We start from the raw sequence: 129,839 nt of genomic DNA, 5'->3' as shown, positions 1-129,839 counted from the left end.
TCATTATTAGTTTCCATAGTTACTAATTAGTTCCTCACCTATTCTTAGTTCAAATTATGAAAAAGAAATACATAGGCTAAATTCAACTGGATATTAAACATCTTAATTTGTAGACATTAAATGGTTAGTTCACCCAAAAATGAAAATTATGTCATTAAGTACTCACCCTCATGTCGTTTCACACCCGTAAGACCTTTGTTCATCTTTGGAACACAAATTAAGATATTTTTGATGAAATCCGATGGCTCAGTAAGGCCTGCATTGCCAGCAAGACAATTAACACTTTCAATGCCCAGAAAGCTAAGGCGTATTTAAAACAATTCAAGTGACTACAGTGGTTCAACCTTAATGTTATGAAGCGTTTATGCACCAAAAAACAATATACTGACTTTATTCAACAATATATTGTGATGGGTGATTTTAAAACACTGCTTTATGAAGCTTTGAAGCTTTACAAATGTTTTGTTTCGAATCAGTCATTTAGAACATGTATCAAACTGCCAAAGTCACGCCCCCAGTGGTGAATCATTGAAATTTCGAAACACTTATGACATAACGAAGCCTCATTTACTGAAATCACGTGACTTTGGCAGTTTGATACACGCTCCGAACCACTGATTCGAAACAAAAGATTTGTAAAGCTTCGAAGCTTCATGAAGCAGTGTTTTGAAATCGCCCATCACAAGATATTGTTGAATAAAGTCATTATTTTGTTTTTTGGCACACAAAAAGTATTGTTGTCGCTTCATAACTTTAAGGTTGAACCACTGTAGTCACATGAACTGATTTAAATATGTATTTAGTAGCTTTCTAGACATTGAAAGTGTTAATTGTCTTGCTGGCAATGGAGGCCTCACTGAGCCATTGGATTTCATCAAAAATATCTTAATTTTTGTTCCAAAGATGAACGAAGGTCTTACGGGTGTGAAACGACATGAGGGTGAGTAATCAATGACAGAATTTTCGTTTTTGGGTGAACTAACTTTAATTATTGAATTTGTATAATATTAAAGGGATAGTTCACCCAAAAATGAAAATTTGATGTTTAACTGCTTACCCCCAGGACATCCAAGATGTAGGTGACTTTGTTTCTTCAGTAGAACACAAATGATGATTTTTAACTCCAACCGTTGTGGTCTGTCAGTTGTATAATGGAAGTCAGTGGGAACTTTGTCTATAAGAGTAAGAAAACTGTGCACAGACAAATCCAAATTAAACCCTGCGGCACGTGACGACACATTGATGTCCTAAGACATGAAACGTTTGGTTTGTGCGAGAAACCGAACAGTATTTATATAACTCTAAAACTCCTCTATGTCCAACTGCCTTAACATCCTGTTAGTGAGGTCAGAACGGTTTTAATTTGGATTTGTCTTTGCACGTTTTTTTTTACTCTTATAGACAAAGTTCCCACTGACTTGCATTATACTGCTGACAGAAGGCAACGGTTGGAGTTAAAAAATCATCATTTGTGTTCTACTGAAGAAACAAAGTCATCTACATCTTGGGTGCGCTGGGGGTAAGCAGATAAACATCAAGTTTTCATTTTTGGGTGAACTATCCCTTTAATGTCTAATATGCATATGTCTCTATATTCACTCCTGACTCTGTAACAAAGCCACTTGTCATGTCCTCGCTTTTGTAACACACGACTTAGCACATCTCATTGCTGCATTGTCTCTAGAGACTAGATAAATGGCCCGTGTTCACTTGCCAGTGTTGCTCAGGGCAACACATTGTTAATGGCAACAATTTTCTGATGGCAAGAGGTCATGTCCGTGTCCACAGGAACATGCAGTAAGCGATACAGATGACACGTTGTGTCGTTAGATGCTTTATTTGTGTCTTCTAGGCTCTGTCACATTCACACTCATCAGTTTCTTAATTACCACATTCCTGGTCATTGGTTTCTATTAAAATAATGCACACCACACTCTTTTTGACTTAATGGAAAATGTGTAGGTGTGAATGTTTAGACTGGTAAAATTAATGTTAACAGTTATATGGTTTTAGTATTTCACGAATGGCTCTTGATTAAAACAATCATTAACAGGAAGAGTTCATTTCTATGATAGAGAGCTACAGTGTTTCTATTAGTCTTATTGGCACAATTGTGCTTTAACCTTTTTAAGCACTTCACACAATTACACAGAAATCATTGTCTGAGTCCCATAATTCTACCTACTAATTACTTCATTACATTTCAGGTGAATGGAAATTCCTGTAATATTATTGTTAAGAGTGTGTGGTGCCAGCTCCCTGTTGAAAAAACTAGCATATGCTGGTTAGGTATGTTTTGAAGCATGGCAGCTGGTTTGAACTGGTTTAAGCTGGTCCTGAGCTGGAACTAGTTGCTTAGGACCAGCACTTGGCCAGCTTAAACCAACTCAAACCAGCTTCCATGCTTCAAAACATACCTAACCAGCATACGCTGTTTTTTTCAGCAGGGCTGTCTGTAGTTGTTAATCCAATTGTACTATGTAAATAGACAACCACAGAGTTGCTTCCCTTTCAGTCAATCAAAATTCATTTCCTGACCTTTTCAGTAGAATCTCAAATTCCCAGACTTTTTTTCTTCTTCTTTTGTGAGACTTTTAGTCAGTGTTGTCAAGTCAAGGGTCCATGTATCTCAATAAACTCTAAGCTGCTCAGAAAGGAAACTTTAATGCACATATAATCACTTTACTTCTCTTATTCATATGGATGGTGATGGCCAATTAGAAAAGCAAGCATGCTGGATTCAGCCCTCAAATGGACCTACTGTTGTCCATTATAACAATTGGATTCATTCCAATGCAATGCATTTTCCTCGACTATTTCCTCTGATCAAGGAAATTCAAAGAATACACCACACAAACAAACCTACTTTGTGTAAGTGTTTAAGTGGGCAATAGAGCTGAAATAGTTGCAAAATCCCCTGTGTGGTTCTACATCGTCCAAACGAGAAACTTTAATTAGATTTGACAGCAATTATCCAAATGCCAGGGCCTCCTCTGCCAGTGCAGATCTCGTCTGTAGCCCTTAACACCCCCTGTCCCTGATGTGGGGCCCAAGTAATGGGGGCACTATTGTGAGACTAAGGTCAATTACTGGCTAATTAGTAAGTGGACTGTGTCACACGGAATCACAAATGTTCACAAAACGATTTTCAGGGTTAATATGATCTCTGGAATGTCTGAGAGCAGAGTTTGAAGGCAGGACAAGTGTGAAAAACATTATTTTTAGTAGGATTATAACTATAAAGATATAACTATAATGATAAATATAATAGCATCCACACCAGTGCACAATATTGTTCTATTCATTATGAGCCTGCTGCAGTTTTGTCATCTGCAGCTTTAAAGGTGCAGTAAGCGATTTCTGTTGATATTTGAAATCAGCAAAACAAAAACGCCCTTACCCAAAAGGATCACACCCCTATCTTGATGCCTCTGCCACTACATATGCTACTCAGGCAACGACTGGCGGAATCTGCTGTGCATGTCGCCCAAGGGTATGAAAAGTAAATAAGTCATCAATAAGTGAACGCATTTTGTTTTACTATGATAATTCAGGTTGAATGTCTAATTGTTATTTAGCTCCTCTACTCCTTTGATGGTAAAGTCATCCCTTTCATCCCAAAAAACAAACACCTTTTTCATGAATAGCTACATACAATAGTCCAAGTAATTACAAAGGTGACAAGATAAAGGGGTTATAGCGACCATTAAAAGGGGAACCAAAAGAAAAACCACATATTGGATGGATTCTGATTGGCTGTCATTGTTCTTATCGTTCATCAGCTGGAAAAAAAAGTTCTCAAAACTGATTCCAAAGATAGTATCGTTTCTCTGTACCTTTAATTGTGTCGTGGACTGCTATTCTTTTATATTCAGAACGTTTTTTATCGTCTTTGTTGTGAACGGGCATTTAGGGGTTTTTACATTCCACTGCACTTCTTTTCTATTGTTTTTCTATGAACATGCTCTATATTGCGCTAACATCTCGTGACTTTTGCAGCATCTCACGCATGACATTGCATTCTAATACGCAACAGAGCTGTATCCACCATAGACATTGAGGGGGACAATTAAGTTCTACATAGACGAGAGCTTGTGCAAAGAGGTTAGAAAGTACTCTCATTTGTACAACTCTAGCAAAGATGTTTACATGGGTTGTAACTCATGGCGATTGATTGCTCAAAACACATGCGTCGAACATCTGTGCATGCGTCGAGTCAAAGAAGTATACTTTGCAAGGCTGTACTTTTGACTGTGCGCATACGTGTAAAAAAATATACCCAGGGCTTTAGGCATAGAAATAAAAGTGCATGTATGCATATTTTAATGCAAATATTATTTGCAAATAATTCAAAATTATTATTTCTCAACTAGAATTAGACCCAGAATTTCCTTCACTGTTCTATTTCTTTATGCTTTATAAGAAAAAATTGGTCACCCCAATGTTCAAGATTTGGTTAGGGCTTCTCACGTTTTTTAATTCAAGTGCACTACATTGTTTTCAATGTAAACGTGCTAGAAGTACATGTCTGACCATTGTGTTTGCATCTTGCATCTTTTGCAGCATCTTGTGCATTACATGGCATTCTTAACCCTTTGATGCACAAGCTATTAAAACCCTTTCTAATGCATAACATGGGTCAAAAATGACCCGTATTCATTTCCTATATAATTTCAATAACGGTTGAGTGTTTCTTTGCTGAATCTTTAAAAGACATGTATTTTATCATTCATTTATTCAGGTATTCCTTAAATATCTTGTTTTTGATTGACAAAAATCATTATGTTCATTTTTTCTTTCTTACTTTATAAACAAACACAGTTTTTGTGTGTCTACATCAATTTTACACACATGGGTCAAAAATGACCCGTATTAATTTTCTATGGTATTTCAGTCAAGACTGAGTGTTTATTTGCTGAATCTTTGAAAGAAATTTATTTTGTCATTTATTTCTTCCAGGTATTCCTTAAATATCTTGTTTTTGATTGACAAAAATCATTATGTTCATTTTTTTCTTTCTTACTTTATATACAAACACAGTTTTTGTTTGTCTACATCAATTTTACACACATGGGTCAAAAATGACCCGTATTCATTTTCTATGGTATTTCAGTCATGACTGAGTGTTTCTTCGCTGAATCTTTGAAAGAAATGTATTTTATCATTCATTTATTCAGGTATTCCTTAAATATCTTGTTTTTGATTGACAAAAATCATTATGTTCATTTTTTCTTTCTTACTTTATAAACAAACACAGTTTTTGTGTGTCTACATCAATTTTACACACATGGGTCAAAAATGACCCGTATTAATTTTCTATGGTATTTCAGTCAAGACTGAGTGTTTATTTGCTGAATCTTTGAAAGAAATTTATTTTGTCATTTATTTCTTCCAGGTATTCCTTAAATATCTTGTTTTTGATTGACAAAAATCATTATGTTCATTTTTTTCTTTCTTACTTTATATACAAACACAGTTTTTGTTTGTCTACATCAATTTTACACACATGGGTCAAAAATGACCCGTATTCATTTTCTATGGTATTTCAGTCATGACTGAGTGTTTCTTCGCTGAATCTTTGAAAGAAATGTATTTTATCATTTATTTATTCCAGGTATTCCTTAAATATCTTGTTTTTGATTTTAACAAATCATTGTGTTTATTTTTTCTTTCTTTTTTATACACAAACACAGCTTTTGTATTTCTACATCAATTTTACACACATGGGTCAAAAATGACCCATATAGAAACCTTTGCAAATTTTCACAAGTAGGAACATATTTACTGCAGACAACTATTCATCCACCACACATTTCACCTCTCAACATGGCTGCTTTTGTATATTTGATGGATGAAAGTCATATTATATTTCATATAATAGGTTATATTATATTTCATAATTTGTATTTTTTGTCATAAACCAATGCTACTGGACACTTTTTACATCTATCAGTGTTCCTGAAATGTAACAGTTTTGAACAAGGTTTCTGTCCAACAGTGAAAATATATAATAAGTGAATCGATCAACAGTGCTTTTGATTTTCTTTATCTAGAGTGTTAATGGCTGGTCCTCAACAGAACTGAGGTGGATGATGACATCACTGTAAAAAAAGCTGAAAGTATACTTTGCGCACAAACGCAATTTAAATGTTACAGAAGTTACAGAAATCCGGCGGAAATTATAAAAAGTTACAAAAATCTGTATGCTGATCCTCACATACGCATACAAAAGTGAAGTATACTTTAGAATGGTAATGACACACACACACACACACACACACACACACACACACACACACACACACACACACACACACACACACACACACACACAAAAAATCATTCAAAAAGAAAGGAAAAATTAAAATAAGGATTTGTTTATTGAGTAATAGATTGAATAATGAATGATAAAATTAATTTATTGTAATATATGCGATATAGAAAGTAATAACTCATTCAGGTCACTTTAGACCCATGTTGTATACGTCCAAAATGTTACTTTTTAGGAACACTGACAGACCTAAAGGGTGACCAATTGCATTATGACAAAAAATTTAAAATTATGAAATATATAGCCTAATATATTAAATATAATAAGACTTACATCCATCAAATATACAAAAGTAGCCTTGTTAAGATGTGAAATGTGTGGCAGATGAACAGTTGTCTGCAGTAAATATGTTCCTACTTGCAAAAATTTGCAAATATTAAAGATTTCTATATGGGTCATTTTTGACCCATGTGTGTAAAATTGATGTAGAAACTGTGTTTGTTTATAAAGTAAGAAAGAAAAAATAAACATAATTATTTGTAGAAAATCAAAAACAAGATATTTAAGGAATACCTGGAATAAATAAATGACAAAATACATTTCTTTCAAAGATTCAGCAAATAAACACTCAGTCTTGACTGAAATACCATAGGAAATGAATACGGGTCATTTTTGACCCATGTGTGTAAAATTGATGTAGACAAACAAAAACTGTGTTTGTTTATAAAGTAAGATAGAAAAAATGACACAAACCGTTTTTGACCCATGTTGCGCATTAGAAGGGTAGTGATACAAAAATGATTTTTATTAAAAAAGTAAGAAAGAAAAAATTAAAATGATGATTTTTTATGATCAAAAACAAGTTAATTGAGGAATACCTGGAATACTGAATGATTAAATTAATTTCTTGCAAAGATATAGAAAATAAAAACTTAGCCGGGTCATTTTTGACCCATGTTATGCATCAAAGGGTTAAGACACAGTGCTTGAGTTCAACTTTAAAATAACGTGCCTCTATACCATTCCACTGCTCTGTCTCATGTTTTTAAATGCAAAAATGTGTTCCATGTAAATAGCCGCTCACTGTGTATTCCAATCCCTTTTATCTTCGAGAAATACAGCACAATCAACAGTCAATCAACACAATGAAGAAAAAGTAATTACTGCCCTCCTCATGTTCTGATAGTAGCTATACTTTTTGACCTATCAGAAGTGCATTTCTCTCTGCAGCCCTGAGCTTGCCAAAACAACACTGATAGTCAGCCAGCTGTATAGTATTCTTAAACCATGATTATATGCAACAATATTCTTTACAATTGAATTATGCAGCAAGAATTATAGAATGGTGCAAGAAAAACTGTCCTATTCACATTGCAACAAGGGCACCGATAAGGCAACTAATCAATATACAGGCGAAGAACGGTGTTCAAGGAACATCTCCATGGCAACAACATAGAAAAAGCCTGTGCATTCACTATGCAGCATCTTCTGATCCTCAACATCTTATGATTCATCTTAATGCTATTAGATGCTTGCTTCATCTTTTGAAATCCCCATATAACGATTTATATTTTAACAGAGACATTGATTATCATTTCCTCTTGTACTCAAGGCAAATCTCATAGAGTTGATCTTCTGCGCACAGGGAAATTACTTCTTAATGTCCCTTTGATTGGATGAGTGTTTCTCTGTATTTTAGATCACTGAAACATTTGCAACAACTGTGAGTCCACATACATTCTACTACACATCTAATCTATTACTGCTGTGCTTTTCCCTAAGTATGGTTTCATGATTGACCTTTTGTTTTTTTAGGGGAAACCCATGAATGAGTTCTCCAAAATCCTGGAAAGTAAATTGATTTTTGTTGTGTTCAAAGAACTGGATAATGAGATCACAACAGCCTCACATTAAAGCACAGCGGACCAAGTAAAGCAACAAAAATGTGCATTTCAAATAGAAGACTGCCAAACAATCCTTTGTCTCTCCCGATGAACTTCTTAATAAATACATTGTTTTTACCTGTACATGACCCTAACACTGTACAAGACAATAAACAACCTCCTTTAAGCACAAATGGACCAATAGGTGGACATAGCTGCTTTCACTACTGAAAAATCCAAATTAGGAAACAAAAGTGGTCTCTAAAACCCTCAAGTGTAAACTTACTATAGCTGTGAAATATTTTCCTGTCTTCTCCAGTGCATGTTAATGGCTATTTGAAGAACAATTGTACAGGGTATGCATGTGCAGATGCAACCAAATGTAAATGTAATATGTTTTACTTGATGTTTAGTGCTGTGACATTTGGACCAGAGGAGAAAAACATATTTTTCAAAATATCTTCAAAATGTGACTCAAAGTTTTCAGTGAAAATTGAAATATTTTGTAATATTGAGATCTCTTCAGTAATAATTGAATTCTCTGAAAGGGAATTTATCTCTGGCTCAATTTAAAAAATATGAATTTTATGCACATTAGTCATTATTCAGTATTCATTTTCATTATGCAGTGCATCATGTGTGTACTGTGTTTTGTGTAGAAATCTCAGGCGAAATCCCAGCCTTTATCACAGAATAATCACTGTAATTGTGTCGTAATTGTATACTGTCAGACTGAGAAATGTCTACAGTGCTATTTTGAATTGGTCTTTTTATGGGGTCTAGCATTGCTTTGGTCCCCACTGTTTTCACAGACAAAAACAGTTGAAACTTTATTCTAAAATATATATTTTTGTGTGTTCTGCAGAAGAAATAAAGTCTTAACTGTCCCTATAGTACGAGCACAGACCATATGAAGGAGATACCGAGCCCTACTTCACACATCCTCAGGAGCTTATTACTGATTCCACTTCTGACCTATGTCCAATTCATGCCCTTGAGCCAGCTGCCTTATGCCGGCATGCTCCAGGGCAGCTATTCAGCAAACTAAAGTAGGCTATTGTATGACGCTTCAGATAAAATGTGTATTGATGACTACAAGACACCACAAAAATACAGGAGAAATTGAAAATAAGGTGATTTGTTAGTCATTAACATGCAAGAAGTAATATGTTTCCTCAATTTCCAATCTCAATGGCATTACGCAATTGTCCTTTCTTTCACCCTCATTTGCAACCTTGCTGTCAAAACAGTAAGTGCATTCAACCAGACATCTCTCTAAAAAGATCATTTCTTACTAAATGAGTCTGGTTTTTATTTAAAAAGAAATGTTATGTTGTCATCTATTACCCTTCTTCTTGTGTTCAATTTTCTACTTTATTTTTGCTCACTGTTCATTTCTGCATCACAGACTGTGACACGCAGACATTAGGATGGCAGCTCACTTGTTCCAAACAGCCTTTGCTGTGACAAGCTGAGGTCTGGTGGGTCAGAGTCGCATTGTTCAATCTGTCAGATTCAAAATATCCCCTGGCATCCCTCCAAGATCATCACCCCATGATCATTTTTTTTCCAGGGACAAGTGAAATAAGAAATTGAATGTATTTGTAAAGCTGAGTTTCTATGGGGACTGGGAGGCTGAATTATAATAAAAATGAGGAGGTGGGAGAGAGGGAAGAAAAACAGGAAAGAGGGATACAGATGGAAATATTTCTGACTTCCTTTCAAAAAGTAGTTACTTGTATGTATGTATGTGAGGAGGTCACATTGGCCTCACTAATGTAATTGTGTGTGTGTGTGTGTGTGTGTGTTGGTCTACAAGAGAATGAGAAACTGTGTCTGTTTTTAGGGTCAATTAAGCAGGGTCAATACAAACAATTGACTTCATCAATAAAAGTTTTCAAGCAATATATTCACTTTCATGTAACCCTTTTACAGTAATAAAAGAACAAGAACACATTGGGTCATTGCACATGGGTCCACCAATAAAATAACTTATGTCATGGCAGCTCTCTGAGTGTTTAGCATGGTAATGTGTATGACAATGTTAACATGTTTGGCCTTGGCAGAATAGATCTGCTACGCTGCTGCTGCTTTTATTGCTGCTACTGCTGCAGCGCAAATACGGGACTTGCTACTGCCAATACATAGACGACACGCTGCTGTGAGCAAGTAAGACATGCAATTACCCATAGCAGATCTATACAGGTGGAGCTGGGGAAGGTGGAGGGCTTCTGAAAGTGTGCCTCACTGCTAAGGCAAATGCTACCCATGTATTTGAAGGTTGAGCATGCAAGCTCATTGCTACTGATACAGCAGGAACCAATCAGCTGTGTCCTATAGATAATGATGTGATTACGAAGCAGGTTGAGTTAAAGGACCTATTAGCCTGTGCCATCTAGAGTTTCATGACAGAACTTCGTATTTCATGTCTTTCGCAAATTGCAATATAGGGATACTATAAATGTATTTAATTGAGTTTTATTTTTATTATTTATTTGGTAAAATGTTTTGGAAAAACTGTTTTACAGTATCCTTGTTACAAGTGTACTTACTATAGTAATAATAACAGTAAATTATGCATAATTACATGCAAACAACCCAATATCAAACCCTGATCCTAACCCTATAGTAAGTACATATACTCAATACTTAAATGTATAATTACACTGTATTTAAATGTATAAGTGTACACTTTATGCAGAAATGTTTTCCCCTAGTCAAAACAAAAACGTATACCTGAGTAAATGATAATCTCTTTATGATCTACTGTACCTAGAAGCCCCTTAAATAAACAGTAGGAGAGAGCAGGGATAATTTGTATCACTCAATAAATGTAACATCAGTAATAATTCAATGCACAATTCACCATGGTCATATCAGGTTTAATATGTGCATGCAGAATTCGACCGTCTCCTAAAATAACGGATGCTTTCAGTAACAATCAATACAGATATTTTTAAAACATCCTTTTGAGTGATTTAAGTAAAAATGTCTTGTAAATTTTGGTTTGAGGATTGTACTTTACATTACAATAATCTTATATTTCTCCTTCAACTTTTACATATTTTTAAGCTGATATTGGTAGTAATATTACAGATTAAATACATTGCTGTAAGAAAGAATAAAAATAGAGTTTCTATGTGGACTGATGTCAGGTGTTTCTGTCTAATCTCTTTCCTGCTGACATGCATCCTGCCCACCTCTAAAATGCACACTTGCATTCTTTCCTCTCTTTCTCAGGTCTGTACTACACTTGTAATGATTTCTGGCCAGATTAATCCAGGATATTCTTGTCTATATATATATATATATATATATATATATATATATATATATATATATATATATATATATATATATATATATATATACCCCCCCACACACACACACACACACCCACACACAATATACAAAACAAAATGACATGCATGTCATTAATCAAGTAGAAGTAAAATTAATAAAGTAAAAACAGTCAAATTTTCATTTAAATTAGCTCAACGTTTCCTTTGTTCTTTTGCTGATATGTTAAAATTAATATGTAACACAAAAGAAGATATTTTGAAGAATGTCAGTAACCAAACAGGCCCAGGGCACCAGTGATTTTTTCTAACTCTGTCTTATGAACACAGAAAAATAAAGATGACAGTAGCTAAAAGCAACATTGAGCAATACTTCCACTTCCCTAATTAAATAATATGGTGCTATATGATGTCCATTACACTATAAAAATACCTCTTTACTTTCTCTTCCTTATCCCTGTACTGTAATGTTTCTCATCAGTTCTATATAAACCTCTCTTGGCAAAATCAGGTTTCCACCATTTTCTGTTTTTTTCCCCCTCACTCTACACAACCCAGCTTTAAGGTGGAATCTGTTTCCATGACAACGCCAATAGTCTCAGAGAACTAAGATGCTTATTTTTGCATGTTTAAACATAAGTAGTCTCTGTCTGCTACATATGGTTTTCCACCTAAGCCACTTCTATCTACAGAAACTAGTATTATTTATACTACTAGTAGTATGTAGTGTAGAATTTATACCTGATTTCCTCTCTGTCTCCCTCTCTGTCTCTCTCTGGAGCACACATAAATATAGATGTAAAGAAATGTTTTATATCTTCAGAATTTAGCTCGGCTGCTGAGAGTCTCACCGAACAGTCAATGTGAAAGCCATTGTTTTCTGACAACACTCATCCTGGGAGGATAGACAAAAAAAGTGATAGAATAGAACCTAAGTTACTAAAGATGGCTTCAAAGGTTTCATTTGGACATTTGAGTGTCTTATCATGCTTGAATGGTTTAAAAGCACTTGAATGATTGAATGGCTGATCATAAGACCAGCCTCGGTCGGTCGCTCTCTCTAGCTTTGCGGAACTGCTGAGAGAAACCCTGATAGTGTTATCATATGGTTACTGTAAACACTAGCTTGCCTGAGAACGGATTAAAAAATGGATGCTATGTTAATGGCATTAAAAAAATTAACAAAATATTAATGACAAAAATGAATGCTTTGTTTTGAAAGCCCTAGTTTGTTAATATACAGATCAATATTTGATGAGCAAGAGATTTGCTGCACTGTTCCGGACTTGTGCCACAGGTAATCAGAGCCACGCTAATGAATGCGAGTAACATTGCTTATATACACTGTGTGCAGAATTATTAGGCAAGTTGATTTTCTGACCATATTTTTTTTTCAAGCACATTTTACCAATTCCAATCCATATCAATCTTAATAACTACTATTAATATTGTTTTTAATCATTTATAAGTGATATATAATTGTTCATGAAGGCTGGAAATGAAAAATGCCTTATATTCAGGTGTGCAGAATTATTAGGCAGGTTTTCTTTTACAGGCAAAATGAGCCAAAAAAGAGATTAAACTCAGACTGAAAAGTCAAAAATTATTAAATACTCATGAGAAGGACGCAATACTAGAAATTGCAAAGTTAAAGCATGACCAAGGGGCAGCAAAATGCTCATTGGGTCAGCGGGGTCATACAGAAACAGGTGGAAAAGAAAAGACTCATGTTAACTGCAAAATAATTAAGAATTAAGGTGAAGAATTAAGTGTGAAACCATCAGGAACCCTTTAGTCTCCAGCGCCACCATTTCCAGAACTGCAACCTACCTGGAGTCTTCAGAAGTGTGAGGTGTCAGGATCTCAGAGACTTAGATTAGCTAAAGAATCCTAAAAAATGACCCGCTCTTAATAAGAATTACAAGCTGAAGTGTTATAAAATACATGAAGACTGGGTTTTTATAGGCCTTATAGACAGACAGATTGAGAGTGACTCTTGAAGGACCAGCACCACATCCTCTTGTACCACTGTTTGAAGAATTTATCTTCCAAAATCTTGAAGATTCTTATTAAGAGCGGGTCATTTTTTAGGATTCTTCACCCAACCTAAGTCTCTGAGATCCTGACACCTTGCACTTCTGGAGACTCCAGGTAGGTTGCAGTTCTGGAAAATGGTGGCGCTGGAGACTAAAGTGTTCCTGATGGTTTCACACTTAATTCTTCATCTTAATTCTTAATTATTTTGCAGTTAACATTTGTCTTTTCTTTTCCACCTGTTTTTGTATGACCCCGCTGACCCAGTGAGCATTTTGATGCCCCTTGGTCATGCTTTAACTTTGCAATTTCTAGTATTACATTAGTATTGCATCCTTCTCATGAGTATTTAATAATTTTTTTTACTTTTCAGGCTGAGTTTAATCTCTTTTTTGGCTCATTTTGCCTGTAAAAGCAAACCTGCCTAATAATTCTGCACACCTGAATATAAGGCATTTTTCATTTGCGGCTTTATGAGCAATTATATATCACTTATAAATTATTAAAAACAATATTAATAGTAGTTATTAAGATTGATGTGGATTGGAATTGGTAAAATGTGCTTGAAAAAAAATATGATCAGAAAACCTACTTGCCTAATAATTCTGCACACAGTGTACAGCGGTTCAAAAAACAAGAAGTTGATGTTAAGTACACTGTAAAAAATTACCGTGATTTTAACAGTAAAAGACTGTAAAAATGCTGCTGTGAAAAACTGTTAATTGGTTTACAGAAAGTTTCCGTACTATATACGGTGAATAACTGTAATAGATCTAATGGTATATTTAATGTAATTTTACGGTAAAATACAGTTAAATTCACAGTTTTTGAAAGTGAAAAATAACAATTCATTGTAAAATTTACAGTGAAAAACCATAAATTGACATTCCCACAATTCCCTGCGTGACACTTCACATTTGATATATTTTTGTTGAAATAACTCTGTTTCTTCTTAGTTTTTCTAATTTTTTTTCTAATCAGTTATGTACATTAGGGTTTTATGTTACATCTAATGTTGTTAAATTAATGTTTATTGCATTTTTAAAATTTCATGCATGTTACCATGATGGTGTTTAGTGTGTGTGTGAATGACACTGTGTGCACCTTCTATATGTTAGTGTTGTCCTTCTCAGCTTGTGGAAAAGCTGCTTGTGATGAACTTTGATTCATCATGTGACTCTTTTCACCACTGTGATTGGTGATTGTCAGTGTATTATAAAGATACAAAACAGATATTAGTACTTCATTAGGTTGGTAAATTAACATTATATCAGTTAATGAAATATGTTATTTTACCGTAAATTTTACTGGGATTTTTTTTACAGTGTACTGAAATCCAATGTTAAATATACATATTTAAAATGTAAAATTCACATGTAACTCCGTAAGTATGTTTACGGTTTGATGTCATTTTTACAGTATTGTTCTGGTAACCACAGCTGCCGGTATTTTTCCGTAGAAACAACGGGATTTTTTTTACAGTGTAACCTACACTTTAGACACAATATTACCAGCTAGTCTCTGTTGTGTGTTTTAGCTCCGCCAGCAAAAATACTTTCAAACAGCATCAAGGAAAATCAAAATTGTGCCTCTCTGAGCAGCACAGTAGTGGTGATTTGTTCTTGAATTGATCGGTGTTGTTTAACTGATCAATCAAGTGAATGATTCAATGAATCACTCATTGGGTGCTTCTCAAGCACTGCCGAAGGATCCTTGAAAGGTAGCCTTTATTTTTTTTGCGTCCTTCGTTCAGCTCACTTTGAAGGATCCATCGAGTGCAGGGCCAAAGCCAAGCAGAGTTAGTTCCAACCTTGCTCCAACACAAACCTGTAGTTTCCAAATAAGCCTAAAGGACTTAATTAGCTGGTTTAGGTGCATTTAAGTCGTCAAGTCACCTTTATTTATATAGCGCTTTTTACAATGCAGATTGTTGAATAACTGTCAATAATACTATTGAATATCAAATGTCAATTTTGACATTAATTATGGCTGAAGCTAAACTCTGCAGGGCTGTGGGCCTGTGCCGTTTTGCACCCCTGATCTAGGGTGCTTCTCAAGGCTGCATCCTAGTGCGGCTTCTACCTAGTCCAGTCCTTCTCAGGCTTGTAGGCTAGAGTCCATAATTGTAGGCATTAAACTGCCATAACTTTAAAAGACAATATCTCCATTTGCATTGAACATTCAGATTAGGTTTAGAAGGACTAGTACCAACTTATTACCCAGTTATTGTAATTACTAGGATAAGTACGTACATGTGGAACAGGACTGTAAAATAAAGTGCTACTAGTACACCTATAAAAGTGCACTTGTAGAATAGTTGCAGTACAAACAAAAAACGTAGTGGTAAACTAGTTGTGTACTCAAAGTTTACGACTGTTACACTTAAAGTATACTTAAAATTATTACAAAAAATTTGGCCAATTTAGTCCCAAGTAGTATTGAAATAGTACAGTACATTTACTAGCACAATGATATTAGTATACATACTACATAAAATATACTTCAACTTTACTTAAGTATACTTTAAATTAACTTATTAACTTAATTATTTTTTGTAAGGGTAAGTGCACATGGCTACGTCAACACATGTTCCCACGGTCACACATACTTAATTTTCGATAAATGATGATCCTGATTAATTTACACCATTTTTATCTTACATTTCATAAAAACTTTTTTTTTACATTTTTTTTTCTTTTTTTTTTACATTTCAAACTGACTTTTTTCCATCAGTTCTTTTTCATAAATTGGAATTTGTGCAAAGGATTGTGGGTGACTAAAGGATCCTTGCCATGTGCACTTATACTAGACCATCTCATTCTAGCATTTAATGCTGAGGGTGACTGTAGCTTACAAGTCTGAGAAGGACTGGACTAGTAAGGATGCAGCCTCACTAGGATGCAGCCTTCCATTTGAGAAGTACCCATTAATGCCTGAATAAATCAGTGTTTTGAACGAATTAGTTGAGTGAATGAATAAAAAACAGACAAAAGACAGTTACTTGTCACCATATACACATGTATATGTATAATCCAAATTAAAATATTTATAATTGTATTATTTTTTATATGAATCAATATTTATTGTAATAATAATTATACAAATAAAATATAATTATAGTAATATATAAATAATTATATAATGATAATGGACATTTACTTGCATCATTTACTGGCATCCACTGAACTATCGTAGAGTCTAAGGTTATGAAACAAACATATTGCCTTGAGCACTATGTGTTTAAAACATAGTGTTCACAACCATAAATCTTCTTTTAAAAGCAAAATTCAAACACAACAGTGCCAAACTGTGACATTATAAAGAGAGGGAAGGAAAAGCATACAAAGTACCAATAAGACAGGCCATTTGGCCACTGCCACTCTCTAAGATTGCCCTGCTGACGAAGTGTCCACTTCAAATCCATTTGGATCCTGAGTGAACTTCAAAGCCTGAGGGGCCTTACTGCAGGAATCAAAGGCTGTTTGAGGGCCAAGAAACAGGGCTTGAATGAACTCTAGCCACCAGCTATTAGACTAGAAGAGACTTCCGTTCAAACAGCTGCTGCAATGACAGCATCACACATGAAAAAGATCAGCCATGAAGTTCACTAATGTAACATAATGTTATCATCTAGGACCTCTCGTTCTTTTTAAGGTCATGAAGGCAAAATACTTAAACATGCTTTCTGTGAACCCAGCAGCACTCTCTTTTGACTACTGCCGTTGCTTTCATAAACTCGCATTCACAAGCACACACCGCTTGTCTCTCAGCCCCTCTCCTTTTCCCACAGTACTCAGCTATCTCTGCTTCTTCACATCCAAAATGCCTGTTACCGTGGTAACCACACGGTACCATAATATTTCCCACCTTTCAATGAGGCATCATAGAGAGATATCCACATTGCAGATATGAATTTTCAAAAAGCATCCACGCTCAGAATAAGAACCATTAAATGAAGGAAAAAAGAGAAAAAAATTTAAGGCAAGCATCAAAGTGTTACGGGTGGCTGGTAGAGAGATGAGGCAGATACGGATTTCCACGATAATAGAGACTTTACTTCAAACAATGGCAATGAACAACAGACAGACACCTTAACAAAACAGAGAACGGACCAGGAGTGCAGGGAGTGAGTGCATTATATAGGAGTGCTAACAATAGAGTCCAGGTGCAGGTGATGAGTGACGATGAGGAGCTGACGAGGGAAGTGAGTGCAGGTGTGGAGAACAGGAGGATGCTGGGAAATGGAGTCCAGGGAAACAAGGGATCTGTAACAGTACCTCCCCCTCCCGGTAGGCGCGTCCTCGCGCCGTAGATGTAACAACCGGGAGGGGGGCGGGCGCCCTGGAGACCTCAAACCGGAGCAGGGGAAGGAGTAAACTGGAGTGGAGGTCTCCAGGGCAGGTCCAAAAACCATGGCGGGTCAGGAGCCGTGGGCAGCCATGGCGGGTCAGGGGTTGAAGGCAGCCTTGGCGGGTCAGGAGCCGTGGGCAGCCATGGCGGGTCAGGAGCCGAAGGCAGCCATGGCGGGTCAGGTGCAGCGGGCAGCCATGGCGGGTCAGGTGCAGCGGGCAGACATGCAGCGGGCATACATGGCGGGTCAGGTGCAGCGGGCAGCCATGGCGGGTCAGGTGCAGCGGGCAGCCATGGCGGGTCAGGAGCCGAAGCCTTCGAGGCGTTGAACCCAGGCGTCGCTGAAGGACTGGCGGGTGATGGCGGAACCGAAGGCTCCGCCGACCGAAGCGCAGCCGGGGCTCCAGAAGGCCGCAGTGAAAGCAGAAGGACAGCCAGCAAAACGAACACCGGGGGGAGTGAGGAGGCCAACTGAATCCGAGGGACGGAGCGGAGACGGAGGAGTGAAGTCCAGAGGGGAGGGCAGGCTGATGAATGACCAAGGTGTGAGTGGAGGCAGGATGGAGACTGGTGAAGCTGGAGGACTGATGGGCAACGGTGGAGCAGAGGGAGGTTGGAGCCGGGGTGAAGGTAATCGCCCAGAGGTCCGAGGTGGAGATCTGGGCGAGGGGGCTTGAGGATGAGGTGCAGTATAGACATGACTTGGAGGAGGCGGGAGAGGGAGGCAGGGTGGGAAAACAGTCTTTGGGCTGGAGAGTTCAATCACAGAGACCATACTAGGAGCGGCTGGCTCGGCGGCGGCGGCTGGAGCGGCGGGCTCGGCGGCGGCGGCGGCGGCTGGAGCGGCGGGCTCGGCGGCGGCGGCTGGAGCGGCGGGCTCGGCGGCGGCGGCTGGAGCGGCGGGCTCGGCGTCGCCCGCTGGAGCTGAGGGCTCGGCGGCGGCGGCTGGAGCTGAGGGCTCGTAGGCGTCGGAGACTGGAGACCTTTGCTCGGCGGCGGAGCGTGGTGAAGTTTGCTCGGCGGCGGAGACTGGAGAACTTTGCTCGGCGGCGGAGACTGGAGAACTTTGCTCGGCGGCGGAGACTGGAGAACTTTGCTCGGCGGCGGAGACTGGAGAACTTTGCTCGGCAGCGGAGACTGGAGAACTTTGCTCGGAGGCGGAGACTGGAGAACTTTGCTCGGCGGCGGAGACTGGAGAACTTTGCTCGGCGGCGGAGACTGGAGAACTTTGCTCGGCGGCGGAGACTGGAGAACTTGGCTCGGCGGCGGAGACTGGAGAACTTGGCTCGGCGGCGGAGACTGGAGAACTTGGCTCGGCGGCGGAGACTGGAGAACTTGGCTCGGAGGAGACTGGAGAACTTGGCTCGGAGGAGACTGGAGAACTTGGCTCGGAGGAGACTGGAGAACTTGGCTCGGAGGAGACTGGAGAACTTGGCTCGGAGGAGACTGGAGAACTTGGCTCGGAGGAGACTGGAGAACTTGGCTCGGCGGAGACTGGAGAACTTGGCTCGGAGGAAACTGGAGAACTTGGCTCGGAGGAGACTGGAGAACTTGGCTCGGAGGAGACTGGAGAACTTGGCTCGGCGGAGACTGGGGTTGAGGGCCATTTCATCCCCTCAAATACAATTAAAATCCCCACAGGCACTGGAGCTGGCTCTGTGGGGACTGGAGCTGGCTCTGGAGATACTGGAGCTGGCTCTGGAGATACTGGAGCTGGCTCTGGAGATACTGGAGCGGGCTCTGGAGATACTGGAGCGGGCTCTGGAGATACTGGAGCGGGCTCCGGAGATACTGGAGCGGGCTCCGGAGATACTGGAGCGGGCTCTGGAGATACTGGAGCTGGCTCTGGAGATACTGGAGCTGGCTCTGGAAATACTGGAGCGGGCTCTGGAGATACTGGAGCGGGCTCTGGAGATACTGGAGCGGGCTCTGGAGATACTGGAGCGGGCTCTGGAGATACTGGAGCGGGCTCTGGAGACATTGGGGCCGCTTTCTTCCTCCTCCTCCGCTTACTGGGCCCAGTAGCGGAATATGGGTCCAGCCTGGGGCAGGCAGGGAGTTCGCTGGAGGGGTATGCGGAGGAAGCCGGAGGTTGACTAACTGGCCCGGCCAACCGTGTTTCTGGATGGACCGGACGACAACACTGATCCTGAACCTCTTTCACTAAGAATTTGGAGCCATTCAACCACAAAATTAAATTGATAGTGTCGCTTAAGGAGAAACAAAAAACAGGTTCATCAAAACGGATAGTGTCGTCATCCAATCCATCCAAAAACAGGGAGATCAACTGAGCGTCGGGCCAGTTAGACAAGTAAGCAAGCTCAACGAACTCCTCCACATACCTCTCCAGCGAACGTCCTACCTGCAGGAGCCCGATAATGCGTTCGCTGGCTGTTAGGGTGAGAGGCGATGGAGGAGCTGGATCCAGGGAGCTGGGGAAAGTCTCCATTATTTTTTTTTTTTTTTTCGTGGAAAATCCGGTCGGTTATGGTCCGTTCTTCTGTTACGGGTGGCTGGTAGAGAGATGAGGCAGATACGGATTTCCACGATAATAGAGACTTTACTTCAAACAATGGCAATGAACAACAGACAGACACCTTAACAAAACAGAGAACGGACCAGGAGTGCAGGGAGTGAGTGCATTATATAGGAGTGCTAACAATAGAGTCCAGGTGCAGGTGATGAGTGACGATGAGGAGCTGACGAGGGAAGTGAGTGCAGGTGTGGAGAACAGGAGGATGCTGGGAAATGGAGTCCAGGGAAACAAGGGATCTGTAACACAAAGGAGCAAATACACATATATAGCTGAGGACTGAAAATATTCTTGAAAGTTATGAAATGTCATGTTCAAAGGCATTGCTAACTAACACTAATTGATGTTACTAATTTAGTAGCATGGATTTGATGAGTTGTAAAAATGTTACATACTGTAGTAGGCAATGAATAATTAATAATAATAAAACAAATACACAAGTGATGATTAACATTGATGGTTAATTCAATAAAATTCAGGGTCAGGCCTGGTCATGTTACACTGAAAAAAAAGGAAAAAAAGAAAACAAACTTATATACATACATAAATGAACGCTAAAAGAATGTTCCTAAATTAATTGTCTTTTAAAAATCAAAAATGCCATTTAATGAGTTTGTTTGCCCATATAATCTTTAGGGTATTTGTCATGATGACCAGTTGGAGTGCCCTAGTTAGCCACCAGAGGGCACTCCAACCCGGACTGTTCCTCACCACACCCGTGAACTCCATTTCCCATAACACTATTCCCGGACTCATTATCCTGTTTCATTGCACCCAGCTGTTTTGTGTTTCCTTGTGCCATGTGCTCACCTGTCTATTGTCTGGACCCCGCCCATCTTGTTATCTGTTCTTTGGTTAATTTGCCCCACCTGTTCCACACATTACCTGCCTTGTTTGTTCCCTACTTATTCTCCTTGTGTTTGCATTCCTGTGTTGGTTCGTTGTTGTATATTCGGTCGTCGTGTTTTCCCATGTGTGTTCCCTTTTTGTCAATTCAAGTCAAGTCTAGCCTAGGTCAAGTCTATTTTCCCCCAGGGGGTAGTTTTTGTTGTTGTGTTTTGTTTTATTTTTTATTCATTTAATAAAGACCCATCTTCTTCCTGCATTTGAGTCCTCGCCCCTTCCAAACCCTGACAGAACGAACCAAACAATAAGAGGACTCAGCAGAGATGGGTATCTTCCTCTTTCCATCTCCTAATTTCAGGGGCATAGAGGATGAAAGAGCCAACAAGGGTACTCAGCAGAGAAGGGACTCACACCATCTGCCAAGTTCTACTGCCTGCAACCCCATCTACCAGCGCATGCTCCAGGTGACTGCATTAAGATCCCTCCATCAGCAGGGGACTGTTCTGATGGAGTTTGCCCAGAAGTTCAGGAGGGTAGCTGAGGGGCTGGAGTACAACGACTCTGCTCTCAAGGACCTTTTTAATAATGCTCTTGATGAGCCCATATGCAGATGGAGAATGTTCGGCAAGGAACATCTGTCTTTTGAGGGGTGGGTGGATATCCTTGTAGAGCACGCTGCAGGCATGGAGGCCTTCCCAGAGCACGCTGCCGGCCCAGAGGCCTTCTCCGAGCACGCTGCAGGCCCGGAGGCCTTCCCAGAGCACTCTGTTGGCCTGGAGGCCACCCCAGAGGTTTTGGAGTCTAACGCCTCCCCGGTGAGTCCTGACATGGCCAAGAAGACTGTCTTTGTCTTTTATGTCTTGATAGTTTTGCGGGCTTGGAGAACGCACGTAGGGTCTGGTGACCACGGCCCAGAGCAGTCCAGGCCCGCTGTAGTCCCAGAGCAGCCTGCCGTCGTTCCAGAGCAGCCCGAGCCCGCTGCCGTCCCGGAGTAGTCTGAGCCCACTGCCGTCCCGGAGCAGCCCGAGCCCGCTGCCGTCCTGGAGCAGCCCGCTCTCCCTGATACGGCCACGGACGCCGTCACCGAGCTTCCCGTTCTCCCTGATATGGCCACGGAGGCCGTCACCGAGCTGCCCGCTCTCCCTGATACGGCCAGGGAGCACCCTTGGTCAGCCCTGCCACCGCCCAGGCCGTCTGAACCGTTGAAATCCACCTGGTCTGTTCCACTAGCACCGCCCTGGCAGTCAGCTAGGACTCCAGACCTGTCGGAACCCACCTGGTCAGTTCCTCCAGCGCCACCCTGGCAGTCAGCCAGGACTCCAGACCTGCCGGCGCCCGCCTGGTCAGTGCCAGGGCGGCGCTGGAGGAAATCAGCCAGGACTCCAGACCTGCCGGAACCCGCCTGGTCAGTTCCTCCAGCACCACCCTGGCTCTCAGCCATGACTCCGACCTTCATGGAGTCCCCATGGTCTGTTCCTCCGGCTCCCCCCTGGCCTTCAGTCGGGGACTCTGGACAACCCTCCCCCTGATCCTCCTCCAGTCCACCTCCCTCCTGAGATTTTATGTTTTATTTTTTGTTTTGTTGTCTGGTGGAGCGTCTGGTAGCCGCTCCGTAGGGAGGGGGTTATGTCATGATCATCAGTTGGAGTGCCCTAGTTAGCCACCAGAGGGCACTCCAACCCGGACTGTTCCTCACCACACCCGTGAACTCCATTTCCCATAACACACTTCCTGGGCTCATTATCCTGTTTCATTGCACCCAGCTGTTTTGTGTTTCCTTGTGCCATGTGCTCACCTGTCTATTTTCTGGACCCCGCCCATCTTGTTATTTGTTCTTTGGTTAATTTGACCCATCTGTTCCACACATTACCTGCCTTGTTTGTTCCATACTTATTCTCCTTGTGTTTGCAGTCCTGTGTTGGTTCATTGTTGTATATTTGGTTGTCGTGTTTTCCCATGTGTATTCCCTTTTTGTCAATTCAAATCAAGTCCAGCCTAGGTCAAGTCTGTTTTCCCCCACGGGGTAGTTTTTGTTGTTATGTTTTGTTTTATTTTTTATTCATTTAATAAAGACCCATCTTCTTCCTGCATTTAAGTCCTTGCCCCTTCCAAACCCTGACAGAATTAGGTTAGCTAATTTTGCTTGCTGTCCACTGAGGAGGGGCTCGATGAAGCATCTTCAACTCGAGCTCTGATACACCCCCCCAGTGAATAAATATGGGATATGAGTACAGAGGGCAAGGTACCTGAAATGAAGGTGGAGTTTGGGGAGGTGGAGGGATGCTGAAACAGCTGAGACTGAAGAGAGGTAAGCAGCTGCTTATATACTCTGGCTGTTGATTGGAAGATTAGATGGGCTCACTCCTCCCTAAATTACGTTTAGGAACTTCACTTATTGGTCGCACCAATTAAAAAAAAAAAAAAAAAAAAAAAAAAGGTTAAGATTAGACTCAGTTGCTCATTAAAGATTCACTTCAGAATTCAAATTTCCTAATAATTTACTCACCCACATGCCATCATGTTTATGCCTTTCTTTCTTCAGTCGAAAAGAAATTAAGGTTTTTGAGGAAAATATTCCAGGCTTTTTCTCCATATAGTGGACTTCAATGGGGTACAAGAAAATGTGATACTGGAGCTAATTTTAGCAAAATAAGTTTAGATGGGAGCATTATATTGACATGTAGAAAATGAGTCATGGCTAATGTTGATAAATTAAGAGTAACAATATAAGATGGCAGAGGGTGACAGAAAATGTTGCACTCTCCAAACTGAGCAGCTACAGTATGTCACTCTGAGAGGCAGAGACAGCTTTCCAGGAACTGTCTGCTGCATTGTTGGTTCTGTTCAGACGTCCACCCTCTCAGAGCAGGTCAGGCATCCCTGTCTCCCTGTCACCCTGTCACCCAGAGGCAGAGACAGCTTCATCTATGCACTGAGGAGACAACCTCTTTTTTGCTATGTGCCATGACTTCACTTTTGTCTCTCATATAAGCAACTGGAGACTGACTCATCACTAGTTGACTGTGTAGGAGGACAAGACAGAAGGGGACACTCATGAAAAATAGAGATTGAGACATGATAGAGAAGAAAGGAATGGTGTCAAATCTGAGTGCAAATAGATTTACCAGTCTTTCTGTTGAGATTTTTTTGTCTTTCTAGTGTATTTTTTTTACTGCCTATGTTTGTAGAACTTTTTTGATAACTTAGAATTTAACTAGTCTTACTAAAGAAAATTGAGTTCAAAAAAATGTGGGCTATAGACTATTTAGATTTCACATCTGCAAATGAACCCTAGCCTATATTATTTTTAGGTTTGGTCTGCTGAATCTGGAAGTCTTTGAGAGTAACTTGCAGCACACTATTTTACACAACATAAAAATCTTAAAATGTCTGAAATGTTGGGAATTTTATTAACCACAGGTTCTTTTAAGGCTGTGAGTGACGTAAGATGATCGATGAAATGTTTGGTCGGCCGCTGTCCAGGGTCCTGAGGCGTTTTCTGGAGTAGCTGTACTGCAGCGCGGCTGTCTCCGGATATGGGTCAAGCATGAGCTGAATAGTGAAATCCTTTACCTCACCGAACAGAGTGCACAGAACAAAGGTTAATGCTGTATTGGTATTTTTAAACAAAATACCAAATTACTTTCTTTCTTTCTTTTTTTTTTAAACACTTCGTAGTAAAGCATTTTTATGTATTTGTCATTTTATGAGGTTTATTTAAAATAAACACAAATAATTACATATCGTTAGGTCAGACCACCGCCCGATGCAAAAGAAAGCGTTCCGCCGCGAATCTTGCGAATGGTTGCTATGGTTACCTGCTCACGCGACAGTGTTCTCGTTTCCAAACTGCTCAGACTTGTTGAAATATTTAGGCCTATATGTATGTGCGTGTAAAAATATTACTTTCGAGATCTACTCACACCTTTGACTTCCTTTGACCTCGATTTATAAGACTTACACGACTTATTGTAGCCTCAAAACAGGAGAGAGAGAGGGAGAGAGAGAGAGAGAGAGAGAGAGAGAGAGAGAGAGAGAGAGTTGGGGTGTTTGAGGGGGTTCATCTAAATGCGCAGCGCATATCAGGGATCATTGTGAGTCTGCGCGGATAACCGCGGAGTGTTGCAACACAATATAGAGAGCAGCGAGTTATATCCAGACCACATCCTTAACTTCAAACCTTGGCTTTGTATGTATGTGCTTTCTTTTGCATTCGTTGCCTTAATTAGACGTCTGTAAGAGAGGTAACCGCTTCCTCGTTTATGCCAGAGAGAGAGAGAGCGAGAGAAAGAAAGAGAGACTACTTGTCCGTAGAAGTTTTTTCTGGGCGTCTTGGGGGAATGTTTGTGCACCAACGCGCGCCGCAGCAGTTAGAACGCCTGTGACTGACAGCGCGAGACACTGCATTCTGCTTCGCATTAAGTCTTTTTGCGAGACCTCCTGCTTACTGGAACGGTAAGATTCATGATTCAATAGCCTGCTATCCATTCCTGCAGTGACCATTATAGTAAATTTTCTATTGAAATTAATTCCTTATCTAGTTGTCTGGCTTGTAATGAAATGGAATGTACAGTAGCCTACGGATCAATAGCTCTCGAATGGAAGAATTATGGAGGAAATACAGCCATATTATATATCAGTTTTTATATCGTGCATTTTACTGTGGAATCGGTGGTTGAAGTGCTATTTAATGGGGTGGGTTGGACAGTGGGTTGTAGACGGTCTGCGGTTTACTGTAGCCCTTGTTTCAAGTAGCCAGCTGGGAGTTCGGTTTGCACGAATTGTTCATTTGAACATTTACCGTTTTAGAGCAGTTTGCATTCATTATAATCAAGGCAAAAGCATTAAAAGCAGAAAAAGGAAAACGAAAAATCAGCTTCCAGCATCGCACCGTTTTAAGCACACATCGCTGTTATTTAAACACGTTAGTAAGAGAGCTTGCATGATTAACACAACTTACAGCGTCATTAGCCAATAAATACAGTTCAAAATTCGTCCACCGTATTGTGATGATTTATTTTGCACGTTAATGCTGCATTTATAGTCAATGACTTACAATACTTTGACTATATTCATTCTACATAAATTATAAATGTTGAAGCCTTATTGCTATGCCCACGCCACACCCAACAGTACGATGATTATGCCATAAAATGGCACCAATTTATAGCAAAATATAGTCCTATTAGTTTATGTCCATTTTATGTAATGCAGATATTGCAGAAACTGTTAATGTAGGCTAAAACACTTGAAATATTGCATTCAGTGTGTTGAATTTATGTGTTTTGCCTTTATATTTATGTATTTTAATTTATATTGCCTGAGCAAGGCAGTATTTTCTGCATTTTCCAGTAAAATATCTAAATTTAAAACATTTAAGTAAGACAGTCTTGTGTTGATTGTTCTTACCATACAAAACATAATATTTTAAAACAAAATCATCTTCCATGTTATTATTTTTATTATATACTTTTTCTTTTTTCTTGTCAGAATTAATTTGCCATTGTGTGAAGTCACCTTTTACACATGGACACCACCTTTAAAATCAACTTTTTTTTTTTTTTTTTTTTAATGTTTTTAAGTCCTTATTACATAAAATAAATAAATAAAGGCATAAAATAAATAAATAAATAAATAATGAACTCTGCATAAACAAACCTTTGATTTGACTGGAGTGAATAGGAGATTAGTCTCTCTCTGTCTCCTCCCTTCCTCTTTCCTATTGCTGTTTGTGTTAAAAAAATATCCACTGCAAAGCTTCTGTAACTGGTAAATCGGGATTCATTTCCATTCCAGTTTGTCATGGATGTCTTTTGAAACCGTAAAGTTATTACATTGCATGTGTACAAATGAAATGTTTTACAGTTTTACACTCAGTTTAGTTCTGTGTGCTTCTGCTAGTGCACTATTAAAAATTACACCACATATGGTGTTCAGTTACAACCACTCACCTCTAATGATATAAGAATTGAAGACGAACAGGTTTATATGTGTGTTTGTATATAATATATATATATATATATATATATATATATATATATATATATATATATATATATATATATATATATATATATATATATATATTATGTACATCCTGAGCAAATATCAAAAGGCATGAGTGGATGAGATCAGGTCACTGAATCAACCCTGCAAAATCCAGCAGTGAGACACTAGTACTGAATAGTCCCTGCTGATTGCATGTCTTCTGCCATTAGTGTGCATTGTACACACACACACACACACACACACACACACACACACACACACACACACACACACACACACACACACACACACACACACACACACACACACACACACACACACACACACACACACACACACACTTAGTTTACTTTTGTGACAGGCCAGCTTTGTTGACCTCACTGTTTTCTGTGTGTTCAGCATTTTTTGACATTGGGCATAAATTCTACAATCACATTTTGCTGGCCTGTTGTCAGCTGCTGACACCCTGTTTAAATGATTTGTGCACATACACACATACACTACAGTGCTGCTTTGATAATAACAAATCACTTTGTTACCTGAGGGCTCATGTCACAGTAATTGAAGTCACCCCATGCAATCCCTTGTGATTTGTACTGAGAGAAAAGGAGAAAGGGAGAAAGAGAGGCTCAAAATTCCCTAATTCCTGATTTATGCAATGTATATGTTTTAAAGAAAGAAATGTGTCTATATGCTAATGGTAATCCTCCTCCTTCCTTTTCAAACAAGCATTGACAATCTAAGCTGTGCAGACTTTAGTGACTTAGTTCACGATTGGTCAGCCTAGTGTGGCATTAACACACTCTAATGAGATTTATGAGGAATATTCAGCGCAGAAATGAGGCCAGAGATCCATCTTATTATGCATGTGAGACAGATTTCATCCATCCTCCAGGATGAAAATGGATATATCCACTGCATATCCCCTTTCTTTTCCCTCCATATTCTTTCTTTCTTTTTCTCTTTCTTTCTTTCTTTCTTTCTTTCTTTCTTTCTTTCTTTCTTTCTTTCTTTCTTTCTTTCTTTCTCTCTTTCTTTCTTTCTTTCTTTCTTTCTTTCTTTCTTTCTCTCTTTCTTTCTTTCTTTCTTTCTTTCTTTCTTTCTTTCTTTCTTTCTTTCTTTCTTTCTCTCTTTCTTTCTTTCTGCACACTAAATCCTTACCTCGTAAACAGTATGACCTGTCTGGACATATTGTGAGTGGTGGCGTGACAAATTATTTTAGCTTCCAATGACCACTAGCAAGTGGAGCAGGGCAGATCTAATATAGCTATACAGTAATATTGGAACATTGAACATTGTGGTGTCTTTGCGCTGTGGGTGCATTTGATAGATATTATTGTGGGGAGTGAAAACCTGGGTTGTCAGCTGGTCTGACTGACATGCCTTATTACCTCCTCAAAGTCATTTGGAGTGTGGTAATAGCTGGACCATTGGCCCCAGGAGCTTGGGGCGAGTTGGATTGACTTGTTTTTGTTTACACCAACATGAAATGTAACGCAATATTTTTGTTCTTGAAGTTCTGGATTTTTAATGTTTTTTTCAAACATTAAAATAGTGACTTCCAGCCTTCCTTCCATTGGTGTATGTGTACTACTGTTCAAAAGTTTGGGGTTAGTATGTTTTTCTTTTTCTTTTTTTCTTCTGAAAGAAACAAATACTTTTATTCACTTATGCATTAATTTGACCAAAAGTGACAGTAAATACTTTTGCGCATTATATTTAAATATATTGTGGTAGATTTTCGCCTTTGTACCTGACTTAAGTTTAACTGGGGCGTCTCCTAGTCGACACCACTGAGCGTCTACTGAGGACACTCAATCAATTTTATACTCTAGCTCTGCATCTACAGGTCGACAACTGGCCTTGAATCTTAATATGATTGGTTCAGATTTGAGAAAAACAACATACTTCCTCTGCCACGCTTACTTGCAGAGTAAATTTAGTTTAGAACAACTGAATCACAGAGTCATCAAAAATTACAGGGTTAATAGTTCACTGATTATTCAATAGGTCAAAACATTTTTATGTCTGAAGGGATGCTGTCTAGCCAGCACAGCAAAATTTTCCACTGTTACAACACACAGTTCTAGTGACTATTTCTCTATTTTCAAATTTAACTTGTTAGGCCTGTAGGAAAAAGAAATGTTAGTTCATAATTAATTATGATTAGTTAAAAATTTCCATCACAATATAAAAATATAAAAAAAAAAAAATTATATTTCAAATAAATAAAAAATGTATCACATTTTTGTTTTCAACATTTATAATAATAAGAAATAATTCTTGAGCAACAAATAAGCATATTAGAATGGTTTTTGAAGGATCATGTGACACTGAAGACAGCAGTAATGGCTGCTGAAAATTCAGCTATACCATCGCAGGACAGTTGTTTTCAATTGTAATATTAATACACAAAATTACTGTTTTATTGTATTTTTGATCAAATAAATGCAGCCCAGCCTGGGTGAGCATAAGAGACTTCTTTCAAAAATAAATAAATAAATAAAAATCTTACCAACCCCCGTTTTTAAATGGTGTAATCAATGAATGATATAGTGCATTAATTCAACATATTAAAAATAATTTCAAAACAGAATGTGTACCAAATAAGAGAGGTTAATAACAGGTTATTAACACAAAATCAAATGTCATTACTTCTGCAATGGTATGTGAAAATAAATCACATTTTGCCCCAGAATTGAGTGAAATTGAATTGGATGTCATAGACCTGAAAGCCAGAAAAATGCAGATTTAGAGGCATGGCTCTAAATCTGTCACATACTGTAGGCTATGAAGTGCCACCTGTCCCTGAAGTATGTCCTTCAGCTAGCCAAGCTGTCAGTAGCAGTGTTTGACCTCTAAATGGTAACACTCAGCATAATATTTTGTCAAAAAGTAAAAAATGCAATGCAATTCAATATATATGTATATATACACTCAAACCAAAAATTATTCATTGACATTTCTGATATTTTTGATATATTTTTACTAGTGGGTGCAGGACACTATAGTTCATTTATGTAAGTGAGGATAGCAAAATAAAGTAAAATTTGACATATTATACCCAAAAATTCTTCATACAATGGACTACCAGTACAACTGATAACAATTTGGAACCAAAAATTATTCAGACACTTTGACCTGACCATGTTTTGCTTAAGAGTTATATGACATAATTAAGATGTTTTTTTCTGACACAGTTCAATTCTGAGATCTTGTCATTTTTTTATTACTATTTTTTTTAAACCATAGTGAATAAACTGTATTAATGAATGAAATGTTCAAGGTGTCTGAATAAATTTTGGTTTGACTGTGTGTGTGTGTGTGTATATATATATATATATATATATATATATATATACATATACATACATACATATATATATATATATATATATATACAGGGCATGACATTAACTTTTTGGCTCACCAGCCACTTTGGGTTTTGGCATTGATAACATGGGGAAACGGCATATAGATATTTTTAATATCTCATAATTTGGCAGCAGAAATATTATGTTACTGTCACTTTAAGACCTGACACATGGATCCATTTTATTGTTACACATGCATTTTCTTTCTCAACTGTTTTGTATTCACTTAAAACTTAACTGACTGTATTTATGTGAATACCTGGCAAGACTGGCATTTTGACAGTATTTTGTGTGTATTTGACTGTTTACATGCAATAAGCAGGAAAAAAAACTCAATTTAGTACTGAGAGGTGGCTTTATGTGCGCACACTAATTGGGTCTGAGCACAAAATCTGCAGGAATGAGTAAAATTATGCGCAATTTGTGTAGTCCCACACAGAAATTCAAGCCCTGTAACACAGACAATATTCATCCAATACAAATTAAATAAGTGAGAAAGGGGAGGAGGGTTTGTATGTCAACTTGCTGTTGGAGAGTGATATATATATGAGGGACATATATACAGCCCACTTCCCATATGTTGTCCTGTCAGTAGAATTAATTGTACCTAATTGTGAAGGCATGCCCTTTTGTGGAGAAGATTTACTGTGGTAAATGTGCCCTCGGGAGTGTGCAAAGGGAAAGTGTTTAGACATGCAGCCTTTCTGTGGCCTCTGATAGCTTGAGCACACATTCTGGAATGTTGACACACACACATGCAAATACTGCCATACTATCACCCACTGAGTCCCATAGTCACACTTCAAAGGCAGTGGAAACACATGCACACACATTCCTAGAGATGACATTCATTGTAAAAAAGATTTTTTCTTTACTTTCTTTACCCTCGTTACTCAATGAATGGGGTAAGAAAACCCAAGTTTGCCCTTATACGAGCATGTTATTATTTTTGGCGAGCATGAAAGGTTGTTCTGTAATCGGAAACGTACTATAAATGTCACTTTTTTTTTTTGTGCATGTGTGCATGTTTGTTTTTGCAAACCTCCTCGTCTAGAATGGCTCAGTGTGATCTTGAGGCATCGCTGGGGGAGTTCTCAGCCAGTCAGCTTCATTATACCCACTAATTACAGCAAGAGCAGTTTCCAGAGCAGCTGTTCCACTCGTTCTTCCCTATCTCCCTCCAGTCCTCCGTTCAGCTACGTATCCATCCAACCATCCATCACACTTATGCTCTCTTTATCTCTTTCATTCTCCCATCTGAGTGTACCAAAGTCTCCCCTATAGCTCCTTCCTCCCCCTGCCTTCATGAGATTGGTGCTTGTGCTGAACAGAATTGAATCAGCAATTATCCCTAAACAATACCGTGCAGTTGTCTGAGTTGCGTCATAAGGCTATGCTCTATGATACAGGCCTTTTGGATAAACAACTTAACAACAATCACATGCCATATCTTTTCCACTCCACAGTCCACACCTATATTTTATGTGGTCAGTGTAGTTGGTTGCATGTGTGGTGTAATATACAGTATCTATAGTTGTTAAAAAAACAACCCGATCTCATGAGAAAACATGAGAAACACTATTTTACAAGGTGGTGATTTAGTATGAATTCATATAAAGCGATTCATGTCTAAACATACAATTTTTTTATAAAAAAACTACTCCATCCCTAAACCTAACCATCAGTGGGGCGTTAGCAGACAGTATGAAATGGTATGAGATTCTACAAAGGCTGCGTCCGAAAGCTTATTAGACAGGTGACTTGTTGTTTTACTGCCCTATCAGGCATTGACTTTGCAGGCAGTGTTTGCACATGAAGGTACCTCATGAAATTGAGGTACTTCACTAATTCTTCTGTCAGGACCAAGATGATTGACAATTGCATAGAGTTTGGATTGGCGTTATGGTTCGGTTCTGGGCAAGAACTCCCTGCACATCCATGCAGCTTTGCATGAATAAGAGTATTTACAACATAAATGCATTGCAGATATCATTCATGTCAATATTTTTATGTACAACCTGTTCAAGAAATTAGTCTGATTCAAAGGGGAATCAGAAAGCCAAATCCTGACTGGATGAGAAGGTGGAGCTGGGGATGGAGGAGGGTAATTAGCTCCTGAGAAACAAGATAGCTGCTGATAATGTTGAAGGAGCTTATATATGGATGCTGCAATAGGCGTCGTATTCCAATAAATGAGTCACCTGAGAGTCAGCTGATGCGAGCTTGGCTGACGTGACCTGCCAAAACTAACGCTATGCTTGATTTGTGTCTCCTTGGTAATTTGTTAATTGCTCTGGATTTAATTTTGTTTATTGGCAAAAATGTTGATTGTGATGGAAATGATGATTATAATGAAATTGTGTAGAATTGTTTTACTTGATGTTTGCATGATCACTGTTTTTTCAAGTTAAGTTTCTAAGACAATTTTAATTACCTTCAAACTGAATCTGTTAGTCCCTGGGACATTGTCCGTTGTTGAAGAAACACCCAGAGCTGCTCTTTCTTTTTAGTTTAATAGCATTTTATTACCCGTGTCTTGGTTAGCAGTCTGAAATTACTTTCACTAGTGAGGAAAACCTCACATAAGTGAACAGTTACCTCTAGGTCCACGCAAGGTTACAAAGCTCTTAAGGTTTGACATTTTGACACAGTTTGATTGAATGCCGCATAAACTGGATTAAGCAGGAACTAAATTCTCACTTGCATCTCATCTAAAACTTTTTTTTTTTTTTTTTTTCAGATCTGATGATGATTTGAAGAACTGCAGCAGTTTTCCAGTGAACCTGTTTACCATCCAGCACTTTGTTGTTCCTCTCTGCTGCTGCTGATCGACGGATATAATAGCATCAGTGATCCAAACAAAATGGCTTCCACAGTGAGAAAATGTCAGCACCTGTTTTTAGCACTCATCCTTATCCCTTTGGTAAGCTATGTGCATATTTTATCTTATATAATCAAGGCGGATGCATTTTATTAATAGACCTGAATTGAATGAAAGTAAACATGATGGAATTGAAAAGCACAATACATTCCTAATTGTAAAATTAAAGCCTAAGAGAGAAGAAATATTCTGAAAAACAGAATAGGAAAGGTTTGAACGAGACAGAGACCGTGTGGAAGAAGTAGGAATAGAGAGAAATTTATAGCAGGGTGGGGTCTGAGGGAGAAAAAGAGACCCCTGCACATCCTTTTTCATCCTCTTTCTCTTGTTATTGCTTTCTGTAGGGTCAATATATAATTGTGGGAGATTTTGAGTTTGAATAATTCTGGGAAAAAATATATTTATTTACAAAATATTATTATCTTCCCTGATAAATCATCCCTGAAATATTTTGTTTTTAGTAATTGCCAAGCTCAGGCATAATTGATTTCAGATATTTAGTTTTAAAAACAAGAAGTTTACTCATTATTTGGTCAACTATGTTACGGACAAAACCTATAAGTTTTAACTTTATGTAAATGGCAGACATTTAAAAAAATCATTACTCTTGGAAGAATATGTGTCTATTTACCTACCTTTTCAATTAAAATACCCAATTAATTAAGAAAATACACATTTTGTTCAATTGAAACCCCAAATTTCAAGTACAGAAGTAACCAGTCTGTATATTTTGTTTCCAAACTGCTTGATTCATGATAATTTTCTTGATTAAATTATGCTGAGGTATATATTTGACAGCTACTCAGTTTCTAAATATTTACTTGGAGATTAGGGAACCATTGAAATACATATATTTTTTAAAAAAACATAATGGTAACTTAATTGATAGCCCAGTATCATAGTTGACAAAAGTAACATAGTTGACTGGACATGACAAAGTAGGATGATGTATTTAACAAACACAATCCTAAACTATATCAATTATTATATGTTAGCTAATCTTTTATTGCATTTAATCAAGACCTGTTGAATATTTCATGACATAAAGGAGAAATACAGACGCACATCAGTTTAAACTGTTTGTGTCAAAACTAAATTTCCTTCTCATTTAAACAGTCAGTGCCCCCAAAATGCTTAGTTCCTTTGGCATTGTGTAAGCACTACAAGTCAAAATGTTTAGATGTTTTGTCACTATGGCAAATATCCCTCATGTCCACCTTTCAGTCTTAGTCCAGTCCTTCACTGACAATGGTTACTGTACAGTTTTTGTCTAGCTAACAGAATACAATTGTGTGTAAAACTGAAAAAAGACAGGATTTTAGGGTAAGAAGTAGCCTCCAAGGTTTGACGTCATATATTGCACTCATACTGCCAAGGAAATTGTAACCATTATCATTCACACACATAAAGTAACTTCCATACATCAGAGTAAAAGGAAAATGTATACAGCATAATATACTGTAATATAAACACACAAACAAAAAATAATGAAAATTATATGCAGCCTACAGTGCTGTAAATAAAGCTGGAGTTTCACAACTAACAGTTCTTCACTGGTCGCTCGTTTCCTTCCAATGCCATTATTCTCTACAATAGCGTAAAAAAAGAAAACATCAAATCAGTCATACAGAAGAGTCATACACTACATTACAGACAATTACATAGGAATGTTCTATGTTCTCCACAACTTCATTATACTACTGGCCACTACTCCAGTGGTTCCAAACCTGGGGTAGATGTAGCCCTATGCAGAGGTACTACAGGGGGTATTTGACAGAAAGGGGAGGGGAAAATCATCAATGACTAGACTTACTGAAATGTTACAGTAAAACCCACAGTATTAGATTTACATGGGAGGCACTAATTGCAGCTCTTTGACCCTTTTTCTTATTGTATGTTATATTCTTCAAAATAAGGATTATAATGATAATTGCATCATACAGTAAGCTGCAGTTTTTAGGCAAAATGTTGAAGTCAGATAAGTCAAATACTTTCATACCTGGATTACCTGGATACACAAATGAGGTAAAGTGGGTACTGAAGCCAAACAAGTTTGGGAACAACTGCTTAATTGTAAAAAAGTTATAATGATGGACAACCAGTAACTGACTTACATGTTACATGTTAGTCAAGTTCTAGTTTCACCTGATTGTCAATTGCTGTAATAATTTATCAAATGTTCCAAGGATTCATATATGGTATTCATGGTATTATGTTCTTGACTAATTTTGACAATTGAACAAACTATTGTGCGTGTGATGACTTATACAATGAAATGACGCTGACACGTTTTGGAGCAAACAACCATTAGACTGAGAATCGACAATCAGTTTAGATCAACAAGATCTATTCACTTGGAAATTGTGCTAAATGTAGGCTACCTGTACTTAATCATTCCCAAAGATGTAGTGAGACATTGAGAAATGTACTTAGACATTTGCAATTTACAAAATGAATGAGAAATTCAATTCTGTTGTGAACAATTGCCAAGTGGTTTAGAGGTTTGTCCATGTAGTTTTGAGAATGTAAATTCTGTTTCAAGAAATGAGCCAAACCAATGGAGAAAAACTGTAAGATATGATTTGGCAATATCTTCCCACACATCTCTTTTTATTTCAACATGACGTGCTGTCATGTGCTGTGGGGCAGGAATCAACCTGAGAACATCTTTTCTGCAGCAGATAATCGTGGCATTTGCCTGAAAACAAGTTTACTTTTATAATATTTATTGCATTTTATTTCATTTAGTATTTTATAGTTACTGTACAATTAGAATATTAAATGAACTCCTGAAAACTATAAGAACATGTCATGAATGTCAACTATGTTACTCTTGGTCAACTAAGTTACCTTTGCAGAGTAACATAGGTGACTGGTAACCTAGTTGACATTTTTGCTGTTTTTAGGGATAAAATCAAAATGGTTGCCTAGCACCAGACACCACATGGCATTTTACGGAGAGGTTCTTCTAAATAGTATATGTACAACTGAGTGGAATTGAAATTCAAAGTTATTTATGAATTCATTGTAGTAACATTGTTGACATATGATAAGTACACATTTGCCCTAAGCACTACTTTAGGTGAAATTACTGAAAATGTGGAGGGAGAACATACCTTGGAGTCTTGCTAGTTTTCTTTTCAGGAGGAAATGACATCATGTGGAGCAAGTCATGTGATTTGGAAAACACACTCTTCCTTGAGGGGTGTATTTGCTATGGGTAACTTAGATGACAGCGACTTCTCGGACATATATTCAATTTGTCAATTTCTATTGAAAATGTGACATATTGCCCAAAAAGACACATTGTTCACAATTACTTCAACTTAATGTAAATAATGTAATTAAAACTGTTTTTAAATAAGTTTTTTAAATGTTTTTTTAGGTAATGAGATTGTGGTTGTAATTCATTTCGGACGGTTATTTAGTTGACATTTTAGGGATATCTAGTAAATTTTTATAAATATATGATTATTTCCATAATAATTAACTATGAAATTTGTAAAGACAAGATCATGAAGAACACTGAAGACTTTTAAAATTTTATTTTAATAATCATGTTTGCGAGATAAATCTCATGGACATGAAAACTCCCTCAATTATATATTGACCCTGTAAATAATCCACATGAAATCTGTCAAATGTAACTGCATTTATTGTTTCCTGGATGACTGCTCGTTTCATACACACGGTATCCTCTTGTAACTGAGGGGAGAAGTGCCATCTTTGTTTACATGAAGAGCCATTCTCTCTTTGGTCTACTGTCTGTGTGTCTGTGCCTCCAGCTGAGGAGAAACAAATGTCCAAGGGCAATTTACGTCACATACACATTGGCACTTAGATGCTTCCTGGCATCCAATGATCACTGGCACCAGACAGGCCAAATGTAAACTGTCCAAGGGCCAAAACAGTTATGGTACAGTGAGTACCTCAAGCAACAAAGGCCATGCTGTTTTATTTCACTTTATGTTAACACTAAAAGCTGGCAGTGACATTGCAATGGAACATTTGCAAAAGGTTATACTCCTGTTCTGTGTCAGTTAGCCATTTTAAAAATGACCATTACAGGATGAACAATGTTACTTCTATTGATTATGTATATATATATACATACAGATCTTAACACCCACCAACCCGCCAAATGCGGGTAGATTTCAGCTGTAGCGGGTAAGACAGCCACTACCACTAGCCACTTTGGCGGGTTGAATATAATTTCAGCCTACAGCCTAATCAAAGGTAGCCAAGCTCATTGTAGCACAAAATTACAATCCGATCACACTTCATTATCTATTAGCTTGCAGTTAGTGAAGGCGGGATAGGCGGAATCGTGCTGAATGACACACAACAGAAGCGCTCTCTCTGTTGCGCGATTAGATCTCCTTGCGCCTGAATAGTCAAACACACGCACACAGATGTCAAAATGTCCATCTCTTGGAGTATCTCACATGAATATAGTCGGTTATGGCTTAAGAGGATGTAAACAGTGGCTGGTGAGCAAAAAAGTTAAGTTAAGTATATATATAGGCATTTAGTTTCACAAATGTTATTAATTGACTCAAAAATCACCTCAAAAATCTAAATGTTAAGTAATCTAAAATATAAAGTCTGAGTCAAAGAACAAGTGATTCAAAGCATTTATTTTTAAAGGACTTATTTTTTCAAGTCATTTATCATTAGTAACTAAGAAATAATAACACTTTCCCCCTATACATATAATTTTTGTACAAAATTCTAAAATGCAGATTTAAAAGGTTTTAGGATTGATTTTGATTCCTTGTTTGTTTATACAAATGATAATCTAAGCTTAAAGAAAAGAGTTTTCCTACAGACATCAAATAATCCTACAGCACAGTCAGTTTTTTTCCCCTTCCAATTCCAGTTAATCTGAGGATCATTGAGGTGATACAATGTATGAGATTATTGTTATAGGAGAAAAACAAATTAAACTTGCATTGAGTATTTCCTCTTCTCTTCTATTTCCCTCTACATGTTTCCAGCATGAAATGACATGTGGTGTTTTATTAAAGCTGAAATATGTATGTTATTAACTTATATCCCTCAATATGCATATATATATATTTTTTTGTCATTTACCTGAGTGTACATGTGGCGTGTTATTTCCCCAAAAGCCACAGCCATACCGAAGAACACTTCAAATTCACTTCCAAAACAGAAACAAATTTCAGTTCCATAAGAATGAATGTGTTCTTTTGTAGCGCAGAAGGAGAGTGGACAAAAAAATGAAAGAAAAAGTACAGTTTGACAGCAAAAAGAGCAGGACTAAAAAAGAAAGAAAGAAGCTTACTGGGAATGAACTAGTTTTATGGATTTGCTTATTTCTATGAATTTTTGTGGTGCTGTCATGATGTAGGAGTGAATTGTGTAGTCTCTTTATGATGGAAATCAGCTCTGTGTTGCAGCCAGGGTGAGGGGTGAGAACTTACACGCACTGTCCTCATGAATATTAATGCAGGTGCTCAAGTTTATTAAATTTTGCTCATGTTTTCAAGGAGCATGGTGCTCTGAGACCAGTTATCACACTAACTACAATCTCAGGGGTTTAAAATCAGCAGTATTAGGGAGGGTTTCAACAGTGATGAGTTTATTATGTACCATAAGTTAATTTCATATTCTGTTAAATCTAAAGTGTATTGTACCCAGTTGTTGATGAAGAATTTATTTTTTTTAAACATGGGGATCTGTTATGGTTTTTTATAAATACAAAAATCCCTTTGAAATGGGGTCATGCATGCATGATGAAAAATGTTATGTATAAACGCTTTTTAGTGGTGCTTTTACACTGGCAGTTTAGTTCGAAACGAGGCAAGGATCACATGAAAAATTGGTAATGTGAAAACTGTCATGCGGACCTGGAACCGCATTGGGGTGCGTTTCCCGAACAACGATGTAACTCGCTGCTGAAATTCTTATAGAATGATGCATCGTTGAACAAATCAACTAGCTAGTTTCCCAAAACCGTATTGTCACAAACTTGTCGTTCAACCACGTTGGTGAATGACGTCATGCAGGCGGTGGAGTAATAACTTCTTTAAATTAATCTGTTTGAGACCAAATTAATGCTAAAATTTCTGCTATAAATTACAGACATGGCATTAGAGGACTAATTCTCATTTTCCTCAGTTATTTTGCTTTATTTCCAGATTAAATCAAATGCTTGTTCGTACGTACTAGAGCGCATACGCACATGCGCACTCTTCAAAAACTGTCCTTTAAATCTCTTGCCAAACTAAAATATATAAATGACATTTGTATATGTTCGAAATAAAAGATATACATTGTACTTAATGTCAACTTGCTTATTTTATTCAAGATAACGATTTATTAAGTTCACATGTCATAAAAACAGGAAACTATGATTCTAACCAAAGCTCAAGAGCTGTCGTTCCAACCACACAAGTTTGCGATGCAGTTTGCGAATGTTCGTTTTAACTATGGTTTCGGGAAACACCAAATCGTTGAACTATGTAAGTAACGAGAGAACTTGCGATGTAAGTTGGCTAATGATGCTTTTGGGAAACGCACCCCTGGAGTACTGAACCCAAGACTACCTGTAGGAGTTATGTGATTTCGGATGCAGCCTGTGTTCATGAATGGGTCACTGAATCACTGAACTGATTCGTTCAAAACCCCAGATTCATTCAGTAACGAAACACCACTGTGTGTTGCTTGGAGATACTTAACTCTTTTGCTTTGTTTGGAATTATTTATGTTGGAGATTGTATGAACAGTTTTGAAGTGTCAGTGCTGACTTAGCACTGCGGGTGTGTGCGGATCACGGGCAGATTGCCCTCACCTGTCGCTTGTTCCCTTTTCCCTAATATTCCTGCTGTGTCTGCCTTTTGTTTTCAGTAGTTAATTTGTGCTGCGTCTCATGAGTTGTTTGGACTGTTCTGTGTGATTTGTGTCTTACCATTAATTGCTACTGTGCCCAGGATGCTTAGATGAGGAGTAACTCAGCAGGTTGTTCTCTCACTGTTCACTGTCTCATCTCGATCCCCATCCCATTGGGCGCTGCATCTTGGGTGGTCTCCACAGTCTGTGTGTGTGTCTGCTGCTGATTGTATTGAGAGCTCCCATACTGTCCATTATATTTTTTCCCATGTATATCATTTCACTTTGGAGGTTGTTTTCCTCAAGTGTTATAATAAAGTCTGTTCACGAACTCTCTGTATTAGAGTCCTCTGTTCACATACATTGACAGTTTATATAAAAATGAAATGATCTCACTCTAAGAAGAAAAGGTTCTATATAGAACCTTAAAGGGTTTGTCAGGCCCTTCATATATAAAACCTTTTAGGGGTTCCCATCATGGGATCACTTGTGACCCGTGCTGGCAAAATGAATCGCAATGAGCAAACCTTCAAAAGTGAGATAGTTATTTTCATAATCTCCATTAAAAAAATCTTCAAATGAGGTATGATTTGTTGGAATCAGAGAACAAATGACTGCACTACACCTGTTTGATTTCGATAGAGTCAGTCAATTTTGAGAAAAATCGAGTTAAAGTTTTCTGAAGGTTCCAAATCAAAATCACCAAGCAACCATACCTTAAAATCCCTGTTAATGACACCTAATTTGGCGCACACACCTCGACAAAACCAAATATCTATTGGAAAAATCTGTTTATATGTCTATATATGGATCGCACGCTGTCTGAGGTTTCTTTGTGCGCACGCTTCGGATCTATCATTCAGAGCAAGTAAGATCTATTTGTTTTACATCAGCATGAGTTTGAAAATCACATTTCATTGGTTCACACTCATGCCATCAAAAATTTGCTATGAATATTCACAAAGTTGGAATGCTGCGCTTTAAAACGATACCAAACTTGTGCCGAGGGGAAGTGCGAGTGCTGAAGTGAGCAGAGAAAAACTGCATTTTTCATGGACAAAGGAAAGGTACTTGTGTCAGAAAACATACAAATAAAGATACTTTTAGATGTTTAATTGCTATTTGAAGCATATGGATCGCTAGACGAGGTCTTACTCAAGTAATTTTTGTGAAAACTTCAAATTTGACCAAAATCAACATGTTTTGCCTGTAGCTTGTAAATAGCCCATGCACATTCTGACTCATTTTGCCAGCATGGGTCACATTTTATCAATTTAGCTTTGATTAACTATTTTTGCTATAATAATAATAATAATAATAATATATAAATAATAATAATTTACAGTTGTTATAAAGTCATTGTTGAGTCATGCAGTTCAAGTCCAAGTAGAGTCTCGAGTATAGGTTCTCAAATCAAAGTCAAAACATTTCTTTAAGTTTGACTTGATTTGCAAATTTAAGGACTTGTTACTTGCTTGACTAAATTGAGTCAAGTCATGTAACTTGTGTCCTCACTTCTCATTTTCGCTCAAATTTTGCTTTGGCCTTTAATGTTATCCCAAAGTCAAACAATACCTCTAATACATAAACATTTGTAAACCTAGGCCTTAACTACAATTTTAAATGCACAACTGTAACCTAGTTGACAACAACAAACAAGGCTGCACACATATCCATCAGCAAACTTTGGATATGTGTCTGTCAAGATGCACTCACTGACAACAGTATATAGTCAAAATGAATTTGTATTTGTGGCAAATGTTCAACTGGATGGTGACCACTAACTTCTATGTGAAGAAAAGTATGGCCTACTATGGAACATTACTTAATTTTGTTTTCAACAAAGATATAAGATGAATGGCCTGGTAATACATGAAGCAGGAAGGAATGATTTCTTAAAGCATACACTGAGTGGGAGAGATAAGAAGGAGCACACATTTGGATTGGCTCAGAATGTCATTACCTCAGAATGACCCTGGCCTGAAGCAATATTCAAAAACCGCTAGGAGTGGGCAGTTTATATGAATATAATTTTTTTTCTCCTTACATAAAATTAAAAAATAGTTGTGAGAAAACATTGCAGCAGCAATGGAAGATTAATAATTATATTCATAGCAGTTAAAGGATTTGTTCACTTTCAAACTAAAATGTCCTGATCATTTACTCACCCTCGTGTCATCCAAGATGTTCATGTCTTTCTTTCTTCAGTCAAATAGAAATTAAGGTTTGTGATGAAAACATTCCAGGATTTTTCTCCATATAGTGGACTTCAATGGAGCCCAAACGGTTGAAGGTCAAAATTACAGTTTACAGCCATCCCAGATGAGAAATAAGGGTCTTATCTAGAGAAACCATCGCTCATTTAAAAAAAATATATATATATATTAAAATTAAAAATTGACCATAAACCATAAATGATCATCTTGAACTAGATCTCTTCTTCTTCTCTATTTGAATTCCAATTTGTGGACACTGCTAAGTGTAGTTATGCCCTCCTCAGGTCAAAGTTTAAACTAAATTGTCATATACAATATGCTAGTGCAAGTATATAACAATTAGTTCAAACTTTAATCTGTGGAGGGCAGTAATACAATTAGCAGTGTCTACACTGCTGGAATTCAAACAGAGATGAAGAGAGCTAGTTCAAGTACAGTACAGTCCAAAAGTTTGGAACCACTAAGATTTTTTTTTTTTTTTTTTTTTAAAGATGTTTCGTCTGCTCACCAAGGCTACATGTATTTAATTAAAAATACAGTAAAAACAGTAATATTGTGAAATATTATTACAATTTAAAATAACTGTTTTCTATTTGAACATATTTCACAAAGTAATTTATTCCTGTGATGGCAAAGCTGAATTTTCAGCATCATTACTCCAGTCTTCAGTGTCACATGATCCTTCAGAAATCATTCTAATATGCTGATCTGCTGCTCAAGAAACATTTAATGTGTAAAATTGTACAAAATATTTGTGTACAATATTTTTTTTTCAGGATAATTTGATAAATAGAAAGTTCAAAAGAACAGTGTTTATCTGAAACCTAATCTTTTGTAACATTATAAATGTCTTTACTGCCACTTTTGATTGATTTAATGCATCCTTGCTGAATAAAAGTATTAATTTCTTTAATTTCTTTAAAAAAAAATAAAAATAAAAATTCTTACTGACCCCAAACTTTTGAACGGTAGTGTATAATGCTACAGAAGCTTTGTATTTCAGATAAATGCTGTTCTTTTGAACTTTCTATTCATCAAGGAATCCTTAAAAAAAAGTACAGAACTGTTTTCAACATTGGAAATAATCATAAATGTTTCTTGAGCAGCAAATCAGCATATTAGAATGATTCTGAAGGATCATGTGACACTGAAGACTGGAGTAACGATGCTGAAAATTCAGCTTTGAATCACAGGAATAAATGACTTTGTCAAATATATTTAAATAGTACACAGTTATTTTAAATTGTAATTATATTTCACAATATTACTGTTTTTTACTGTATTTTTAATTAAATAAATGTAGCCTTGGTGAGCAGACGAAACTTCTTTTAAAAACATTAAAAATCTTAGTGGTTCCAAACTTTTTGGACTGTACTGTATATGTATGTATAATATATATATATATATATATATATATATATATATATATATATATATATATATATATATATATATATATATATATATATATATATATATATATATATATATATTATTTATCTAGATAAGACACTTATTCCTCGTCTGGGATCGTGTAGAACGTTTTGAAGCTGCAATAAAACTTTGTAATTGAGTAATTTTGACCTTCAACCATTTGGGCTCCATTGAAGTCCACTATATGGAGAAAAATCCTGGAATGTTTTCATCAAAAACCTTAATTTCTTTTCGATTGAAGAAAGAAAGACATGAACATCTTGGATGACATGGGGGTGAGTAAATTATCAGGAAAATTTTATTTGAAAGTGAACTAATCCTTTAATGTGTTTATTTTCCCTCAGCTCTTCTAAAAGATCTAGAACTCTGTGTTTATAATGAATGCTGTCTCATAAATGCATGTAACACTTAGAGTGGAATGATGTTTATTGTCTGGAATTTTGAAGCAGGTTTAAACATATGGTAATTTAGAATGGAATAATTGCATTGAATTTATTATTTGTATATACTGTGTTTGGTTGCTGTTGGACTGCTGTCATTATATATTTAGTAACCTTGTAAGGATACAAGAACTCTTGATGGATGAAGTGTTGCTTTACAGAGGTTTAGACATTAATCTAATATGAGTCAGGGGCCCGCAAGGGCTGCTCTGTGGAAAAGAAATCTTAAAAAAATGTTTTTCATTTGTAATATTTTTGTAGTATTTTTTGCCACAGATGAAAAAAAGAAAAGAAAAGAAAAGAAAAAGATGCCATGTCTGTGATTGTGTTGAAAAATCTAATTTTTTTATGTGTTTTAGGTTTGTGTTTATGTTTTAGGTTTCTAAGTCACAACTCTCACACGATGTAATAGAGGTGCCTCCGTATGGCTGTCAAGTCTAATTTTGATCTAGGGTAATAAGTCAATGTTGAGCTCATCAAACTGTGATCTAGTACTGTCAGAATCCTTAAGCTTTATCTGTTCATTGCCCTGACAAGGGCAAGTGAGTGACTGCCAGGTAAAATGTTCATTCAAATGTGCATTTAACAGTTTTTGAATAACACTGGGACTGTTTAGGATGTAAGAGTTTTGCATCATCTCTAGTAGCCTTGTTACAAATTGTACATTTATGCTCTCAAAGAGCCTAAACACTGGCCACGTTCACACAGCAGCAGAATACAGTTGTCAGTCCTGCATTTGAGTGCTTAATACCTTTACGGACACGCACAGTTCAGTTATTTATGAGAGTGACAACCACATTCTATGTAAACTCATACCTGTACATTTTTCAGACTCACAATCACAACCATATTTCTCAGCTGTCCCCTGCTGTGTGAACGGATCCTTTCTGAGAGAACAAGGGTTACTTTCACTACCCAAGATGTTCCCTTTGCTGCGTCAGAGTATTGACACTTTGGGAACGATAATACCCAACCAATACCCGCCATGCTTACAAGTGCCTGTCTGTGTGAATACTGCGAGCACGTCTTAAGTCAAGAGCAACTGTGGGCCCTGGTCCAAAACATAAAATCTTATGAATGTGATTGAAGAGGATCAGCCTACCACATCACACACATCTTGCAGGGACACCCCTGACAATAAGGCCTTAGAGGCCACCATACTTTTAGTTGAATGAGCTCTGACAGCCAAAGGTGAGGGCTGACCAGAGACCTTATAAGCAAGAGAGGTAGCCTCGACTACCCATTTGCTTAATCTTTTGATGCATACAATGATTAGAATGTTCAGTGCATCACGTGATCAACCGCTAAATTCAAATGTGCTTTTGTGCTTTGGCTGGCGATGGGCCAGAGACAGACACGCTCAGTGCTTGTCTAATATCAAACATATGCAGTGTTTTCAACCACATACCACCATTTCAACCACATGTTTATTTTAGGTTTCAGACATTTAAATACACATAATACTAACAATACATTTAGAGTTTGTAAAACACACACTGATGTCTATAGAAGCAGCAATAATAATCCTTTCCATTATAATTAGATGACATGTTTTATTCATATCAGATACTCTTAGTGTAAGTAACTGTAAAGTTTACTCTATACGACACCGTTTCAACTAGGCCTTAGCCTCAAAGCACCACAGAGGAAACCTGTCACCAATGGGTTTCTCCCCAGGGATACACCACCCAAAGGGAAAGTAGTATGCATCTATGGCTGCCACGTACAGCTTATGCAGGGATAACCCTGTGGAAAACCAATCCTGCAGCAACTCCAGCACTGTACCAACCGAGCAGTTAACTGGGTCCTACTGTCGAATTCCGCACCATGAATTGAAAATGTCTACAGTTTCCTTGTGGAGGGATAGAAGTATGGTCTAAACAACCACAGTTGAGAGGCCAGAGTCTGGGCAAACCCACAGCTTCCACAACTCTGGGTGGGGGTGAAGGATTGTGTCCCTGCCTGAGACAGAAGGTCCCTCCTGATTGAAATCTCCAAGGGAAAGCCAAGGTTTCTTCCACATCACCAAGGTACGAAGGCACCTGATTATAACCTTGATCATGTGGAGTGGGTTGAAAATCCCTTGCTCTTGAGCCACCACTACAGGGGTCTCATGTTCAGCACAACAAATGGTATCACGCAGCTGCCATCAGACCTAACAGTCTCTGAAACTGTTCCTATCTTTATACCATTCACGGTCGTGAGGTTCACTTCACTACCCAAAAGTGAACCTCAGGAACTTCCTTTGTTGTGGAAGGATAAATATATGGAAGTATGTGTCCTTGAAATCTATCGTGACAAACCAGTCTTCGAATCTGATTTGAGTCACGTTCTGCTTTGAAGTCAACATTTTTAACTTGAGCTACTTGACTGAGCGATTCAGATAGAGCAGATCTAATACCGGATGCATCCCCCCACACTTCTTTGGAATAATGAAGTACCAGCTGTAGAACTCTGACTCTCTTTTGGCCTATCTTATGGTTCTATGGCCTCCTTGCCCAGGAGAGTTTTTATTTCCTCTTCCATTACCAGAGCCTGCTCAGGGTCTACCACTGTGAACAGAACCCTGTTGAACCGAGGTGGCCGAGACCCAAATTGGATTCTGTAGCCTCGTTTTATAGTCTGCAGGACCCATTGTGACACATTTGGAAGAAGTTCACACACTGTCAGATGGTCTACTAAGGGAACCAGTATCTCGAGACAGGCCTCTGGTGTTATCTGAGTAGTCCCCCTGGTGCCCTGAAGCAAACTGGCAGGGAACAACCGAACTGACTGGTCAAATATCCTCCATGGAGGATGTGAGTGTCCCATTGATGCATTGTCTTGTGGCAGACACTGAGACATAAGCTCACTGGAAATCGCTGTGACCCAAAGCACCGAGGGTGGCAGAGTTGGTAGAACGGTCTCCTGAGGGCACAGAGGAGGAATGGGCACTTCTTGCTGAGTTGTGAACTTCAGGTGTGAACCCCAGAAGGGCCTGCCCTCAGAAGTCTGACGCCACTTTGCTGAAGCCTTCTTTGCGAGAATGACGGCCCTCTGACCCGTTTTCTGCTTAGGAGGCTTCGGCTGAGAGTGCCATCCCGACCCTCAAGCTTTGTAAAGGAGGGGGGGCACAAGAATTGACACTCTCCTTTTGTTGCACCCTGTTTGAGAGGCAGCAGGGGGGTCAGACCTGCTAGGAACGCAAGCCTAAGTACCCTCCTCAAAAGAGTGCCGGGCGGGAGCGGAGCATGCGAAGCGGAGCATCACCCACCCATGATGATCTGTTTCGCCATTAGACTGATTTCACACACGTGCTTCAAATGCAATCATGCAGAGTCTTTCCAAAAGCATTAATACTATGACGCAGCACGAGTTCCCTTCTCAGGGAACAACATCTGCATCTGAAATCGCATTCTCTCTGAGTAGGTACTACTTCTGAATAAATACTTTGTGACCATTTAAAAGTATGTTCTATATAGGATGCACACACTGAACAGCTGTTGTGTTTTCACTCACTCACTCACATTTCACTTGTGTTATAAACATCTTTTAGATCTACTGCATGCATCCAGACTGTGTCATTCAGTTAGAAAAAGAGAAGTGCATGGAAAGGATGGCGATGGATGACCCCAGCAGTGAACCTGAATTAGGTAAGAACTTCAAACATTTAAATGTACAGTATGTGTATGTGTATGTTTACCTAGCAATAGTTCAGACTAGAGAAAAAAAATTCTCAAGAAGTCACCCAGGGACATTTTTAATTAGAAAAATTGTAAGGGTTTGCCCATATTCATAATAAATTTGTATACATTTTCTGATAAAAACAATCGTCAACATGATCGAAAAACAAACAATTGTGTGAGTCTGAGTGTGTCTTGGTGATGTGCTTGTGTTTATGTGGACCGTTTGTACATTATGCATATTCACTATTTCGATCAACACATTTTTCAGTTGTATTTAAAGGGATAGTTCACCCAAAAATCTGCTTACCCCCAGTACATCCAAGATGTAGGTGAATTTGTTTCTTCAGTCGAACGCAAATTATGATTTTTAACTGCAACCGCTGCCGTCTGTCAGTCAAATAATAGCAGTTGATGGGAACTTCAACTATAACAGTAAATAAAACTAGCTTAGACAGATCCAAATTAAACCCTGCGGCTTGTGACGACACATTGATGTCTTAAGACACAAAACGATCGGTTGTTGGACATAGTGGTGCATTAGAGGTAAAAAATTATATAAATACTGTTCGGTTTCTCGCACAAACCGATCGTTTCGTGTCTTAAGACATCAATGTGCCGTCACGAGCCGCAGGGTTTAATTTGGATTTGTCTATGGAAGTTTTTTTGACTCTTATTGTTCAAGTTCCCATCAACTGCTATTATTTGACTGACAGATGGCAGCGGTTGCAGTTAAAAATCATAATTTGCATTCGACTGAAGAAAAAAAGTCACCTACATCTCGGATGCGCTGGGGGTAAGCAGATAAACATCAAATTTTCATTTTTGGGTGAACTATCCCTTTAAGGCCACACATAAATGCTGCATGTTTTAGTTTTGCTGTGTAGTGCAAAGCTATTAGTGTTTAGCTATAAATTAAAGCAATACATAAACAAGAAACTGACGTTTTAGTCATCTAAAAATAGCATGCTTGCAGTTATTCATAGCTATAATAATAAACATTTAAAATTAGTTTTAAAATTAGTTTCAATTTAGATTAGGGATTTAACAAGCGATCTGAAATAAATGGGTGACGGAATTAAACCTAATGCTGTCAGACTAAGCTGAAGAATTTAAGACACTGTGACGGTTCGCAGGAAGTGGGGGGAGATCATAAGCTCAGAGCTCTTCCAGATCTGACTCTGACACCCCTCCAGTGCTGTCTGCATGTGGCATTGATCATAATCCTTTAGACAGTCACAATCACAGTCAGTAATGAAATACTGACATTTTGATTTGACAAGGAGCTGTCCTTAGGGAATGGATTCATGCATTAACATGTAACTAGAGCTACCCACAGTTTTAGGCTATAAGCTGAATCTTAGGGAACGGAGTGCTACAAAGAAAATAAATACATAAAGCACAATGTTGGTGGTTTGTGTGGGCTACAATAGCTTATTCACACATCTTTATCCCATTATTTTGCCTAATTTAGTCATTTACTTTACCTATTTTTAGCTGCTGAAAATAAGCACTGATTGGATCATTGGCTCTTTGTATCATATATTTATTTCATAAGTAGTCGGAAATTCTCCTACAGTATGGAATATATGCAATGTGTTGTATTTCTGGAAGATTCTGGAGAACAAAGATAAACAGCCCTCTCTTTTATATAATCACGCATCTGTGTCTAATTTACACAAGTAATTAAAGATTCCCTCAGGAGAGAAATCATGATTTGTCATTTTGCGTGAGCATTGTATTCCTGGAAGTAAAATTTAATCCTTGCATCCCCAAAGAATTGAACTGTGCTTGTTTGTGTTCACATGGATATAATGCTTATTTACATTAATTTCTTAAAGCATAAAAATATACATACTGTATGTTTATAGGATAATCTCCCAGCAGTATCTTACATTAAATATGCTTTTCATTTTGGGACTGTGCTTATGGCATTGGAATATAATTTTCGACCATTTTTCATCAATTTCCTTTATTCAGCCATTTTAAATGGGCTTAGTTTCTCCTTTGGGTCTGTGTTTGGCACTGCTACAAAGAAAATTATACTGTATAGATACCCAACAGGATAGACAATAAAGATTGTTTGACAGTTGTCGGTCTTTAATGGCTTCTCAGTGCCAGCTCTTGAGTGATAAACGTCAATTTGTTTTAAGCAATGAGATGATAATGCTGGGGGTCTATCAATTATTTACAAAAAATCATTTTTAATATCAATCAATCAAAGCTAAACGGCAAAATGTGATTTCTTATAAATATTTTAATATCTGCAGTGTAAATATCATGACAAAGTATAAAAATACAATTATATGATAATAGGTGGTGCATGCTATTATGCATCTGGCTTCAAGTACAATATCTAACAGGGGGTCCATCTTCAATCCATCAAAGTGATTCTCAACCATAGGGCCGAGACCCACTAGAAAGCCTCAACACAGTTCCAATGTGGTCAAAAGATGGCTTAAAATGATTTAAAATAAGAGTAAACATGTTTTAAAATAAGCTTAAAAATAAATAAATAAATAAATAAAATTCAAGATTTAAGTGTGTTATATTTTTTATTTTAATTAATTCCCTCAACAACTTCTAGTTTTATTCATGAACCAACGTTCTCATGGTATTGCAAAACTCTAATCACAAATGGCTAGAAAAATCATGTAAATTCATTGGTAATAAACCTTGAAAAACATTCATGTAAAACTTCCGGAATTCAATATTATTAAATGTTAGTGTTAAAAAAATTACATTTAACTTTTATATACATATTTAATTGAACTAAAATAAAATTCTGTAAATAAAAGCACAGTTATTATTACAGTAGAAATATCAGAAATGTCTTGCGGGGCCTTCAAATACAAACCCGATTCCAAAAAAGTTGGGACACTGTACAAATTCTGAATAAAAAAGGAATGCAATAATTTACAAATATCATAAACTTATATTTTATTCACAATAGAATATAGATAACATATCAAATGTTGAAAGTGAGACATTTTGAAATGTCATGCCAAATATTGGCTCATTTTAGATTTCACGAGAGCTACACATTCCAAAAAAGTTGGGACAGGTAGCAATAAGAGGCTGGAAAAGTTAAATGTACATATAAGGAAAAGCTTGAGGACCAATTTGCAACTTATTAGGTCAATTGGCAACATGATTGGGTATAAAAAGAGCCTCTCAGAGTGGCAGTGTTTCTCAGAAGTCAAGATAGGCAGAGGATCACTAATTCCCCCAATGCTGCGGCAAAAAATAATGGAGTAATATCAGAAATGAGTTTCTCAGAGACAAATTGCAAAGAGTTTGAAGTTATCATCATCTACAGTGCATAATATCATCCAAGGATTCAGAGAATCTGGAACAATCTCTGTGCGTAAGGGCCAAGGCCGGAAAACCATACTGGATGCCCGTGATCTTCGGGCCCTTAGACGGCACTGCATCACATACAGGAATGCTACTGTAATGGAAATCACAACATGGGCTCAGGAATACTTCCAGAAAACATTGTCGGTGAACACAATCCACCGTACCATTCACTGTTGCCGGCTAAAACTCTATAGGTTAAAAAAGAAGCAATATATAAACATGATCCAGAAGCGCAGGCGTTTTCTCTGGGCCAAGGCTCATTTAAAATGGACTGTGGCAGAGTGGAAACTGTTCTGTGGTCAGACAAATCAAAATTTTAAGTTCTTTTTGGAAAACTGGGACGCCATGTCATCCTGACTAAAGAGGACAAGGACAACCCAAGTTGTCATGAGCACTCAGTTCAGAAGCCTGCATCTCTGATGGTATGGGGTTGCATGAGTGCGTGTGGCATGGGCAGCTTACACATTTGGAAAGGCACCATCAATGCTGAAAGGTATATCCAAGTTCTAGAACAACATATGCTCCCATCCAGACGTCGTCTCTTTCAGGGAAAACCTTGCATTTTCCAACATGACAATGCCAGACCACATACTGCATCAATTGCAACATCATGGCTGCGTAGAAGAAGGATCCGGATACTGAAATGGCCAGCCTGCAGTCCAGATCTTTCACCCATAGAAAACATTTGGTGCATCATAAAGAGGAAAATGCGACAAAGAAGACCTAAGACAGTTGAGCAACTAGAAGCCTGTATTAGACAAGAATGGGAAAACATTCCTATTCCTAAACTTGAGCAACTTGTCTCCTCAGTCCCTAGACGTTTTGCAGACCGTTATAAAAAGAAGCGGGGATGCCACAGAGTGGTAAACATGGCCTTGTCCCAACTTTTTTGAGATGTGTTGATGCCATGAAATTTAAAATCAACTTATTTTTCCCTTAAAATGATACATTTTCTCAGTTTAAACATTTGATATTTCATCTATGTTGTATTCTGAATAAAATATTGACATTTGAAACTTCCACATCATTGCATTCTGTTTTTATTCACAATTTGTACAGTGTCCCAACTTTTTTGGAATCGGTTTGTATCATCTTTTACAATGAAGGCCCTCGGAGTCAGAAAGGCTGAGAACTGCTGCACCAAAAGGTCCTATGCTTGAAAAAGATTGACGATTGAACCCATGTTTTAAAGGAAATGGCACTAAAGGCTTTGGAATAGAAAAATCCATCCTTAACATTCTAGAATTTTCCTTTTATGGAACTACAAAAAACCCCTGAAGAAATAAAGTGTTGTAAGTATTGTTAGGTATCTTTGTTGCAGACTGTAATAATTCAAAAGACAAAATGTTTGAGTGCTTGGCTTGAGAAGCAGAGTGTTTAAAACACTTGCTTGGCCTTTTGTTATTATAAATGTTTGACATTTACGCAGACCACCAAGAAGCAAATGTCAACCTTGCGTTGTTTGAATTTATGCATATAATTTAGAGTAAACACTTGGGCAGTTTATTACGTTGCAGTGAAGGCTGTTGTGTGTAAGCTTTACTAAAAAGAATGTACGGATACAAATGGAATGGAAACAGAACATTTCCAATACTGTAAATAACTGTAAAATGACTAGATTTTAATGAAGTCTTTGCAAGAGTGTCTGGGTAATATTTTGAAAGCACTATGAAAACATTCTATTATTTGCAGCAGAGGAGAAACACAGCTGGCAGATGCTGTCCTGTCCATGTAAATCAAGATCAGCAGTCAACACACACACACACACACACACACACGATCTCTTTACTATTTCTCTTTGGATACTTAATCCTTGATGGAGACGATAAGATGCTTTAGCATCACATGGTTCACTGCGAAACTCTCTTTTCCCCCTCAATGAAGAGGGATTTGTCGAAGAACATTGCCAAAATAAAAATAGATAAAGAGATAAATAAGCATGCTCATATAAACAAACACACAATAAAAACGTGGGGATGAGTGATGCTGACGTCATTAGATTATGTGTAAAGAGAGAGAGAAAGAGGGAGTAAAACAAAAATAACAGAGATTAACATGGCTAAAGTTTCTAATTTTTCTAGCATTTAATTAGAAAAACAAATTATTCATTTAATTATCGAAAAAAAAAAAATCTTTATTTATATGTATTTTCAAAATTTGAGCCTTTTCTTCAACATTATAGACCTCGTATACACTATTTTGCTAAAATGCTGTGGCATTGTTTTGATTGAATTCCTACAATCTATCTCCTTATTGGAGCAGATGGAAGTCTATTTTTGTCGCTTGTCATTTGCGCTGATTTTCACTGAATCATAAGAATGGCTGTCAAGTAGCACACCTAAATATATCTTAAACTAGGCTGTTCTATTCTCAGGTGCCGTAAATACCCCAATAAAAACTGGTTCAGAAGCAGAGTTACCACAAAACTTTACAGTGTTTTTTATACAACTGCTATGACAAATTTCTCAATACTTAGGTCACATTTTTAAACTCTTCACACAGCTCTCCTAACTTTTAGCTCGGCACAGCAATCAATTTCACATTTAATGTAGTAAATTGCTGTCTTGTTCAATTTTGTATTATGCTAGGATTTGAAATTCAGATAAACAGTTTTGAAAAGAGTATGTAAACGTGCAAATAGGTACATAGAGTTGTGTTGGTGTTTGTGTCTGAGAACTGTATTAATGTAATTTGAAAGATGTCGTCATTGAATGTATTTTGTGCCAGAGAAGTGATAAATGATCCACAGTTTAGCTCACATAGACTGATGTTGTATTCACTGTGACTCACAAGAGTTTTGAAAAAGTGACCCAAGTATTGAGAAATGTGTCATAATTATTGAAAAAAAAAACACAATATTGTGATTTTAGCCCAGCACGTATTTATTTATTTTAACTATACTAGTTATATTTAATTCTAATAGTGTTAGGCAGAGATTTCAACTATAGTTATGATGTTGCTCCATGTTTTCTTTTTTAATTCTCTAGTATGCCGATGGATGTGGGACAACCTTACTTGCTGGCAGCCAGCAAAAATTGGTCAAGTGGTCTGGATGCCCTGTCCTGAGCTATTTGAAGTCATGAGTGAAGAAAATGATGGTGAGCATATTGAGAAGAGTTTTGAGTATATTGAGTCAGGTTTTTGCCTGTTAAAATAAAATGGGACATAAAATCATACACTGAAGGAGGGAATCAGGCCTTATCTAGAGACCAGAATATCATAAAGATCGAGGGTTGGTCTCTTGGCTAGTAAGGAACCGTCCAAAACACCCCAGCAACCCTGTGATGCACTAGAAACCACTCAGAATACTTCAGCTACCACTTTGGAAAGCACCTCAGCATTCTTATCTTCAGAAAAAAAAAAATCCAGAAGTCATGAAATTAAAATTCTGTCATCATTTACTCACTTTCATATTGTTCCAAGCCTATATGTATGCTGAACACATAAGAATACTTGTGGAAGAATGCTGATAAACAAGGTTTCGGTTCCCCACTTCCATTGCATTTTTTTTTTTTTTTTGTCCATACAATAGTCAATGGGAACCGAAAATGTTGAGAAACCAACAAATATCTACTTTTGTGTCCCACAGAAGAATTAAAGTCATACAGGTTTGAAATGTCATGAGGAAAAATAAATTAATTTTATTAAATTTATTTATTTTAGTACTATTTATTTATTATTTATCAATGTTTGGAATTAGTTAAATTGATCATTTTTATATTATCAGTTGTTATGTGCTTTTGCCATTTTTATTTGCTTTTTATATTCCTATTTAGCTTTATTTTTATTTCAGTGTTATTTTAGTAATTTTAGTACTTCAACTTACAGTAAACTTATTTTATTTCAGTTAATTGCCAGAGCAACATTTCTAATTTGCGTTTTAAGTTTACATTTTTCATCTATATTTATTTGAGCGTCGATCAGCGAAATAACAACACTGCTTGTTAACGATGTTTATTTGGTCTAATTTTCTCTAAGAAATGCATTGGATTTTTTTGCACCTTTTGTAGAGTTTGGAAAGGTGAGTCGTAACTGCACTGAGGATGGCTGGTCGGAGATGTTCCCTCACTACGTTGATGTTTGCCCTTTTAATGAAAATGGAACAAGTCCAGTAAGTATCCTTCACCTTTCCTAACCCTCTCAGCCTCTAAAGAAATCTCTAAATATTATTATTATTTTTTTTTACTGTATTTAGTGTAAAGTGTGTTCATTATTGAGAAATGGGCTTTAGTGTATCATGTTTCAATTAGCTGACAGGTAATTAGCATTTCTTCTCTTCGTTCGCAGGACATGTACTATGTGTCTGTAAAGGCTCTGTACACTGTGGGCTACAGCACCTCGCTGGTGTCTCTCACCACTGCCATGGTCATTCTCTGCAGGTTCAGGTGAGAGGTCAGAAAAAGGTTATGAGCCTTCGTTTTATTCTCAAGCTTCAGAGGAAACTAGAAATGTGTCTTAGTGTTACATGTTTAGAAAAAACACCTGCATATCATTAATAGTGATGTTTCACTAACAGTCATTTTGATTCACAATTATAAATTATATTTGGGGCATAATTATTTAATAAGCTAAGCTATTGAGCACTAAATCAACATATCAGAATGATTTCAGAAGAATCATGTGACACTGCAGACTGGAGTAATGATGCTGAAAATTCAGCTTTGCATCACAGGAATAAATATTATAATAGAAAACCATTATATAAAATTGTAATATATTGTTGCTCAGCCATAAATGCAGCCTTGGTGAGCTTAAAAGGATAGTTCACCCAAAAATGAAATTTTGTCATCATTTACTCCCCCTCAAGTTGTTCCAAACCTGTATGAATTTCTTTGTTCTGCTGAACACAAAGGAAGATACGTAACCAAGAAGATCTCGCCCCCCATTGACTACTATAGTATTTTTTTTTCCTACTGTGGTAGTCAATGGGGGAGAGATCTGCTTGGTTACAAACATTCTTCTAAATATCTTCTTTTGTGTTCAGCAGAACAAAGAAATTCATACAGGTTTGGAACTACTTGAGGGGGAGTAAATGATGACAGAATTTTCATTTTTGGGTGAACTATCCCTTTAAAGGTGCTAAAGAGGATCTTTTCGTTGACTGAGAAACCAAAGACTGTTACTGAGTTTTTTAAAATGAGCGCATGTGTAAGAACAACCCCCCTCCTTCACAGCTAATTTCGAGGGAACGCCTCCCAAAACTCATGCACAAGTGTTTGTTTACCACCGGCATTCGCTGCGACTTGTCAGTGGATTCATTATGTCTGACTCACCGCAGGTAACTCATAATCTGCAGTTGTTACTCCTGTCTGCTGACAAAAACATTGCATGCGGCGCCTGTGGAGTGTGGAAAGTTACTGGAGCGCGCAGCCGCGCACGTCTCTCACAAGAAACGTAATGGCAGTAATTGACAAGCCAGAGAGCCAATCGTTTTTACGCGATGATCGCGTAAAAAATTGGCTGATGTTTTTAAGGCCCTACCTCGTGCACAGATGATGTATATTAATATTATTCCTTTCAGTGCACCTAATAAATAGTCTTTTATCAGTTAGTAAAGACAGTTTCAAGTAATATTGCAAAAATGTATAAAACAAAACATCCTCTGTAGCACCTTTAAGAGTTTTCTTTCAAAAACATTTAAAAAAAACCTTGCAAACCCCAAACGTTTGAATGGCAGTGTACATATAGGATGTGTTTTTATTAAATTTTAATGTAATATTTCTTTATTGCGAATGTCTTTACCCTCAGGAAGCTACATTGCACCAGGAATTTCATTCATATGAACTTGTTTGTGTCCTTCATCCTGAGGGCCGTCTCAGTCTTCATTAAAGACGGCATTTTATATGCAGAGGAGGACAGCAACCATTGCTTTACACACACCGTGAGTCTCAGTCTCTCTCCCCTTCACATCGCACACAAATAACCTAGCAGTCATGGTGATGGGCCCATTAACATCCCGGGTTGCCCATGTCATTTCTTTGTGGAAGGAATTAGTCTCAGAATGACACAGTTGTGTTGCTGTTATGTGCTTTAATTTGCTCCAGATAATGAGTTCTCTGTAGTCACCTCACAGTTGCTTTTTGCATGGCCAACTAGCTAAATGTGCTTTGAATGTTTCCCTGTGCTCTCCCGTTTTTAAAAGGATAGTTCACTCTAAGTTTTTTCTTTCTGCAGGTGGAGTGTAAGGCGGTGATGGTATTTTTTCATTACTGTGTTTTGTCAAACTACTTCTGGCTGTTCATCGAGGGCTTATATCTCTTTACACTACTTGTTGAGACGTTCTTTCCTGAGAAAAGATATTTCTACTGGTACACCATTATTGGATGGGGTACGACCCAAAATTACACCCATTAACACATATATACAAGTGTTTGCAAGTGAAATGACTGAAGTTTATTTCCTTTGCCCATGTTTTCCAGGAACTCCAACAATATGTGTGGCAGTCTGGGCTGTCTTAAGAGCTCATTTTGATAACATTGGGTATGATGAAGGATTTATTTATACTATCTATGTAATACTATCTAATGTTATTTAGTAAATTAATCAATGGAGGAAAAAAAAGGTCATATTGGATAAATATCTGACATTGCCTGCAGTTGCTGGGATATTAATGACAATGCTGCCATCTGGTGGGTGATCAAGGGTCCTGTTCTCGCTTCTATCATGGTACGGCTAGTAAATATTCGATCTCAAAAGACTTTTGCTACTGCAGTATTGTATTGATTCAACAGGACAGCATATCTCTTGTCTTTTTTACTCACAGATCAACTTTATACTCTTTATTGGCATCATTATAATCCTGGTGCAGAAGCTGCAGTCTCCAGATATTGGAGGAAATGAGTCCAGCATTTATTTGTTAGTCATATACATATTGTTTTTTTATATTCCCATTCCTAAGATTAACACCATTACATGCAGTTGTGGAATCACATGATTTTTTGTGATTGACAGGCGTTTAGCCCGCTCCACTCTTCTCCTCATTCCCCTATTTGGAATCCACTATACCATATTTGCGTTCACACCAGAAGATGTCAGCAAGAGAGAAAGACTCGTGTTTGAACTTGGTCTTGGTTCTTTTCAGGTATTTTGCTCTCTCAGATATGACATTTCAAATACTTGCACTGACTAGCAACATTTTTGATTTGTACACTGTATTGTGTATTTTGATGGTTAATATTAGATTTGTATTTTAATTATTTGTAAGGTCAAAGTCAGTCCAAAGTCTGAACTGAAAAAAGTATTAATTTTTCAACTTTAACTCATCTGATGTTATATTATTAGATTAAGGGTGCTAAAGAGGATCTTTTCGTTGACTGAGAAACCAAAGACTGTTACTGAGTTTTTGAAATGAGCGCAGACGTAAGAACGACCCCCCTCCTTCACAGCTAATTTCGAGGGAACGCCTCCCAAAACTCGTGCACGAGTGTTTGTTTACCACCGGCATTCGCTGCGACTTGTCAGTGGATTCATTATGTCGGACTCACCGCAGGTAACTCATAATCTGCAGTTGTTACTCCTGTCTCCTGACCAAAACATTGCATGCGGCGCCTGAGGAGTGTGGAAAGTTACTGGAGCGCGCAGCCGCACTCGTCTCTCACAAGAAACCTCATGGCAGTGATTGACAAGCCAGAGGGCCAATCCACGCACGTCTCTCACAAGGAACGTAATGGCAGTAATTGACAAGCCAGAGGGCCAATCGTTTCCACGATAATCGCGTAAACGATTGGCTGATGTTTTTAAGGCCCTACCTCGTGCACAGATGATGTATATTAATATTATTCCTTTCAGTGCACCTAATAAAGTCTTTTATCAGTTAGTAAAGACAGTTTCAAGTAATATTGCAAAAATGTATAAAACAAAACATCCTCTGTAGCACCTTTAAACAAAATTAAAACTGGATAAAGAATTTTACCGTTTTAAGTTATGTTAAAAACTATTTTCATTTCTTTCTTCTCAGGGTTTTGTTGTAGCTGTTCTTTACTGCTTTCTCAATGGAGAGGTAAGTCCTTTATAAAATGCTATTGAAAATTAAAATAATGTCTGTGATTTGAAAAAAAAAAAGTCTTGTTATTCACACAGAGTATGAACTGATACTTTTGGTAACATCTCATTCTGGTTTAGCATGGGGGGGAATTCCGGTTACCACACTTACTAATGGATTCCCTATTAAAAAAAATGAAGATACATTTCCAATAGATTTTTCTTTCAAAAAAATGATTAAAAGATTAATATGAGGCAGAAGTACAGAATGTCACATTTTATTATTGGCTGTTTCAACACAAAATGTTTTATCAACAAAGATGTACAGCACTTTTAGAGTTTCATCCCACAGCTTAAGTATTGGGACGGTTTAACTTAAAGCTACTGTAAAAGTGTAAAAGCTAAAATATTTTATTGTAAATCCCTTTCAAACAATCACAGGAGCGAGTCTGTGACCCATAGACATCACCAGACTCTTGGTTTCTCACAGTTGCTTGTTTTGGGGATTTTCTGCCTTTAGTCTCCTCTTCAGCTGGTGAAATGCATGTTAAATAGAATTTAAATCCGGAGATTGACTTGAAATGTCTCGTTTGGAATGTCCTGAAAAAGACAGACCACTTGCAGGCTTCAGTAACCGACAACGACCAGTGGTGTGTTTGCCAAAGCGATGGTCACAAGTCGTTATAGGAGTTCAATGGGACTTACGACCATAGTTGACTAACGATGCTTTCAGGAAACACACCCCAGGTCAGCTGAGAAAATCAACAGCTGTTGATGATAGACAAATGACAAATGCTATGAAAAAAACCTCAGTAAAATAACTGTCAGTAAAATCACCAGCAACCTCCAGAAAGCTGGGGTGATGGTCTCACAATCTGCTGTTCGCAGGAGACTTACAACAGAACTACGGAGGATACACAGCAAGATCAAACATCTGATAGAGTAGAGCTTTAGAACAGAGTTTTATGGACAGATAAAACAAATATTAACCTTTATTAAAGTGGGAAAGCACAAGTTTGGAGGAAAAAAAAAAAAACTGCAAATGAGTGGCAGTTTGTATGGTGGAGGTAGTGTCATGTAATGGGCATGCATGTCTGCCTCTGGAACAGGCTCACTCATTTTTATTGATGACTTATTCAGTGATGGCAGCAGAAGAGTGAATTCAGAAGGGTACAAAAGAATCTTGCCTACCAGTGTTCAAGAAAATGTCACCAGACACACTGAGAAGTGCTCCATATGGCAACAGGACAATGACTGGCAACACAATCAAGGAGTTTATCATGGTAAAGAAATGTTGGGTCTTAGATTGGCCAAATCTCCAGATTTAAATTCTATTTAAGAAGCATTTCAACAGCTGAAGAGGAGACTAAAGGTAGAAACTCCCCAAAACAAGCAAATGTTGAAAATGGCTGCATTAAAGGCCTGGAAAAACATTTCAAAGTGTGAAACCAAGAGTCTGGTGATGTCTATGGGTCACAGACTCGTTCCTGTGATTACTTGCAAGGGATTTACAACTAAACAGCTTTTACACTTTTACATTTTACTTTAAGTTAAACCATCCCAATACTTATCCTCACATTAGGCAGAGGGATAGTTGGTAAAACATTTTGTATATTATATATATATATATATATATATATATATATATATATATATATATATATATATATATATATATATATATATATATATATATATATATACAAAATTGTGTGTATATATATATATATATATATATATATATATATATTATATTATATTATACAATACACACACACACACGATAACTGGAATATTTTCAATAACTAGAATAAGAAATTGTATATAAAACAATATTTTCCTCTGTTGTAAGCCACTTTGTATAAAGGTATCTGTGAAATAATTGTAAAAATATTTTGTTATAAAATGTATAAAAATTATTTTATTATATAATTATTATAAAATATTAATTTGGTTATGATTTCTAATTTAAAAAAAAATGCATTCTGTTTGTATAAAGAAATGTCTCTGGATGCCCTTTCTCACTGCAGTACTCATTACACCAGCCTTATGTGTAAATTATTAACCAGATGATTTAAAATTCAGGCTTGTCCATGACCAGCATAGAAAGAGATCTGCAGATGTTCTCCTGTAGGATCCAATCAGTTTAATAACCCACTGAAGTTTCTCCCCAAAGGTGCAGTCAGAAATCAAGCGAAAATGGCGCAGCTGGACGGTGAACCGCTATTTTGCCGTGGATATGAAACACAGGCATCCGTCCCTGGCGAGCAGTGGTGTGAATGGGGGCACGCAGCTCTCGATCCTCAGCAAGAGCAGCTCACAGATCCGCATGTCCAGCCTGCAGGCTGAAACACCAGCCACATGAGGACTGAAGACCAAACTCCTCAGAACTAAAGCTACACAATCTACGTCAACATCCAAGTCCTGTTTCATCTACATTAAAGTCTGTATTGTGTCGGTTGAAGCTGTAATACCTGTCAACCGTCCATAGATGACAGGCTCTTGCTGTGGTACTCTGAGGAGCTCACAACCAATGATCTATTCTGTGCCAAGCAAACATGGATGCTTTTGTTGTGGCCGTATTGGATTTGATCTGAACTGAAAGGAATTACAGGCCAAGGGGAGGCAATGAATCCATAGCAATCCAGTGTTGGGAGTTTTCCATCCAGCAAGCTGAAGGTCTTGAACAAGGTGGATACATTGTACAAATCGATATTACAAGTGTCTCTCATGTTTTCTTTTCTCTGTCTGTGAAGATTTGTGGCAGTTCGAGATTCTCAGTATTTCACTGACAAAAAAATATATCAGTTGAACAGGATGACGACAGTCACCGGTGTTATTGTAATGGGATGTGCGACTTGAAAAAGTAATTTTTTGAAGAAGAAACCACATTTCCCACAGGAGCTTAATCAATAACTGAGTCCCAGTTCCCAATACTAATTTGATATGTAAATATTTTCATAAGTTGGAACTGTAGAATGAAGGATTGCAAAAAAAAAAAAAAAAATCAAGACAAATGATGACACACTTTATTTGGTGGACATGCATTGTGGATGGTTCTTGGGCAGTGCTGAAATCTTTTACACAGTCATGTGACTTATTTACAAAACTAACATTCGCAAAGCAGAACTAGCATTTAAAACCTCCTTAAAACAGTAACTCAACTTGTTTTCATGAGTGGATTCCCCTTGTACTTCATGTGCTTTATTTTTATTTATTTTTTTACAGCCGCTATACAGAAAATGTCAATTAGAATATAACAATGCAACAAAGCTCATGCCACAATGTTTGGCATATTAAAATATTACTGGATTATAGCTTTGTCATATCCCCCCCCATATCTCCCCACTTATCAGGTGTCAGAGTGAATTTACAGCAAATAACTATGAATCTTTACACTCATATCAATGAATAAATTCATTTTTACTTTTTACGCTAAATTTCTCTAACATTACTGTTTGAAAGTTGATAATTGTCTAATTGCTTTTCTGACTCATAATATTTGATATTTTGCTCATTTTGTAATTTCATTTTATAAATGCATTTGCAAATAGAGCACTTTTAAGATTCCAAAGATTAATTTTTGGATATTTGACCCCTTAAGACGTCATTTGCCGTACTAGTTTGCAGTTTTTTGCAACTGATGTCACTGTATACGAAGATGGTTTTTTCTTCTTCAAAGTGCCTTTTTGTTGCACAAAAGAGACAATTGTTTGATTTTAAAACAACAAACTGCAACATATAGTTTCATCCCTCTGTGAAAGTGCTTTTATTATGCTTGAGCAAACCAAGAGGCCTTCAAGAGAATTCAAGCTAGCTTCTTTTTCCCCCTTTGGCATAACTTTCTACAGGCCTTTTGTTTTTTAGCATTACAAAAAGAAAATCAAAGTTCATGTCATGTTATTTTGATATAAAAAAAAACAATTCCAAAAACGGAGAAAAGCTGATTTGGGGAATTTGGGAAGCAAACAAACATCTTGCATACATGATCATGATACATTACAGTTTTTCCTCCCCAATTTATGAAACTGTTTACATTTCTATATATATTCTCCCTTTGTGAAGCATTTTTATTGGTGTTTAAACAGATCTATAACAAAAGAATTCCTTGTTTTTCAAATAACTGCAAAAAGAACATGCACACAAAGTCAAAAATAATTTAATGTTTTATATGATCAATATTTATTATATACAACAATATACTGTATTATAGATTATAATTATTTAGAATTTGAATTTAACTAAGTGGAAATTTTAGTGTTAATAATAATAATAATAGTAATTATTTAAATGTGATAGATCTAAATTATGTCAGGTTAGAATTCAACCTAAGTGGGAACATTTTCTAAGATGGAATGACTTTGATTCCAATAAATGTAATTTTAGCATATGACAAAGAATTGTGAGTAGCCAACAATAAACCTAATAACTGTAAAAAAAAAAAAAAAAAAAAAAAAAATCTTTATATTCAATTTAAACACTGTAAAATGTTTAAACACTGTATCTTTAAAGGTACACTATGTAACTTTTAACAAATCTGCATGCATTTTGCGGAATATTGTTTTGGTTGTGCTCCGACTGTGTGACTGTGCGGATGAATATGACCCTTCACTATAGATAATGCTTTAAAATGAACTGTTAGAGTGCTACATATTGCAATTTATCTGTTCAATAAAACACCTTACCCACCTGAGTAATAAAAACGCCATCTCAGAATCGGTTTTACAACATTCCAAATCCCCCAGTTCTCGTCATCTCTTAAAAGCAAAGCCAATGTTGATTCTTGTTTTATTACAAGCTCTGTCGCATTCTTTTTGCCAACAGACTCTCCTCTGTTAAGCGGTTAGAAGTAGTGCTGTCAAAAGTACTGACCATGAAATGTTGAGCGGATTCGAAACACCTCTGATTGACCATTGTGTTCACATGCTCAACACACATATATGTGATTGGCTACAATGATCAACGCTTCAAAAACGTGTTGAAAATAGACATCAATGATGCTCTTCACCGAGCGCTTACACAGATACTGTACACACGGGAGCGTTTGAAAGCAGGCATCTATCAGTGGACTGGTCCTGCTCCCACTTTCAAAATGCTTTCAAATCACTTTCAAATTCAAACATTTCCATGTGCTTTCAAATGGTTGATAATTGTGGCCAATCACAGACATATCTGATGAGTGCGTGAATACAAAGGCCAAACAGGCGTTTACGAATCCGCTCAACAGTGCTCAAAGCGTCATATTTTTCAAATTTCAGTACAGACTTGGTATCGTGGTCTGTACTTTTGACAACGCTAGTTCGAAGTTTAGCATGCTCCATATCAACCCTTTCAGACTCTTTGTGACAACTTCTCGCAAAAACCATCCAGACAAGTCTATAACATAAACACTTACAATAAGCTTACCATAGTAAAACAAAAACACATTTTGGAAGAAGAACTGATGGTGTATTGACTAAATTTTTGTTAAGTTTGAAAAAAAAAAAAAAAGTTACATAGTGTACCTCTAATTCCGTGACATGATCAGTGTGTGTTAGCATTACACTCTGCTCAGTGCTGTCACATCGAGTAAACAAGCTTCAGCAATACTGTACATTTTGGACACTTTAAAGCAGAGAAATAAATCTGTAATACTTTAGTGTAAATGTCAAAATAACTAAATAGCGTGTCATTTCACAGAATGTAGGCTACACAGAAGTTTTATTTTAAAATTGAGAATTTTACATTTAGTTTTCAATTGAATTGCTACTAAAGAGCTCTTGCTGATAATGTTGTTTAAACGTGTCGTTTCTCAGCATCGCTGCCTATTCCTCTTAAACGATGCATGCATTTCCTGTGATCTAGTGTCTGCTAAAGCATACAAAGAAAGTGGGTGGCTTATTATTCTGATGTACAGCAATATTGTCGTTTCAAGAGAATACCACAATGACAAAAATAAGTGAGTGTTACTGTACCTACAGGGCCAACAAGCATGTGCACTTTCTTGAAAACACATCATGACTATTTTTAATATATCCTGTTAATTATTACAGTGATTTTTGTATAATATATTAAGACCATTTTAAATGGCATACTTTGCTGTAACAGCTCTCTAATACCTCTTATTTACAGTAGTGGGATTGCAGTGCTGGCACAGATTCTCCACAAACTTACCCATAACTAGTAAATCTGCACATTTTATACCTCTTACAACATTCAACAGAATCTATTGACCTTTCAGCACATGTGCCTGCAAATATCACTGCAGATTTCCACTACTGATGACCAGAATATACATAAAAACAGGTTGATGGTAAATGAAGTAAACTGTCAGCGTTACACGGGTATAGAGATGAAAATGTGTGGGGTTTTATATTTTACGACACAGACATTTTTTTCCTTTCTTGTGAATTCAAATTGTGTGAAAATGTATGATAAATAATATGGTAGGTAGAATAAGCTATGGATGTAGATGTAATATATAAAATGTTGTTTTAAGAGATTTGATTTGTAATAGAGGGGTATAGTACACTTAATGTCACTTCACACAAACTACATGTGGAAACTGAGTGTTTCTTACTTTTAACTCAAACATATCACAGAAAAGAGAAATACAGTATTTAGAATACTAATATTAAAGTGGTTTTGGAGACTTGTAATGACAGTAGATTTATTGAATGTTCTAGATGATGTTAAATGCAGCTAAACTTGCTTTTGTGGACAGTTGCTTACTTTTTATGCTTTTCTTTTTCATTGTGCATATTTTATGTCACTGATTGTGATGTAAAATTGTTTTGTTGGATGTATGTAAGGTAAATTTTTGTACATTGATTTTGAAACATCATTAAATGTTTTTGACAAGTAAAGTTGACATTGCAATTTTCTTAAAATCATCCCTATCCATAAAGTAAATATGAAGGCAGTAAATGTAGATGTTACAAATGTATTAATGTGTCTTTAAAGATGATTATGAATGATTATGATATTTTTTATATACAATGTAAACATTGAGGAAATATACAGTAACAAGTGCATCTGCTTTGATCAATTAAAGGAGAAATGCTGCAAAATTGTTGCAATTTAACAGGTCATTTACATGACAACATTTTTAACAAAACTGCAAACTTTTTATGGATTGTGGCCATTCATTTACACACCAACAGCGTTTTGTACTGTGTTTCAAAGTACAAGTTTTTAAAAACAATATCATTATTGTCTCTGTGTCAACTACAAAATTGCAAATTTGTGAAAAAAGTGATCGTGTGCATTCATATTATGTGTTCAGTCCATAGACGCGTAATGTTCCCTTACAAAGTGACATCGCCACCTACTGGCCTGGCATGCATAATACAGCATCTTTAGTAATTTTCTCGGGTCTGTGTGAACGCGCATAGTTTTGACAACGTTGTCATCTGTACACGAAAAATGCAAAGGAAAACTTTTCCGTTTTTAGTACATTGTTATTGTGTTAATGTACCCTAAATTTCCAATCATAGTTCCATTACCAGTGCCTATGGTAACTGGGTGCCTATTTACATATAATAATACAATGTCACAAAGCACAAAATAAAGATATTTACTCCACACATTTAACATTTAACAAAACTAATACACATCTGATAACTGAATACGTTAAGGCAGGTTGGTGAATGTAGCAACAATACTTACATTTAAGACAACAGAACTTACAGAAGTTATCAGAACGGGAATCCGTAATGTTTTGACAAGCAGAGAAAGACAATATACATCACAATATTTAAAAATAAATACATTTTAGCATAGCATATGCTATCATAATGTCAGAAAGTGACAAGTCTATTCCTGATTCACAGTCTTTTTTGTAATTTGATGGTTTTGAATTCATGGTCCCTGCAATGTGTTCTTGTCTGAAAACATGATTGAGCAACAAACAAATGTTGTGATAAGATTTTTTTTTTTTTACAATTGCTAACAAGCATTTACCAATACTTAAAGAACGTTTTCTAAACTCTTAACACAGCAGCACACCTACCTGTACATCACACAATTAGCCAAATAGTTAATTTTCTGCCCCAAACCATATTTTGTTAAATAAATACAAATCTAAATTTCAAAATGCAAAACATTTCTACATATTCTAAATATACTAACTATCAAAACATAGCAAACCTGATTGAAAATTGAGTCATTCTGTCAAAACACTAGCACTAGTTTTCTATCCAACATGCACATATAGTCAATCATTGCGCAATGATTGTCAAAATAACAGTAAAAAGTTGATGGCATTACGAAAACTGCATTACTTATGTTTCAGTTCTACCTGCAGAAAATATGAAATCCATTGTTTTTATAATTCAGTTTCCTTTTACTGCAGTAAAAGTAGAATGCTTACATGTAAGCCATTCTACATTTTTGGTTGAGTGTTGAATATGTGCATTCTTGGCAACATAGCAACATACAAGTCATTACTTTATAGAATGTACAGCAGAAAAAGAACAAGAAAGTAACTGAATTGCTCAGGGCAGCCACTAGTCAAATGGGTCCCCTATGCAGAACTTCAGTTGTCACCTCCATTGAAAATGCTTTCTGAGGTTGGGGTGGGGTGGAGTGTTGATGGTTCCCCCATAGAGCGTGGGATGGTGTCCCCTTGGTAGTTAGTGCCCTACGCAGACCGCATATATGGAACAGTGGTAGTGGAATTGTTGTAGTAAACAACATTGCTTTACATGAAGCTTTTACTGAAATGAAAGTGAAATTGCTGCCATTGATCAACAACAAATCCAACATACATGGCCTTTACTATGGAAGCTTTTTTTCCCCCACCACAGAATAAAAAAGTATAAAAAGGTAATTGTGACTTTTTATCTTACAATTCTATTTTTTTTCTTGCAACTGAGTTTACATCTCACAATTGCTTACTTTTTTCCCCCTCAGAATTGTGATATATAAACTAGGAATTAAAAGAGGAAAAAAAGAGTCATAATTGTGAGATAAAAAGACAATTACTTTTTTTCTCTCTCTATTCATGGCAGAAATAAGCTTTCATAGATTCCACATGTTTGAGGGGGAAAAGCATAGAGATGCACAATCCAGCACAAATTTTTCCTTCTCTCCCCGCCTCTTCTTCTCCCTTGTCCTGATCTAACTACTCCTCCTCTTCTCCATCTATTCCTCTCCTTTGCCAAGACATTATTTTTTCTCAAAGAGAAAGAATTCAAAGAGTCCTATTTTACTGTGTCAATGATAGAATGTAGAAAATAAATTCAACACCCGACTATGCCTCCAACTGAGACTGGAATCTGCTATTTCAGTGATCTGATACTTAAAAATACTTATCAGTTGTTTCAGTATGAATTTTATATACACTGCTCAAAAAAACATCTTGAAAAAACTTCAAATCTCAATGGGGAAAAAACATCATACTGGATATCTATACTGATATGGACTTTGTAATGTGTTAGGAACGAAAAGACACTACATTGTTTGATGGAAGTGAAAATTATCAACCTACAGAGGACTGAATTCAAAGACACCCGGAAAATCAAAGTGAAAAAAACAAAATGATGCAGCAGAAATTTCATTGCAGCAACTCAAAATGGTAATCAGTAGTTTGTATGGCCCCCACATGCTTGTATGCATGCCTGACAACGTCGGGACATGCTCCTAATGAGACGACGGATGGTGTCCTGGGGTATTTCCTCCCAGAACTGGACCAGGGCATCACTAAGCTCCTGGACAGTCTAAGGTGCAACCTGGTGGCATCCACCAAAACATAATGTCCCAGAGGAGTTCTATTGGATTTAGGTCAGGAGAGCATGGGGGACATTCAATGGTATCAATTTCTTCATCCTCCAGGAACTGCCTTTATACTCTCAGGCATTGTCGAATCCAGGACCCACTGCACCAGTGTAAGGTCTGGCAATGGGTCCAAGGATTTCATCCCGATACCTAATGGCAGTCAGGGTGCCGTTGTCTAGCCTGTAGAGGTCTGTGCATCCCACCATGGATATGCCTCCCCAGACCATCATTGAGCCAAACCGGTCATGCTGAATGATGTTACAGGCAGCATAATATTCTCCACGGCTTCTCCAAACACTTCATGTCTGCCACATGTGCTCAGGGTGAACCTGCTCTCATCTGTGAAAAACACAGGGTGCCAGTGGCAGACCTGCCAATTCTGGTGTTCAATGACAAATGCCAATCGAGCTCCATGGTGCCGGGCAGTGAGCACAGGGCCCACTAGAGGACGTCAGGCCCTCAGGCCACCCTCATGAAGTCTGTTTCTGATTGTTTGGTCAGAGACAATCACACTAGTGGCCTGCTGGAGATCATTTTGTAGCGCTCTGGCAGTGTTCATCCTGTTCCTCCTTGCACAAAGGAGCAGATACCGGTCCTGCTGATGGGTTAAGGACCTTCTATGGCCCTGTCAAGCTCTCCTAGAGTAACTGCCTGTCTCCTGGAATCTCCTCCATGCTCTTGAGACTGTGCTGGGAGACACAGCAAACCTTCTGGCAATGGCACATATTGATGTGCCATCCTGGACGAGTTCGACTGCCTGTGCAACCTCTGTAGGGTTCAGGTATCGCCTCATGCTACCAGTAGTGACACTGACCCTAGCCAAATGCAAAACTAGTGAGACAGTCAGAAAAGATGAGTAGGGAAAAAAAATGTCAGTGGCCTACACCTGTAAAACCATTCCTGTTTTTCGGGTCGTCTCATTGTTGCCCATTTGGTGCACGTGTTGTTAATTTCATCAACACAAAAGCAGCTGAAACTGATTAACAACCCCCTCTGCTACTTAACTGACCAGATCAATATCAAAGGAGTTTAACTGACTTGATACTATTCTCTGATTTAAAAGTGTTCCTTTCATTTTTTGGAGCAGTTTTTCAATACTTTTAAGTTTCTTTTGTTGCAGAAGTAGTGGTTTTATACTATATTTAAAGAATGGAACATTAGGTCTTCATTTCTGGCATGCTGTGTTTAAGCATTTGTAAATAAGATGAGAAAGATCCATGATTTTTGTATTGGGTAAGCTTGTATGAAAAGAAAATTTAAGCATTTTAGAAACACGTTAACTGACTGCATTTTGCATGAAAATGACAAACTGTGTTAATGGTATGGTCACAACAGACGGATGTTGTGCTAATGTGTTTAGAGTTTTGAAAATGTGATTACAGATTGGAACAGATAAAAGTATGTTAGCAATTGAAAAAAAAATAACACTATTGCACATTTCTATGGCACTGACATTACTGTAGTATATTCAAACTTTATACAGCCTATATACTGTATGTGTGCGTGTATAGCTTACATATGTTCTTTCCAGACTCACAAAAGACTGAAAATGAACATTAGTTCACCAAAAAATGAAAAGCACCCATGATTTACTCACCCTCAAGAGATCCTAGGTGTATATGACGCTCTTCTTTCAGATGAACACAATCAGAGATATATTCAAAAATAACCTTGCGCTCCAAAGATTTATAATGGTAGTGAATGGGGGCGTGTATTGAAGCCCAAAATAAATGCATCCATACCTCATAAATATAATCCATACGGCTTTAGGGGGTAAATAAAGGCCTTCTAATGCGTGGCGATGGGTTTTTGTAAGAAAAATATCCATATTTGAAACTTTATGATCTAAAATAACTAGCTTCCGCCAAACGACCTTACACATACTGCGCAAGTCGAATTGTGCCAAATGAATAAACGCGACGTGATGTATGACCAGAGATTGTATATTATAGTGAGATGAGAGTGTCTGAATCTCTTACCATTGGAGAAAGTGTAATGGCTAACTTAATCACGTGCAGCACCTCTCAGCCTATTGTGTAATGGCAGTGACATCAGTGCCCACCATTCAAAACTCCTTCCCTGCGTACCACCTATGTACCGCCAGAGCCGGAGCATTAGCCGTTATGATTTTTTGGCTAAAGGTTGCAGGCTTGCCTTCCAGTGGCTTTGGTATGACGCAGGACGTAAGAGTATCGTAAGTTTAGACACTTCCTGCGGTTCAAACAAATTTGGCTGTGCAACAAACTGAAGCTCCTCTTCTCTTATATCAAAATCCTCCGACAAATCTCTTTAAAGTTTCTCATTTTAGACTTCTAATTCGTAACCGGTGTTTTGTTCTATCCTCTGTGCATCCGTGTTCATCTTGGCATGCGTCAGGTCCGAGTTCACTCCGCTACAAAATGTTGCATATATGGTCGTCGGCCGTAAGCTAGTTATTTTACTAAATAAAGTTTTACAAAACCCATCGTCTGTTCATCTGGAAGAAGATACAGTATATACACCTAGGATGGACTGAGGGTGAGTAAATCATGGGATAATTTTCATTTTTGGGTGAACTAACCCTTTGACTTTCACATAAACTAATGTTGCAAAATAAAATGTATCTTATATATTGTGATAAAAGCACTAGTGGTGTGTTATAATTATTATCAATGTGGTAATAAACACTAATATTAATGAAATTATATTTATAATCCACCAAATAACTGAGCACAAATGTCTGCAAACATAGTATACATCACGTAAAATCTACTAAATACAGCAAGGATATTTACAAATACATTCAGCAACAACAACACTTTGAAACCAGATAACATTTTTACCAAACAAGAAACTTTACAGTCTAGTGCTCCAGATGTGTGCAATGCAAAGAATTCTTAAATAGACCATTTTCAAAATAGTATTATTCATTGTAATACTTATAACTGCTCATAATATCAGGAGTCATTCTACGAAACGGGTGCCATTTCCACTTTGCATTTTTCAAAATTTTCATTATGAACAAATATTTTTTAAACAAACCTACAAATTGAAAGATATGTTAATCCTCCAAAAAACATATTTTCCCATCTCAGGCACAAATCTTTGTTAATATTATCCTTTATATTTAGACAAGGAAGCCATTCTTGTACCACCCCGTCATGGACAATATGTATGCCATTGGAGTAGTTAAACAAGAAATAGATTTTTAAAATCTAATGTTATCTACTGTTATGCTTTTTAGAAACCATCAATAGAACGTCTGTAATTTAATATATATTTTTTAGGGGTGTGACGAGACAGGTATCTCACGAGACGAGACGAGACTCGAGATTGAGTTCACGAGACGAGACAAGATGGCGAAATACATGACTAGAAAAAATATTCTGCAAATGTTTTAACTAATCATCTTGTAATCAATGTAATTTCAGTTCTACTTTCTGAGTATGAATTATCATATGCAGTAAAAGACAACATACTCAAGCACTGTATACGTTTTGCTGCAAACTGGCTTCTCTCCTGTATGATTTCAGTCTCTTCAGACCTTACTGTACATGATTTATGAGCTTCTACAACCTTTGACCTCCTAACTGAACTCCTTTCCACAAACTGATCATAGAAATAAAAACAGTATAAATAAAAATGGTAACACTTTACAATAAGGTCTCATTTATTAACATTAATGTATTAACCAACATCAACTAACAATGAGCAATATATTTGCTACAGTATTTATTAATCTTTGTTTATGTTAGTTGATAAAAATAGTCATTCATTGTTAGTTCATGATAGTTCGGTGCATTTACTAATGTTAACAAATGAAACCTTATTGTTTGTGCTTAATAAGATTAAGAGAAAACTGTTATTCATTTTTATGGTAACACTTTAACTTACATTAAGTGCAACCATAATCGCACTCTCAATATTCAAAGTGCAAATAAGACCAAATATTTCTTTGATACAGAGCTAAGAGATGGTTACAACTACACTGGCCAGCCTAAAATAGCTTTCATATTGAGAGATATTTGTATTCATCAGGGAGCCGCTTTCAAAATGCATGGTATTGAAATCACGTTTGAATGCGCGCTCGCGTTTACTTTCACTTTCAGCGATCGCGCATAACTCTGTAAATATGGAGCTGCGAATACAAAGCAAAATGACATTGGAGGCGTAATGTAAACGTAGCGATGGCATATTCTTTCCAAATTATCCTAACACTCTGTCATGGCAACATCACAAGACTACTTTTCGCCTTGACGAGAAATCTCGTCACAGTTTAGTCTCGCATGACACAAGATCTCGTCACACCCCTAATATTTTTTATTTTTAGATTTTTAATCTTGAAACATGAATTTGACCTTTCAATGGCCTCATTGTTTGTAATGAAAAAATGAATTTACTTAAAAAATACAAATAAAGTTAAATTTTTCTGATCAGTCCACACATCAAGAACATCATTCAACATTAATTTATGTAATATTTAATTTTCTTTCCATAAACCTTTAACAAAATGACCCTGTGACAGGGTGGTAACTGATGTGATGGGGTGGTATGGACAAAGTGTTTCTTTATATAATCTGCTAGTTTTAAACTTTAAAAACTGGGGAGGGGAGACCTTCAAATTGACTAAAAAGTCAATATATTCAATAAATTCATAATAATAAAAAACATTTTGCATGACGGGGTGGTAAGTTTAAGCTTGAAGGGCCCTGCCTAACATGAAAAAGCAACAAATTAACAATGTAAAAAAAAAAATGTACATAGTTGCCTGCTTTTGTTCTTGGTGGCTATAAGGCTCAAATTATGTTACTTAGGCTTTGTGATGTCATTTAAAGGAACAGAGCATTATTTATAGATAAAACAAGTTAGTGTGACGGGTGGTAAGTCAAACTGAGGGACGTGCACAAATCAAAATATTTACAAAAAAAATAAGGTTTATTATGAATAAATATATTTTGTGTAAACAGGGACACACATAATCCTGAAAATAGTATATGTTTGAAAAAAATATATATCTTATTTGGTGATATTTTAGATGCAAATGTCATGTTGGTTAACATGGACATGTGAAATTGGCTATGTAATAATGAAAAATGATAGTATGCTAATCATCAAAAAAAGCATTTTATCATATATCATGTTAAAAAGAACACTTGAATTAATAACTTTAAGCTTTGGAAACAGACTTTGGGACATTTTTTGTGCCTTATGCATAAGGTGACCATATGCGCCATTCTCCCAGGACGCCTCCTGTCCAGGATTTCTAAGTTGCATAAAATGTCCCAGTTTAGGTTTTGTTTTCATATTTGCGGAAGGTAACGACTGAAAAATAATTTGACCAATAGCATGCATTATACATAATCAACCGATCGTGGCTTGCAAGAAGGCTGGATCTACAGAGAATGGTCAAAGCACTGCAAATAAGACAACATTTTAATGCATTGCATGAAAAATGTCAATAAGAACAGTGGCTTGCACAGACCTCAGTGTAGAAATAGCGTTCCTAAATCGCGTTCCGGGGGCACATCGAAATGACCACTTTCACAATTAAAGAGGCAAGGGCTCAAGCCATTTTAGGCAATTTAGAAATCCTGGACAGGATGCGTCCTGGGAGAATGGCGCATATGGTCACCCTACTTATGCATCTGATCAAATGTTGCTGACCCAAATGGCACCCGTTTCGTAGAATGACTCATGATTATTAATCGTCTTTATAATTTGTATCTACTTTGTAAGGTCTCATTGTACTAAGATTGATTAGTGTTTTATGAATATTTTTTCTTCTCAATAAATCCCAATGGTTTATTTAATTAAAACAAATCAGTTTGATTTGTAATGAATAAAACATTTTGAAAATACCTGCTATTTTAAGAAAAATACTTAAGCCCTGTAAAAATTGTATATTTCTTTACACATACAGGGCCAGCGCACTGTGCAATATGGTGCCTTGAAACACAATTTACAAAATAAAAGATTAAGAATATGAATGCCTTTATGAATGTAAAAATACCTTCTTTTTTAATTGATAGCTATTATTTGTGAAGAATCCAAAATGAGGTCTGTTTACTGTAAGGCAAATAGCTGTATTCAACATTTACACATTATGCAATCTCAACTTTCAAGGCAGGCAGACCAAAAGTCTCAAATGACAAACAATGGAGTGATAAATACAAATTACAGAGCAACACATTTAACAAAGTTAAATCACAATCATCATTTTCCACAAAAAGCAAGCTGCTCTTTTCCATATATGAAAGTTGTTGGGGATCACAAAATGAGTTTTTGGGTGAACTGTCCTGTATTGGAATTTGCTCTGTAAATAGTCAGTACCAACCATCTTATTTAAATGAGTAGTAGGGGAATGGCTTTTTGGGTTATAAATAAATTATATTTTTATCAGTATAGAGTTTAATTCTTGTCTCGATGTGTAGAAAAAAAAGAAGTATATCTTTGGATTGTTTAAGCAACCGTTTTATAACCTTATCACAATGCTTGAATTTGCAGGAATTTTAACATTTTCAATTGATTTTACCTTGTGTCTTATGGCATAGAGCAGGGTTCTTCAAATCTGGACCTCCTGTCCTTTAACTCCAACCTCCAACCAATCAAACACACCTGCGAATCAAGATCTTCAGGATTACTGGAAAATTACAGCCAGGTGAGTTTGATCAGGTTTAAAAACTAACACATGCAAGACAGAGAACCTCAAGGACCAGAGTTGAAGAACCCTGGTTAAAAGGTTTCATCAAACAAAAAGAGAAAAGGGGAATGAGGTGAATTGGAAAGACTAGTTTTCAGACGGTTGACACACTGTTGTGGGACTCGGTTAAGGGCAGCTCCTTAGGGCTGGATTTCTCTAAAACTGAGATTTGTGTGACTGTGCTGCTCTCAGTAAAGAGGGTTCGTCTTCTCTTACTGTATCTCAAATAATTTTGTGTCTGCCACTTCCACAGTCTCTTCTTTATTTCTGCTTGTACCTGAAATGGAAACAAATTAATGTGCATTTTAAAATCAGCATGCGTTTCCTGTTTTACACACATTTACAACTAGGAAAAACTTGTGGCTTACCTCTCCATTGAGAAAACAGTATAACAGAGCCACAACAAAACCCTGAGATATACAGAAACACAATATTACAGTCGGTCAGTAAGAGTGAATTAACACATCACAGAACGTCTCAATTTAAAAACAACAATAATAATAATACTAATACTAATAAAATAAAATAAAAACCTTTGCAGTTATAAGTTGACATTATATTATTCAATATTTATTTCCCATATTTTATAACCATATATAATTTATGACATAATATTATGTGATATACATTATATATGTTGCTAACATATTTTAAAGTGCCCTTATTATGCTTTTTTACCTTGCATGTGGTGTGTAATATATCTGTTTGTGAATGTAAAAGGTCTGCAAAGTTTCAAAGATCAAAGTGCATGATAAATGGATTTATTGTCTCCAAAAAGACAGAACCCATTCTGAACTGCCTGAAACAAGTCATCCGTAATTCCAGCCTTTAGCTAGCCACACACTACAAGATAACTGGGCCAATTTTGAGCCCAATTCTGCCCTTCCAAAAATCTTTCCTGATTATAGTTCTACCGTGATGCGTGTTAAGAGTTATTGAATCTGCTCGGAAGAACGTCGGGGCCACGCCTATCTCACATTGTAAATATTCAACATGTTGAATATTTACGATCAGAAATCCAGTTGTGTGGGGGGAACCCAGAGGACAAATGCACATGCACTCTGTAGACGAAATGATACCAATTCAAAAAGCAAGCTGACGGAAGTATAACAACTTCATTCAAACCTTTTTTTTCCTCACAAATTTTCTGTAAAAAGCAGTCTAAACACCAATATCACCAATTCTTCTTGCTCGTAATCCGCCATGTTTGTTTACTCTAAAGTCACGTTTGACTGTGAGAGATTTTGCGAGATTTATGTGTTCACAGTTGGGACTCTGGTTATTTGTGAATGGAATCTGTTAGTGTGTGGTGTGGAGGGCCACTGGCCTGCAGAGCTTAGCTCCAACTTGCCTCAACACACCTGCCTGGAAGTTTCTAGAATGCCTAATTAGACCTTGATTAGCTGGTTCAGGTGTGTTTAAGTAGGGTAATAAACTCTGCAGGACAGTGACCCTTCCAGATCGAGTTTGGAGACCCCTGCACTTGAGGAACAAAATGGTTAAATCAGATTTCTTATCGTCATGTTTGTGGTCTCTCACATTTTGAAAAAGCGAACAATGCGAACTTTGACCTGCCTTCAAACACTGTAGTTGTAGCTGAGGCCTGGAAGAGTTTGGTTCGTTTTGTTGACAAATCCACTTTGCATGCACTTCCAAAGGATGAGGACTGAGGCTCAAAATTGATACAGTAAAATACAGCTACTGCCGCATATGTCAGTAGCTGTTCCCATCACCCTGCTTTTATGCATATTTTGAAGTATCACATCAGAAATGAGTGATGGAAATTTCTATTAAAAATCCCTTAATTTGCAAAAAAGTTTGCACGCTCACTTAAAGTGGTTTTGGACTTGTGTGAAAAAGAGTTAATGCGAATAATGGGAGATGGACCAGTGTTGGAAACTTCTGCTTTATTGAACTGTTTCAGACACTGTGAGAAAAGAGGTGATGCTGCAAGGTATATTATGAGAAAATGTATATTGCAAAACCTTTTGTGGGATACCTCCAAAACAAAATTAGGAACCTTAAAAAATAGCATTATAGGTGCACTTTAAAGGGTTAGTTCTCCCAAAAATATTACTTACGCTCATGCCGTTCCAGACCCGTAAGACCTTCGTTAATCTTCAGAACGCAAATTGAGATATTTTTGTTGAAATCCGATGGCTCCGTGAGGCCTGCATAGGGACATTTCCTCTCTCATGATCCATAAAGGTACTAAAAACATATTTAAATCAGTTTATGTGAGTACAGTGGTTCAATATTAATATTATAAAGCGACGAGAATATTTTTAGTGCACCAAAAAAAACTAAACGAATTATTTAGTGATGGCCGACTTCAAAATACTGCTTCAGGAAGCATCGGAGCATAATGAATCAGTGTGTCGAATCTGCAGTTCGGAGTGCCGAAGTCACTTGATTTCAGCAGTTTGGCGGTTTGACGCGATATGCGGATTCATTATGCTTCGAATCTTCCTGAAGCAGTGTTTTGAAATCGGCCATCACTAAATAAATTATCATTATTAATAAATATTAATATTATTAATAAATAATCATTATTTTGTTTTTTTTTTGGCGCACCAAAAATATTCTCGTCACTTTATAATATTAATATTGAACCGCTGTACTCACATGAACTGATTTAAATATGTTTTTAGTACATTAATGGATCTTAAGAGAGGAAATGTCATTGCTGACTATGGAGGCCTCACAGAGTCATCGGATTTCAACCAAATATCTTAATTTGTGTTCCGAAGATCAACGAAGGTCTTACGGGTGTAAAACGGCACGAGTAAGAAATGACAAAATTTTCATTTTTGGGTGAACTAACCCTTTAATATATAATTGATGTATATAATGTAATCACATAACATTGTACATTAGACTGTTCCACAAGTGATGAGCATTGGTATGTGAATTTCATAGATGGTTGGTTGTGCGCACCTGAAACGGACCCAGGCCAAGTTCAAGAAAGTGACGAGCATTTTCTCCAGTGTTCTCTGGCAGGAAGGCAAATACCATGTAGTGCATGCCAAACAGAGGAATCAGGAAAAGAGTAGACTTGGCCAGTCTCCTACAAGTAAAGTATACATAAAGATCATCAACTGTGATGGCTGTAAATAAAAGCAGCCTGCATGTGCGAGTAAAAAATTGTTCATGATATCAAAAAAAAAAAAAAAAAAAACAGATACTTGCAACTCATAAATTTCAACATGACAATAATGCATTATTTCAGTAGCATGTGCACAGCTGATCCACATGTATTGGACAATTGTTTGTGAATCAAACATTGACACTTTTATATTAAATTGCTGCTCTTTGCTTTGAGTGTGCATTTCAGGCCTTACATGAAGTGGTTTGTATCATTGCCACCCATTCCCGGAGACTTCAGCTTCTGCACAAGAATCCGGATCACATTTATGAAGATGAAGAAATTGATCTAGATTAAAAAAACAACAACAAAAAAAAAAACAAGAATGCATCTCTGTATAATATATGAATAAAAAAGCTCATATACAGTACACATCAACACGATATGTTCAAATACAGTAGATACTTGTATCCAAGAAAAAAAACAAAAAAACACCATGACTAGGGTAAAAGAAAGTGTGTCATTTTGATATTATATGTAATTTTAGTGTAGAGCTCATGGCACATGAAAAATACATTCATAATACAGTATTGCAACCAATGTTTTCCACTGTATTCCAGATGTGGCCTCATATATATGATCAAATCAGCTGTGATTTATGGTTACTCATACCAGGAGAGATACTGTGATCGGTCCTTTGATAATCCACCAAAAGTAAGCAACATCTGTGTCATCCCAGCACCTGCAATGATTATTTATGAGTACATCTGTATGGAATCTGCACTTTCACAATCAGCGCACTATAAATCAAATAATCAGTATCACACACTAGTGTTACTGTCAGAAACGTGAAGTTTGTCTATATGAGTTTAGATCAATCTGGACTTACCCTCTGTTATCAAAAAAATTCCTTGCTAGAACCCAGATGGTCAGTATTAGTGTTGGTAGACCTAGAGGATACAGACAGAGGAATTGAATAAAGAAAATGTCATCAAATTGTAAAACATGTTTGTTACTCTGCTGAAACATATCAAAAGTAGGTTTCGTATCTTCTTTAAGAGCAATAATTTTGTGATTGAGATTTCTTTGGAACATACCAGAATTTCCTATAAAAAATCCTCTCTTTTTTTTCCATCTGATGCCTACAGGTGTCACCAATGGAACACAATACACAAGGCCACACTATCATGCCACTACACTGGACTACAGAATAGGGGGGAAAAAAACATTCTTGACAAAAAAATATTATGTGTGTCCCTGGACCACAAAACCAATCATAAGGGTCAATTTTTTTAAATATAGATTTATACATCTTACATCATTATAGATCTGAAAGCTGAATAAATAAGCTGATGTATGGTTTGTAAAGATAGGACAATTACATTGTAACAACAATATCTGGCCGAGATACAACTATTTGAAAATCTGGAATCTGAGGGTGCAAAAAAAAAAAAAAACCCTCAAAATGTTGAGAAAATCCCCTTTAAAGTTGTCCAAATGAAGTCCTTAGCAACAGGGACGTGCACAGACATTTTGGGGGGCAGGGGCTCAAGTGGAAAAAAGGGCACTTTTCATAATTATTTATTTAAAAAATAATGAACCCTTAAATATATTAAGACAACTTTGACTTCCCTGATACTCACTCAATTGTTTTATACTCCACAGATTTCTACAAAATAATCAGTTCACACAGAGACCATGGTCTTCTTCACTAGGTTTATCACAAGAGAAGTCAACACCAACTATTTTCAAGTAGATATATATTTAGAATAAATGACTGGACCAAGGAGAGGGACATAGTTTCACTAATAATTTGTTTATTTTGCACAAATCAATAAATCGTTGTAATTTTTTGGTGTTATTGGAATACTTCTTTCATGAAGTGGACAATTTTAAGATTTTACAATTTTACAATGTTAAGGTCCATTTTTGCTGCCATGTCTTTTACTCTAATGGAAAGAAAACTTAACCCTAGCCCTACACATTTAGATGGTGTTTGTTTTAAGCCTACTACCCTCCGTCTGTTTGCATCTGTAGATTTCTTCTAAATTAACCAAAACAAGCTAATCTGCATATATTTAAGCACATCAAGAGTTTTTTTTTTTTTTTTTTTTTCCTGAACTGTTAATACGTTATATATTATAACAAATGCCTGCAGAGGACGACAAAAGCCTGCTGATTTTTGTTGTTAGACAGCACAGCACGATCAAAGCCACCATGATTAAAAATATGTTATTAGCTAAATAATAATATTCGGCCACTTCTTTGTGATAGAAATGCTACAGCCACTGTAATTTCTTCAACAAGAATATATGGACAGAGCGAGGGTTTAAACTTTTATTGATGTATTATCCTGTGTAAGTGTAGATGTAAGAATAGCATTATGTAGCTGATGCTGTATTTTGATTTTAAAAAGTTTAAATAAACCATGCATCTTTAGAAAACTGTCTAAAAATGTGGTTCATGAATGTGCGTCCATGGAATGATCCTCTTCTTGTATTGACAGCCCAACCAATATCTTTACCATGGTTCAAAACGCAATGCATAGCACAATAAAATGATTGAAATTATAATATGACATAAATTTCATTAGTATCAAATCAGGCAGATGTGTTGATTGTGGACAAACTATTAATGCAGCGTTAAATGTATAAATAACCCTTAAATAGACAAAACTTTCAGGTTTGTGAACATAGGCTAGCCTACCTGAAAGAAATGCACGGGATGCATCCATCTAGGGCTTTTTTCTTTTTCGCTTCTCATCGCCAGACAGCAGTTGCATTTTTTTTTTTTTTTTTTTTTGCGGGAATAGTTGTCACAAGTTATCAACCAGCAGCAAACTCGAGGTGAAGTGGGGCATGGCGCGCGAGCGCGAGCGTGCGGGCATGAATGGCGTGTCGCGGAGCGAGGGATCTGAACTCGACAAAGCCGACCTGATATAGTATTTTTTTATTATTATTTGTTTTACACAGTAAATATATTTGTTTGACAGGGAAGCTAAGCGCAAACAGGAATATATATTCATTTATTTAAAAAAAAAAAAAAAAAGCACCCCAGAAAAAGGGCACTTTCTCTCGAGGAAGAAAAAGGGCAGGGGCTCAAGCCCCTTTTTTGTCTATGTGTGCACGTGCCTGCTTAGCAATGCATATCCACTCACAAAAAAAAAAAAAATTAGATATATTTACAGTAGGAAATTTACAAAATATCTTTATGGAACATGATCTTTACATAATATCCTAATGATTTTTGGCATAAAAGAAAAATCGATAATTTTGACCCATGCAATGTACTGTTGTATACATTGGCTATTGCTACAAATATACCCGTGCAATTTATGTTTGGTTTTGTCGTCCAGGGTCACATATAATAATATACACTACCATTCAAATGTTTGAAATTTAAAAAAAAAAGTTTGGAGTTTTTGAAAAAATAATATTATGCTTGCCAAAACTGTATTTATTTGATTATGATACAATAAAAACAGTGATGTTGTGAAATATTACAACAATTTAAAATAACGGTTTTCTATTTTGATATATTTTCAAATGTAATTTATCACATCATTCTGATATGTGGTTCAAACGAATAGATTTAATTTGAAATAGAAATCTTTTGTAACATTATAAAATGTCTTTACTGTCACTTTCAATTTAATGCAGTCTAAATTAGTAATTTTTAATCATATTATATAACAATATGTTCTCAAGTACCTGCTATAGTACCCACTTACCCCAGCCAATAAGTATGTACCACCAGAAATACTTCTTCTGTGAGACGAAAGTTAGAGCTAGAAGAGTCTGTAGATACATCCCCTCCACCAGCAACCAAAAGTAGTTAGCCAGGATACTGAACTGGAAGAAAGCCACTGCTGCCTTGCAAGAGGTCTGAAGAGGAAGACAGTATTAGAGAGTGTAATTGTTCTGTCAAGATGTACTTTATGTTCTTAGACTACATATACAAGACCATAGAAATTTGCCACAGCATGTGGCAAATTATAAAGACCTCTGCATTGCAAATTAAAGTATGATATTGTTGTAGTGCTCAGACATTTCAACACAGCATAATGTTAGAGATGAGACATTAAGCAGTGCTGATAAGAAAGGGCACAAATACCATCGTAGAGCAGGGGGGAAGAAAAGCGTTAGCTATGCAAGAAGTGTTTTTTATACTTCAAAGAAGGTGTTTGAGTTCTAGCGGAGGCAGATCTTGAAAAGTGTGCCTTTAAGGCACCGATGAGTCGGCTGATACTGACGGGCAGAAAAATGGATGCAAAAAATGTGAAGTTAGTGTCATTATGCTGACAGAAACTGGCATGAAGCTTTGTACGTTTTCAACTGTTCCAGATGGATGCTGCAGCATCATGCATTGTGACCTAATATGTTCACTACTGACCGCAAGTCTGACGCGGAACATGAGCTTTGAAATGTTAAATCGCATGCAGTAGCTCATTCATTTGAATGACGTATATTATATTATATATATATATATATATATATATATTATATATAAAAATCTACATGAATCCGTGACAGTTGGCAAGTCTCACTGTTGACATGAAGCAGTGGTCCAGATTCTCGTCAGCAAAGAGAACTGCATCTTTGATGAAGATCGCACTGGCTCGCAGGATGAAGGAGGCGAACAGATTGATGTGAATGTAGTTTCTGGTGCAGTGGAACTTCCTGTTTTGGGCAGGGTAAAATTGATTGCCAGATTATTATAAAAAATTGTCACAAAAACCTTACTGATTAAAATTGCTACTGATCTTTGTGAGGATTCTTACAGTACCTGAAGGCTGTAAACACAAAGATGGCGGAGATGAGGGAAATCAGAGAGGTAGCGTAGCCCGCAGTGTACACCTGCCTGAAAGTGGAGTAATATGTGGTCTGGAATAGAAGAGAAAAAATAAAACATAAAAAGAACATTTATAAAATTATGAAAAAGTCTTTTCAATTTGATTGGTGCACATCAATATATTTTTAACAACAAAACTAATATTTGTTGTTATCTGACCTTATTATTACACACAAGTAGAACAAATTTCAGTGTAGATTGTTCGGAAATCTATTCTACACTGTCCCACTGTACTGAATGTGACAATTTGATAATTACATTTGAATAATTTCAATTCAATTTTAATAATTCTAAACATGTAGATTTCCATGAATCATAGAGGGTATGAGGGTGGATGGAGAAAAGAAGAGTCTCACCGTAAGGTTTGAAATATGGATGTTATAATAGATGTTATATTCAACCAATGATAGTGTGCAGCAAAATGAATTAAAAATTAATGATAAAATAACAACATTTATTCATTCTGTTGTTTGTTATTTATGCCACAACCTCAACGCAGCTGCCAATCAAATATAAATAGTTATGTTGAAAAAAGAATATATATAAAAAGTCAAATGTATTATTTTAAATTATTTAAACATATTCATGGAAAAATGGAAACTTATGAATAAATGTAGCACTCCATCAGAGGCCATTTTTATTGTTACCAACCTGTGAACTGCACGCAGAAGATTGTGGGATATCTTAGACAGAAAAGGCCCAGCTAACAAAGAACATTCCCAGAACTTTGGCTAATGTTCTAGGAAGGTTCTCTCAAAGTTATGAGCAAACATTCTTCCATTAACATTAATTGAGCTTTCTTTCAGTTATCTGCTCTTATATAAGGTTCTCAAAACATTAACACAAAAACATTATGGAACTTTTTTCTGAAATGTTTTAGTTGGACATTTAAAGTTTTTTTTTAAATGTTACTAATTGTTTCAGAACATTCAAAGAACATTAAATAGTAAATTTCCTATAATACAAAATGATAAAATGAAATTAAAACATTTTTTTAAAAAATTGGGCCCGGTTTCAAAGACAGGGCTTAGCCTAAGCCAGGATTAGGCCTTAGTTCAATTAGGGTATTTGAGTAGCTTTTATAAACGTACCCTGGAAAAACACATTACTGGTGAGCATCTTGAGACAAAACAAAGGCTCTGACATATATTAAGATATCTCAGTGCAAGTTACTTTCAGTTCAAGCGGCTCAAACATGCATTTTAGTCCGAGGCTAGCTTAAGCCTTGTCTGTGAATCTGGGGCTGGATGTTTTGAATGTTGAGAGAACATTCATAAATAATGTTTTTATAACTTAATAGGAATGTTAATAACAGGAAACACATTTTTGTTCACTGGGGAAATGCTTATAATGCTGTCTTCTAAATTCAAAAACAGATAAAGGCATCTTATTAGACAAGATGATATGCAAACATTCCTACCTCTGAATCCTGCATTTTTTAGTTTTGAGACAAAGCCAATATTAAAAGCAGGTCAGCTTGTTCTGGGATTAGAGCATATGCAACTAATTATACTTCAGGTGCATCTATAACCCCATTGCTACTTCCCCTGATGCAGGCACAGCTGAAAGTCATTATGAATATAGAGTTAAAGTAGTAGAGATTAAATTTAGCACTCAGGAGAGAGAGAGTATTATGTTCTTATCGGACTAATTCAACAACCGTTAATTGGTTTGTTCACATTAGGAACACTCTCATCTGTTTTATTCAAAGTAGTGTCTCTATTCTCATTACCATTTCAAAAAGAGAAAGAGATAATATAAAGGAATTGCCAGGCAGAAGAGGGGATATTTATGCTTCGAGGTGAGTAAATCATTTTTAATTCGATCCAATCAACTCTTTAACAAAAGCAAAGTGGTCTTTCAAGTTGCTCAACAAATAAGCTTGACTGAACGTGTCCATGTATGGTGCCAGGTGAACGGGCGTTTTCAGTTCATTCTCTATGGGAGCTGCATAAATGCTTTCGTGGAAGAATGTGAAGCCATGACAGTGCAAAGCCCCTTTTAGACAATGTTTTAAAAGCTAAGAAACACTCAACGTTATGCAAATAAGAGGCGAAAAATCCAGGACAGGATCTTGGAAACGTAACAATGCCCCTGCTTGCTTCCGTGCCAGTGAACACCAACTGAAATTAGGGTAAAAATAACTACATACTGTATATAACTACATCTGATGGAAAACTTGAGCAAACCAAAACCCAGAAGCCCCATTTTTTGGAGCAATAAGATCACAGCATTTGTTTTGTATTTCTACTTTAACAAGTACTTTAACAAGTACAAATACAGAATGGTTATGGGAAAGATTCTTTGAGGATGAAAAAGAAAATACTGAAAAAGAAAAATTGGTATAGAAATAATTTTCACTCAGAAATTGATAGTAAATTTCACAAACAATTACAAAGAAATGGCAAGTAACACATTGAATTAAATGAGTAATTTAAAAAATAAAATAAAAAAATGACGTTCTCACCTCTGTTTCTGATTCCACGTCCTCCACAATCTCACAAGCATTCCCATAGGATGGGTAGATATCTGTCCAGCCATTCTTGGTGCAATTCCTAAGTATGAAACCTGCATTAAAATAATGTTAAACATAATGATCAGCTTGTAACATTGTATAGGCAACATCTTAATACATCATTTGGCAAAAAGAATCTGATAAAACTCCAAATACCAACAGCTTCTCATTATATTCCCTGTGACAGATACACCTAGTACTTTTCAGTGGAATTATTCACAAAATCAAAACAGATGTTTCATTTGTCCTAGATTTTAACCCACATTATATGAAATGTTCTATGAAGCTACTGTATAAGCTCAACACAAATAACCTTAAATACCAGGATGACATTGTCTATGCTACAGTAATCCACAGGTCCTTCTCTGTAGCAATTGACAATAAAGGGATTATGTTTTTATTAGTCTGCCAATACCTTTTGTTATATTTTATCATATATAGATGTGTAGATTGAGAGCTCAGATGAAATTCTCAAATCAGTCAGGTTTATACACAATGTTTTATCAGCTTGCTCCAGCATGGGGTTTACTGTATGACACACACGTCACAGTAAAAAGAGATGAGATTATCCCCTAAGGCTATGGAAGACAACGTAAAATAGACAGCTACAAAATCAGTATTTGAAACTGAGATAAAATAAGAAAAAATAAGAAGGCAGTAGGTTTTAGACTCTTTCTGCAGGCCTTTATGATTGAGTCATTATCGAGTAATTCACTGAAACGATTCATTCAAAACAATTCATTCGGCAACAAAACAAGTGATTGTCTTTTTTAATGAGTCAACAAATCATTCACATAAACGATTAATTCAAAAACGCTGATTTGTTTAGAAACAAAACCTAAGTACTGTTGTACTGTTTCGTTTTACGGAGAACTAACTGCATTAGGCCTATTATGTAAAATATACCAACATGTAAGCTACTAAATATTTAATATATTGTTTTTACAAAAAACAATATCACATTCACAGTTGTGTTATTGGTCTGACTGAATATCATCACTGAAAAACAGCACTCTATTTGACTAAAGCACTTAAACCCAAATCAGTAAGGGAGCACCTATTTGATTGTTCAGAAAAGCAAATCGAGTACAATGTAAGAATCAAAGACCTCTTTCTCTTGAAAACCTTGTAATTGCACATTACAGCTTCTGGGTTCTAAAGCCCACTCAAACCCTAATTCACTGTGTGCCGAGGGAGTTAATCATGTGCTCCAAAGACGAATGCTCTCTTCTTTTCTATCATTCTCGGTAGGAGATGGTCAATTTAAGCAAAATGATCCATTTGAGCATTGAGGATTACCAGTGTTGGGCAGTAACGTGTTAGTACTTTTTACAGTAACTAATACTATATATGTAACGCATTACTTTTTAAATTAATTAACTCCATTACCATTACCATATGGTGCATTGTACGTTACTTTTTTAAATTAATTAATTTTGGATGAAGTGTAGACTACAGCCTAACCTGTTTACAGCAGCGACGCATTGTAGGATTGGTGGATGCCAACCACTGTAAATACGAAGACGCACTGTGGGCGTGTTTCCGTTTATTCAAGTATGTGCGGCAGTCACGGCGAGTCAAGGCGAGAGCAAGACGAGTTTCTCAAAGTGGAAATATGCTCATTATTTCACTTTTGTTGAGCATAAAGACAAAAACCTTTTAGTAAAATGTAAGCTGTGTCTTTCTGGTTCGAAGGTTCTATCTACTGCGATAAACGTGACATGTTGGATTGAAAATATGTGAAATAAGTTTTTCTAGTCAACTAGTAGTTGTTCATTTAAGCCATTAGTTGACTAATCACATTTATATTCATTTAATTTCTTAAATACTGGAGAGAATAAACCAACAATGAGCGTTTATGTAATATAGGCTATGCATGCATAACGCTTGCCATAAAGAACCAGCAAAAGTAATGATTATGAATATGACGAAAAAACAGCAAGGAGACATTTTAATTGTTAAAAATGTAATATTTTCTGAATCAGTGTCGGCTGCAAAGATGAAGTTGACATTGCTGACTCTCGTCATCTCCGCACTGGACGCGCCTAGAGAGAAAATGCACATTTCATTCGGATTACATAATCAGAGTAGACTCTTTTCGTTTTTAATTATTTAATTTTAAAGTAGATATTTCAAGCTTTCTATCTATCTATCTATCTATCTATCTATCTATCTATCTATCTATCTATCTATCTATATATATATATATATATATATATATATATATATATTTCTCATGTCTGCGAGGCAAGCAGCCTATACGCTGAGTTTCAGTTAATTTAGCCTATAAGTCGCGCTCCAGTTCACGCGCCAGTGATCGCGCGCGCATCGATGATTATATTGCCTGCTATATTTGCTTCTTATTTATTAAATCCAGGCAATTGGTTGATGAAACATTGATTAAAATTAAGATACAATTTTTACAAAACGAAATTCACTTTAAAGAGAGGCTTTCTATAAAACAAAACTTAATGAAGTGGTCAAAATCATGTCTGACCCACTCCATGACTCCCGATATATTGCGCATCTTATGATGCATCTTACTCATGCTGTTCACTTTTCATAATCAAGTAAATGAATTTAAAACATAGGACTATTTAAACATATATATGAAACTACGTTTTTTTTAAATGACAGTACAGAGAAATTTCATAAGCAAGAGCGGATCATGAGTCACGAGTTGGATCAAGAATTATTTATTCTTAGACTTATATTTAATAATGGGGGCATTCAAGTTATTTGACATTTTAATTTTTTTTTTTAAAGTAACACAATAGTAACTTTCCCTGGTAATTAGTTACTTTTATAATGATGTAACTCAGTTACTAACTCTGTTACTAGTTGTGAGAAGTAACTAGTAACTATAACTAATTACTAATAACGTGCCCAAAACTGAGGATTACTGAGAATCAGATGTTCCCTCTCTGATTGCAAAATACTCTAGAATGAGGGATTTTTTGGACTTTTGATTGGACTATCAAGCGGTGTTCAGAGTATTAAAGGGGACTTATTATGCAAAATTCACTTTTACATGGTGTTTGAACACTGATGCATGTCCACAGTGTGTGCAAACAACCAGACTATAAAAGGTAAAAATCCACTTACTCCTTTTTTAATAATATCCATAAATCAGAAGCAGTGTCTGAAAATGCTCTGTTCCAGACTTCCCTCTAATGTGACATCACAGTAGGGGCAAGGTTTGCGTCACATTATAGATCTGCGTCACTTGAACTGTTCTCTGAGGTGATTCAGATTCAGCACAGGACTCTTCTCTGGGGTAGGAACAGCAGCATTGACTGCCCCCACAGTAAACACTGTCCCTTCCATCCCTTTTGGCATGGAGGACTTTACCTCTGGCTTACTTGGGGTGCTGGGTAGGTTACGGAATTTGTGAGAGCAGTTGTGAAGAAGCACTCCATAGCTTGCCAGCATCTGCATCTCCAACAATCGTAACAATTCAGTGGCTATGGCACAATCTATAGGGACCCCATGACGTCAGTCTGACTGAATGGGAACGTTTAGGTTACTAATGTAATCCCTGTTCCCTAAAAGAGGGAATGGAGATGTTATGTCCCTACCACAGCCCTGAAACACAGCTGAATGGCCGGGATTCTGTCTCGGCTCCTCAGCAAAGCATGAATGAAGTTGAGTAATGCCAGTCCTATTTATACCCGTAGGTACGGGTAGGTGTGACTCGATATGGAAATCTCACTGCCCAATGTTCATTGGCTTGTTTTGTTACCTCTTGGAGGTGACTGGGCTCCCAGGTGAGACCCCATGATGTCAGTCCGACATAACGTCTCCGTTGCCTCCATCAGGGAATGGGGTTACATTGGTAACCTAGATGTTTCCTGAGAGGGGAACGAGATGCTGCGTCCCTTTGCCATACTTCCCGAATGCCTGGGAGCGGATTGCTTCCGCCTATCAGAAGCTGACACTGCTGTATTGCAAGCTTCCACCTTACGCAATCACAAGTCAAGAGGTGACGCAGCACCAATCAAGTTGGGCTAGTTGCACACATGCTTCAGACAGAGTCACACAGAGGCATACCCCAAAGTGTTGTCATTGGATGCAACGTCTCGTTCCCCTCTCAGGGAACCATGGTTACATGTGTAACCTGAGACGCTGTTACCGGAGTATCCGAAGCACAAACTGTAAAGGCTCTGCCCTCTTCTGGAAGGGAGGCAGGGAGCAGCAGATCTTTTGCATTTAAAGGTACACACATGAAAACAGCATGTTATTTCTCTGACCCAAATAGGGGCAAAACTTCACAGAAACAATATGGGGACACCAGAGACTTTGGTGATATAACATCTTGTAAAAAGTGGCATAATAGGTCTCCTTTAAAATAGGACTTGAAGTAGTGAGGCCACCTGCCACTAGGACACACATACAGTAAAAACCTGGTCAACCATGTAAATCTGATTACACTGAGTCCTTGTGAACAAGGAGGTTATGTCATTGTTTAAGTTGTAGAAATGCCCAGTCATCCATGATTTATTTATTCAGTGAGTGCAGTGTCCAATTACAGAGGGGTTACTGAGAGAAATGAAAAAGTATTGGTCATGCAATCTCAACTCATCAGCAAACATGAGGTGATTACTGATTTGTGAGCATACATGTTCTTAAACATTTTTCAAAAATGCTATTTATTTCTTTAAAAATAAGACGTTTTAGTGAAAGAGCAATTACAGAGTGCACCTTAAAAACCCAAAAATGAATATTCTGTTATAATGTAATCATCTCCATGCCTCGTGCCAGCCACGCAAGTTGCAAAAATGTCAAACAAATACAATATTGATTTACTGTTGCCTACTAGGTTAAATCAAGCAATGCTGATCACATCTGGACTCAGGGCATATTTGAAAAGAATAAGACATGTTTTTTACATAGTAGAAGAGAGCAGGAATAATCAAAACACATTTTGTTTTTTGCTCATTTATTCAGAAAACATTCGGCCTAAAACTTTGGCCTGCAAGTAATTTAATTAGTTGTGATGCTAAGCATTGTAACTGTAAACTGAATTCATCTATACAGGATCATCTATACAGGATTTATTTCATCAAGTAATTATGAAAGATCCTAATTTAAGGATATGAATTAAGGATATAGATTCATATTAAGGATATGAATTAATGATATGGACCAACTGCCCTGCAAGACATTTCTCTCATTTTGAAGAAATAAACTTCATCTTCTTGCTTATATATAATTATATATAAGCAAGAAGATGAAGTTTATTTTATATATATATATATATATATATATATATATATATATATATATATATGCAGAAGAACAAAGGACCACTACTTCTCATATGAACTTCACCTTGCACTCACAACATCCCTCTCATGAACGCTTTCCTACACGCACCAATCGTTATGCTTCAAAAGACATTGATTCATCCATCGGGGCTGTTGCTTGTTGTGTGGTTTTTCCAAACATATGGAAGCAGCAGCAGACATTAAACGGCATTATATGGACTCACAGATAAAATCTTTGTTTGTATTTATCTGAAGAAAGAAAATCATATACATATACATGATTATTTTTTGGGTGAGCTGTCCATTTAAAAATGTTTGCAAGAAAAAAAATTGATAGAAAATAGAGAAAATGAATAAAATAGCCTAAAAATAAGCTCATATTTCTGTATGCATTTGCATGATGCACTTCATTTAGACTAAGCCTTAGTTAACTCCGTAAGACTTGACATTACAGCTAACCTATAACCTTCTGTCTCCTCACCTACACTTATCTTGGCCATACTGAAGGCCTGCTAAGTGGGTGGTTCAGTGCTAGCTTTCCAATGGGATTTCTTTCCACTCGCTGTTTCTAGCATTACCATAAAGCAGAGTTCACCATGTACTGCAAGTCTCTCTCCCTGAAGCCACAGTGGGGGAAGACAGAGTAGTGAGGACCTGACCGCTGCTGCTTTCTGTGGTGGAGATGTCAGGCACTGGCCTAGGGGGATTGAAGAGATGGAACAACCAGCGCTAAAAGCTACTGCTATAATGCCTGCTTTAACCCTCTTTGATTTTTAATATTTTTATTATTTCCTTGGCACATTTTCAGCAAAATTTGGAGCAGAGCACTGTAGATATCTTCAGGTCCATTGTGTACTTATGTATTCACAGAGGTGTGTGGGGGGATGGAAAAACGGCATGATGCAGATAGCCGTTGTGTCATGAGTGTGTTGATTTTTTTAGCCTCTACATCGATTTCTCAGAAGCCCTGGAGTAGTTTTTCTGGGTTCATGATTTTTAAATGTTTTTCAGTGCCAATGTGTGTAACTTATGTGCATCTCCCATTTCCTGTGGTGCACTGAAAAATACTCTAATTTGTTATAGCCAAATGTATTATTTTTTCCTTATGGTTTGGTTTAAACCTTACATTTTGATTGTAAAGGTTCACCATGTAATAAAAAGGGCTAAGACAATACATAAATGCATCGCAAATCGAGAAATGATTCTGATATATGTATCGCAATTCTCTCTTGAATCGATTCTGAGCAGATGGCACAGCGTGCTTTATAAACAGACACTGATACTCTGCTTCCTTCCAATTCCTTACACACACCACTTGAACCTTCTATAAAATAATCATTCATAATCATTCGAAAAGGTTGAAGTAAATTACAAGGGTGTTTGCATTTGGGCGGTTAACATTATTCTTGCGTCATAAAAGCATTCTGAGGTGCAAATACATTGCCAGACTCAGTAGAACGCACAAGCGGTCTTCTTCGTGAGCATTTGAGCATGCGGTTAAAAAAATAGCCTAGATCGCCATCTGCTCAGCTAAGCTCAGAATCGATTTACGATGCATTTGGAAAATATCAGAAATGAGCCACAAATCGTGATGCATCGATAGTATTGTCCCAGCCCTATAATAAAAATGAACAAACAAAATGTGTTTGGTCTTACCCTGATTCACTATGATAGCCTATTATAAGATGTGTCGGAATGGTTTTCACGGGAAATTGTGTACATACGTCACACGTCTACATGTATACACAATTTCCTGCGAAAACCATTCTGAAACATCTCATAATAGCTTGAGAACAAAAGCAATGTTCTTCTGCACAAAGCATGCATAGAACTGAATTGTAAGGTAGCATGAACCGTTATCGAGCAACAGCAGAAATTAGCATGCTAAATGCTAAGTCTGGTCCTTAAGTAAAGCATCAAAGACATATTCTTTATGTATCCAGTGTAGTTGAAGCTGTTCTAAATCCCAGCAAAACTGAACATTAAACACTATCAAGTCTCCCACTTTTCCCAAAACACAAAAGCTTTAACCACTTACATGACTCAGCCGAACACGATCGCTGTCCAGCACTCTTCTTCGTGAGCATTTGAGTGTGCGGTTAAAAACTAGCAGAGCATGCCATCTGTTGTTACAACCAAAGACTATAGACCCCTTAAAAGTTTGTAAACATTGCAACGTTTCCTGGTGGGCGGGGCTTAGCTGGAGGCAAAAAGAGATGCTGGACTCAATGTTGACAAGCGTAAGCTAGCATGTTTTAGGAGGGATCTATTAAACAGATGCAGAAGAAGGTTCAGAACTGTCCGAATATGTACAGTCACTGACTCTACGGGACAGTGACAGCTATTTTTGTAAAAATCCAAGTTTTGGATATTTCCTAGACAACATATGAATGACTTTTGGGTGGTTCAGGGAATTTTGTCAAGGCTTATTGTCTAATGTAACCTAACGCTGGGCTAACTATGATTATGGCTAGCAATGTGGATTATTTTAAGAGACCATTCAAAGGATGGCACACATATCTATCGCTGTATGTTTGTTTAACATTTAAGCTAGCTAGTGCGCTGAAAGTTGACGACTTTTCACCTATAAAACAGAAACTTGCTGATTTGTACTAGATAAAACCAACACACCATTACATATGCATCGATTATTTTACCTGATATGAAGTGTGCACTGCAAACACGAGTATTATTTATGATTGTCTCCGTCCAGTCTGTACGCCGTATTGCATTCAACCACAATTATCTTTTTGATTTCTGTGAAGGAATGTCTGCCGGGATCTGGTAAAACTTTAGTTTTGAACCAAAAGTCCTGTTCCTTCTATTCTGGCAGCCAAAAACACAACAAGACGACATTTTAAAGTCAAAACCTCAAACTTTTAGCACGCCTGCTATGAGTTCTTATTTATGTTTTGCCTCCAGCTAGAGCGGTGACGTCACAGTGACGTAGGCGATTAAGGGGTCTATAGAATAACACAAGACGTGTCACTCGTATTGTTTTGAATGGGAGAAAGTGTAACGCGCAATATGGCGGAATAAGTCCCGCCTTCTAAATAAGAGCCAATCGCGTCACTGCAGCGGCCGTTAGAAGCACCGACTCGAGCCTCCAAAATGAGGCACAAGAGACGTGCATTTAGGTCTGTGCATGCACATTAGCTTGATCCAGCATAAAAACAGTTTTTTTTTGTCATGATTCAAGTGAATGATGAGACAGTTTTTGTCAGATTTCATTAGTGATTTCAAATATGAAATTTAATCGAAAGCTTGGCAAACAGCTTTGGAGCTGCATGATGCCCAGGATGCCCGAGAGGCGTTTCAAAGATGGCCGAGTGAAATGACTTGTCTTAAAGGGACTTGTTACAACTAAGCTCAGAATCATTTAGAGAGAAAATATCAGAATCAATCCAGAATCACTGTATTGCAAATCGAGAATCCACGTATTGTCCCAGCCCCATTACTTAACCCTTTCAAACATAAGTTTAAAATATTCTGGTTGAGCCCCCAGCGCAAGTTTTTCAAGGTGACTTATTTAGAACGTGTCACTTTATTGTTTCCATGGCGACGCATCATTGCCACAATTCCGCTGTGTGACTGTGCTTTTATTTCATTTTTCAAAATATTCACAAACTTGTTATTTATAACAAGAAATATGTGATATTCCGATTGTCAAACATGTGTAAGTGGATGCGTTTTGTTGTTTAAACGCCTTTATAATAATCGCATTAGTTGAGCAATATGTGTGATGGGTGCCGCCATGTTAGTTTGCGCCGCAGTTCAGAGAATCACATCTGTTGGATTTACAAGAAGTGTATTCATCCACTTCCCTTAAAATGCATGGAAGTAAGTTGCCGTGAACTGGGAGAAGAATAGAGTAAACTTTACAGTCACTTATACTATGTGTATCTGATATGAATAAAACACATCATCTATTATAATGGAAATGATTATTGCTGCTTTCATAGACATAAGTGTGTATTTTACATACACTAAATGTATTGTTTTGTTAGTACTTATGTATATTTAAATGTCTGAAACCTAAAATAAACATTATGTGGCTGAAAACACTGCATATTTGTGATATCTGACAAGCGCTGAGAGCGTCTGTCTCTGGTTTAGCGCCAGCCAAAGCACGCAAGCACATTTGAATTTAGCGGTTGATCACGTGACACACTGAACGTTCTAATCACATCAGTGTGACTGATCACACCGGTATGATCGTACGCGTCAAAGGATTAATAGTTTGTTTTTTACAACTTCATTTCACCATAAAAACAAAAGCTAAATTAACTATAATATGACTGTTTAATTGAGTTTATTTAATATAAAGACAACTTCAAAAGAATATTTATTTGTTTCTTTTATTATTTTCAATTGGGAGTGTTATTTGCTTTTAGTCAAACTGAACAAAACAGATTTAAACTGGAAACCTTGATTTTCTATTAGATCATAAATAAATGATACACTTTTTTTAGTGTGTCATTACAGAGGCAACAAAATAAGATTACAAAAGTTAACCTTATTGTCCTCTGGGTATCCCTGCCCACCAAACCTCATTGACCCAAAATCCCACTTCTCATAACTTACATTAACCATCAAATATCTTTAGATCGGTGGTGATTGTGAAACGTTTTGAGTTCAGGATGGGAAACATTTGTCATCTTGTGACTGATAATGTCCTCCTGAATGAAACAAGTTAAGAATTGTAATGTGTAAAAAATTGGTACCAATTTTGACAACACTTAAAGTCCATCATGAGTACAATTTTCTTGCTCACATGTTGCTAAGACATATTGAGAAATAACTGTAATCTACTCAACCCGTGAAAACAAATACACTCAGTGTCCCTAAGCAACTATTAACAGAGTTTATGATAGCCGGATATTCAGAGCTCTAGCTATGAATTTACAGAGCACTCATGATGTTTCTCTGTGTACGTTTGCCTTGTCACTTTTATTGCCCTGGGTTGATGTGTCAGTAAAGACTGTTTGCCGTGCTTGAGTGCACGCAAGAGACCAACTAAAAGGGTATGATCTGGCAGGAAACATGCATGATTTTTGGCAGTGGTTTAAAATGACATTCAGTCTTAAAAATTAACTTTGTTCATCTAAAATTGTGTTTCTCATTGACATTTGGTAACAGCCATACTAAATAATAATAAAAGAGGATAAGAGTAGCTTACCATGATTGGGTGCAAACAGCTGAGACACTTCGGAACAGGAGACGTTGACTACCTGTCCAACTTCTGCCCTGTACCAGCACCAAAGTTCATCCCAGTTGGTACTGCACCCTGAGATACACAACAATGAATAACTAATAAGCAGATACATCAAATATTTTCAAAACATAGTAATCTCAAAATGGTGTTCTGGGAGATATTTTTGTAATTATGAGGAAGATGAATGGACAAAAAACATTTAAGAATGTTCTGCTACCATTAAGTTATGAAAACATTATTTCCGAATATTCTCTGAAATGTTCAAAACGTCCCGTTTATTAAACGTTTTAAAAAGTTTTTTTCTTGGTTAATGATGATAAAATGGAATGTTCTCTTAATGTTTGTATAATTTGGTAATATTATAAGAATATTACACTTGAAGATGATTATCCAAAAAGTCAAAGTAAATGAAACAGCTAGCGCATAGACAACCGACAACTCAAAGAAAAGAGGGCTATACATGGTATAAACAAGCAACAAAATTAGACAAAGGTGAACTAAAATGGTAACTATAGCAACAAATGAGAACATATGACAAAACATTTACACGACACCATTTTCAACTAAAACTGAAAACTTCTGATGAGTTTTGTTAGTTCATTTACACGACAATGCCATTTTGAGGGCCTGAAAATTCAAAGTGCAAGTTTTTGAAAATGATACCATTATCATCTCCATGTAACGTTGTGCGTCGTGTAAATGTACCCTAAGAACACAGGAACCAAAGAGCTAAATGAAAACCAAAATAAGAGTCCTTGAAACAGAAGTATATAAACTAAATATGACAATGGGAGCATTACTTTTGAATGTTCTCTGAAAATTCAGAAACAAATATAACATTTAAAAAACATTAAATGAATGTCCAACTGAAATGTTTCAAGAAAAAAGTCCCATGAATTATGTATAAATAACCTTTCCAGAATTGTAAGAATGTTCCCCTTTAGACAGACAGACAGACATAGAGCATAGACACGCTCTCGCATAGAATTTATAAAAAGGGTTAGATAAGCATCTCCACAGTTCATGGGTGAGCATCTGTCTGAGGAATCTAAGAACAGTGGAAACCGAAGCTGAATGAACGAAGAAGACTTTGAGCATAATGAGAGCCACAGGGATCATATTTGGTCATAAATATGACTGCCATGTCTAAGCCACGGATCTTATTTCCACTGCTCGTAGATCTATATACTCAATAACAACACTGGTGTACGTGTGCATGTACTAAAAAAAAAAAAAAAAAAAAAAAAAAAAAAAAGGAATGAATTGAAACAAAATAAAATAAAATCACTAATACTGAAATAATAAACAATAAACTAAAGCTAAATAGAAATATTTAAAAAAAAAGTATCACAAAGTTAGTATCACATAAAATTACTAAAACTTAAAATGAAAATATAAAAATAAAAGCTAATTTAAATAATAGTATATGAATACTAAAATAACACTGACCTACTGTACACCTGTTATACCACTGTTATAGAGTAAAAATGTCTTACCATTATTAAAATAATTTATTCACTGATCACATTCAAGAAAAAAAAGATCACAATCAGTCCATAACAACACCTGGCATCAGCCAGCCAACAACATCCTTTGAAGTAATGGAGAAATATTTAAGAGAGAGAGAGAGAGATAAGACTGAACATCATAGTGAGAGATGGGAAAGTATAGGAGAATGAGTGTGAAACTCTCTGGCATACACAGACATTTATGGAATCTTGGGTTGGCCCCCACAGGAATGAGAAAGACTTTGAAGGCCTGATGCCACCTCATTAAATGTAAGTATTATCAAAGCACCACTGAAAAAAGCTACACATTTATTTTTTATGGGCAGGCCATCTGACTGCCTGTGTTGCCTGACAGGACAAGTAGAGATTTATTAAATATGATTTATGAAATATGAAAATTGTACATAGAATTTGAGTACAGTTTATTAAAAAAACAAAACAAAAAACAAAACAAACAAAAAACACCCTTTAATATAGATTCTGCTGTTTTAGAAGGTTCTGGGTATCTATAATGTATATCTAAAACTCCAACATGTACAGATTGGATGCATGCTTATGAATGTTAGCTGTCATTATTGGAACTCAATCAAACTTAGCTGTGTAAGAGAACTACAAATCAACAGCATCTCAACGATAAATGTGAGTGCACGGTCACAGACTCTGCAATATACTGTATTGATCCTTATGAAATATGGCATTTCCGCTGAACTCTCATATTACCTTCACTCAAATCATCAAGTATTCTTGTCTTTAAAATCTTGAAAGGATGATATTAGCAATGAACATGGCCTTCTGCGAAGTCACGAAAGTGTAATATTCAAACATGAATGATAAATCAAGGAGAAGCATGAGATATTTGGAGAAATATACTACAACAGATCACTGAACCAATCATTAGCTGTTACATCAATCAGCAGAATGATTTTTGATATTTTATAACAAAATACTTTCAAAGTGCTGGTCTTTCTATTTTATTTTTCTCTCTGAAGAAGTTCCCTCTACATTCAGAGAACTTCTTGAATGCATTCAGTGTTTTCCTTTATTTAAATAAAGTATTTTCGTTAAAGGGGGAGTATCACACACAGTTTCTGCCAATCTCATGTTAATCTTGAGTACATATAGAGTATCCATGCTTCATATCTCCGAAAAGTCTTTAGATTTGTCATGTTTATAAAAGATAGACACGCTAAACCGAGTCTTTCCGGAAAAAGCAGAGATCCTGGAGGCGTGCCTGCCGTCAGTGCCGTGGGCGGAGCTAAAGAGTCACGAGCGCGTGCACCTTCTGTGTAGAGAACAAAAACATTTGTGTTGTTTACATTATTATGCACTTGCGCACCGATTGCCATAAAACACTGATATCTGATGCATCTTTACTCACCACCCGTGATCTGCAAATCCAGCACCAAACTGGGACTGGTTTACAAAGTATTCATCACCGAAATCCCGGGAACAAACAAACATACGTGCACAACTCCGTTGCTGCCCCGGAAAAACAAACTTCATCCTCTTTTCCCTAAACGCTGGGTCCTTTGGGAAGCTGAAAAAGGTAATCTTTCCCTCACAACCAAAAACACACTCTTTTGGTGACAGGAGCTGCATCTCATTTCGGAGGCTGCGTCCTCCGGAGGTCACATTTGAAGGCTGAATACTTCATCAAGAATGTCATATTTAAGAAAAGTAACTGTAATAAAATTGTCTGATATTCATTGTGAGGTGTAAAATACTGTAATTTCTTTCTTACGTTGCAATCTAAGGGTTATATTTCTTAAATGAGACTGCCTCGATGATGGGTGCAGCCTTCAAAGGGTGCAGCCCCTGAATTGGGACACAGCCATTGTTGAAAAATCTCTCGGCTTCCGTATCCTGAATGAAACATGTTGATGGGCGTGCTCTTGCTCTTGTTCTGGGTGATGTGTGTGTGCATGCTTATCAGGGAGAAGTCCCTATACAAGGAATTCCACCCTTTATTACGTGATAAAGGGCCATACAAGAAAAAAACTCTCTGAAACCTGTACCGAAATCGGAAGTAGTCATTTGGCACAGAAATACTCCATCACACTAGTGATGCGCAGGTCATCTCATAACATAAAAAATTGTCACTGTATTTGCGGGTCGGGTCATTAAAAAATAAATAAATAAATAATCAATGTATGTTGCGAGCAATTCCCTATAGCATATATTAAATATTTGGGAATATCTATTTTCATATTTTATTAGTTTTTTTTGATAAAGTTACAATACGAAGGCCATAACGTAACTTGCGTGATGTCCCCAAACCTTTGGCGTCATGAAAGCGGCGCGCCAAGCAGCTCCCGCCGCCAGCCACGACAACAAAAACGGAAAATAAAACAAAATAAAATGCTACATTGAGGGCCAGTTTTTCTGGGACAGAGAGGACACTCTAAGTCAATCGCCTTTCCTGTGCTTGCCAATGTGTCAAAAATGATTCTCTGTATCCCGGCCACAAGCGCATCAAGCGAGTGCACATTCAGCTCTGTTGGCCGAGTGCTGGAGTCTAGGCAAAATAAACCCCGGTACAGTGGATGCCATTCTTTTTTTTGCACAGTGAACATAAAAACGGTAAATGAACATTTCCGTGTGTTAAATAAAACAAAAGTTCAGTGGTTATGTTGTGTTGGCTGTAAACGGTAGTCCTATACAAATCTGAAAGGGATATATAAAACACTTAATGTGAAAGAGCTTAACGTGGCTTAATTTACTAAGGCAGTGTTATTAACAAACCAAACTTAGTAAATAACATACAAATAAAGCATACTATATAGAATAATTGTTTTGTGCAGAATTTGATCTTTGATCGCTGACTTAGGCTACATTAAGGTGATAGAGAGGATTTTTTCGTTGACTGAGAATCCAAAGATTGTTACTGAGTGTTTGAAATGAGCGCATGCGTAAGAACAACCCCCTCCTTCACAGCTCATTTCAAAGGAACGCCTCCCAAAACTCGTGCACGAGTATTGGAACACGAGTGTTTACCACCGGCATTCGCTGTGTCGTGTTAGTGGATTTATTATTTTGGCTCACCGCAGGTAACTCGTAATCTGCAGTTATTACTCCTGTCTCCTGACAAAAACATTGCATAGAGCACCTGTGGAGTGTGGAAAGTTACTGGAGCGCGCAGCCGCACTCGTCTCTCACAAGGAACGTCATGGCAGTGATTGACAAGCCAGAGGGCCAATCCGCGCACGTCTCTCACAAGGAACGTCACGGCAGTGATTGACAAGCCAGAGGGCCAATCGTTTACACAATGATCGCGTAAACGATTGGCTGATGTTTTTAAGGCCGTACCTCGTGCACAGATGATGTATATTAATATTATTCCGTTCAGTGCACCAAATAAATAGTCTTTTATCAGTTAGTAAAGACAGTTTCAAGTAATATTACAAAAATGTATAAAACAAAACATCCTCTTTAGCACCTTTAAACAACGCTAATTGTAAAAATAGATACAGTGGTGCGGGGTGGGCTGGGGCGGGCCAAATGATTTCATAAAAGCGGGACCCGCGCATCATTACGTCACACGTCCATTTCGTGTTTTGAAACTTTGGCCATGTTTAGCATGAAAATTCAACTCTTCAACAGTGTAAATAAGTCAGAATACATGAAATAGCATTAAATATCCCGTGTTGGAGTTTCTGTGTTAATAAAGTTATGTGATGTCAACTCAATGTGGTGTATATTTTGTTTAATGTATTTGTTTGTCAATACATTTTATCTTTTGAGACAGTGAAAAATAAATGATTGTTACTACAATTAAAAATAATTGCACCAACAGTTTGCAACAGCTGCCTCACTAAGCTCTGAATATGCATAAACATAGTGGATATGACACTACGAATTACTCAAGAAAGAAGTGTGTCAACTCCATGGGTGCATCACATGTGAGTCATATAGTGGCACTACTCCCTAAGCCAATAATTCCAATAGAAAAGATCCCTGAGCTTCAATGCCCTAAAGCAGGGGAAGTTTCGGCTGTTATGCCTTCCTCCCTTGTACAGCCACAAAAGCAGAGAAGACAAAAAAAAAAGATGAAGATGTGTATTGCAGGCACCCTTTTATACTCAAGCACACATGCTTCAGACACCTGTCTTGCTGATGCCATTCCCCATAGCATCAACTCCATGACGCAGCGTCAAAATTCTACTTTAAAAAGGGGAACTAAATCATCACATGATGGTTCTATCGGAAGCATCTGACAGAATCCTTTAAGGTTCTATATAAAACCCTTTTTTTAAGAGTGTAGAAAATGTTGTTTTTTTTTTACAGTTTTTTTTTTTTCTCAAACATTTTCTTGGTATAATTTTTCCTTATTTTTATTCTGTATTATTCTTTATAGACAGTAATTTCATACAGGGGAACATACTGACTGAACACCCACCTGACCCTTAAGCAGTTGCAACTGAGTCCTGCCCTGCCGCTTTCTTCTCTAACTTAGTGTCAAGCTCAGTCCGCACTGTAATACATCAAAAGAGGGACATGGCGCCTGCCCTCCTCCCCTCTGTAAGCGCAGTGTTAATTAAAGTCTATGTGGAGCAGGAAGTAGAGCAACGTGGGTTTCTATTAGGGACTCAAGGACAACATTTACACCTGCACTGATTACTGACTTCTAAAAACCTCTCAATATGTCTGAACTCGCCAATGCTCTACAAACTCAGTCAAGATGGAAACAAGATGCCAATACTAGCTCATCAGGCCAGGGAGGTCTAATACCTGAAGAAAGCTATCCATTAGTATTCAAAAAATTCATCTCATCCCTATCAGTTCTTCACCCAGCTTGTTTTGAGCCAATCGTCTGAACCATAGATTTGATTAATTACTCCACCGCAGGAAATTTAGTAATCACAACATTAATTGGCTGATGATACCACAAGAAAGTTCATAGTCCAGCAGGAGACAGGGAAAATATAAGTCCATTTTACACTTTTAAGAGCCCTCTAAAACATATTATATACTATAATATTATAAAAATATTAAAGGGGACCTATTATACAAAATGCAATTTTTATAAGTAGTTTGAATCCACAGATGTTTGTCCACAGTGTGGGTAAACAACCAGCCTATAATGGTAAAATTCTACCCACCAAATTCAGTGATACGAGATCTCACAGAGACTCGCGAGATCAAACATGACTTGAGAAGAAAAACAAATGGAGGACAATCAACATTTTCAGCAGGCTTTCCTGCCACATTCTGCTTTACAGTGAAAAACAAAATAGAAAAAAAAAATAATAATATGGGTGATCTTTCTCAATCACTTTCATGGCATGTTTGTGGCTGTCAAGTTAAAGAGCTAAAGAAGCACGAACCATCCAGTAAGTGACGCTTGCTCACTCTCATTGGCTATTGTGGGTATCACGTCAGAGGCAGCCCGATCAAGAGTCGTAAATATCAAACATGTTTGATATTTACAATTTGAGATAGGGGATGCTCTGTCTCGATCGGGAGCAGTTAACTAATCGTAATGACACCATACAATAGAGGATTTTTTGGACAAAAATCATTTGCGACAAGCCTCAAATTGGGCCACATCCCTCCCCCTACTTTTGTAATGATCATCAATGGAAAGTATGCTTTAACAAAACAGAAATATATACATTTATATTTACTTACAACTGTTATTTCTGGTCATCGATGATTGGCTGAGAGGTATTTCCAGCAATGCAATAATCTACCAGTATTACCACAGGACCTGTTTCACCATTTGTATCACTTCAAATATTGTTATAAAATAGTGTATATAATATATGTTAAACTTCAAATATTCATTTTATTTTATTGATAGAGTATTATACTGGAAACTCATAACGATTTCCATTTAAATTTCTTATAATATGTTTGCTCCACTAACTTAAGAAAGGAATTGGTCTCATTGACATTTGTCATGCCCACAGAGGTTGCATTCTCATTTGTTCACTTTTATTTGTATGGTATGAGACAGCGACTGGGTCACTTCTTACTCTGCCAAATGGAGTCTCTTGAGAAACTATAAGATACACAGTTGATGTTTTAGAAAAATCATTTTGTTGCATTAAAATCACAGATCTTTATAGACAGATTGTGGTAGTGAAAATTACTGGAAAGACATTCCCTAGGCACATCAGTTTTCAGAGCAATTCAGAATCTTTTATATGAGACTACATATGCTAAATATAGTTTCAATGCCAACAGAGAGAAATGATAATGAAATTCTGCTTGAAGTCTACACAATTAGGTTACTCAGAGCATACAAGTGCAGCATGTGGCTAATATGAGGATTTATAATGGTTTAGCATAATAAGTTATTGTTAGTCTCAAATCCTTTCAGACTTTAAAGCCACTCAGCGGACAAGAGTTTTATTTACATACAATAGAAGGCTGTGTCCAGTGGGTCTACAGTGTTTATATTTAATAAACAAAACTAAATATTAAGCAGCATCGAATATTCATGTGCCTCATCGTTCCAAGCCATTTTGATGTGTGTGTTTAGTAGTTAAGAGAATTTGGGTGTCCAAACTAGTCTATAGAAATAATTTCATAAAGTTTACCGAGGGTGGTACAGATGACAAGACAATATAATACTCTGGGGAAGTCCATATGGAATAACTTAAAGTGGTGGAAATGTCTTGGAATTAAATAAATATTCTTTGTACTCTTATCAGTTTTGTCCAACAATGGAAGGGACAACAAAGGGTCAGGACCCCCGCACTTTTGATAAGCGCTGCTTCAGTCAGTCACACTATTTTATTTTTTAGCTTAGGATATTTTTTTTTCAAATGAGACCATTTTCATTTTCACGTTTCTTTGAGCTTTCGTTCATAAACAATCAACGGAAATGTGCTCTCGAATGGAGAAACACACGATAATAATAATAATAATGAGGCATTTATATAGCGCTTTCCTATGTACAACTGTACAACCAAAGCGCTTTACAGTCATATCAGGGGTCTCTCCTCATCCACCACCAGTGTGCAGCATCCATTTGGATGATGCGATGGCAGCCACAGTACAACGGCGCAAATGCGCTCACCACACACCAGCTGTAGGTGGAGAGAGAGAGTGAAAGAGCCAATTTAAATGGATGGGGATTATTAGGAGGCCATGATTGGTAAGGGCCTATGGAGGGAATTTGGCCAGGACACCGGGTTTACACCCCTACTCTTTACGAGAAAAACCATCAAACCATCGATCAAAGCGTGCTAACGTTTTAGGACAGGTCAATGGTATATAAATCATGCCCGAACGTTAGCGTTTGTCAATCAAGCCAAACCGTCCATTCAGAAACTGAGAAATTTGGAGGCTGCTCTCTCAGGTTGACATGCGAGCTGGCTTGACTGAAGTTTTCGTGAGGATTTATAGTTTATGGACTGTTTTGATTTCGGTAAATACATCTAGAAAGGTAAAAGCATTGTTGGCATCTATAAAAGAGATATCTGAAAGCGAAACTAAAGTGATATTGCCTCGTCCAGTGAGGAGGATGCACAAGAGGATATTGGTATGTGTATAATGTAATACTGCATTTACAATGCTTATCAGTGGCGTGCACTTTGATCGTGAAAGTGAAAGTGCCCTTTGCGGTCGCATCGCGGTGCCCCCGTGTTCCCATTTCTCCTGATGCCCATTACAATTTCTATACTTAATTTCCCGCAAGCCTTTCAAAGAAACTCCATGAGCGCAGAAAGACGCGTTCGGCTCATGCATACGTGCATCGCCCGTGGTCAAGTACAAGCCACTTCACAGACACAGATAGTTGCGTGTTCTGAGTTAACACTATCAGAGCGTAAAAATACGGGATATTTCATGGGAAAATACTAAAACGGGAAGACAGCGGGAAAAGAGCTAAAATACGTGAGAAACCCGGAAAAAATGGGAGGGTTGACAGCTATGGACATATCAAATGTTTAAACTGAGAAAATGTATAATTTTAAGGGAAAAATAAGTTGATTTTAAATTTCATGGCATCAACACATCTCAAAAAAGTTGGGACAAGGCCATGTTTACCACTGTGTGGCATCCCCTCTTCTTTTTATAACAGTCTGCAAATGTCTGGGGACTGAGGAGACAAGTTGCTCAAGTTTAGGAACAGGAATGTTGTCCCATTCTTGTTTAATACAGGCTTCTAGTTGCTCAACTGTCTTAGGTCTTCTTTGTCGCATCTTCCTATTTATGATGCGCCAAATGTTTTCTATAGGTGAAAGATCTGGACTGCAGGCTGGTCATTTCAGTACCCGGATCCTTCTTCTACGCAGCCATGATGTTGTAATTGATGCAGTATGTGGTCTGGATGTGTCATGTTGGAAAATGCAAAGTTTTCCCTGAAAGAGAAGACGTCTGGATGGAAGCATATGTTGTTCTAGAACTTGGATATACCTTTAAGAATTGATGGTGCCTTTCAAGATGTGTAAGCTGCCCATGCCACACGCACTCATTCAACCCCATACCATCAGAGATGCAGGCTTCTGAACTGAGCGCTGATAACAACTTGGGTTGTCCTTGTCCTCTTTAGTCCGGATGACATGGCGTCCCAGTTTTCTAAAAAGAACTTCAAATTTTGATTCGTTTGACCACAGAACAGTTTTCCACTTTGCCACAGTCCATTTTAAATGAGCCTTGACCCAGAGAAAACACCTGCGCTTCTGGATCATGTTTAGAAATGGCTTCTTTTTTGACCTATAGAGTTTTAGCCGGCAACAGCGAATGGCACGGTGGATTGTGTTCACCGACAATGTTTTCTGGAAGTATTCCTGAGCCAATGTTGTGATTTCCATTACAGTAGCATTCCTGTATGTGATGCAGTGCCGTCTAAGATCATCCAGTTTTCCAACCTTGACCCTTACGCACAGAGATTGTTCCAGATTCTCTGAATCTTTGAATGATATTATGCACTGTAGATGATGATAACTTCAAACTCTTTTTCACTCAAAACTCCACTATTTTTCGCCGCAGCATTGGGGGAATTGGTGACCTTCTGCCCATCTTGACTTCTGAGAGACACTGCCACTCTGAGAGGCTCTTTTTATACCCAATCATGTTGCCAACTGACCTAGTAAGTTGCAAATTGGTCCTCCAGCTGTTCCTTATATGTACATTTAACTTTTCCGGCCTCTTATTGCTACCTGTCCCAACTTTTTTGGAATGTGTAGCTCTCATGAAATCCAAAATGAGCCAATATTTGGCATGACATTTCAAAATGTCTCACTTTCAACATTTGATATGTTATCTATATTCTATTGTGAATAAAATATAAGTTTATGATATTTGTAATTTATTGCATTCCTTTTTTATTCACAATTTGTACAGTGTCCCAACTTTTTTGGAATCGGGTTTGTACTTATAAATATGACAATAAATAAATAAATAAATAAATAAACAAACAAACAAGTATGTTTATCCATGAAGAACCTTAAAAATGACAAAGTTGACTAGGCTGTTAGGAAAATACAAAATCTCAATACCTCTGAAAAACATTAAGTCTCTGTCTACAAATATTAAATATGATGTATCTAAAAACCTTAGTGGGTAGAATTATGCTTAAAATATGATTCATTATCCTTTGATCTCTGACAATGAAAGTACAATGAAAGGAGTTGTATTGATCCCTTCTCCTGATCCTCACCCTTCATCAGCAGCCAGAATCGAACAGCTTCTGTTTGAGTTACTGCCTTTAATCTCCTAAATCTCTATACTTGATTACATCCTATAATTACCTTGCCTGACCTGACCCATATAGGAAAGTGTAATGCTTAAAATTGTAAACCTAGTTTTCAGCCTACCATCCAATCAGAAACACGATTAGTCTGAGATTCTTTTAAATCATGTTCACCTCAAAAAGTGTCTTATTACCAATGAGCAAATGGGTAGATATTAAGGACATAAAGAGATGTAAAGTAGTAAGGAATGAAGTAGTTCCGATAGGTGAGCTCACCTGTGATATTGTTGCTGTTGTGGGCCTCTTGCCTTTGTGTGCGAATGCATTGCTCTTGAGCCTTCATATGCTCAGCCACCAGAGCACATGCTGGATGAATCGTTTCCACCTGTGAATGTTGATAAAAGAAAAAAAAAAAATGTGTGAGGCAAATGAAATTACAAACTGCAGTACATATTAAGAAACCGCATAAACATGCTGAGCCCATTACAGAAAGATGGTGAAAAAGCAATTTCATAATTTAAGTCAAATTGACAATGAAATCAGGAAAAATCATTTGTTTCTAACATTATTTGCTAACAGCTTGGACATTTGTTTAGACTCCATTTGTGTTCCACAGAATAAAGATCACATGCGTTTGAAAAGACAAAAGGAGGAAAGTTATTTTTCGGGTTAAAAGATTCAAAATACATTGTATACCCCATCTATGTAGAGGATCTAAATATTTATCAGACGAGACTTAGAAAAATCTCGTCAATCAGCCCCAGCCACAAACCAAAATTTGTCTACAAAATGTCATTATCTCTGAAGCAGCCATTGAACCCATTTGAGCCTCTTATGCCATCATTTACTACAATTAAATGCATTAGAGATGGAGCGAGAAATAAAGAGAGAATGACTATATTATAAGAGGTGTGGGATGTTGTCTCATCGACAACATAAAAAGGAAAAGTTGCTTCTGTTTCACCTCTTTGCTGCATAAAAAGACCTGTAATGGCCACCCACTTATTCCTGAGAGGAATGAGAGAGAGTCAGAGGTGGGTGAATGCTAATGATCCGATTAAGCCTGAGGTTACAGTGGAACGAGCAGTAGAAACAGATCCAGGAGTTCCTGAAACAGACTACGCATCTCCAAAGGAAAATAGAGATCGTGAATCACAACAATACTAGAAAACGTGAATTCTTGTATTTATTCTAGAGGGACGCCTCAGGGGTCTGTGTGTCATATCAGTCATCCTCTATGTGTAAATCAAATCAATAGTATGACGTCAGTATGGAAATCAAGGTAAACATTCCAGCTATGTTGACTATTATTCATCCAGTGGTTGACGTTGTGTATGTCCCTTTCACTGGGCTAACAGGCAGAAATTAATGTTATCAGGACATGAGTTGATGCAATGAGTGAGAACGCTAGTGTGAGTGTGTTTACAAAAAATCTGCGTGTTTGCTTGTCTATTTGCCTGCAAGTGCTTGTTAGTGCTTATGTTCTCTCCAAATTCAAAACCAGAACAGATGGTTGCACTGTTGGTTTCAGTGACCTCTGTCGCCTGCTGGCAGGCAAGATAAGAGAGGAGGCATCGTGAATGAGTTTGGGAAGTTTTCTCAGGTTTAGTTAGAGTGCATTTGTACAACAAAAGAAAAGACTCTCACAAACATGTCTTGCACATTTCAAGCTGAATTTGAATCTTCAGGATGGAAAACTGCTTTCAAATACCTAGCCTAAACACCCATCTTATAAAAGCAGAAAAACTATTTAAATAACAACATTATGCAATTTAGTGCTGTTATCGGACCATAAATTTAAAGAATATTATTGGCTGATGCTTTGAAAGGACTCCATATCTGAATGAATTTTTATCTATGCAAAACACTGCTGGGGTGATTTTCGACCAATTATATTGGTGATGGATTTTTCAGCATCTAACCATTGTACACAATATAAACATGTTATATAGATTACTGTATACAGTCAATCATTTAAACCAATAATGATTAAAAAAAAGCAAAGTAAAAGTAGTCCTTTCCAATCCTCTTCCTATTAAGTCATTTGAAAGCACAGCGAAAGTACATTCAAACGTGTTGCTATTGGTCACAAGACATTGTACATGAGTGTCAAAGGAATTTTATGTCATTAACATCAAACTTGGAGAAAGTTTTTAAATGAGATTTGAATGCTGTGTCAGAAAGGAACATTTTCAAGGATTAACAACTTAAATTTGTTCCTCACAAACATATCATATGGCTTGGGAATTCTTGAAATGTGTTGCACATTAGAATGGACTGCTTTTGTTATTTTAGATCCTTTTGTGTTCCATAGAAGACAGGGTTTCACCAACATGAGGGTGAGTAAATCATAAACCCTAAAAGTTTATTCTTGGCTAATGATAAACCCAAAAAGGCCTATCTGTGGGTAAACGAATCGATTACTCTGAAATGAGCTGAATACGACACTAGAGTAACATTTGGTAGTACTGTATAGGATAAAAATAGCTAGACTGAGATGCATTGCTCAGATATAAAACAAATTATAATTTGAATGTATAAAATTTACCTTTATATTTTTACATTTGCGTTCTATAAAAATATCATTTGCATAAGAAGAAAGTACTTGGTCATTTTGGACTTTTAGCTGTTAGGGAATCAACTATAAGTTTTTGCATTTAAACACCAGACAATAAAGTTGCACTTTCAATTTTAGCAGTTCTTAAACCTCTCCTAAAAATTTTACTTCATAATGAGACTTGTCTGTATATTTGTATGGTTGAGTATTTGTGTAAAAGAAGACATTGAAAAAAAGCAATGGTTTGAAAAGAAAAAAAAAAGATACATTGTGTTTTCAAGTTTGCCTATGCATGCGTAAAAAGAGACTGAATATTCAAAAGACTGATGGAGATTTGTGTGGGAAAATTTGGCAAGAAACTGCTGCGATTATTGATTTTTTTTACATCAATGAATGCACAATATTTTCATTTTTAAACACTTGCAGTCTGTATAATTCATAAACACAACTTCATTCTTTATAAATCTCTCCAACATTGTAGCATTAGCCGTTAGCCACGGAACATAGCCTCCTCAAACTCATTCAGAATCAATGTAAACATCAAAATAAACACTGTACTTACGTGATTAGACATGCAGCATGACGAACACTTTGTAAAGATCCATTTTGAGGGTTATATTAGCTGTTTGAACTTTTTTTATGTTGTTTAAGGCAAGTGCGAGCTATTGGGGCGTGGAGCACCAGATTTAAAGGGCCACACACCCTGAATCGGCTCATTTATAATGATGCCCCAAAATAGGCAGTTAAAAAAATGAATTAAAAAAAAAAAATCTATGGGGTTTTTTGAGCTGAAACTTCACAGACACATACAGGGGACACCTTAGACTTATATTACATCTTTTAAAAAAAAGTTGTAGGGCACCTTTAAACCCAAGCACAAATGTCCCTGTCATTTGCACAAATCAAGGCCAAAGCTAATCTTGGACATACAGAAACTGTGAGGGGAATAGTAATGAGGAAAGGCCTCTATGCACTACAACAAATTTAATTTGAGTGTCAGGGTGAGAATGAAGCACTTGTGACTAGGGTTGGGAATCTAATATTGATTCCAATTCTGGAATCGGCTACTTGAGGTCAGGATACTTGTTACAAAATTACAATTTTGATTCCTCTTATGCCTTTGTGTGCATTTTAATGACTTAACCATTCAAGTGCAAGAAGACCCATACGCTATTTTCTGTGCTGCACATACACTGCGTTCCAAATTATTATGCAAGTGACATATCAGTGAGATTTCAGTACAATAAACATTCAGATTTTAGTTTTTCTAAGAAAATGTTTGTTTGTTTATTTATCCATGTCTTTTTGGATAACTGGTATCAATCTCAGACAAAATAATTTGCCAGATCTATGAAAACCCTACTTAGAGGTTGTGCCACATTATTAAGCAAGTCACAGTTCTCATGCAATATGGAGAGGAAGAAAGATCTTTCTGAAAATGAAACACATGAAATGGTGCAATGTTGTGCAAAAGGCATGAAAACAACTAATATTGTGTGAAACTGAAGGGAAATTATCAAATTATCATAAGATATTTGAGTGGTTTAGAGCACAGCAGAACTCGGATAGATAAAGGCTTATTAATGAAAGTTCCTGTCAAAAAATTAATTGTATTAAAAGGGCAGCTATAAAAAAGCCAGTGTTGAGCTGCAAACAGGTATTTGAAGCTGCTGGTGTCTCTGGAGTCTCAAGAAGCTCTCCATGCAGGCTGGCAGTTGTGCGTAAAGATGCATTTCAGCCACTCCAAACCAAACCTCACAAACAGAAACATTTACAGTGGGTTTAGAAATACATGAAGACTAATTTTTAAATAGTTTTATTCACTGACTAATGCAATACTACAATGGATGGTCTAAATGGAAGGATTTCTGGATGGTTGGTGAATGGCCACCACGTTCCAACAAGACTGCGACGTCAGCAAGGAGCTGGTGGGTGATGATTTGGGGTGGAATATTGGGAAGTGAGATGGAAGGTCCCTTTAGGGTCTCTGAGGGTATTAAAATGACTTTTGCAAGATATGTGAAGTTCATAACTGGCCATTTTCAGCTATGGTGTAAAAAGGAGGATAGTGCCTTCTGAAATACAATGTACTATACACTATCCCATGCTGCAAAAAAACACCACAGCAATAAAACTGTTTGAAAATGTATTTCAACACCCACTGTAAATGTTTCTCTCTGTGAGGTTTGGTTAGTGGTGTCTGAAATGCATCTTTACGCACAACTGCCAGCCTGCATGGAGAGCTTCTTGAGACTCCAGAGACACCAGCAGCTTCAAATACCTGTTTGCTGCTCAACACTGGCTTTTTATAGCTGCCCTTTTAATACAATTAATTTTTTGCACAGGAAATTTCCTTAATAAACCTTTATCAACCTTTATCTGACCGGGTTCTGCTGTGCTCTATAATACTCACAAATCGTATGTTAATTCGATAATCTCCATTCAGTTTCACACAGTATTAGTTGTTTTCATGCCTTTTGCACAACATTGCGCCATTTCATGCTTTTCATCATCAGAAAGATCTTTCTTCCTCTCCATATTGCATGAGAACTGTGACTTGCTTAATAATGTGGAACAACCTCTAAGTAGGGTTTTCATAGATCTGGCAAATTATTTTGTGTGAGATTGATACCAGTTATCCAAAAATACATGGATAAATAAACAAACATTTTCTTAGAAAAACTAAAATCTGAATGTTTATTGTACTGAAATCTTACTGATATGTCACTTGCATAATAATTTGGAACGCAGTGTACATCCAAAGTGCATGCACAGAAAAGGTGATTTTAAAGGGTTAGTTCACCCAAAAATTAAAGTTCTGTCATTAAGTACTCAACCTCATGTCGTTCCAAACCCATAAGACCTTCGTTCATCTTCAGAACACAAATTAAGATTTTTTTTAAAGTTATTTTTTATTCTCAATAGAAAGCAATGAAATTACCACATTCAAGGTTCAGAAAAGTAGTAAAAACAATGCTATTTTTGTTGCAGCGCTTCCAGGTTCTATGTCAGAATGCATGTGTGTGATGACGCAGGAGCTGGCCAATACTGAGCCAGTGTTCGGCCGTAAACACTGAACTGCATTCACTGCGTCAACTGCGCAGGAGTCTGACAGGGCAGAGAAGAAATTGTTGAATAAAGTCGTTAAAGTCGTTGTTTTGTTTTTGCGCACAAAATGTATTCTCATCGCTTCTCATCGCTTTAATACCTTTCTGGACCTTGAATGAAATTTGTGTTGATTTGTGTTCCGAAGATGAAAGAAGGTCTTACTGGTGTGGAATGACATGAGGGTAATTAATGACAGAAATTTCATTTTTGGGTGAACTAACCCTTAAATGTGATTTTAAACATTGAAGCGCAAGAAGACTACACTGTTTTCTGTACTGCTCACACATCCAAAGCATGTGCACATAAAGCTGCCTCTAGTGTATAAAGAACATGAAGCTGATGTCACGTGTTGAGTTCTGGGTAACTGTCTTGTTTAGACGCCATATTGGACTGCACCATCTTTCTGCTAGTGAGTTTAGGGCAGGATTTTGACTTTCTGTTGTAGTTCATTGTAAGTCATTCCCGCTACATCGAGAATTCCCATAGTAACTCACATCATCGTTCAGGGAGAAAACTGGACAATCTAATGCTTTTTTTTGGCCTTTTGTACAAGTAAAAACACCAAGGAAAGCAGGAAAGAAGATGCTGTGTGAGTAGCAAATCTATTAATGTCACTGATTATACCCGCTGCCTATCACTCAATAAAATAATCACATTGCTGAGTGTTTTGTATTTTGTTTGGTTTAATAGTTAACATTACCTTGCGAGTATGACTCTCACTTAGCTTATGAATTATAGCATAACTTGCTTGCAGTCACTGCAAAACTGTTCACAAGCTTCTAGGAAATGACAAGCTGTCATTTGTTGAAATAAATATATTTTTACAAAAATAGTGTGTAAGTGTTATTTTCTTTATTAAGTAATGGACGGCATAACATTTGCGAAGGACGTTTACACGAGTTTCATGGGGAATAAAGTATCAATTGTGAAATGTCAATCTCCTCCGTGAAGACTGTCTGGTATCAATAACTCAATCTAAGTGAGCTATCCCTATTTGCTTCGTACACAACGCGTTACAGCAGGAATCTCTACACAAGGAATCATGCACTAGTGATATAAAACACAGGTCTGTTAAGACAAGAGCAATACTTTTAAAAAGGTAGCCTAACATTTTTCTGACAAACAAATCGCTCCCAAATCAGAAATGAGCAGCACAGTAATTACTGACACAGTAACGGATAGGCTATTTAAATAAACGAAATAAACTAAAAATAACGAACTGTAATAAATAAAGAACACACCGTCCCAGTAAAATCTCACGTTTGAGTTTTAACAAGCTCCTATATTTCGCAGTAGATTCATTTAGATTGATAATAACGCGTAAAAAGACTAAAACATTTTGTTGCAGGGAACACACAGTAGGCTAAGAAGAAAATATATGCAAGTAAAAAAATGTTGGATTCCTTAAAACTGTCCATCATATTAAAAATGGCTAGGCTATAAAATTTAAAAAAAAAAATACAATACAGTATTTCACCAGATTTTATAGTGTAAACATATTAAAGCGCGAATGAGAGCTGTTTCGCGAGGGGGATGCCAGGGGTGCAAAAAGAACAACAAAAGAAAACGAGTATTCGAATTTGAAAATCGAATACCAACCTACCAAACGAATATTCAAATAATTGAATATTCTGGTTCAGCCCTATAAAATACCTTCTCTTCCCTGCAAATGATAAGATGAAGAATGTGAATATTTAAATTCAAGCCAAAAACAAAACAGTACACAGGTATTTGTATTAATTTCGGTATAAGTAGCAGAGCGCGATCCTCCTAAGATATTGATCTGAGTTCTCTTCCGTGTCTTTTTGCACTGGAACAGACAAATACACACAAAAATGTCAAAATATCCTCATAAACACAGTCGGTTAGTTCTTAAGTGAACGTAAACAGTTGAAAAAAGAAAACATGCAACAGTATATTGGATCCATGCAGCTCTTAAAGTGACAGCAGCCTAATATTCATGTTGCCGTCTCTATAATAGCATTAAACAAACAAAGGAAAAGAGAAAATTCACTTGCTGATTTTGTCTGAATAACTTTTGTAAATATATACGTAATGTATACTTTATAAAGTGCAGTGTTATTTTACATTTGATCACAGTTTCTGTACCTGAATACCTTAAAGGTGCCATCGAACGTTTTTTACAATATGTAATATAAGTCTAAGGTGTCCCCTGAATGTGTCTGTGAAGTTGCAGCTGAAAATACCCCATAGATTTTTTTTTAATTAATTTTTTTAACTGCCTATTTTGAGGCATAATTAGAAATGCGCCGATTCAGGCTGCAGCCCCTTTAATTGCTCACGCTCTCCGCCCTCGAGCTCTCGACTCTATATACATTGCATAAAGTATTCACACAGTTTCAAGTATTCAAAAAGTTCACACAGCTAATATAACCCTCAAAATGGATCTTTACAAAGTGTTCGTCATGCAGCATGTCTAATCGCGTACATATGGTATTTATTTGGATGTTTACATTTGATTCTGAATGAGTTTGATAGTGTTCCGTGGCTAACGGCTAATGCTACACTGTTGGAGAGATTTATAAAGAATGAAGTTGTGTTTATGCATTATCCAGGCTGCAAGTGTTTAATAATGAAAATAGCAACGGCTCTTGTCTCCGTGAATACAGTAAGAAACGATGGTAACTTTAACCACATTTAACAGTATATTAGCAACATTTAGAAAGACAATTTACAAATATCACTAAAAATATCATGGATCATGTCAGTTATTATTGCTCCATCTGCCATTTTTCGCTGTTGTCCTTGCTTGCTTACCTAGTCTGATGATTCAGCTGTGCATAGATCCAGACGTTAATACTGGCTGCCCTGTGTAATGCTTCGATCATGGGCTGGCATATGCAAATATTGGGGGCGTACATATTAATGATCCTGACTGTTACGTAACAGTCGGTGTTATGTTGAGATTCGCCTGTTCTTCGGAGGTCTTTTAAACAAATGAGATTTATATAAGAAGGAGGAAACAATGGAGTTTGAGACTCACTGTATGTAATTTTCATGTACTGAACTCTTGTTATTCAACTATGCTGAGTTAAATTCAATTTTCAATTCGATGGCTTTAAAACACTATTTCAATCGTATCTTTGTTCAGTTGTATTTATTTGTGCGATTGTTACTTTGTTCATTTTTAATTACTGAGTGTTTACTTGTCTTTAATATTGCTTGAAATTTATAATGGTTATTCTAGTTTTTGCTATGGTATTTTTAAACCATATGCAAAATTGTAAGTGTTCTTTAGCCTGTTGATTTTTGATCATGGTATTCAGCAATAATGAAATGTTTTGCAATAAGACTCATAATAAATGTGAATGATATCTTCGTTTTGTTTTTTTTGTTTGTTTTTTTATTATTATTATTTGTTTTGTTTTTTAACCTTATTGGATTCGAAATTAGGAACTGATAAGAACCTGAATTGATAAGCAGAATCTGAATCATTAAAATAAGATGGTGACACACCTGGGCAATAAAACACTTAAATTAAACTACTTGGGACTTTTGATTGCATCCATGTGGCACTAAAGGTCCCCAAAAAGTCAAGTCTCCTATCTTGCCAAAACCAATTACAGCACATCTGCCGATAAAGGCTGCTTAAGGTCACCTCCATGTGTCTCCCCACAAATTTACATTTCTTTTGCACTGATAAAGTGTATATTATTGGCCCAAAAATTCTGCAATAAGCTAAAAATCCCTTTTTGTTCTCGCTGTCTTTATGGCTGCATATCTAAATATCTTAGGTAAATAGACACATGTTGTCTTCAATCACTCTAACCTCTGCACTAACCTGCTCAGGTGACCAGATCAGAAATGTTAAACATGTTGAGAGGATAAATGAAGAAAGAAAAATAACTGACCGATAAGGATCCTGTTATCAGTCAAATAGCATCCAGTGGCCCCCAGGAAGAGGCTCATGAACACATGGAATCATTATTATAGGAAATGAATATCCATTCAGGGAAGGAAAGCCATATCATTAGAGGGAGTACCAAACAACAACTACATTTAATTACAACATTGATTTGCACTCTTCTTTGTGGCCTGTGCTCCTCAGAAATTGAAATAGTAATCCACCTTGGACTTTTTTTTAGAAGGCCAATAAGTCGCATAAATTGCGTGCTTAATTTTCATGATGGGAACCTGATTTAGCCACTTGAGTTAAAATATGTCAATGTTCCTGTACTGGAAATGGTCATCAAAACATCATTAAAAGGAGACCAGGATCTCAGGTCAGTACAGCTAATCAAATCAACATCTGTGACACATCAGCACATTAAATATAGCACTGGACTGATCCCAAGAGAAAATAGTGGCAATCAAACAGCATGGATTACACTTCATCTACATCATTAGCTCAGTATGATGCCGTTTAAAATAAATTTATCTTTTGTGTATATCTATTTATATTTATTCTTTCTCAAGGAAATATTGGGTATTAAAAAATCAGGTGTTATAAACTTTTAACTTTTATAACATGCAACTCAAACAGCATACAATGTACTATGTCTAATTCAGTGGTGCAGTGCCATGTCTTTTAAAATAAGTCAATCTCTCTCAAAATAAAATCTCATATGAATCTGGAGGCAAATGTCAATAAACTTTAATGTCAGGGCCATTATAAAACACTTTTAATGTGACCTGTCATTCAAACAGCATACACTAAGTGGTGTCTTCAAAAATAAATATGCAAATATCTCTCAAGGAAATCTCACCTGGATCTTGAGGCAAATGCTAAAATTTGCCATGAAATACTTTAGGAAAGTCGACATGTTATTAAAACAGTATGTTTTAATTATCTTGCAGTTATGCACACAGCATTTAAGAGCTTATATTAATTATGAATATTTGTACTTTTAAAATTAATTTGTCAAACAAAAGGTGATTAAAAGATGGTGAAAAACTTAAAACATTATTATTTACATTTTTATTTACTTTATATACATTATTATTAATTAAAAAGCCCATGGACATGTTATGCAACTACAAGCCAAATGTATTTTATTGTCAGGGACATAAAAAAAAAAAAAAAAAAACTCTTAACATCTATCATTTCATTTCTGACATTTAGAAGTTTTTTTTCTTTCTATTCTAGCCCAAAACAGAACTGGCCACAGTGTAAAAGGGATAATCAAATTGCTCTGACTACTTGATTTCAAAAGCAAGTCTATAATCAAAGATGAGAAAATCACGACCACTGCACAGAACACCAAGATTTTGGAACTCTGGAATCTCAATTTAAAAAGCACAATGTATACTGCGCACGGTAACAATATTACAATATTTGGTACAGGCTAAATGTACAAAGCACAGGATCTCACATGGATAACTTACTGCTTTCCAGATGCTCTGATGAATCCCCAAACTCAGTAAAACCGCGACCAGTCTAATGGTTGACCAAGTTCTGAAGGGAAACATAATTAGGACTCCGGTATAATGGGAAAGAATGAAGTTTGTTACTGTCTAACCAAATAACGCAGAAGCCTCTGCTAGATCTCTGGATGTTTTCCAGAAGTCTCGATGTCTCCAACCATACTGTGCGCTGTCGTTCAGCTCAAACGCTCAGTCCTACATGTCTTATAAAGCTCGCAATAATTGTAATTGAATCATGTGTCTCTCCCTCATAACAGCCCGTAAACAACCTGTCGCTGTGACTTCCCAGCACACACTGGGCAGGAGAGTGGCGCGCGTGGTGAAATGAAGGCATAGTGCGCCTCCCCTTTACGCTAAAAATGAGTTCGCCAGCTTGCTAAACTGCTAGTGACTAAACTCATTAGATAATCTTTGATTTCCAGTGGTTTTTATTACAACTGTTTGAGAGAAAACAAAAGGTTTTTAACCAAATACCAGCCAAACTGGTCTCGAGAGAATAGACCAACTGTTACCTCACAGCAGGTAGCCTAGCTCCAGTTAAAATTATGAATTCCTCAAATACAGTTAAACTGAGTAAAATATTATTAATTATAGCCTGTTGTTAAATATATTTTCCTTGACCAGTGGTTCTCAAACCTGTCCTGGAGTACCACCAACCCTGCACATTTTGTATATCTGTATTATCTGGCACTCCCGTTTCAGGTTTTGCAGTTGCAGAGTTCATGAGTTGAATTCGGTATGATAGATCAGGGCTGGTGATACTCCAGAACCTCTGCCCTAGACATTTATGCAATTTATTGATTTTCTACAGGTCATTTATTAGATTTTGCTGAGTTAGACGCGTTCCTGGGTAAACATATTTTGTTCATTCTGGAACAACATCCCATCGAAAATTGAATCCTAACGATATCCACTCCCCTAAACCTAACCCTTCCCATGATAAAATCAGAAGGAAATGATAGGTGATTAACACTGATGAAGAAGCACTTAACCTTGGTTGTAAACCTAAACTTGACATAACATAAACGTGTCCTTTAAATCTGAATGGTTGATTGGAACAAATATGAAAGATGCACATTTGAATTTATTCTCCTCTAACCACTAGATGGCATAAAAACTCATCGCAGCACTTTTTGAATATGCACGTGGAAATTTGGCCGATCCGTGAGGATATCGCGTGCAGCAACACAAAATTCATTATGTGCTAATTCTTTATATTCTAATCTTTAATATTTGTTTTTGTTTTATTTTGTTTTGTTTTTTTCTTAAATGCAATATATTTATCTATCAAATGAGAATCGATAATATTACAAATATATTTTGAGGCAAAGGTCTTGTTAACTATTTTGTTCTAATTAAATCAGTTTTTCAAGTAAACAGTTTTTCAATAACTGAAGAATATGTAAAAGTATGATATTTTGGATAAAAATAACTTTTCCATTTGTTAGCATGACATGACTATATATATATATATATATATATATATATATATATATATATATATATATATATATATATAATTTAATTAAATAAAATATCATATTACTGCAAAGCCATAACAATTTATTGTGGGATTTCCTTCAAGCAGTGGAAGATAAAAAAATGTGTGACAATAAAAACCTGTTAATTGGTTAACATAAGTTTCCGAAACTGTACTAGCCTAAACAAATTACAGTTTTAAATTGTAAAATTTTTAAATTTGTTCTGTAAATATTTACATTTTTGCAATTTTACTGTATACTGATACTTCCAGGTCAAAAGAGCAGAGGCTTTTTGTGTAACCCTAATGCTCAAAATATTCAATTTGTTTGAGTAGAGTTAACTTAAATTAAACAAATTAGTTCAATAAAATTAACTTTTATGAGTATTTAGAACTTTCTTTTTCTTTTGAGTTCACAAAACTGACACATTTTAAGTAATCTGAATTGTTTCATTGTTTTAAGTTTTATGAACTTGTTTCTTTTAATTTAGACAAACTTAAATTTAATAGAAACTGGGCTAGGATTTCTTTTTCCCAGCATGCTTTGCCATGACATTCAAAAGAGAGAGTAAATGCTAAAGTTAAGTGTAAAGTTTTGTGTGTGTGCAAATTTAATGTTAAGTGGGAGATTTAGTCGTGATTAATGTTTTGCTGTTTGTTTTGCTTCCATATTGCCGTACTCATTCACCAGTTGCTATGCTATGCTAATGCTATCAAAGCATTGTGTTACCAATGAGCAAGTTAGCATTTACTGAATTAGCTAATTAAAGCTAGCCAAGTTTTTGTTACTGAAATATTTAAGTTGAGATTACATGATAATTTTAAGTTAAATTTGTTAAGAGCAATTAAAATGTATGATTACAAAATAATAATCTGCCAGTTCTGCTTATACATAAACTTTGAACTTCTTAACTTAAACATTTTGATGTAACTGATTACCTCATTTTTTTATTTTTTTTTATTTATTTTTTTTAGTTTTGCCAAGTTATTCGGGTTTACAGCGAAAAGTTGATGCACTGCAAGGTCTGGATCAAATTTAAAATTCATGAACGATATGAGGAGTAAACCAATGAGAGCACAAATTTATAACAAAAGCCCTGGTGGGAGTTTTTATTTATTTATTTATTGTAATTTGAGGTGGAACAAGAAAGATGAAAGATTAGTCCTTCACCTCATCTCAGTAATTGGTCAGTTAATTATGTGAGCTCACATTGTGATAAATTATGCATGCTTCTCAGAGTTTTATTCTTATTGATAGTCCCTATTGTTTTTCCCCATACCCAAATTATATTTCTTTCTTAGTTCCCAGGTCTTTTCATTACCCTCATTTAGCCTTTTTAAATTTCATTGTGAAACTGAAATTGTCTTGTTTGACTGATCATTATGCATATTTAATGAACTGATGGGACTATCGAAAGTCAACTTAGTCACAATTGAGCATCTGTGTTTCTTTGGCTGTCCCTGAGGGAAATAACAATTTGCATATGTATTTGATGTCTTTATCCAGCTAGGGAAAACATTTTCTTAGCTGGACAGCAGACCCCCATTGCTTCCAGCTGCCTTGTCATGCTGAGAGAAAAAGTGAGAGATAGAATTAGTTTTAAGGACAGATAAGCAGATAAACATTCATTCCCACCACAGCTGTCCTCAAAGGAAACCTTATTTAAACATACTGACCAATAGTTATGTGGTAAACACTCATTGTGCTGTGTGATAAATACTCAGTTCTCTGACAAATGGCCAGATGCAATTTTCAGACTTTTTCATAGACGAAAAGGAAAATCTCTCTCCCACTCTCACTCTTTTGTTCTTTACTCTCTATATATAGCAAAACAACAAACACATCTCAGTCAATTCAATTAAATTCAATTCACATTTATTTATATAGCGCTTTTCACAATACATATTATGAAAAGCAGCTTTACAAAAAATGCACGTTTCTACAATTTAAAGTAATCTGTTATTCAGAGGTGACTATGTCCAAGTAATGTCCATATGTCAGAAATGTCTAAATAAATTCTAAAAGAAATTCTAAAATAATTCAAATCATGTAGTTAGCTAACATCATTTATGCAGAAAACAATGAGCTCATTAAAACAATTATTACAAGTTGTAATCATAATGATTACAATTATAATTATAATATATAGAAAATTTGGCAGTGGTGCATGTTGATTCGGAGTTGGTGTCATCTGAAGTCCTCGCAGGAGTTGGCATCATCTCTTCACAGGTGTTTCGTCATCTGAAATCTTCATAAGAGTCTGGATCCATACTGGAGCTGGCGTAATCTCTAGTTAGAATCCCGAAAAACAGAAAGCAAATGGGAAAATAATTAGCATACCTGATTATCATAACATTTCAAGATATAGAACGTCATGCACATTTGATCTTAAGTAACTAGAATGCAAAGTCATGAGATGCAATATGTGAATGCTTGGCTAAATGGAGTGGGAGAGTGCACCTGAGCCCCAAACATTATCAGGAAGGCTTTCCCAGAGTTTAGGAGCCAAAATGTGAAAGTCATGAAGAAAAAAATATTCTCATTCATCTGAAGATTCCATAAAATCCAGGGTAGTGACATTCAAAAAAATGGTGAAATATAGGAAAATATCATTTTTTTTTAAGGAAAAGGACATTTCTAAATTTCAATAGACAGACAGACTGACTGACTGACTGACTGACTGACTGACTGGTTGGTTGGTTGGTTGGGGGTTAAGGTTGATCAATCAATCAACCAACCAGTCAGTTTGATTGATTGATTGATTGATTGATTGGTTGATTGACCTCATTGTACCCTAAATTCCCATTTAGTTCCCATTCAAAGGAGAGAGAAAAAGATAATAGGAAAGTTAAACATCTGAACTTATACATTGTATTTTGAAAATAAGGATGTATAGTTACATGGTGATTTGAATAATTTGTTGATTAATTGATTAATTAATACTGAAGTTAACATCCTTCCAGTCTTGGTTACCCAACCCACAATAACTTCTGTGAATGGTCACTATCAATGGTCTTTATTGCATTGATCATATACTTACCAGTATCCTATTGGGCTCACAAGTGGTGCAAATTTCATTGATTAAACTGAGAGAAAATATACTGAAAGTTAAATTACATTAAAGAAAGGGAATGTTTACACAAAAAAATTTTATGTGTAAAATGTCAACTAATGTTAAAGGGATAGTTCACCCAAAAATGAAAATTTGATGTTTTATATGCTTACCCCCAGGGCATCCAAGATGTAGATGACTTTTTTTCTTCAGTCGAACTCAAATTATGATTTTTAACTGCAACCGCTGCCGTCTGTCAGTCAAATAATAGCAGTGATTGGGAACTTGAACAATAAGAGTCAAAAAAACTTCCATAGACAAATCCAAATTAAACCCTGCGGCTCGTGACGGCACATTGATGTCCTAAGACACGAAACGATCGGTTTGTGCGAGAAACCGAACAGTATTTATATCATTTTTTACCTCTAATAAACCACTATGTCACCACTGAACTCCGTTCAGCTTCCGGCTAGTGAGGTCTGATCGCGCTCTGACAACGGAAGTGATGTCTCGCGCTCATTGAAGTATATGGGCGAGACATCACTTCCGTCTTCAGAACGCGTTTTTTTACCTCACTTACAGGAAGCTGAACGAAGTTGGACATAGTGGTGTATTAGAGGTAAATATAATGTTCGGTTTCTCGCACAAACCGATCGTTTCGTGTCTTAGGACATTAATGGGTCGTCACGAGCCGCAGGTTTTAATTTTGATTTGTCTAAGCAAGTTTTATTTACTGTTATAGTTGAAGTTCCCATCTACTGCTATTATTTGACTGACAGACAGCAGCGGTTGCAGTTAAAAATCATAATTTGCGTTCGACTGAAGAAAAAAAGTCACCTACATCTTGGATGCACTGAGGGTAAGCAGATAAACATCAAATTTTCATTTTTGGGTGAACTATCCCTTTAAAGGCATGTCCAAAAGAACAGAGAGTTTAACACTAACAATACATTTAATATGACTGTAAGGATGTACAATGGGCAAACAGCATATCAGAAATTATATGAAGGATCCAGATTATGTTTTGCATGAGATTTGGTGGACCCGGACACAGTTAAGATGTTGTTTCCCGTACAAGACAACAAACATCTCAGAGTTTATTATTTAGTTAAGTTTAAATTAGGTTTTAAATTGCAGATAGGCAGTTACCTCAACAACTGTATCGATGTCTTGTAGTGGAGCTTGGCCCAGGCTTCTGAACAAATCTTTACTTAAAGAGAAGCAAACAGATTTCACTGGATCCAACTTGAGGGGGAGTAAATGATGACAGAATTTTCTTTTTTGGGTGAACTATCCCTTTAAGCTGTTTGTGTTATGGAGAACCTGATGATTATTAGATCTGGTGAACTTGAATAGAGATGGTAAATAAGGAAAGCATCCAAAAAAATATCCAGTGCTGTGGAGGCTTCATGAGCAGGCCACATACTAGCGCAAAAGAAAACATCTCTTCCATTGACGTCCTTGATCTGTTCTCCTCATTGTCAATTTAAACTCATTTGCAGAACCGGAATATATGTGGAATGTGCCACCCATAAAACCTTCTCAAATCTCTCACTTTGTTAACAGTTCAAACATGCACTGAGTGCTATTACCATAAAATCAGCACTTTTCTGTTAGAAGATGTCAGCATTTATTGAGAATTGTGCAACAAACTGACGCATGAGCTCCTTTTATTAGTCTCTTGACTTTCATCTTCCTTCATCTGTGGAGTTATTCTTCATGCACATTAATGGAGGAAGTGTTTGATGTCCGTTAGGTATCTCAGCTTATGATCAGCAAAATCAGTGACCTTTGCTGTGCTCAGAGAAATTGTGATGTACAATAAAAGGCATTACGTTATTCAAGCTTTCACTGGAAGAAGAAATGATATGGGAATGTCATGGCTATATATATATATATATATATATATATATATATATATATATATATATATATATATATATATATATATATATATATATATATATATATATATATATATATATATATATATATATATATATATATATATATATATATATATATATATATATATATATATATATATATATATATATATATATATATATATATATATATATATATATATATATATTATATATATTATATATATATATATATATATATATATATATATATATATATATATATATATATATATATATATATATATATATATATATATATATATATATATATATATATATACAGGGCTTGACATTAACGCCCGCCAACCCGCCAAATGCGGGTAGATTTCAGCTGTGGCGGGAAAGACAGCCACTCCCACTAGCTACTTTGGCGGGTTGAATATAATTTCAGTTTACAGCCAAATGATCGTCGAAGATCGTCGTAGCACAAAATTACAATCCAATCACACAATTCGTTACGTGCAGTTATTGAAGGAGGAACAGGCGGAATTGCGCTGAATGACACACAACAGAAGCGCTCTCTCTTTCTCTCTCTGTCGCGCGCGCGATCAGTTCTCTTCGCGCCTGAATAGTCAAATACACGTGCACACAGATGTCGAAATGTCCATCGAGTGGAGTATCTCGCGTGAATACAGTGGGTTATGGCTTAAGTGGACGTAAACAGGTGGGTAATAACTGAATATGCGTCAGTTACGTCCATGCATTCAGCAGTCCAATTAAATAGGCCTAACGTTACCTGTCTGTCATTAATGTTAATCAAACAACAAAAGAAGTTAAATAAATGTAGGCTAGGCTATATGTTAAATACACCTACTGTCTCTGAAAAAAGATTATTTTTAATTTACTATTGTTTTTGTAATTTGCTTCTTTGTTCTTTTATCTAGCCTAACACAAATAACTTATCAAATTTGTCATATTAGCCCGTGCTCGTATTGTCCAGCTCTTGCCCACATGTAGGCTATACCAGCTGATATACAATGTAGTCTTGATTTGGGTGGTTAATCTGCATTTAAAAGTTTGAAAGGGTTTTAAATCTTCTAAATCAAGTAAAATGACTCAAAACAAAGTAATTTAAGCATAACAAAGTCAACTTTAATCATATAAAATGTAATTTACCAACATTAAAATTGTGGCCAGTGAAAATGCTGAGTGGCTAGTAACTTTGGAAAACCACTAGCCACAGTGGCTGGTGAGCAAAAAAGTTAATGTCAAGCCCTGTATATATATATGCTAATTATTCACATCATGAACAGTTCATCATGAAACTATAGATGTCACAGGCAGATAGGTTCTTAACTCATCCCACTAGCAATCACATTGTTCTCTACATTCCGCAGTTGAATGTTTGCTGCTCAACATTGAAATACTTGGTCAGTGTTTGCTGTAGAAGTTTGCAACATGTTTCCAAAAACAATTCACCTATCCCAGATCCACCTGAGTTGGTTTTGAGTTGGTTTTTGATCTGTTTCCCTGTTCTGTTCATATATGAGTTTAATTGTTTCAGTTCTCCTTGTGTGCCTGCCTGTTTGTCTCCTTGGTTACTGATTAGTGTCTTCATTTCAGGTGTGTCTTATTAAATTATGTTTGCTGTGTATTTAAGCCTTCAGTTTTTGTCTGTCCTTTGTCTTTGTTTGGTGATTTTCCCTGTTCTTTGTTCAGATTACTCTATTAAATGTTTTTGAAGATATCTCCTTCGTCATGCGTTTGAATCCTGCAACCCCACCGGTGACACCTTAAAGGGATAGTTCACCCAAAAATGAAAATTTGATGTTTACCTGCTTACCCCCAGTGCATCCAAGATGTAGGTGACTTTTTTTCTTCAGTCGAATGCAAATTATGATTTTTAACTGCAACCGCTGCCCTCTGTCAGTCAAATAATAGCAGTGGATGGGAACTTCAACTATAACAGTAAATAAAACTTGCTTAGACAAATCAAAATTAAAACCTGCGGCTCGTGACGACACATTAATGTCCTAAGAGACGAACCGATCGGTTTGTGCAAGAAACCGAACATTATTTATATAATTTTTACCTCTAATACACCACTATGTCCAACTTCGTTCAGCTTCCTGTTAGTGAGGTCAAAAAACGCGTTCTGAAGACGGAAGTGATGCCTCGCCCATATACTTCAATGAGCGCGAGACATCACTTCCGTTGTCAGAGCGCGATCAGACCTCACTAGCCGGAAGCTGAACGAAGTTGGACATAGTGGTGTATTAGAGGTAAAAAAATATATAAATACTGTTCGGTTTCTCGCACAAACCGATCGTTTCGTCTCTTAGGACATCAATGTGTCGTCATGAGCCGCAGGTTTTAATTTTGATTTGTCTATGGAAGTTTTTTCGACTCTTATTGTTCAAGTTCCCAATCACTGCTATTATTTGACTGACAAACGGCAGCGGTTGCAGTTAAAAATCATAATTTGCGTTCGACTGAAGAAAAAAAGTCATCTACATCTTGGATGCACTGGGGGTAAGCAGATAAACATCAAATTTTCATTTTTGGGTGAACTATCCCTTTAACTCTGAGGACAAATGCGTGCATGCTCTGGAGATTGTCACGTGAAACAAAACAATATCCAATCAGAAAGTGAGCTGACAGACGGAAGCATAACAAATGCAGTCATGGCACAGCACAAAGTTAAATGGATTTGGACAGCAGAGATGGAGGATCATCTTGTCAATTTGTGGCAACAGAACAAGTGTTTATACAAAGTGTCCAGTAAAACATGCCAAAATCATTCAGAACACCATTAACGCAATTTCTTCCTACCTATCATATGTCATTTTTATTCTGAAGTCTCAAGAGATTTGGCGAGATTTCCCGTGTTCACAGTTGGGACTCTGGTTGAAAATCTGTTTGTGTGTGGTGTGGTGTGTTTGTCACATCATGGCACACCACACACAATAGGAGCAAAATGGTTAAATATATATATATATATATATATTTTTTTTTTTTGTCATGTTTGTGGTCTCTCACATTTTGAAAAACATTTTTCAAAGTTTTCAAAAATCTTTTGGTGTGTACCCATTACATGCTCACAGTAGTATGTCTTTGTATATATTGGCAGTGGAAAGTCTCCGTACAAAATTTGTTATACAAAAGAAATTTTCAATTTGAGAATTTTTTTTCCCCTTAAGTTGCAGCATTTACAAAATTGCTAAATGCATATGAAATTTGACTGCACACTGCAAGTGAGTGCGCTGCAAGTGAGCGTGCAGTTAAATTTCATATATATTTAGCAATTTTGTAAATGCCACAACTTAAGGAAAAAAAAAAATATTTTCAAATTGAAAATATCTTGTTTAAGTAAACCTTCAAACATGTCAAAATATATTAAAATATATATCAAAGACAATACATTTCTTATCTTAAAATACTATTTTTTTTTTTTTTGGATATCTATATGTACCCATCAAAAGATTGGAAACATTACAATTCTCTTATGCTTACTAAGTCTGCATTTATTAAAAAAAAAAAAAAAAAAAATATATATATATATATATATATATATATATATATATATATATAGTAAAAACAGTAATATTGTGAAATATTTGTCACACTTCTGCACTCCCTCACTCACACTCAAATATATAATTCCCAGCATTCCTCCTGCTCATCACCTGCACTTACTCGACCATCATCTGCACCTGCACCTAATCAGCACCCTCATCAATAGCACTGTAGAGCACACACTTCTCACTTCCTCTTTGTCTGGTCTCCCATGTAGATAACTCAAAACCTGAAACACTTTTACCTGTTCTTCAGTGACGATTACCTCTATGACTCTCCTTCAATCTTAGTGTTTCCCTCTTGTTCTGCCTCATCTCCACTCAGGGTAGTGTGTGCTCAGCAATCAGTCTATTCACTCCTGTGCTTCCTCAAGAAACCTAGTAAAAGAGAAAGACTATATCTCTATATCTGCATTACTTACCTGTATATTCTCATTATCCACCTGTGCAATAAAATACCTGTCCAGTTCACTAAACTCTTACAATATTTCTACAACTTAATATAATTGTTTTCTATTTTAATAAATTAAAAAAAAAATTCAGCATCATTTCTCCAGTCTTCAGTGTCACATGATCCTTCAGTAATCATTCTAATATGCTGATTTGCTGCTCAAGAAACATTTCTTATTATTATCAATGCTGAAAACAATTTTTGCTGCTTAATATTTTTGTGGAAACAATGATACCAATCATTTGTAGTAAGATTAAAAGAAGACGCAAAACATAACTCAATTTGGTACTCGCGTGCTGTCTGAGAGGTGGCTTTCTGTGTGTGCACTTCAGATGTTTGTGCGCACAGAAACAATCTATCACAGTGCGCGAGTTCTCTTTCGCAGCGTCTTGTGCTTGAATGGCTTAAAATCATTTGAA

At 36.6% G+C, this 129,839-nt stretch overlaps 2 protein-coding genes across 2 annotated transcripts; one reads left to right on the top strand and one right to left on the bottom strand.

Moving 5' to 3' along the window:
* Positions 1-25,327: 25,327 nt before the first annotated feature.
* adcyap1r1b (adenylate cyclase activating polypeptide 1b (pituitary) receptor type I) lies at positions 25,328-66,451 on the top strand. Its single transcript, XM_067373365.1, has 14 exons — positions 25,328-25,671; positions 33,340-33,522; positions 47,958-48,054; positions 54,432-54,542; positions 55,455-55,555; positions 55,732-55,829; positions 57,193-57,325; positions 57,619-57,772; positions 57,864-57,924; positions 58,041-58,110; positions 58,208-58,299; positions 58,396-58,525; positions 59,402-59,443; positions 61,601-66,451. The coding sequence occupies exons 2-14, from the start codon at positions 33,463-33,465 to the stop codon at positions 61,787-61,789; spliced, it is 1,338 nt and encodes a 445-aa protein (XP_067229466.1). The 5' UTR covers positions 25,328-25,671; positions 33,340-33,462; the 3' UTR covers positions 61,790-66,451.
* Positions 66,452-66,987: 536 nt separating this feature from the next.
* ghrhrb (growth hormone releasing hormone receptor b) lies at positions 66,988-119,263 on the bottom strand. The gene is made up of 13 exons (XM_067374140.1): positions 118,955-119,263; positions 108,220-108,328; positions 96,757-96,864; positions 86,263-86,363; positions 83,730-83,827; positions 83,491-83,623; positions 82,675-82,828; positions 79,834-79,894; positions 79,617-79,686; positions 79,201-79,292; positions 78,797-78,926; positions 76,228-76,269; positions 66,988-76,136 (listed from the first exon to the last, which is right to left on the bottom strand). The coding sequence occupies exons 1-13, from the start codon at positions 119,036-119,038 to the stop codon at positions 75,954-75,956; spliced, it is 1,365 nt and encodes a 454-aa protein (XP_067230241.1). The 5' UTR covers positions 119,039-119,263; the 3' UTR covers positions 66,988-75,953.
* Between the last annotated feature and the right edge of the window lie 10,576 nt (positions 119,264-129,839).

This window comes from Chanodichthys erythropterus, chromosome 21 (assembly GCF_024489055.1).
Source record: "Chanodichthys erythropterus isolate Z2021 chromosome 21, ASM2448905v1, whole genome shotgun sequence".
Classification (NCBI taxonomy): domain Eukaryota; kingdom Metazoa; phylum Chordata; class Actinopteri; order Cypriniformes; family Xenocyprididae; genus Chanodichthys; species Chanodichthys erythropterus.
Note: the sequence above shows the minus strand (reverse complement) of the source record. Positions and strands in the feature narration are given on the sequence as shown.

What these genes read in the sequence shown, in the direction of transcription:
- adcyap1r1b (XM_067373365.1), top strand. Translation starts at nt 33,463, where the DNA reads ATGGCTTCCACAGTGAGAAAATGTCAGCACCTGTTTTTAGCACTCATC. An exon ending in GTACACCATTATTGGATGGG is followed by an intron (nt 57,773 to 57,863) that starts GTACGACCCAAA and finishes CATGTTTTCCAG; the next exon opens with GAACTCCAACAATATGTGTG. An exon ending in ACTGCTTTCTCAATGGAGAG is followed by an intron (nt 59,444 to 61,600) that starts GTAAGTCCTTTA and finishes TTCTCCCCAAAG; the next exon opens with GTGCAGTCAGAAATCAAGCG.
- ghrhrb (XM_067374140.1), bottom strand. Translation starts at nt 119,038, where the DNA reads ATGTTTCCCTTCAGAACTTGGTCAACCATTAGACTGGTCGCGGTTTTA. An exon ending in CGATCACAGTATCTCTCCTG is followed by an intron (nt 79,293 to 79,616) that starts GTATGAGTAACC and finishes TTTTTAATCTAG; the next exon opens with ATCAATTTCTTCATCTTCAT. An exon ending in TTGGCCTGGGTCCGTTTCAG is followed by an intron (nt 76,270 to 78,796) that starts GTGCGCACAACC and finishes TGTATATCTCAG; the next exon opens with GGTTTTGTTGTGGCTCTGTT.